Here is a 144,179-nt window from a genome sequence, read left to right on the forward strand (position 1 = left end):
GAATCAAAATGATCATCAAAGGTAATCTCATGTTATTCCAAGAAATCAATATCATGATTTTGATAAAACTCATTTCAAATTTAAATCATCAAAATCATCAAAATATCAACATTACTTTCAAGAGATTCAAAATGGTATACATAGATTTATCATAATAAACATCAAGATCAATAGGATAGAGAAAAATAATTTTTCAAGGAAAAAATATTTTCCTCTTTTTAGTTGTTTCAATTCATATGATTTTATTTCACTTATACCAAATAAAAACATGTATAATGTTTAAAACCGAAAGTGTAAGATTTATTACAACAAAGATTAATAAGGCACTTTCATTATGGTAAAAATCAATAATCCATAAATCACAAGATTCATATGCATAATTTTAAAATTTATTAAGCATGATCATTATGCATGACACTAAAACATGGTTTCAAAATGTTTAATATTTTCATTACATTATTATGCAATGGTTTCATTGAACATAATTTTGAATGATTCTTATAGATAACTAAAACTTCTTTAGTTTTAATTTATGTGATTGACTTTATATTAGCATGCTCAAGTTTTGTTCTTATGTCAAAAACATACATCATGTTTGAAAACCAAAGACAAGGTTTAAAAAAAATATCATCAAGCCTTCCATATAAAAACCATGCATCATCATTGAAAGTTAATATAGAAATCATCAAAATACACATTCTTGCTTCTCAAGCACATATATATGATTATTTAAATCTAACATTTTATTCTATTAACATAAAACATTCAATTTTCAAGAAAAATAATTATTCAAAAGAAAAGAGAAAATGCATCATGGAAAACATCAAGTAATTTCAAAATAATTCAAGAGAGTTGAGTTACTTACCTTGTAGTCGAAGCCCGTCAAAGCCCAATTCGCCGTTTCATTTTTGGAAGTTCTTGATTCGTCCTTGGGTGCCTTCCTTTTCTTTGGCCTCTTCCTCCGTTCAAGTTCATTGTTTATTTTAGATTTTTGTTTAATGAACTTATTAAGAGTTAGTGTTCGAAGTTCAAGTTCATCATTGTCCTCATCACTTGAGTCATCGCTCAAGTGGTATTCATTTGTCCGGAGTTCCAAATCCTTCCTATTCTTTGGAAGGTGGTTCAAGTGTTCATTATGTTCATCATGTGCATTGCGCACCATTTCATATGTCATCAATGAGCCGATAAGTTCTTCAAGTGGAAAAATATTTAAATCTTTTGTTTCTTGTATTGCCGTTACTTTTGATTCCTAAGCTTTAGAAAGTGATCGTAAAACTTTACTAACAAGTTCAAAATTCGAGAAACATTTGCCAAGAGCTTGTAAACCATTGACGACATCCGTAAAACGGGTGTACATGTCAACAATGGTTTCGCTCGGCTTCATTTGAAAAAGCTCGAAATCATGCATTAAAATGTTCACTTTCGAGTCTTTGACTCTACTAGTTCCCTCGTGCGTGATTTCAAGTGTTCGCCAAATATCAAAAGCCGTTTCGCATGTAGAAATCCGATTGAACTCATTTTTGTCCAAAGTGCAAAATAAGGCATTCATAGCCTTTGCGTTTAAAGAAAAATACATCTTCTCCAAATCTGACCATTCGTTCATCGGTTTAGAGGGAAGTTGAAAGTCGTTTTCAACGATATTCCATAAATCTAAATTCATAGAAATCAAGAAAACTCTCATTCGAGTTTTCCAATAAGTGTAGTCCAATCCGTTAAACAACGGTGGACGAACAACCGAAAAGCCCTCTTGAAAGCCATGAAGAGCCATTTCTCTCGGGTGTAAATCCGAAATGAGAAATACCGGGCTCTGATACCAATTGTTAGGATCGGAGCGGCACTAAGAGGGGGGGGTGAATTAGTGCAGCGGTAAAGTGTGATAAACTTTTGACGATTTAAATACTTTCGGAAACTTCGTACGATAAAAGTAACGTTTTCGTTTGAAACTGTTTCGATTACGTTTTAACTTGAAGAGATAAGTAAGACGGAGACAAAGAAGCAGAGCATTAAAGTGCAAATGGTTTGCAGTAACGTAAATGACAATAAGTAAATGCAAACCAGAGATCACGCCGATTTTACAGTGGTTCGGTCAAATGACCTACATCCACTTACGAGGCCCCTCTTCGATGAGCTTCCGGCGAACTTCCGACGGTCTTCCGATAAACTCTCGGAAACCATTCTGCGGACTCCCGGCAAGCTCCTAGACTTCATGATTTGATCTTGACGAGTTCCAACGAGCTTCTTCGGTAAGCTCCGATCTTTCTCGGTGAGCTCCGCGAACTTCCAACGAACCTTCCGGCGAGCTTCCGAAAAACCCTTCGGCAAGCTCCCTACTCATTCTCGGCTAGTTTCGGCAGCATTCCCGACGAACCTTCGGACTTCCGTCGAACGCTCGAACTCCCAACGAATCCTTCGCGCTTGACTCCAGCACTTTGTTTCACTTTATGTCTTTATCGTTATCGTAGTTAATCCTGCACACACAAACCAAAACTCAACTCCGATCTAGACAATTATTACAACGCGAATTGACATTCTGTTGCCCGGCACGTCATTGGTTGGCGCTTCGTCCGATTCTTCGGTGCATCGTCCTCTCTTGCGGCTTATTGCCCAATCGGCGGTTGACCTCCGCAACCCCGATATCCTTGGCGCAATTTTGCTCTCCTTGGCCCGATGCCCGACATCCGAAGCATTCAGCCATCCAATATCCTGACGTGATCTCTTCCGGCGCAACGTCAATTCCTCCTGCGTCAACTATCTAAACCTGATCGAGTAGACCTGCATCACTCAAAATGCAGTTTAAATCATAAACACATATCAAGTGGTTTCATCATCAAAATACGAGATTCAACAAATATTATTTTATTTAATATCATTTAGGATGAATTCCATAATGTATTTTATAGATTATTAGTCCAGGTCACTTTGGTGGTTACAGGACCAATACAAAAAGATAAAATACAATCTAAAATATCCCATGAATGACGTGAACTTTATTGTAATTCATATCCCATAAGCCTATCATCCCAGGCTACTTTGGTAGCTACCGGTCAGATAAAACTTAGGAAGATAAATTACAAATAATATTCACTAAATTCTTTTATCCTGATTCATGCTGCCATTATGAATATTATTTTATTTAATATCATTTAGGACTAAATTCATAATGTATTTTATAAATTATCAGTCCAGGTCACTTTGGTGGCTACAGGACCAATACAAAAATATAAAATACAATCCAAAATGTCCTATAAATGATAAGACCTTTATTGTAATTCATATCACAAAAGTTTATCATCCAAGGCCACTTTGGCAGCTACAAGTCAGATAAAACATAAGGAGATGAATTACAAATAATATTCATCAAATTTCTTTAATTTATGCTAAGCAGTTCAATAATAAAATAACCATAATAATTATTGAACATTAATGCTAAGCAGTTCAATAATAGAATAACCATAATCATTATTGAACTTTAATTAGCAAAAGAAAACTCATATGATAATCATGATAACATATAAATCATGTCTTCATTGCCTTCATGTGAAAGGTAAACATTATTTCACAATTTCAAATATATACATATGAATAACTAAATAAATATCTAAGAACAATAATTGGATTTTATTTATCACATGTATAATCAATAATTGATATGAAAAAACTATAAAGTAAATCATAATTTATAGTTTTTTTTAATCAAAAATTAAATCCAATCAAATAACCAAAATATAATCATGATTAAATTCAATCATAATTATAACAAATCATATTTATCAATTTTATAATTGAGAATATAACTTAAAATTCTCGATTTCATAAGAATAAAATTGTAAATATATGATAGGATATAAACTGAAATTAAAAAAAAATTCACGAAGGGCAGAACTGTAATTTGGCAAAATAAGACTCGAGGGTAAAACTATAAATATGTTGACAGAACATAAACTGGAATTACGAAATTTGTAAAGGGCAGAATTATAATTTTATAAAACCCTAACCTCGAGGTCAAAACCGTAATTATGCCAAAACCCTAATCTGCCTTGCCTGCCGCCGCCTGCACGTGCGGCGCGGCCATTGCAACGTGCGGCGTTGCCGTTGCGACGTGCCGCTGCCGTTGCGACGTGCGGTGTTGCCGTTGCGACGTGCCGCTGTCGCTGCTTGCGCGCGGCCGTTGCGACGCTGCCGCTGCGGCCTTTCCTGCTTGTGGATGGCGCACACGGCTGGCCGCGGCTGTTGCCAGCACGCGGTCGCTACCACCGCCTGTGCACAGCCTACCCACGCGCGGCCGCCGCCGGTGCGCGGTTGCCATGCCGTCGCGCTGCATATGCCCACGCGCGACCGTTGCCACTACTTGCGCGCGACTATCGCGGTTACTGCTCGCGACTATCGCGGTTACTGCTCGCGCTTGGCCGCAGCCTTGGCGCGGCCGCTGCCGCTGCCCTCTTTTCACGGGGGCTGCGGCTACCGCCATCGTGTTAGAACCCTTACAGATTCTAAACTTGAGGTTGATCTCTTTAGGGGATCGGCCTCCTTGGAACTCTATAGGGGTTCCTCCCTCCAAGTTGCTGCTCAAAGGCTGCAGAAAAGATTCATCTATTGCTTGAGAAAAGAGGAGGAATACATGGCTATTTATAGGGCTTCTAAACCCTAACTCCTAATAGGACTCCTACTTAAGACTCTTACTTCTAACCAACTCCTAATAGGACTCCTACTCAAGACTCCTATTCCCTTACAACTCCTAATTCTTCTCTAAGAAAAAACCTCCTACATGAATGTCCCTCTCAATTAGGACTCTCCTAACTAGAGTCCTAACAGAATGTCCCTCTCAATTAGGACTCTCCTAGCTAGAGTCTTAACAGAATGTCCCTCTCAATTAGGACTCTCCTAGCTAAAGTCCTAACAGTGTTACATGAATGTCCCTCTCAATTAGGACTCTCCTAGCTAGAGTCCTAACAAACCCGCCCTCTTCAAATCAGCCTTGTCCTCGAGGCTGACGATTCATGAATTTTGGGAATTTGATCTTCAAGTCATCATAGTTCTCCAAAGTGGCATCTTCTGTTAGTAGGTTTGCCCACTGTATTAGCAATTCAGTAATGGATCGTCGTCGTCGAGTCATAATCCGTCGATCAATAATGGCACTTGGCTGAGTCTGAAGTCCTCCTTGGGTAGTCATATTTGGTGGGTGGCTTTGGGCTATCTCCAAGCACCTATTTACAACTTCTGTCTGGCCGTCGGTTTGTGAGTGATATGCCATACTCCTTTTCAATTTAGAACTCTTATAGTGTAATTCTTTTGAGTCCCAATTGTAATGAGCTACGGAGCTTGGTGCTTCCTCCAATTTTTTTATAATATTACTAGTCTCTGAATCTTCCTGCCATTCCATCTTAATATCCTCAAAGAAGTCGCTGGTCGGAAGTGAAATGGCCAAAACTTCAGCTTGCTTGGGTAGCTGCGAAAGCGCATCTGCAAGAACATTCTCTTTCCCCTTTTTGTAAGTTATTTCATAATCAAATCCAAGAAGTTTTGTTACCCAGTTTTGCTGCTCAGGGGATGATATCTTTTGCTCCAAAAAGTACTTGAGGCTTTTATGGTCGGTTTTAATTTGAAATCGTCGACCAATCAAGTAGGGTCTCCACCTCGTTGTTGCGCGCACAATGGCAAGCATCTCCTTATCATATGTTGACTTATTTTGATGGGAGGGAGATAATTCCTTGCTAGTGTATGCGAGTGGTCGACCATCTTGCATGAGAATTACTCCAATTCTGACTCCAGATGCGTCGACCTCAATAATGAAGGGTCGGTTGAAATCTGGTAGTGTTAGCACCAGCGTCGTCGTCATGGCTGCCTTAAGTTTGTCGAAGGCAACGGAGGCTCTGTCCGACCATTGGAAGACATCTTTTTTCAGAAAGGAAGTAAGTGGTGCACTGATCTCTCCATAGTTTTTCACGAACTTGCAGTAGTAGCCTGTTAAACCCAGAAAGCCATGTAGCAATTTTATGTTCCTCGGGGTCAGCCAATTTTGCATTGCTCCAATTTTGAAGGGGTCTACTACCACACCTTCCTCTGATATGATATGCCCAAGATATTCCACCTTCTGTTGAAGAAAGTAAAAATTCGTAGTGGCCATTGTGTGTTCGAAAGACGGTTTTCGGTATGTCTTCTTCATACACTCGTATTTGATAATACCCGGATCGAAGGTCCGGCTTTGCGAAGATTTGTGCTCCCTTTCATCTAGCAATTCATCTGCTATTGGAATAAGGTATTTGTTCTTGATGGTTATGCCATTGAGAGCTCGATAACTAATGCATATTCGCCATGTTTCGTCCTTCTTGCGTACAAGTAGCACCGGTGAAGAGTATAGGTTGCAACTTGGCCGAATAACTCCTGTTTCGAGCATCTCTTTTACAATCCTTTCTATTTTATCATTCTGGAGATATAGATACTGATATGTCCGAGAATTTGCTGGAGGTTTGCCTGAAAGAATCGTTATATAATGATCATGCCGACTAGTAAGAGATAGGTTGTGTGGTTCGTCAAATATATCTGAAAATTCAGCAAGCAAAGGAAGTAGGTTTGGATCTTCAAATTCTATTGGCTCTCCCTTAGTTTGCTGCTCAAGTTGTACCAAAAGGCCACTGCATGCTTTATGCAAAACCTTCTTCATTTGTTGTGTGCAAATCGTCGTTATGTCGCCCTCACGTTTCCCGTTCAGTATCACCTGTTTCTCCTTACTGTAAAATTTCATAATTAGTTGCATAAAATTCCAAGAAATATCACCTAATGTCGTCAACCATTTAATTATGAGCATGGCCTCATGATCATCAAGAGGGAGAAGGAAGAAATATGCAATTATCTCTTGGTAAGGCCTCATGATCAGCAACAGTTTCACTTGCGGGCGCCTACGATCATACTTCAAAATCCGTCCGTTGGCGACCTTAACGACAAACCTGCTGCAATTCTCAATAGGTAAGTTCATATGGACAGCAACCTTACTGTTTATGAAGTTATTAGTGCTGCCCGTGTTGATGAGAACAGTGATCGGTTGTTGTTTGAGAAGGCCTCCAACTTTCATTGTTTGCGGGTTTGAGTAGCCAGCTAGTGTATGTACCGTAACTTCGGTCGGTTGTGGCTCTTCTTCTGCATCTTCTTCTTCATGTTCAAGGCTCTCTTTTGGATGTTCAATGACCTCTTCTTCTATCGGTTCAATCATAAGAAGTCCCCCTTTACTACAGCGATGCTCACGGCTCCACGACTCGTCACAATGCCAACATAACCCCTTCGCATATCGCTCCCGAAGCTCTTCTCTTGTTAACCTCTTTGGTGTAGGGACTTGGTCAAAAGTAGGGGGGGCTAAGGGCTTCAATATTACTGGTTGAGGAGCGACCCTAGTCCTCCGAGCTTCATGGTTCAATTGCTCCTCTTGATGTCGTGCGAAAGAGATGGCTGCCATAAGCGTATATGGTTGTCGCGCTTTAACTTCTCCTCGGATTTCCGGCTTCAAGCCCTCAATAAAGGTCCTCAATAGCTGTTTTTGAGACCAATCAATAGTTTGATTAGATAACCTTTCAAACCTGGTTTGGTACTTCTGAATGGTGGAGGTTTGTCGGATCTTTGCTAGTTGTCCGTCAATATTCTCGTAATCGGTTGGTCTGAAGCGGATCAGCAGTCCTTCTTTGAATTGTTGCCATGAAAGGACTCCATAAGTATGTTCAAACCAGTCAAACCACTGTATAGCATCCCCTTCAAGATGTATAGCTGCAATTTTCACCATAGATGCATCCACGGTTTTGTGGTACCGAAAATATCGCTCCGCGTGCAAGATCCAACCAATCGGGTCTCCTTCTTCCCATCTAGGGAAGTTCACCCTTATGTGTGGATAGTTGGGATCGATCATAGAGCCTCCCCTCCCTTGGAACTCATCTCTTCGGGCCTGGTGCGATTGGGCAAAGCTCTCTCCGTGATATGATTTTTTCGGGCTTAGTAGTCGGCCCAATCTGAGTTCGGTAAAGAGCGTCCGAATCTTATCCTCCATTCGCGCCTCCAAGGCTTCGAATTTAGCATCGATTGCCTCCTTAGATGCCATAGTATATACCTCCAAATCTATGATGTTAAGATCTCTCTTTTGTTGTCAGGTTAAAGGCATGTATAGGTTGAGAGAAGTGATGGTCGAAAGGGTTGGTGGATCGGTGGATATAGGCTGCGATTTAGGCTTGTTTTGTGGCTGTTTTGGGTGCAGTTTGAGGGTGTGGTTTGGTGGAGTTTTAGGGCTGTGGATGAAAGTTTTGGATCTGTGGTAGATGGCAGCAAAGGTTTGAGAGAAATCAGTGGAAGTTGCAGCAAGTATGTGCTGTCTTGTAAGAGCAGAATTGTCGTCGAAGAAACAGCGGTTTCTCGACATAATTTCCACCAAAAACTTGAGAGAATTGAGGAGGGAATTGATAGAAAAATCACAGTTTATATGACAGCAAGGATGACTAATTTAATCAAAAAAATTTCGGCAGTATAACAGCAAGGAAATTGGTGCAAGTTGCGATAGCAGAATTCTCGTCGAAAAATTTCAGCAGTTTACGATGAAAATTTATAGCAACACAAAAATCGGTTTTAGAGATGAATTCCTCAATAGATCAATCTTAGATGGAAGCCAAGATGATCTATAAAGTGTATAAGAAATTTCATTCAAAAAAGATTGCAAATAGATGGGTTAAGGCAACAATATGTAGCTGAAATTTTCTGCAGCATAGATTTTTAAGTATAGCAGATTGGACGTAAAAGATCAGAAGTTTATATTGAGAATTTTTTTATGAAACCAAAGGGAAATCCACTATTAGGAAGTGTCAAAGCTATCATAAAAATTTCGTAGAGATTTGGATAGAAACAACGTAGTATCAAGATCAAACAATCAGTGCTATACGGCTGAAATTTTACGGTGCAGATTTTCAAGTATAGCAGATTAGATGTAAAATATCAATGGTTTATATTGAGAATTTTTTGACAAAACCAAAGGGAAATCTGCTATTAGGAAGTGTCAAAGATGTTATAAAATTTCGTGGAGATTTGGATAGAAAAAACATAGTAGCAAGATCAAACAGACAGTGCTATACGGTTGGAATTCTGCAATGTATCTTTCGTCGTAGAGATGAAAACTTTATGACGAAAAGTTTATGCAGCAATATAGGAATAATTTTTTTGGGATTTTCAAATAAAGATAACTAAATTGCAGCAGCAGTAAGGTAGAAAACCAGAACCTGTTGCAATTCACGGGGAGATCAAAGGATGATCCGCGGTGGTGGAGATGATGGCGGAATTCGGCGACGATCTTTTAAGCAATTGTGGGAATTGCTTTGGGTGGTTGTGGAGGGTTGATGGATGGCTGTGGAAGGGCAGCGAGACGCCAAGAACGCTGCTCAGATATCAGGTGTTAGAACCCTTGCAGATTCTAAACTTGAGGTTGATCTCTTTAGGGGATCGGCCTCCTTGGAACTCTATAGGGGTTCCTCCCTCCAAGTTGCTGCTCAAAGGCTGCAGAAAAGATTCATCTATTGCTTGAGAAAAGAGGAGGAATACATGGCTATTTATAGGGCTTCTAAACCCTAACTCCTAATAGGACTCCTACTTAAGACTCTTACTTCTAACCAACTCCTAATAGGACTCCTACTCAAGACTCCTATTCCCTTACAACTCCTAATTCTTCTCTAAGAAAAAACCTCCTGCATGAATGTCCCTCTCAATTAGGACTCTCTTAACTAGAGTCCTAACAGAATGTCCCTCTCAATTAGGACTCTCCTAGCTAGAGTCTTAACAGAATGTCCCTCTCAATTAGGACTCTCCTAGCTAAAGTCCTAACAGTTTTACATGAATGTCCCTCTCAATTAGGACTCTCCTAGCTAGAGTCCTAACACATCGCCCTTCCGCAGTCACCACGTTCACAGGACATAATATGCATGTTTACAATTGAGATAGCATAATTACATATCTTTATGCATTTAAATTGGTATTAGATATCATAATTACAGATCTTTATTAGTTATCTTATCCAATTTTGTTACATGGCCATGTTTATTTTATACCTGGCCATGTTTTAAAATAAGCCAATAAGTCCAATAAACATAATAATACTATATTAAGTCCAACTATCAATGCGAGTCATAGCGGTTGTATTTCATCAATGTCATACTCCCTTCTATGTACCACAACATTGTTAGTCTTTCCTAACATAGTCCATAATGACCCCTGTAATTTATCTTGTCAAGACAATCCTATTATTACATTACAACCATAATATGCATAAACATAAATGTAAACAGGATAGCAGAAACAAATAACTTTAATTAAGTAAAATATCAATAATAGCATCCACATAAACATGCATTACCATATCCTTTATGACTTGCTCACAAGCCCCATTCTAAGAATATGTTCTTTGAATATTTTACACTGTAAGGCTTTTGTCAATGGATCAGCAATCATCATAGTGGTGCTCAAGTTCTCAATTGACACTTGCTGTTTCTGGACTCTTTCTCTAACCACCAAGTACTTTATCTCAATGTGTTTGGAACCACTAGAGTACTCCATTCTTAGAGAAGAAAACTGCTGCGGTGTTATCATAAAATATCTTCAGCGGCTTGGCAATTGAGTCGACTACACTAAGTCCTGAGATGAAATTTTGTAGCCATAAAGCTTGATTTGTGGCCTCAAAGCATGCCACAAATTCAGCTTCCATTATTGATGATGCAATAAGCGATTGCTTTGCACTTTTTCAAGAAATTGCCCCACCAGCTAACATAAATACAAATCCTGAAGTGGACTTCCTACTGTCGAGGCAATTTGCAAAATCAGCATCTACATATCCTATCACATCAAGCTAATCTAATCTCCTGTATGTGAGCATATAATCTTTCGTCCCTTGCAGATATCTCATTACTTTCTTTGCAACTTTCCAATGTTCCATTCCTGGGTTGCTTTGGTATCTTCCCAGCATTGCAACTGCAAAACTGATATCTGGTCTTGTACAGGTTTGAGCATATAATAGACTTCCAACTACGCATCCATAAGGAATATTCTTCATTTGATTCTTTTCTAAGTCATTTCTTGGGCACTGGTTTTGACTGAATTTTTCACCTTTAGTAATAGGTACATCATTGGTTGAACAAAGCTGCATATTAAATCTCTCCAAGATACGATCAATATATCCTTTCTGAGATAATCCTAATAATCCTTGAGATCTATCTCTGAATATCTCAATGCCAATAACATAGGATGCCTCATTCATATCAACCATCTTAAAGTTCTTGTTGAGAAATATCTTGGTTTCGTGCAATAAACCAAGATCACTAGCAAGTAAAATATCATCCACATATAATACCAATATAATAAACTTGCTCCCACTTACCTTCAGGTATATACACTGATCAACAATGTTTTCCTTAAATCCGAAGGAAGTAATGGTATTATGAAACTTTATATACCATTGTCTGGAAGCTTGTTTAAGGCCATAAATGGATTTCTTAAGTTTACAAGCTCAACTTTCTTTTCCCTTTTCTATGAATCCTTCGGGTTGTTCCATATAGATTTCCTCATCTAGATCCCCGTTCAGAAATGCTGTTTTCACATCCATCTGATGCAACTCAAGATCATAATGAGCTACTAATGTCATAACGATTCTCAATGAGTCCTTTTTAGAAACAGGAGAAAAAGTCTCATTATAGTCGATGCCTTCCTTTTGAGAAAAACCTTTGGCCACAAGTCTGGCTTTATATCGTTCGATATTGCCCGTTGAGTCGCGTTTTGTCTTAAAGACCCATTTATAACCGACTCTTTTACAATCATTGGGCAATTCAACGAGATCCCAGACATCATTCTGTACCATTGATTTTAACTCTTCTTTCATTGCATCATACCATTTTTCAGAATCGTTACTTTCTATGGCTTGTGAAAACGATAAGGGGTCTCTTTTTATTCCTATATTATAATCTGATTCTTGTAGATATACAACATAATTATCAGAAATGGCATGTTTCCTTTTCCTTTGAGATCTTCTCAAATCTGCCAATTGTGATTGTTCTACAAGATCATCAACGGCGACATCAACATCATGTGAGAGTTCTTGGATGTTATTTTGTTGTTCACCCTCATCAATACTCTCATTGATTTGAGGAACAACAATCTCTCGGACAGGAGATGATATGGGAGAATTAACCTGAATCTCCTCAATATCAAAATTAATCCTTCGAGATTTTTCACTCCCACTGATTTCGCCATTTTCTAGGAATTTTGCATTACCAGATTCTACTATTCTCATACTATGATTAGGGCAATAAAATCTGTATCCCTTGGATTTTTCTGGATAACCAATAAAATATCCTGAAATAGTTCTTAGATCCAATTTCTTTTCATGTGGATTGAATACTCTTATCTCTGTAGGACATCCCCAAATATGTAAATGTCTCAGACTGGGCTTCCTACCAGTCCATAACTCAAATGGAGTCGATGAAACTAACTTACTCGGAACCCTGTTCAAGATATACATAGCTGTCTTAAGAGCTTCACCCCACATCGACTCATGTACAGAGGAGTAACTCATCATACTCCTAACTATATCCATCAGAGTACGATTTCGCCTTTCAGCAACACCGTTCTGCTGTGGCACACCTGGTAATGCATATTGAGCATAAGTACCCCGTTGTTCTAGGAATCTAGCAAAAGGGCCAATATTCTGACCAGATCCATCATATCTGCCATAGAATTCACCACCTCTGTCAGATCTGACAATTTTGACTTTTCTATCTAATTGTCTCTCAACCTCATTTATGTATACTTCAAGAGTATCAATGGCTTGAGACTTTTCATGTATTAGATAAACATAGTCATATCTAGATAGATCATATATAAATGTGATGAAATATGTTTCTCTATTAAAACAAGGAATATGGAGTGGTCTGCAGATATCAGTATGAATAATCTCAAGAAGTTCTTTACTTCTTGTGGTGTTTTTCTTTATATGTTTAGTTTGCTTTCCCTTTATGCAATCTATACAAACATCAAAATCAGTGAAGTCTAAATGTTCCAAAATATTATCCTTCACTAATCTTTCAATTCTTTCCTTGGAGATATGCCCTAATCGTCTATGCCACAATATAGAAGATCTTTCATTATTGAAACTACGTTTCAATCTAACATTTGATTGTAGGGTCATTAATGTCTTTGCAAACTCAAGATCCAAATTAAATGTTCCTGGGACGATTCTGGACCGAGCTATTCAAATTGTTGGGGTCAAAGTTATACTTCTCTATTCAAATTGTTAGGCAAATGAGCACGCAAACGGTGCAAGAACGGGTAAACAAGTGCGTTAGGGAGTGAACCACTGCTTGCTTGCATAAGCGAATTTCTTGTGCTAATGTGAGTTCTGAGCCATGAGTTTAGCCAGGAGTAGGTAGTTAGGTTACATTATTCCATATTAGTTTAGTTAGACGAGTTAGATTCTTTGACAACTTATATGAGAGTTGTGCTTTAAATGCTATTCTTCAATTCCACAAAGCAAACAAGGGAAGAGCGCAAAGACTCCGTATTAGGAACAGCGCAAACTAGGGCAATAAGTGGTAGAATTGAGTTCGTTCAGTAATAAGTGGTAGAGTTCGCCAAAGTCAAAGTGCCTTAGTGATAGAGTTTTGACGGAAACTAAGCTGTTTGTTGACGTTCTTCCTCCATATTAGTAAGGCTAGCAACAAGCGCTAGGGAAGAAGCCTAAGCTAGTCCATTTCTTGTTTGTTGCGAGTTACGAAAGGAAAGGGGAAGCCAAGTAGCCCGCTCGCGAGTAGGCCAGTTCAAGTTAACTCCTAATTGCGAAACACTAAATATCCCTATTATTTACCAGAGCTACATTGCTTTCTCAAAAGCTCTCTCATCTCACTAACGTAGCATTCAGGCGAACTTCACTCGTATTCAGAGCTACGCTTATTGAGTTCTACTAGTTCTTGCGCTAACTTATATAACGCTTTCCACTCCTTCTGTTAGCGCTTCAAAGTCAGTAAGATATTCTGTTCTTAACCTTGCTTTAATGCCTAAACAAGCAACGGAATTACGGCAATAACAATAAGAGGAGAGAGAGGGGAATTACGACAATAAAGGGTAGTACACAAGTTTCTAGGGTTGTTCGTTTGCTAATTCCAAAACTCACGCATTACAGCGAAAGAGAAGAAGATAGCCATTCTACCTACTAATATAGAATAGAGAAAGAGAAGAAGATAGCCATCATCCTACCTAATATAGAATAGAGAAAGAGAAGAAGATAGCCATCTTACCTAATATAGAATAGAGTAAGGGTTGTTACCATCTTACATAAGTTGTGCACCAAGTAAATAAGCAAGGGAACAAGCTTTGTATAATGGAGAGCTTACGTAAGCGGAACTGGAACAAGAACAATTCTCAACTTGGAGAGGCACGGGCAATCCTAATCCTGCTTTTGCTCTTGCACGTAAGTTTTAGGATCAGCTACTTTGTAACCTCTCGTAGGTCCCGAAGGACCTGTAAAAGAGAAAGAGAGTTAGATCGAAAGAACGAGCAACGGACAAGTCCCGAAGTCTCGCGAAAAGGGAAGCTTTACAAGCAATTAGACGAACACCCTGTGTGCACAAGAGAAAAGAGGGAGAGGGAGAAAAACAAGGCTTTCAAGGATGAACGAACAGCTGCAAGCCCACAAACAGCTGCTCACCTGGTCCCGGGCGCAAAACCAAGTTCCCGTAAAGGTCACGTGCGAACTTGCGAAAGAGAGGCTTGTAGAGAAGTATAACTTTGACCCCAACAATTTGAATAGCTCGGTCCAGAATCGTCCCAGGAACCGAGCGTCTCGATCACTAATGATTCTGGCTCACCTTGCTTCCTGAGTTCTGCCAACTCTGGTGGAGGCATGCGGTAGGGTGGTCTTGCTGAAGGCTTTACTCCTGGCTCCAGCTCGATACTGTGATCCACGCCTCTGCGTGGGGGAAGAGTCTTCGGCAACTCGGGTGGCATGACGTCTTTGAACTCTTTCAGGATGTTCTGTCACGGACAAACTTCGAAACAGGGTGTTTGATGTAATGCTTATGTATGTCAGTGTCTTTTGGCATGTTCATGCCTTGTACAACATGTAGAGGGGCGGCCGAAGGCATAATAGTCCCATTTTAGTTGGGTTGGTGGCCTCTTTAGGCTTGTAAATAAAGGTTGTGTCATGTAGACACGTGCGAGAGCTTTTCGGTCTGTAATAGACTATTTTACCCTTTGTTGTGCAACTGTTCAGAGCTTGTAAAAGTCTGTTTGTAATTTGCATTGTCTATGAAGTGTTTTTCGGAGATGTTTGCTTGTGGATCCCGATTGAGACGTTCTCTCTAGCCCGTTCTCTCTTTTGTTGGTCCTATGGGACAATGGGAGGCTTCGGGGAGGCTGACCTTTGCGGACGAACACGCAAGGGTGCCGCACGACTTAGGCAAAACCAGCTAAGTCCGTGACAGTTCGCCACCACAGCAGGTTCTTGAATGGCCTCCTCGTTGAGTGGCTCTAGCTTCATAGCAGCCACGAATGTCAGTTCGCCTTTTCGCACCCCTTTCTTCAATTGTAATGCCGAAATGTGTTGGGGCTCCTTAGTTCCTCTCCGAGAGACGGGAACCACGCAGGATTGGGGTGCCGCAATTCTGTACAAACCATCACAGAGAATTCCAAAACCAATTTTTATTGAATCATAAAATATATTGAGTTTGCCACTACCAAAAGAAAGACAATATCCTAACTCATCAATTCTAGAAAGAGAAACCAAATTTCTAGAAATTGTAGGGACATAACAGGTATCAACAAGATCCATCAAGTGACCCGTCTCTAAGCGTAGACGATAAGTTCCCATTGATATCACTTTCGCTTTAAGACGATTTCCCATAATGATTAATCTTTCATGTTCTTTTAGTTTCCGAATTGAAAGAAATCCCTGCATGTTATTTGTAACATGAGTTGAAGCACCAGAATCAATCCACCAAGTGTTAGAAGGAACTTCTGTAATGTTTGATTCGAAATATACAAAGGTCGAGTTAATACCTTTCTTTTCGAACCAAGTCTTGCGTTTAATGCAATCCTTCTTCACATGTCCTTTCTTGCCACAAAAGAAGCATTTTACAATAAATGCTTTTTTTTCATTAGTCCGTTTAACATTTCCAGACCCGGTAAATTTCTTTGATTGATAATGCTTCAACTTTCTTTTCTTATTACCAGCTCTTTGAGTAGTGGTCATGACATTATGTGAACTTTCTTGCCTTAATCTCAATTCTTCCTGAACACACATGCTAGTCAACTCATTCAAGTCCCACTTATCCTTATTTGTATTGTAGTGAATCTTGAATGGGCCAAACTGAGAAGGAAGAGAATTGAGAATAAATTGCACGAGAAAAGATTCATCAACATTCATGCCTAATGTTTTAAGTTTTGCAGCTTGGTCAGCCATATTGAGGATATGATCCTAAATTTCTCGAGTACCATCATACTGAGCCGTAGTAAGTTCTTTCATCAATGTGTCAGCCAATGACTTATCAACATATTTAAATCTATCTTCAATAACCTTTAAATATTCCTTTGCGCTAGTTGCAATCGGTAATGAAGTCTTTATGTTATTTGCAATTGTCATTCTTATGAACATTAAACTAAGTCTATCAGATCTTTCCCAAGCCTTCATTTCATTTACTTGTTCTACAGAACTTTCATCAGTCAAGTCTGCAGGCTTTTCAACAAGTAATGCTAAATCAAGATCTAATACCCCTAGTGTGAATTGCACATGCTCTAACCATTCTGAATAATTTGATCCAGAAAGTACAAGGACACTAGAAGCATATGAATGTATATGTGGAAATACCACTGCAAAAACAAATATAACAACATTAATGTTTTGAGTTTGTCAAAAAATTGATGAACTATTGATATCATCTATATTACACCTTTGGGTGAAATATTAACATATCTAGTTTTCACTCAAGAATATTTATGGAGGACTAATACCATCCTTGAGGAATAGGTATTGTTACCTTTGGGTATACAACCCTAAACTACAAGGATATCTAAAACAGTATCATCCTACCCCATCACATAATTATTTGAATTAGATTCTCCTTTGGGATTATCTAAATCTCCTAATTATATGTGTCATTATGAATATTATTTCCTTAATATCATTTAGGACTAATTCCTTAATATTATTTTATAAGTCATTAGTCTAGGTCACTTTGGTGGCTACAAGACTAATGCAATAATATAAAATAAAAATGTCCTATAAAATGATAAAACTTTTATTTTAATTTATATCACAAAAGTTTATCATCCCATGCCACTTTGGCAGCTACTAGTCAGATAAAATTTAGAAAAATAAATTACAAATAATATTCATCAATATTTCTTTAATTTTGCTAAGCATTTCAATAATAAAACAACATAGAAAAATAATAAAATTTCAGATTTTGCTTCTTTCAAGCACTCTTTCATGTGAATCGTTTGCTTGTAACATTTGTATAAGTTATCCTCTTTTTTTTGTCCGTGAAACCAATTAATGGTGAGTTTCATTTTCCATGATTATACTTGAAAGTCAATATACAAAGGCATTATTCATTTACCATCTTCGCTTGTGTTATAGGGGACATAAACAAAGCTCCAAAACTGGACCTCCATAATCCAGAAAATCTACCTAAGTTTCAATCCATATTTACAGTGGATTGGCATAAGTATTGGATCGAATATGCACTTCTCTGATTCAAGATAGAGAAAAGTATTTCAAATCCCCAATAACAGATGACTACCAATCCAAGAGTCAATCACTTTGTACCATGAGGTTATAAGAAGATTGACTCGCCATATACCACCTATGCTCTTCAAATTGGCCAAGCCTACATGAAATAAGGCCCAAATACAAACGAAGCTGAGGTATTGCTTACAGCAACTACATACAGAGTTTACATACAGAAGACAGATTCAAAGCAGAATGACATATCCTTAGTGGTGAGAAAATGCGAATCTTGGATACAGAAATTAGTCATATATAAGCAGAAAACATGTAATGCATATATAGAGCCGATACAAATTACCCCCACCAGTCAAAGATGGTATACAAACATGTATTCGATCTGCAATTGCAGTACAACAAACAAATATCAAAGAACTGACAACAATTAGAACAGAATGGAACATATTATGACCAACCGGAACAAATTATCAGACGGATCCTGGGAAAGCAGATAGAAATCCAAAGAAAAAATGACGCGAAATCAAAAGGATCCGACGAAGAAGAATACTTACCGTGTGTCGTCACCTTCCGCCATCGCCGATTCCGTCGCCGCCCGCGGAGGACTCGACCAGGTTGGGGCTCGAAACCGGGCTTGATATGGTCCGTGGAGGTATCATTCGCGTACCCACGGGCTAAGAACATTCTGGAAACCATCTCGAGAATTTGGGATGTGTACACGAATGATCTTAGTTTAACCTAATAGTTGTTACCTATCACCTATTAAGTGAAACACGTACAAAGAATGCAAATAATTTCTTATTTAATGATTTGAGGCATTGATGTAAGGACATTAACAGAAAATTCAATACGGCATCAGAGTAGAATGTCGTATATTCAGATCCTATCCAAAAATTCAGTTACAAATCTACCCTTTTGTTGCACCGATTTTACTTTATTTTATTTTTCCGAATGGAAAACTAAGCTTCAAATTAGGTTATTGGAACGGAATATATCCCAAAAAAAATACAGAATTCCTTTCAAGACCGGAGGAGAACAAAATATCTTATCTGAACGGTAAGATTTTGACTCTCATATTGCCCTCCCTGTATTCGTGTTCAAGACATAAAAATTTAGTATGTGTCTTAAAATATATTTGAAATGTATATTTAGGGTCTCATACATCTTTTAAATATGAATTAGTGATTGATAATATTTTTTTCAAATTATATTTGACCTTAATGCTATATTGAAAATGCCATACTATTTAAGGGTAGTGTCAATATTTTAAATATTTACAATAGAATATTAATATAATTTTTTTAAATTTCTAAAGTATTCTATGACTTTATCTAAAATTATAAAATTATCAAAATGATTTAATTAGAAAACTTAAGATGAAATTTTATTTATATGTTTTTAAATATTTTTTTAATAATTTTATTTATTCATTTATTTATTACATATTTGAGTCCTACGAAATTTTTTATAAGATTACATGTATTCGGTTTTTTATTTTATTTATTTTTTACTTATTAATTTAAATAAAAAAATGTATAGAATGAACTTTTCTAATATAATTTTATCAAACAATATTTACCTCAATATATATTTAAAATATAATTTTTATCTATTATTTATCAAACATAAAATATTTCTTAACTATATATTCACTCAAATCCTTATTTTGTTAATTGCATATTTACTCAAATCTTTTTCTCCAGCTGTATATTAAAAAATATAAATATGATTTCAAAAGTATTATTAATCTCACAACCATATAAAGTATTTCTCAAATATCATGAAGAAGGCATAGATTTACTATAAATCAACACAGTTTCAGAGCAATCAAAGCTACAAAGTCTTCTTTGAGTACATCCCATTGAGTGTAGGATTCTGCAAGCAAACGACCTGAAGCATGATGCATGTTGTTACCCTCTAAAATGATAGAGCCTTGTGAATCGGCAATACAGAATTAGATTGGATTCATTTCAATTCAATTGGATATGTTTCATTTCAAATCCATGATCAGCATTAATGTGAGAATGAGACTTTTAATAGCATATTGGGAACCAGATAAGTATTTTTGGATATTTTATTTAGGACAGTAAAAAAATGACATCATTAAGTTTTATGTGAATCATGGGTGATATAATAATAATTTGGATAAGATATTGATGGAAATAAAGACTAGTGATTGGGTGACAAGACCGGACATCCGAACCGCAATCTGTTGCCCATTCAAAACCTTCAGTTTGCGTGAAAGCAATCGTTGTGACGCTTGAGCTTGGTTCGCTTCCCGGTTCACACGACGTGGCAGGGCGCTTAACAGCGATCGCATCGCCATTTTGCTTGCACGTCACCGAGTTCTCCGACTCCGTAACAAACGTCCCCCAAAATGGTACCCGATCAACGACCACGTCTCTCACTCTTTTCCTTAATTTGCTGGTTGGATCCACATCGAGCAACCGCATGTCATGTACACGCTGGCCTTAGTGCCGTGTTTGGTATATTTGACGAGTCCGTCAGTTTGAAGTCTTGCGTTGTGATTGGTTCCGCGACTTGTGCGTTCCCGCGCGGAAAACGCAACACCGCGTTGGGTCGACGCCAATAACGTCTGGGCTTTAGGTCCGACGAACAAGGAATCTGAACCATCAAATCTGAAATGATAAGTACGTGGCACCATCGAGCGGACTTGTGATTCGCTTGCGGTCGCAGATTATGCGGGAAAATCGAACCACCCCGGAACGCGATCCTTGTGACCCTACACTGAGGTCGCCTGGATCCCCTCCAATCATACTTCTAAATAGTATCTGTCAATTCACACATCTGCAGGTTTCAACCACCAACTTTAAATTTGAGACGGTCCGATCAGAACTCCACGCGTATCGACAATAGAGAGGATCCCGTACCCGAGGAAGAAAGCCGTCTCATCGAACGGCTTTGTCGCTTCCAGGGAAGGATCGGACGGTGTACAACGAGAAATCCGTCGCCTTTCGACTCTATATATTCGTGAGACCAGTGGGTTGTTACGTGCTTCGTTGCATTGCAAGGTTGTCGAGCTCCTGTCTCTGAGAGCCGCTCCCTTCTCCCCACATTGCCTTCGCTCCGCTCACCCTTCTTCGATCTCAATCCCGCCGCATTGGTGAGTATATCCTTGTTCGATCTGAGCTTCTTTTTTAATGTTTCGTGGAACATTTTCGATTTAGTTTCCGCGGTTTAATCTCATTCGTCCTGTTTCCTGTTTATTGTCCGATCATGTCCTAGATTGAGGAACCTTGGGTGATCATGGAGACTGGGCGTGGATGTCTCGCAATTCCTCTCCTTCTTTCGATCCTCTTGCTTCCTTTGGGATTCCCGACCACTGGTGCCGCCGATGCTTTGATTCGGATAGGTCTGAGGAAGAAACCGTTGGGTGAGAATGGCCGGATCGCAGCCCGGCTTTTGGATAAGGAGGGGAAGGATTTGATGGCCCGGAGGCACGGATTGAGAGGTGGTGTTGGGAGTAATGAGGAAGATGAAGATATTGTTTCCCTCAAGAACTATTTGAACGCTCAGTACTTTGGGGAGATTGGCATCGGTTCCCCTGCGCAGAAGTTCACCGTGATTTTTGATACGGGTAGCTCGAATCTGTGGATTCCTTCTTCTAAGTGCATCCTCTCGGTGAGCTTTGTCTCTCTTTGGTTGGAAAATCGAATATCTTGCAGTTCTTCAAATCACCAGTACGTAGTGCGTCAATGCAGGTCGCTTGCTATTTCCATTCGAAGTACAAGTCAACCGCATCCAGCACATACCAGAAGAATGGTCTGTCTTTGGCATAAAATGAACGACTTTATTTTGTCATTGTTCTCTTGTAGTTGCCTCCCCCTTTTCCTTATTTACACGCATGTTGCCAGGAATTTATTTCAATAGCATTTATATTCTATAACATTGTTAAAACTTTAATTTATATGGTTCAGAGATGGAAAAGATGTGGAAGTAGGCTTCTACAAATGTTGAATTATGAACAGGGTTTTGATCGGTCATTATAGAAGCAATCCATTTATGTTATACTTCTCATACGAATGATTGTAAAGGACACATATATCTAAAAGAATAACAGTATCAACTTGGCTCAGGGGCCAACCAAGTGGAAGTCATCTTTACCATTTGACCGGGCTTTCTTCTTTTAAGTTCTTTTCCCTTTTGAATAAGTGTCCAATGGCTCTGGCGCCTGTGATACTTTCCTCGTTGTACCTAAGTTCATCTGAGATCAATAATAAGACTTGAGTTAGCTTCATAATTTCTTCCCATCAGTTACCTTTGTGTCGGGGTTCACCTCCTCAAATATATCATGGACAAGTGCATCTTTTTTATTTATTCATTTATTTATTGGGCCCTTTCTTTTGTGTGTTCTCAGATGAGATAATATTCTTTCATAGTATTGTATTATAGGGTTCCGATATAGTTGAATTAGTATAGATGATTTTCCATCATATTGGTATCTATTGGTATTACCTCTAACTTATTCTGAGTGTAGTTGCCTGACTCCATCTTCTCTTATAACATCATCGATTCATCTATTCATACTCATATTCACTGCACTATCTACGTAGGTACTTCACTTATTCCAAGTTTTTTATCCTCTAAAGCCTGTCATCATCTTAACATGTTCTTTTCTATTAGAGATGTGTAGAAAAACAGACACCAAATGTACCTCTGCAATTTACACGTCCTTCTTTTAGTCTATGAATGTTATTTTCGTTACTGTTTTAGAGTAACCTTATCATGTTCTAGGAACTGGCTTGGCTTTCCCCTAGCGTCTTACATAGGCAATGCTCTCGATCATATTTATGTATTGGAAAAAATTCATTTTGTTTTCAAAGCATGCTCCACTGTATCTCTTAGCTTCGAGTTAATAATTAAATGCATGTCTCTTCTTCTTTTCAAATATTTGTTACTTAATTCGCCAAGTAAATATCTTTCCTTTTCTTTATAGAGATTTTCAAAACTCATATTATACTTTAATTTTTATGACCAATCTGTAACCTTGGTGCCTTGAGGGCTTCTTCTGACAAACTTGCTCTTAGCTATAAAATCTTTGACTAGCTATGCTATTTAACATTTTCTTACAGGTGACTAAATGTTACTCTTCTTATTTCTTAGAACTATTAATGTTGATAAGATCATTAGAGATGAAAATTTCAAACTCTTCATCTATTTTCTTTTCTTGCCAATATTTCCTTCTATACCGCTTCTCTTCCTTTTTAACATGGTCTTTTGTGTCTTCCTCAAGTTCTTCAAATCTGGCATTAGGTATTATTTGAATTAATATATGTTCTTTTCAGTATCAACATTTGCTTATTAAATCAGGTTATTTTTTTACCTCGTCAAAGTTTATTGTTCTTGTAAAAGAGTTACTTATTAAAGGCATCTATGTTCGTACCTGATTGTCCTTTGCTGTATTTGAATATCTTTGTAGGCAAGTGTACCTTGATATGTTCTAGTTACTGTTTTGCTATAGCTAAGTAGAGATTCTAATTGCATGTGGCTTTGTCTTGAGCAGGAAAGTCTGCAGAAATCCACTATGGATCTGGATCAATTTCTGGTTTCTTTAGTGAAGATCATGTCACCATCGGTAACCTAATTGTTAAAAATCAGGTTTCAAACTTTTTTATTATTTTACATGTTATTCTTTCACTGGTCCTTAAGATGTCAATTTTCTAATTCTATGGTCTCCTAAACTATAATTCATTCAGGATTTTATTGAAGCCACTAGTGAACCAAGTGTCACATTCCTGGTTGCCAAGTTTGATGGGATTCTAGGACTTGGATTTCAGGAAATATCAGTTGGGGATGCTGTACCTGTGTGGTATTTTAATATGACTTCCTTTCTCCTCGGATGCAAAACTATTACATGATAGTTGATCGTTAAAATTTACTAGACCTGTTTTGAACATGTAACCATTTACATTGCTGTTGTTTGTTTGACAAAGTTCAAAGAATGTTATTCTAATATTTAGTTATCTACAAACAGAAAATTTATTAATATGCTTGTTAGTGTCTTGAAGAATCTTCAAATCCAATTAAAATTAGAAATGCAGAAACATAAGAATGACAAATGTAGCCATGACAAAGAATAGAGATGCAAATTATTTTTTTTATTTACACTATTTGTATTGGACAACTATCATTCTACATATCCTGCACTTTATTTTTTATGCTTCTTCACTGAAACTTGGTTTGTCATAAACAAGTATAATTATGAGAAAGCAGACCTATATCCTTTACTTGAGAAATTACCTTGTTAGGGTGATTTATACTTGTAGGGCTTAGAGATCATTCCTTGTCCACAATGGTTCTATAATTTCCTTGTTAAAAACTTGTGACAAGCATATATTTGCTTGTTTAAATGCTAGTTGTGTATATTACTTTTATTTAAGGTCCTTATGTATGGTTTTTAACACAAATAATGTTTAAGTAACATGAAGGGAAATTTTGGAAGGGCCCAAAATTACCTTGTTAGGGTGATTCATACTTGGATAGAGCTTAGAGATCATTCCTTGTCCAAATGGTTCTATAATTTCCTTGTTAAAAACTTGTAACAAGCATAGATTTGCTTGTTTAAATGCTAGTTGTGTATATTACTTTTATTTAAGGTCATTATGTATACCTTCTTGGTTTTTAACACAAATAATGTTTAAGTAATGTGAAGGAAAATTTTGGAAGGACCCATTGAACTTTTATAATAGGTGCTCATCAGATATGCAACTCAAATTTTTGTTAGGAATTATCTCTTTTTATTCTGAGTTCTTTCCATCGGGGAGAGAAGTGTAGCTTTAGGTCCAGGTCAGAACAACCCTAGATTTATCAGGCCATTTTCACCTAATTTACTGGAATAATAAAATAATAATAATGATCAACCTAAGGATTGAAATATCATATCCTACCGGAGTTTCGACGTTCGTTCGGTATGGTACGATACTATATACCGAGCAGTATACCGTTCGGTATACCGCTCAGTATATATTTATATATATAAATATTCTTATAAAAGGTGATATTGCCTTATATATATACATGTATATACGTATATATACATGTATATACGTATATATACATGTATATACGTATATATACATGTATATACGTATATATACATGTATATACGTATATATACATGTATATACGTATATATACATGTATATACGTATATATACATGTATATACGTATATATACATGTATATACGTATATATACATGTATACATGTATATATATATATATATATACATGTATATATATATATATACATGTATATATATATATATATACATGTATATATATACATGTATATATATATATATATACATGTATATATATATATATATACATGTATATATATATATATATACATGTATATATATATATATATACATGTATATATATATATATATACATGTATATATATATATATATATATATATTCTGTTCGATCTGGTAATGGGCGATTCGTGTACCGATCAACTGACGGACCAGTACATATCGTCCGTACCGAACGATATCATACAAAATTGCATGCCTTGGATCAACCATGCCTCTGGGTCCACAAGCTCACTTATTTGTAGTTATTAGAAAAGGAAACTAATCCCATCACCTCCCAAAATCCTACTAAATGAGATCTTTGGAACTATCAAAATTAAAAGATTTAATAGAAAATAATTTCCCTGATTTATGATTTTATTATTTCGAGATTTATAAACACCAACTATACCAAAAATTGTAATCTAGATATAAAAAAAGTGATGGAAATGCAGAGTAATACTAGTAAATTTCCTATCACTGCAGTGAATAAAATTTCATTGTGGATACAGCACTTGAACATGTGGCAAATTGCATAGTTGATTTACAAAGCGACTTCGTAATTGGTTAATTTATTGTTAAGATTTTGAAATGCAGAACCCATTCATCATTCTCAACAACTGTAAAATGAAAATTTTCAGCTAATATTTTCCAAGGAATATGTGCAGTTATTAGTCTAGCTTTCTTTATAGTGATCTTGAAAGACTCCATAAGCTTATTTTTTATAAATGTTCTAGTGAAATTTCCTGGTGCTTAGATGTTTTTGTAGATGAAGCATTATCGTTTTAAAGTGTCCTTTATGGCATCAATTATAAAGTTGATGTTTTGTGTTGTGTTCATTGCATCTTGCATCATTCTATCAGGTGATTAGGTGGTTCTCGTATGCTTTAGATATTTTGGAAATTATCTTATTTGAAAATTTTCATTTACACGTGACTAGAAGTGTTTAGTTTGATTAACTCAGCTAACCTTTGTAATGGTAGGTATAATATGGTCAACCAAGGACTTATCAAAGATCCTGTTTTTTCATTCTGGTTTAACCGAAATGCTGAGGAAGGGGAGGGAGGTGAAATTGTTTTTGGAGGAGCTGATCCAAACCACTATAAGGGTGAACATGTATATGTCCCTGTTTCTCAGAAAGGTTACTGGCAGGTGGGTGTTCTTAGCATGTGTACTCAATTAATTGAATACTGAGTTGTGCAGATTGGCTACTGAATTTACTTGTTTTCACAACTGCTGTTACATGTTTCCCTAAATTTGTCTTGGCAGTTCAACATGGGAGATTTGTTTATTGGTGATGAAGCTACTGGTATTGCTTAGTGGTTTATATTATCATAACTGGATGTTCTTACATCTACTAATACTATATTTTGTGTTTATCAGGCTTATGTTCTGGTGGGTGTGCGGTAATTGCAGATTCTGGAACTTCTTTGATTGCCGGGCCAACGGTTTGTATATACTTGATCATCCTTTGATGCCATCAATGTTTCTGTTATTTGTCTCAGAAAAAAATAATTTATCTATGTCTTAGAAAGCTGGACATGGATGTGAATATCATATGAATGTACAATAAAATGAAATAAATGTTAATAATTCCTTATTAGGAAAGAAAATTTTGTAGTAAATGTGAAAACGAAAGCATCAAAATAATATTGTAGATAGAAAAATCAATCAAAGAAAATTTTTTAATTAGATTAATGCAGCTTAATTTAACACTATATGGTTGGAAGTTTGGGACTCAAACCATGTGTGTACCATTATCCAGAAGATTTTGGATAGCGGGATTTAAATACATATAAAGATATGTGATAGATACATATTTATGTAAACATATCCAGCTTGACTTAGATATGAAAACATATTTAGATGGATATTACTCAATCCACTTTCAATGTCACTGTAGCTTCATACTTTGTGGAGAACAATTTACCTGCATCTTCAGTTCCATGTCAAGGTTACTGATTGGACATCATTAGTCTAGTGTAGTAGCATCTAGGAGATCACGTGCATGGTCTAATTGTTGAGTCATATACTCATAGATTCCCTTTGGAGACTATTTTCTCACAAGGCTACTTATCAACTTATCAAATACCTTATATCTACATGTCTGCCAATGATTTTTAGTCTTGATAGGTTGAGTAGATGGATGAGGTTATCGATTGTGCTCATGGTACTCTTTCATGCTGACTTTGTCAGAAAAAGAAAGAAATTTGCTTGAAATGGTGTTGCAGTTAAACACCTTCCTCATAATTTTATTTTCTGTCTACATACCTCATCTTAAAATAAAGAGTATTCTTCAGTTACCGAGCTCCTTCGCCTATAGTTTTGTAAAATGCCAATCTTCTCACTCTTTCTTGATGTTAAGTTGTCTATCCTAAGTATTACAATTTTGTGCGATATCAAGCTCCTTGTTCTTGCTTGATGTGAAGTTCTCTCCTAATCACTATTCACTATGCTCTTTCCAAAATTCAAACTGTCTGGTAATCTGATAATTGATAGCTTTGAGTATTTCATCTGAAAAATGTGTAGATCTATATATTGGTTTGTCGGTGTCAATGTATTCGATGAAGATCTAAGTGCCAAATAGTTTAGAACACGTTTTTACTGCATCTGAATTTATTTATGTGGACTTCTGAAATCATTACAGTAGTTAATTATTGTGTGCAATAGCTTTAAGTCAATTTTTTTAAAAAAATACAAGTGTATAGTTTGTTTTTTTTAAATAAAATAGTATACAAGTGTGTATTTTTTTAATCAATTGGATGTCTCAAGACAACTTTTTAAGTCAGTTATTGCAGCAATGACTATTAAAATCGAAGTTACAACCATTGATTTTTTATCAACATAACACCAGACTTTGTCAATGAAAGATCACCTTCATATCTTTGCAGGCTGCTATTGCAGAAATTAATAACAGAATCGGAGTTTCTGGTGTTGTTTCTCAAGAATGCAAAGCAGTAGTTGCTCAATATGGGCAACGAATTTTTGAAATGTTGATATCACAGGTCCGAAACAACGTATTAATGCATAGATAATTTAGACATTCATTTTGGCTACCTTAATCAAGTTAATTTATGCATCAGAAAAGGCATGCTAATCCTGGTTTATTTGTCAGACACAACCTACCAAAATGTGCTCTCAGATTGGTCTATGTGCTTCTGATGGAACTGGCGCCGTTAGGTGAGCAATCGAATTGTTCCAAGTTATTTTTGTATTCTCTTAGAAATTCAATAATATATCTGCCTGTTGACTATTGTTATTCACATACATCATGCACTTGAATCTATATTATATATCCAGCATTGCCATTGAGAGCGTAGTCAGTGAAAACAAGAATGATTCATCTGGTCTGCACAATGATGCTATGTGCAATGCTTGTGAAATGGCACTTGTGTGGATGCAGAATCAGCTAAGCCAGAACCAGACACAGGAGGAAATGTTGAATCACATCAACGAGGTTAGATTATTTTCAAGTTTCAAGTATAACGCCATTTTCGCTTCTGCAGTAGTTTGTTTATTTAACTTTTTCATCTCATGCATCCAGCTATGCGAACGCTTGCCCAGCCCCATGGGAGAATCATCTGTAGACTGTGCTGCCATACCTTCCATGCCTAGTGTTTCTTTCACCATTGGTGATAGGATATTCGAGCTTCAACCAGAGCAGGTATGATCCTGTTCTACATTTCGCACAAGGCTCCTGACAGTTCTTTGTTTCTTGAATATATGATTAAATTCCAAACAAGTGGACCAAATGTTTTGCACAACCCATGTGCAGAAAGAATGAGGTCACTATTTTATTCTTGACTAACGAAGATAAATGTGTAGCCGTGGATCTATTTCTCCACCTACGTTCCTTTTGTTGATGATGTTCATCGTTAATACTCATGATCATCTTGCTTCTCTGATTGGTGCCCGCAGTACATTCTCAAGGTTGGTGAGGGAGCTGAAGAACAGTGCATCAGTGGGTTCACAGCTTTGGATGTTCCGCCACCACGAGGCCCTCTCTGGTGTGTATTTTCCAGTCTTCCTGCCTGCATTCTTAAGTCATCGTTTTGTGTCTCTCTGCATATGTGATGTGTAGCAATGTAATGTGCAACATATTGTGTGACATCTGAAATTGCTGCAGGATATTGGGAGATGTATTCATGGGAGTCTATCATACTGTGTTTGACTATGGCAACTCGAGAGTTGGCTTCGCACAAGCAGCTTAGACAAGTATGCGATGACTTGATCATATCCTGAAATACTTGTTTTAAGTGTTTTATTATTAACGCAAAGACAGTATATGTGTACACAAAATTGTGTTTGCTATGTTCACTCTCCTTGAATTACTAAAATGCGTTTGGTAATCGACTTGTGGTTTTCATATTGTGTTGTTTTCTAATTACTTGACCATCCACTTGTTGGTTACATGATTCAGGCCAATGTAGGCTTTAATTGGGTTTTATTTGCAGACTTTTTTTTTTTTTTGTCTATTTGGTTCGTGAATGTGTTAAGAGCCTCGTTTTAGAGACGAAGATCCAAAGGAAATGTGGATTTGCTTTCGGTTCATAAATCAGTTCAATTTTGATATATTCAGATCAATTTGGAGTTTTGCACGAAGTTAAATCAGAAATATAAGGAGACTGTAATTGGCAGTTTGATTTTTGCTGAATAGCTTTTCATTGTGTTAGGTAGACTCTTTTAGGTATACTATATCTGGATGTAGTATTCCAGTTTAAATCTTCTAGACAAAGAAAGATATGGATTTGTTTATAAGGGAGTGTACTCACTACTTTTGACTTAAGTTTACTAGTCCTGTGTATGGTCAGATATGATGAAAGATTCGATAAGTGTTTTGGAAGTATGCACAAGAAAAGAAAATTAATGGATCAGTTGTCATTAAACCATGTTATAATTATCAAAAGAATTCAGAATGGTAGAAGGAGAGCCAACCTATGCAACCGATACAGTAGTAAATCATTTTATATTATGATGTCCCAAAGATTTGCAGAACCTGTCATAAAGCTTAGCACACATCAACATATCCTCATCCTCCAAGGAGGAGCTTCTGAGAGGACTATGAGAAATGTCATAGGGTTGTATGGTACCTTTATTTACACAGTTCTCAACAAGAAAGTGGATGCTGATACTATGGCTACTTTTTGTGGGGGCCTGGCAGCTTAAATATACTGAATGCATTTATCACAACTAATAATTACTTTGAGTTAGGTGCTTCATTACATCTGAAAAAGCAGAGCATCTTATCTTGACCAAATTCTTTGCCTGTGAATCTGTCATTTCTTCATCTAAAAATATTCGAGTTAAAAAGACTTTTAAAAGAGGAGGACACAAATGAAGATGCTACCAGCTGATGAGAATAGTATCTAGTGATTTGTCTATGGTGGAGGAAATGAGATAGGTGATAAGGATTCTTACTGTTACCTGGAATCTGTATTGCAGTACAGATTCTTAAGAACTTGGGTCAGTCCTGTTCTCTCAGCATCTCAGCAGAGAAGCGATTCTTAGCTGGTGCCAAATTCTTGAGGATCTGAACATTCAACATCTCTTAGACGAATATTTCTTTTGGCCACAGTTCTGCTAAGATTCTGATTTCTGATGGAGCAAAGTTCTGTTTGTCACCAAATGGCAGTAGTGATAACAGTGCATCCACAAGCTTGGCCACTGCATTCCAAGGTCAGAGGAAAAGAAGCACCAGTTTCAACTTTAGAATGTTGATAGAGAGCCCCATTTCTTTAGTTCAAATCCAGAAAAAGTATTCTTCCCATATGAACAATAGACTGTTTAATATGCTACATAATGCAAATGTGATTGTGTGTGTGTGCGTGGAGAGGAATGGAACAAACAATTCTTTCTGATGTGATTGTGTGTTGTTTGCTGATGATACATGAATAAGAAAATGTTTCAAATTGTTATGTAAGCTGATATCACAGTGATTAGAAGCTGGTTTTGTCAATGAAAAATATGCTTACCTAGGGAATATTTGATAATACCATGATCACAAAAAGCAGAATTAGTTTCATTTTGATCACTGCAAAATATCATTCCAGATATATCTGGGAATCTGAAGCAGTTCCTACGCTCCTGTGCTTTTAACCTTTCAAACTGAGGAATAGATACTCTTTTGGATCTTAAGCCATGCCAAGCAAAGCGAAGGAACATCATCAACTTGCCCAACTCCGACTCCAGATCATCCACATCAACTTGATGGAAAGAGGAGCCTGAGGTTGTGCCAATATATCCAATGATTTAATTTTTTTTATTCCAGAAAAGCTTTCCATGGATTATCTCAGACTCGTATGCTTGCTGCATGATCAATTTAATATCATTCTGTCACCGGTGCATCTCCTTGTCTATGTAAACCATTTTTGGAGAGACAACAAACTAACTTGGACATTTTGTGATCTCAACAGTAATGTGTTATCCCTTCACAAGCAAACAACAATCTAAAGCTTGTGGCAGCTAGCTACATCTTAGCTAATGCATCAATTTTTCTGATATTATTATATGATTCTTTTTATGTAGTCGATATAATTCCTTGAAATTTTCTCTCTAAAGCTTTGATGTCTTTCTCTGCTTGGACTTCTCTCCAAAGCCGGATTTTGGCAGAATTAAGATGATTCCATGCAAAGCAGTGAAAGGAAATCTTATTCTGAACATCCTTTTTAGGAGGGACATTTTGATCTGTCACTCAACCACACAATCCTCATCTGATTCTTTCCTACTCACTACAACGGTTCCAGTGATCACATCTCTCTCTCTCTCTTTCTCTCTCTAAGAGTATTATTCGCCAACTGGAACCGCCACCACAGAACCCCTCCACTCTTGCTCCCTTCTCCCTTATATAAGTAGCACCTGGTGTAGCTGGTCTCTCCATATCAGCTTACACTTAGTTGTAGCAGTGAGCTGAGCTCTGAGAGAGAGAGAGTGTGTGTGTGTGTGTACAATTCCCTCCTTCCTGTCACCCTTTGAAGCATTTTATCAAACACCTAGCCCCTCTCTCCCTCATCTCTGTTCGGTGACCTTCACAGAGCATGGCATCCGGTTCGGTGACCACCTGCTGGACCGCGAAGCAGAACAAGATGTTCGAGAAGGCGCTGGCGGTGTACGACCAAGACACGCCGGACCGCTGGCACCACGTCGCCCGCGCCGTCGGAGGGAAGACCGTGGACGAAGTGAAGCGCCACTACGAGCTGCTCGTCGCAGACGTCCGCCGGATCGAGAAGGGCCATATGCCTTACGCCACCTACCTCTCATCTGGGATCAGGGGTACTCCCTCTCTCTCTCTCTCTCTCTCTCTCTGTCTGCAGGAGTTGGTGGCGCATCATGTTCTTAGGCTACTTGTCTTCCTCTGTCACGAAACTTGGGATGTCGCTTTTGGTCGTTCAAATGACCAACAGACCCAAGCAAGGTCTAAATCATACGACCGGACACCAATCCGGCTGTGTTGGATCAGTGATTTATCGATTGGATCAATGGGTCACGTGATCAGATTTTAGATTTTATATAACAAAAAAATTAAGAAAGAAAGAATTATTATTATTTACACATTATATATAAAGAGATAGAATTTTATTTTAAGTTAAAAAATATATTGAAGATAAATTATTTGGCTAAAGAAATTGGATGGCAAAAGAAAAATAGAAAAGAACAAATAAAATTATTTGGATAGTGAAAGAAAGAAGTAGATAGATAGTAGAAAATATGCGCCTTATAAAATTATTTTTTTTTTCTTTTTTCAAAAATATATTTTCGATCTGATTTTAATAATAACTGTAGCATAAAAAAGCAAACATATATTCCAACTAAGACTCAAGTCTTCTATGATGAGATAGATAGATGCCTTTGCCTTTGAGGTCACTTCACCACTCCTAAGCCAAAAGATGTGCACGAATGACTAAAGCTAATATGGATTGACATAACTTTATATGGATTGTTCAGTCTTCTGATTTCTCTCTCTCTCACGCACACACACTCTATCTCTCTCTCTTTCTGCAGGTTGAAATGGTTGAAACATGAAGGAAAGAATTGACTCTCTTCTCTGCACATCCACTTGGAAGAAACAGATACTGCAAATACTGTAAAAGGATCAGGAAGTCTTTGATCTTTAGTAGCCTACTCTTCTTTCTTATATCCTAAACTGTATATATATATTTAGTAATGTTCGTAACAAATTTCTATATAATTTCCGAAAAACAAAAAATCATAATCAGTGTGTTTCTATATAGTTTGAAGAGAAATTTTAATTCAATCACTCAGCTTCCAGCTGGCCATAGATTTGTGTCTTCTTCTTCTTCTCCTCCTCCTCCTCTCTCTGAATGTGTGAAGAGCACTCGAGAGACGATCATGTCTCGGTCGGTCATTTTACTGCAGCCCTTCATTTGTAGCCGAAGTAGTACTCACATGAGAGGCAGGAAAATGGCAGCAGTGTTTGTTGATCCCTCCCTCCCCTTTAAAGCAACCATCTTACAAAACTTGCTTTTTTGCTTCTGTAATCCCCATTCCCGATGCCATCATCATCAGTATCCGAAAACCAGAACAAGAAAAGAAGATTGTCCCCAAAAACCGTGAAACTTCCGTTTGGGTTCCATCTCGATGCAACACACTAACAAGGAGTACAGATGAACAATGAGATAGTTAGTGTAAGATGTTCTTCTTTTCTAATTAAAAAATACACATATGATTAGATGGAAGAATAAATATATTAGTATTAATTTTTAAAATATAGTATTGAAGTAAAAACTGCTGATAAAGATACAAAGAATCAGAGAAAGAACTACTGTTAAATAAAATTGCTATAATACGAATAATAGCCAGCTTCTTCTTCTTCTTTTTCTTCAAATAATAATAATAATAATAATAATAATAATAATAATAATAATATGATATGATTCATAAATACATGAACATATGACTTTGGAAGAACGAATATATCTTTACCATTAGACTCAGAAAATGTGTTTTATTCTAACTTCTACTGCTAATCAAAACGGCCATACGTGATAGATACATCTTCACTATAGATCTCAAGAAGAATTAGCGCAAGTCAGACAAGTGAGAAAAGGAAAGCAGCTCAGTTTGAACTATGATAGAAAATTAGTTGGATTTTTGTAAAATAACTAACGAATTGATTTTTCAAAAATAAAAGAAAATTTTTGGAAAATATAATCCAAAAGAACCAAAAGTATATCTCAAGATATAATCGAAATTTCTCCCTCTCATGCAAATGAAATTCAGGAGAACACAAAGACTTCTTAATAATATTAAGAGAAGAAAGCTCCGAGATAGTATTCCTCTTCTCTGCCTGCAAGCGTGATGATTTTCACTTTAAACAAGCAAACAAATCTTTTAAAAAAAATTTTGATTGATTTTTAATTTGAGCATAAGAAAAGTTCGTACAAGAGAGAATAATCAAATAAACCCAGCATCATAATTTATATAAACTTAGAGTTTACTCGAACTCTCTCCAGTTTATTAACTCTATCAGGTACTCTTTGGAAGCTTCGTATAATTATGTTGGACATTCAGCTCCATCCATTTTACACATATCGATAGATTTCTTAATCAGCCCATGAGCTCGTCAATCTTTGTAGGACCCTCGGTCTTCCTCGTTTTTTTCACATATAGGATCTCTTAATGTTTCTTAATCAGCCCATATATATAGATTTCTGCATGAGCTCGTATATGTCAATCTCTACATATAGATTTCTTAATCAGCCCATGAGCTCGTCAATCATTTTACACATATAGGATCTCTGCATATATGTTTTTTTGTAACTTGATAATTAATTATTAAAATTAAAGATTTTTTTGAATTGATATTATAATCGAATGTAACTTGGGTTAGGTAAGGATAGGGTTTTTAAGTTAGAAATAAATATATTAATAACATAAGTTTAGCAAAATCAATATAAATTATGTAAGAATAGTGTCACGTATCTTTTTCGGACTTTGAGGAATAGACTTGCGTAAGATTCATATTTCAATCCGTTATGAATTGTCCTTCTATAAATATTAAAATATCTACAGAAAAAATTATTTAAACTGTTAGATTATTTTGTTATAATATAAACTTTAAAATTTAAATAAATTAAATAATCACATATGTAGATATACATGATTGTTGATTCTACCATCAAAACGAACAACGGGCCTCCATAGGTGATGGATCGAGGTCCTCGATCCTATACATCTGCATATCAATATGATATGTTTGTTAAACCCAATTTTAAAATTGATCCCATGATAGTATATTGATATACCGCATGCCATTGGTGCATTAATGTGATGACGATCATAGGTTGATCGTCATGAATCACATTTATCCGAGGTAGCTCCTGAGGCATGTATTAGTAAATGTTAGAGCTTCTACTTTCACTACTGATATGTTGCTCCGTATTGTACTATTGCTTGGGGAAGTATGACCAACTATCACTGTGCTGCTATTGGTCGTATGATTCTCCATAATACGATGACTATAAATATGATGAGCTTCACGTGTCTACATCATGTAAACGCTATCGCATCTGCTCAAATTCATCCACTGCCTTCCCCTTTCCTCTTCCCCTTCCACGCAAAAACTTGACTAGTACCTTGTCGAGTTCTATAATTTGAATCTTGGGTGGTATGCGTTAAATATTTCTCCTCGGTCTATACACCACCCTCAAGTTATGTAGACGAGACTAACAACTGCCTAGCATCGTCGCCATCATCCGTCGATACACTATTGTTTGTGTTGTTGTCATGTCTCTAAACCGAGCGAGTTGCTGAATGTGATTGTGAAGATGTCTCATTGCCCGACTCGATTCTTTCCAACGATGCGACTGATGCTACTGCTTTCCCCTTTCCCTTTGCACGTTGGGCGAACGACTGTGACCGTTGGGTGTTTGTAGTTCCTCGAGCAGTTTGACTCGATGTTGTTTGACTCTTGCCACATTGTGATCGAGGGAGATTTTTCACCTATTGGGGTTGTGCTTTCTCTTCTTCTATTGCTTTAGTGATAAAACACGAAGGACGTTGAGAATCTTCTACCTCATCAAGTAGAGGATCCTCTCAATTCTCTACTGCTTCAACCCACTCTAGCATCGGCTCTAAATCTTCGTTATAGAATTGGAGGTTGATGGGATCAATATCTGGTTCCTTTGGCTCCTTATCCAACTCAGCACATCGCAACCTTAGCTGCATGTTATAATTGACATATACTAGTTTCTCTAACCATCTACACAAGAGTTTGTTGTGAACATTCATATGAATCAATGCAAACGTTGACCAATTACGTTCACAACCATTCGATGTCGTCGTTTGTGAAAGTACACGAACGATAATCTTCCTTAAACGTGGTGCATCTCCTCCAAATTGTAGCTACCACTCGACTGCAAGAAGATATAAATAGATTTTATTAGCATAACAAATAAATAATTACTCAATATCAAATATAATTAATAATCAATATGTGTAACTTTTCCATACTAGGATTCATAGTGTAATGACACAAGACAACTACAACATCAGAGAATGAACCAACTATTTTTCGAAATAATCGATCATCCATAAGAGCATCGGCTGCATTAGTAGTGTTTGGCAAAAGTCAACATATAACATTTTGTAGTGCCATTAGTAAATCATTTTGCGTTCCAAGAGCATACCGATATTGAATTGCCGAGTTTAGATAATACGTTGCAAAACATAATTTTATTAGTATAATTTTTTTATTATATAAAAAATAATATATTAAATTATTCTGAATATAAATTTACTTGTATTATGGATATCTTGATCCATATGAACATTAGTTCGATGATCAATGATCCGTACGTATTGGTTGGCCTTGAAATCATCTTTGAATGTTTTCCTGACATCTACTCTTGTTGAAATCAACATATATTTAAGATATAGCATTTGTAGACGCTTGTCCATATCGACCTTACAGAGAACAATATAAAATCGTTCCACACCTTTTATTATTTCAACCACGGTCTCTCAAACTTTAGAGGAAAGAATGAATTTTTCTATATTCTTTCCATCGCTCAATCTTGAATATCTGGAATCTGACGACTCTTGTGAGGTGTCCATTGCCTTCAAGTCATGCCTTTTTGTCGTAATGACTTTAATGAAATAAAATTAGTAGCAAACCAAGTGACTCTAGGTCAGAGTATCTCACCGTTTACATATTTTTGCATTAAAGAGTAGGCCCAATAATGATTATATATAAACTTTGTAATTGATTATGCTCGAGCTACACAATTCTTGACTATGCCCAGCTCACTAATATCCTTTAGCATTAGATCTATTGATGAAAAAATAATATTTTTTTTTCATCAATTACAAACTGGCCTTTTTAAAATTCACTCCATTGTCGGTTATTTTTTTTGGACAATATACTATGGCATAATCTCTTCTACTACAATGTCTATTATGCTCTCAATGTAGTCTGCATCTTGGATCTTTTCATAAGCATTAACTGACTTATGAAACACCACCCTTCTATTGCAATAAACAAGAAAGTTAATGATACACATTCTTGTTTATCATGTCTAACTGTTATACATCAGTGTCACCCCCATATTCATCTTAGTGCCTTTTGAAGGATTTGATCCAATCCTTCAGTTTTGCTGCCACCTCATCTAAGTACACGTCATAAATCTCTCTCGGTGTTGGAGGTTGGATCCTCGTGCCAGACTTTTGAATAGATGAGACCATGCTTTGATAATATGGACCTTGGGTTGTATTTACTGGAATCTTGTGGAAGTTGAACCATTTTGAAATTATCTTGCTAGCTTCTTTTCTTTTGTATATGCATCGTCAATCCATGTTTGTTTCATTGTTTGTGGGGGATAGGCATGCAGATCAATATCAACAATATCTGGTATGGACCTCCTGCCAATACCTCTCATAAAACCACGGAGTCCACCATGCCTCATGCTACTAGTTCGACCTAACTAAGGAGGAGCAATTAGCTACCTCATGCTAGCCGACCTCTAGATTCCACCAGCATTGCTATGCTCTAATTGTGAGTCAGGTCATCGATGCCTCATTGCTTCATCGACCATATAATAATGCTCCAATGATGCACGAATCTCAATTGTGAGATCCTTATCGACTTTATCGCTGCGATCCTCATACTGATCATTAATTGGTTCCTACATAGCCTTATAGTATTCTTCTTCAACTCTTGCCTTCTTTTTTAATATATCTTGCTTTGTTCGTTATAGCTTACTTTGAAATAATTTATAGATCTCCGTCAGAACCTTCTTGCATTTTGCAATATCGGGATACCCGCCTAGTCAAATACATCTTCACCTAAGTTATTCCTCCACCCTTGTCAATGTAGTCATAATAAATACATTGTCAATTATGACGATTCTCATCTATATTTCGGGCATGAATATATGCTCATCATGTGGTTGTTCCTTTGATATCATGATTCTACCAAATTTAAATCAAATAAGCTATAAAGTATAAACATGTTGAATTAACCTAATATCGATCAAAAATTATTAATCATAATATTAAATAATTTTATAAAAATATAACTAATTCTATTTTTCCATCATAAATATGTGAAACATATAAAAGAAAATTAAGTACATTATTTTGATCCAATATACATCAAATTATGATAAAATCATCGTTAAATATACTAATCACATATTAACATAGTTAATTATCCATTAATCACTTCTCTTTCAATACTATAAACATGTCAAACACCCTAATAGGTATTAAAGATATAAAATTAACCTAAAATCAATCAAATTTTGATTAAATCATCATTAAAATGACTAATCACAACATTAAATAACTTTAATAAAACCTAATTAAACATATTTTATCATCATAAATATGTGAAACATATAAAAGAAACACTAAATACATCATTTTAATCCAATATACATCAAATTATGATGAAATCATCATTAAATATACTAATTACACGATTAACATAGTTAATTACCCATTAATTACTTCTTTTACAATACTATAAACATGTCAAACACGTATTAAAAACATTAAATTGATCCAAAATCGATCATAATTTAATTAAATCATCATTAAAATCACTAATTATAGTATTAAATAATTTTAATAAAACCTAATTAAACTTATTTTACCATCATAAATATCTTTCAATATTTAATATGCATGAAATATAAACATTTGACTTGTTTAATTTCAAATTAATCAATAGTTAAACACACTAAATATAATATTAAAATATAATATTAAATATCTTAATTACTCTCTAATTAAAGATAAAGAATACATACCTCTTTGATTAAAAAGTTCTTCCTCTTAATCCTCTCAAATTAGTCTCGATTCAATTCATAAATCATTGGTTTATAAAATTTAAGAGAGTATAAAAAAAAAATTTAAAATAATTTAAAAAAGTGTAAGAGTGAAATAAGGGAGATGAGTTTAAAAACTCATGAGAAAGAGCTCCGACGATCATTTTGACCGTTAGAACATTATTGCAAGTCGATAATGATCGAAACTCATGAGAAAAGACTCCAACGACCATTTTGATCGTTGGAATACTATTACGGGTTAGTAACGATCGATTTTGATTATTACCAACCTGTGTCGAGTGATAACGATTAAAATTTCGATCGTTATCCCCCAATATAACATGTATCGTCCAATACGAGACGATATTCAGCGTTTCGCTCGATAACGAATGATCCACGTATCGATCTGCTAGCAGATCAATACGTACTGCCCATGCCAGATCGTATTATTCAAAATTAAAAACATAGACTCCAACTCTATATAATATAGCCAACCAGGCTTAATAAACCTTTCACCTCCTCCCACTGCATCACTCTTCGGGAGAAGGGAAACGAAGGCAATCATCAAAGCCTTAGAGAGAAGCGCCCCTCCTCAATGCTCTCTTTGTTGCAGCGAAAAGATGAGGCTGAGATGGACCCAACAAGAGAATGCAACACTAACAGCAGCAGCAGCTATGTATGATGACAGAAAGGGAGAGAGACATACAAAAGCTTCCTGTTAATCGAACAGAAATTGGGAAAATAATGCTCCACCATCCCATCAACTCTCTCTCTCTCTCTCTCTCTCTCTCTCTCTCTCCCTCTCTCTCTCTCTCTCTCACTCACTCACTCACTCACTCACTCATACACACATTGTCACCCAAGCCTTCATAACTCTTTTTCACTCTGCTTTTTCTTTTGTGTGTGTCCTTCTAAATTACCACATTGAATTAAGAACGATGTAACAGACCATTTAAATCAATTCTTGGTTGAGCATCACATGATGAGATCATAAGATCTTAAGAGATTGAAATGGATACTCAATTAACATAAACAACTGTGTCAGTGACTTTGCAACAAATAAATCTTACAACCTTATTTACACTAAATGACTGTTTAAGATATCAGAGGCAGTAAAAGTTTTTAATTTTAACTGAAATTATCTCAGATTTAGTTTAAAAAAACAAAAGCCAAGATATATGAATTTAAACACTCAACAAACAAGAATAAGATTAAGCTGATTAATGTTTGAAAACTATACATGCAGGCAGGGATGAAGAGAGGGAACGAATCATGACACCAAGAATTATGATGCTAAAAAAAAAAAGGACAGAAACTTCAGAAACATGTAAAACAATAGAAGATAAGAGAAATAAAATCTTATCTTGATGCATTAATCATCTCATGATACAGCTAATAGTCAAAAGTTCACAAGCAGCTCAATTAAACTCTGTATACATGTTAGATCCTTAGTGGAGCTTCACAGAGATCACTAATACTAACAAGTTGAGATTCTGCACAAGCACACAGTCACATATGCAACTTGTAACAAAAAAATGGTTTCATAATCTATTAAAGAACAGCAATTATAAAACTTATGATGACCTCAAAATTCAGCAGTCCTAACTTTCCACCACAGAGAATAAAAATCTACTTGGATCTTAATTATGCAAAAACCTACAGATCAAGCTATTACCTCTCTGGCAACAGCTTCGTCAGGTTGTAAGTTCAACTTCAAATAAATGTTGCCACGCTAGTCAAATTCCAGAAAAAGAAAACTTGTTCTATTTTCTTATCATAGAGAGGAGAAAGCAACAGTCACTTGGCGACAACATTTACCGGGCAAGAATTGTTTATAACCCTCCAACAATCTGCAGGTACTTGATTCTGGAACAAATCAATACATGCATGAGTGATATACAATTGTTGCTTTAGCATATCATGATTTCGGAAGTGATAATACAAATAATCTGTATAATTGATCAGCCCATCCAAATGAAGATTTTACTAGTCACATAATATAACAAGATCAAGGGACAGTTAGAATAGTACATTAAGATGAACCAAACAAAATACAAACTTATCATACAAAAGGAACAAGACCATGTTGGCATAATCATCTGCCATTCTATATCAGAGGCAAACAAAACCATCAACAGGTATAAGGCGTAGGTGGTTTATACTTGGGCCACAGTTGAGCAAACCACAATTGGCATTGTTCTGCACCTCAGCTATTTTTTTCAACTGTATTTCAGATAATCTTTAATAGAACAAAAACATTAAAAGACCCAATAACACAAGACCACTAAATCATTAAATTGCAGATCACTCAAAAAAATAAACAATCATATTGATGTAGAGACGATAAATTTGCTGGAAGTAAAACATCACCCATAGTAACAACAACCAGGTCCATGTTTTGGAAGTAAATACTCAAAACCTCAAGTAAATGGATGGAAGACAAGGAATAAAGAAAAGGGAGGGGGAAAAAAATTAAACATGGAACAGAACTCAAATAAATTTTGGATTGCCTCACTTCAGGTCTCTCACAGAAGATCCATCTCATAATGCAATACATAGCCTAATATAGACTCAATAACTAGTGTCGACTCTTAAGTAGCCTAAACATGGATTTAATAAGAATTACATTCTAAACTTTGACCATTATTTGTATGGTCAAAATGACTTTTTTGATGTATTAATATCCAGGGACCACAAGATCATACATAAACAAGGTGAGAAGGATCCACGATATAAAATTAAACACAAATTTTATGCCCATCAATCTAAAAAATTTATAAAAAAACACACAAACCTGAACTATTATACTCATAATCCAAAAACAAGTAGAACTCCTAACTAATTTTTATTCATTTATGATTCATATCATCACCATCCAAGTTTTGACTCAATGCGAACAGTTCCCAAGACTTTCAATACGAGATATGTCACTTAGGTTAACTCAACTGAAATATAAGTTCAAATTTTGGTTGTTGGGCAAACTGTGGATGGTTAACCAATCTAACAAAATCTACATGTATATACAAACAGCATTTAACAATTCTGCAGGTTAAATAGCCATGTCAGGATTCATCCATTTAATCTAGAGACTAACAAATGTGGAAGCCAAGCGATTCATGATCATGAAAGTTCATGTCCATGTGCATGATTTGGCCACCGAACAAAACAGAGGACTTATTGGACATCCTAGCTTTTTGTCCAGTTATTGGTAGAGTAGAATCTAATAGACAAGGGGACCACTCAAGAGCTTTTGAGCCAATCAAGATCATGCTGGACCTAAGCCAGCCATGAATCCTACATTTTCTTTTTTAGGTTGACAGATCTTACCCGATTCAGTTGATATCAATGGATTCAATGAACCTCCCTATCCAAACAAATTCAAGCCATTTCTGACCAATCTCAGACAACTCCAATTAATTATAATGGATTCCAACTGATTTACTTGACACAACAAATTCAGGTAGATCCCAACTAATCCTAATGAATCCCAAGCTGATCAAGTAGGACTTAGCAAAGTCCAAATTAACTGATTTCAATTTTCAACTAATACAACCCAGTCATGAACCTAAATTCAGTGACAAACCTGAACTCGATCTTGATTTTTGGAGGCTGTCTTGGATGAATGTAATAGAGAAGACAAAGAAAAAAATCAATGGAACGAATTTAATGGATTTTTGAAACTAAGATCTTAATGATAAAAAGGTCTTTTCAGATTTTGCAACTATGCCTATCGTTGGATACTATCATAAGATGGATAAGAGAAGAAGAAGAAGGTCTTTTCAGATTTTGCAAATATTCCTATCAATGGATACTATCAGAAGAAGATGGAACTAGAAGAAAGACTGTAAAAGCTCTGACAACAATTGTAAAACAGTGGAGGAGATGTCGACACTGGTACACTCATCTTTAGACACAACCAATGCTTTTGCCATCTGCCAACTTTTTCCATCCACCATAGCTCAAAACAATGGAGACAGGAGATATATATATATATATATATATATATATATATATATATATATATATAGAGAGAGAGAGAGAGAGAGAGAGAGAGAGAGAGAGAGAAGAGGAGGATGACAGAGACCAGCATTTAACTTAAAGGAAGAGGAATGATATCACAAGGTATTACAAATGCTTTCTTCAGTTGCTAGTACTCTTGTTTGCCTCTTGTACAGGTTCCATGAAGCATGCCTTGTCTCCACCTCTACTGTGTCTTCACGATGTACTCAACCAAGGTTTTGATCATGGTTCACTTTACTGATCCATACCGATATACCAACCAACTATCAGTACGGTACGTATCAAGTTATTCCGAGCCGTACCGAGCATATTGACACATGGTACATGAGAGTGTACCAATATACCGCCCATATTGATCCCTTGTCGAACTAGTATGTACTACCCAAACCGAGCGGTACAATGCGGTATGATGAATTTTTGATAAAACATGCAAAAAAGCACCAAGGGATTTAGTTGTTCTTAGTTTGACAAGTGATTGCACATTGAGTTATGGAGATACTGAATAGCAATTATCAGAAAATAATTTCTTAAACAACTACAATGCCAAAAGATAATTGTGTTCATTTTGCATTAACATTCAATTATGTTAAGAAGTGGCATTTTGATTTGGCTGCACAAATTAGCAGAAATTGAAACTTGCAAATCGGTTTCTCTCTGATTTACCAATAAATTATTACCATCAGGGTAAATGGATAATAAAATTCAGTTAGATATATAGTAAGAAATGATTTTGCAATAGACGAGCAAATATCCTAGCTTTTAGTGACTGATAATTGATGTAGAATACGATTTGCAGTCTACTAGATGACCAATAACATTATGACAATATGTTGCTTCCACCAATTGCCACGGAGAAATTATGAAGTCTAGGGTGAAGTATCATACAGATGAAAGGCCAACCTGTCATTCATAAGAAGTCCAATAGCATGGCATTGGAAATGCTCCAGCTAATGAGCACATACAACAATGGGCATGAAACAAAGCAGAGAACTTCAGCAAAGACAGCAGCTCAGCTCGCCGAATAGGAGAAAAGGAAGAAGGACAAATAGCCATTTCAAGTAGCAGTACCAGGAGGAATCTTGCAGTTTCATCCAAGACTGGGAAGCATCTGAATTGGATCGATAAGCTGTGCCTGCTGCACTGATCCTCCTCCCATGGCAAAAATATCGATTTCTTCAGTGCTGGATGTAGCCATAGTTGGTGCGCCCCTCGCTTCACCGAGGCGCCACATGTACCAGGACCCGACGGAGCGATAGGGTCTCCACCGCTCGCAGAGCTGCTCCATCTGCGAAGGCCGTGGGACATCCTCGAGGCTATATAGCATATGCACCCCCTTACGAACACCCAGGTCGCCGACGGGGAGCACATCCGGGCGGTGGAGCGAAAAGATCATGAACATGTGTACGGACCAGGCGCCGATGCCCTTGACCATAGTGAGCATGGTAAACAGCGACTTGTCATCCATGGCCACGATGGCGGCGTCGGAGAGGATGCCATTGTGGTACTTGCGGGCGAGGTCATGAAGGTAGGAAGCCTTGCGGCCAGAGACACCGATCTGGCGGAGCTGGTGCGGGTTGAGGGCGAGGACAGCCTCGGGAACGACGCCGGCCTCGCCGCCGCAGAGGGACAGGAAGCGGGTGTAGACGGAGGTCGCGGCCTTGAAGGCGAGCTGCTGGTAAAGGATGCTGCGGGCAAGGGCATGGAATGGGGGGTGGAGGCACTGGAAGAGGGGCGGCTCGTGGGCGTCGATGACGCGGGCAAGGTGGGGGTCGGCGGTGCGGAGGTGACGTAGGGCGGCAGCGATCTCCCCGTCGGCGGACAGCGGCCGGGGAACCACGCGGACGGCGAGGCGGCCGGTGGAGGAGGGGGTTTTCTTGGAGGCGTCTTCGGCCGCGGAAGAAGAGGACGAGGTGGAAACCTTTCGGGTCTTCCGGGGGCGGAGAGAGATGGTGGCGGTGGTAACGGGAGAGGGATTGGGGGTGGGGAGTTCCTTGGGGGAGGAGGAGGAAGAGGCGGCGGCGGCGGAGGGGGGGGTTTGCTCTCCCATGGAAGCGGAGATGGGGAGGAAACGTTGGCGGCGGTGGCGGCGGTTGCGGGAGGAGGCAATGGGGGCATCGATCTTGGAAGGGTCAATAAAAGGAGCAATAACAAGAAAGTAAGCTACAGAATTGTAGGCGACGACGTAATCGCCCGAGTGATGTCGAGCACAGATTTAGTCTTTAAAGTCTTCCCCTCCGTATCAACTCCCGACCTACTGTTCTCAACAACGCTTTAAGATGCGTGCACATGCTTGATCATCGCCACTTTAAACACTAAAATTAATATGTAATAAGGAACAAACAGAGAGATTTCATTGGTATGTGCATGGCATGTATATCGATTATCTTTGACTCGATTTATTTTGAGGTGAATTAGTTCGAGCAAATTTTAGCTACCCGATTCGATTCGATCGATTCATGGCAACGCCTTTGAAGCGTCTGCTGCATCAGCAAATCATCGTTACAACAACAAAAGTTGATATCTCAATGTGACGTTCGTCAAAGTAAGCAAAAAATATATAATATTCGATAAATACATCTTTGTTTCATTCCTAATAACTTAGAATTATCAATTTCTAATGTCATTTAAATACTAAAATATTTAACACTTTAGATAAGATGGACAGTTTCAAAGAAATATAACCATTGTCGATACTTGGAAATTAGAAATACTTTTGAAAAGTAGTCATCTAATACTAGACAATACTAGGTAGGTCAAGTTGAAAAATCTACTTCTACACCACTTTAAACATCAAACTTTTTGGAAACAATCATGAGTTACAAGAGCAAATTGCACAATCTCAAACTTATAATTTTGATTGGAATGAGACATTTATAATCGATGACAATGAAGATAGTTATAAGATATTTGAACAAGAATGGATTGATTAAAGAACAACAAAAAAGTCGAGGAAGATATATGTCATAATATACATGATGTCTATGATATTGTCGATGAGCTTATCGATTTTAATCTAGATATGTATAAAAATCTCTATGAGGAAAGAGTTATAGAAGCCTTAATCTTTTAACTCCATATCCAAATGAAGATGAACTTATCATCGATGAGCTATATATTGTTGGATAAGTAAAAATTTATCAAATCTATAATTTGTTGATATGATACTGTTTAATATAATAATTTATTTATGATATTTGACACATAATTTATTCATGTTTTATAGGTATTTAAAGATATTTTAGAGTTTAAAAAAGTTTTGCAAGAATATTATAAAGAAGAATTTTGAGATAAAAATTATCTATGTATGGCCAAGTCTATTATTTCGAAGGATGTAATCTTTTGATTTCAAGCTTTTGACACTTGGCGTATTTTTGTTGTACCTATATATGTATCCATAAATAAAATAATATAATAAATAAAGTATCATATTTTAAAGATATAAAATATTAAAATATTATACCTCAATGATATTATCAATTGGCATTAGAAGCCTTTTCAGTAGGAATCGAAGTATGCATTTGATATACTTACATAATAAGCATAGACAAAATTATAAAACATATGTACATATCTTTAAATGAACTCTAAACTAAAATATAAATAAAAATACACAAACTATACAATTGATAAAAGTCGACGATGATGATACTATCATCACCTAAAACCAACTTACACGTGAGATCTTCTATATTTTATCTATTTGACAACTCTTTTATAAAGTATTTTTTTATTTATATAATAAAAAAAACTATTGCTTTAACATCGACCACTTCTTCATGATTTGGAACATGAATAGGGCTAAACTTAGTTGAGCCATTGACGAACCAAAAAATGCAACCCTCACTTGAGGTTTTCAAAATACTAAAATGGATATATCGTTATGTCATAATATTAGAAATATATGTTATATAATTAATTAGAGTCTTCGTAAATACATCCATATGATACTACTTAGGAGAAATAGGTATCATGTAGCCTCCACTTGGTTTAAAAGTAAATACATCCATATGGTTTAAAATAATCCATGTAACTATGATTATTAACTATACACTATCCTATATGACATGGTGAGGGAGGTATCACTAATTTCATATCTACCAAAAAATATAATTAATTAGTTATGTATAACATAATAATATTTATTATAAATTATTAAGTATATATATATATATATATATATATATATATATACCTATTATAACTCCTTCGTCTATGTTTTCAGAGTCGAAGGGATCTACACAATGAGATATTAATTTATATATAAAAGTAAATATTATAAATAAGACAAAGGTAATCAGAATCATCTAAAAACAATTTGTCACTATAATGATAGGAAAAAAGATTTCATGTTAGGTCATAATGTTGACATTTGTATATTCATTTATGAAGTATAATATTGAATGTTGACATTTGTATATTATCAAGTAGCACAACGATGATAAAAGTCATTTTTAGATCAACACAATTAGAAAATTCAACTTGACATGCTAATTTTTTGAAGTCAACCAAATTGCAAAAGATTTTGACTTAATATAAGGCCAAACTATCTCTAAACTGCATAGTCCAACTCTATCAACAAATTGAAGTATATATCTCATTTTTAATTTAGGAGGATCAACGATATATTGTGAACCACCTTGACCACACCATGATGATCAACTACATTTAAATCCAAAGCAAGTTTGGAGCAGAAAACTAGTTTCTCCAACCAATCATAGTAGGCTGATTCCTGATTCTATACTATTTTAGAGATATTATATCATCATCGACCAATCAAAGCACATCAAAGTTTATATTAAAACATGATGGAAACTCTAGAAGAACATGTTACTATCGAGGGTTCTCGTAGACTACAAACCGTAGAGGGAGGGAAGCAGTATCCGATCCGATCCGATCCGAAGTGACCCAATCAGAAGTGACTTGACCCAAATCTAGACTCCCTGATCGAACCAAACCAGCCCGTGAATTGTGCCTCGAAACAATCCAATTCAAGGGCATTATCGAAAGTTTTAATAAAAAGGTATCCCATGGTAAAATTTAATTGTAAAAACATCATCCGATAAAAATCTAATAAGTTTTTCAATAAAATATCATATTCTATTTATGGATTATGGTATCACTATGATATAAATGCTTAATCTAGTTTGTGGCATGTATTATTCATTCGGTATCATTTTGGTCTAGTTATTTTCGCCAAATAAACATTTGACTGACGCTTGTAAAATAATTAAAAATATTTTTTTTTATCTAATTATATCATTATTATTATTATTATTATTATTATTATTATTATTATTATTATTATTATTATTATTATTATTTATTTTAATTTTTAGAATAATTTAAGTTGGAAACTCTCGAGTAATATACACATGAGTTCCATATTACAACATTTGAAAACAATTATCCTACCACATCAAAAATGTTTTCCAACCCTATAAACTCGATCAATTCAACCTTAGGTGGTGGTAATAAATCATCTGTGTTTGGTACAGTAAATTTGGTAACATATTTTTTTTCCTTATAGAAACAAATAAGTAGCATATCATACAAGCTTAAACCTATTACCATGTACTGATTTCCAAATTGTTAGTGTGTCAGATATGCAAAGATAGGGCTTTTAATTATGTCACCATTGAAAGGGAAACCATAATAATATAATAAAGGAGAGAGAGAGAGAGAGAGAGAGAGAGAGAGAGAGAGAATCGCTATCTGACAAACAAATAGTTTCGGTCGTGGGCTTTCAAAACCAGTTGTAAACGGGCCAAATCTAATCGATGCCAAATCGACTCGAACCGGCTTGAGGATTGCAAGATCAATGCAACGCTCAACCCGGTCCAGCTTTGATTACTTTCCACATCAAGTGGTGTTTCTAATCACATAGTTAAAAAGACTAGGAGTTAACTTGATCTTCTTGGTGAGGATTCAAGCCAAACACATCATTTATTGAAGTCAATTTGCAGTCCATGCCTATCTTATGCTAAGCTCATGCATCAGATAAATAGAATAAGAAGCTAAATGCGTTAGCAAGAGGTTCACAGTCTATTTAATACTCGATTGCATGCTCACACTCACAGCTTTTCACTTGTATGTGTATTCCGTTGCCACATTCTGGCACAAGACTTGCTGATGACACTTCGTCTCTCTTTCCAACTCGGTTCTTAGGTTGAGAACCATGGATGCACTGCACATTCTGAAACCAACTCAAATGTTCTACTGCCTGATTCTGGTTTCAGCAAGCAAATACAGATTTGACATCAACCAATGTAAACCCATCAGGAACATGCACAACCCTTTTCACTACACATCTTGAGTCGAACCAGATAGTAAGGTAAGAATGGTATTTGGCCTCAGAAAACAATCTGTGTCAACATAATCCAGTTTCACGACACATCATGCTCAACAGAGGTGAATGAGATACATATAGACTCCCGATATGGAAGAGTTATCATGGTTTTCTAAAAAATAACCTATCGTTGCTCAATCAATTTGTGAAGCAAGACATATAACAATATCTTCTTGTGTTTCTCATGTAGTTTAGGTAAGAAGACTAATACAAGAATCTCATGTGTCATAGAAGAAATCAACCAAAATTTATGTTAATAATATGTCAACTATTTTTTTGGCTAAAAATCTAATCTATCATGAGAGATCCAAGCATATTGACATAATGTTTTATTTTATAAGAAAGCAGCATAAAGATGTGAAGCTACTTCATGCAAAAACAAATGAACAAGTACCGAATATCTTTACAAAACCCCTAAAAGTTGAAATTTTCAAATATCTCACATAAAAGACAAGTTAAATTAAAATTCAGTACCCAGGAAGAGTCCAATTTAAATTTTACCTCATAAGAGATTAAATATGATATATTGTCTTCAGAGTCTATCCTTAGACTGTATATGGTTATGTTTTGTATTCTTTTTTCTCAGTAATATGATAAAAGATTCATATAGTCGACTTTAAATAATTAAAACTTATGATATTATTATTATTATTATTAAAAATAAGTAAATTGTGTCAAGTTTTTAGTGAATATATTTGAGATATCTTTTCTTTTGTCTAAATTATTTTATTTTACTCTCGCTCTGATGGGTCAAGGCCATTGTTTCTTTCAATCTGTTCTGATCATCTTTTGAACAGGGTGAGATGAAGAACTGCAATGCATGTATGTACTGTGGGTCACAAGAGTGCAGACCACACTAAAAGCATGGCTTAGGTATTCACTTGCCTTGGACAGCAGACTTGGATTGTTTTCAGCCACGAAGCTTCAATCAGAAAAGGTGCTCTCAGCTTATCGCCCACAGAAATAGCAGAATGGAGCCCATGGCTTAGTTGTTCACTTACTTGCCCAGGGCAGCAGACTTTGATTGTTTTCTATCGTGAAGCTTCAATCAGAAAAGAAGGTGATCTCAGTGTATCGCCCACATAAATATCAGAATGGAACCATTTTGCTGCAGGTGATGAAGTACAACTGACAGTCCTTGGCACAGTCCTCACTTGAGCTGCAGATTAACCTAACAAGAGCATGTAACATCAAGTCAGTACCATGGCACTCGTCTCAAGGATGGATTGTTGTGGCACACAGGATTGAATCTTTGCGTCGGAGTGGATCCATACCCAGGATGGATAAATCAGTATCCATCCATGTTTAGGCTCATCTCGTCTGAATACAAACATGATTTATGCTTTTGTTACCGATGATAATGTCATCAGTGGGACCCATCAAGGATAAGAAAGAAACGTGGCTTCCCCCCCACTTGCATTCACTGATCTCACTGCTATTGATGTGGTAGATCCAATCCACACAAGAATCCATGAAGCTGGGGCAGGGAAGATTTAGGTTGGTAGCATGAAATGAAGCCCCAAGTTCACGTGCATGCAGTACACCGAATAAAAACCCTAACATGCATTGTATGTGTGGCAGCAGGGTCACCACGAAGCAACATATTTTTCTTTGTTTTAGCTTTGTTATGACGGCAGCCTGTGATTGCGAGCAAACGAAGGCCATCAGTTCCATGACACTGCTGAGAAGAGAACAATGCAAATGATGCAGTGGGAGCCCCAGATCAAGGGTCACATGCCCCAGAGAAGACAAGGACTCACCATTTCTTATTCTTTTCCTGGTTAGAACTGTTGTGGTTGCTATTTCTTGAAGCTGTTCCAGAATGATCTGTGTGACTCCTGGCTCTTCTTCAATGTTTAGGGTTTCTTTTGGGGAAAGTGAACTATTGTTGGATGCCTTCTGATCCAAGTAGCATGTGCATTAGAACTCTGGGAGCCATGAATCTTTCTACAGGGCACACTGGGAAATGGTGTATGACATTAAGAAATTAAGGTTGACTCTCTAATGGAGATTTAAACTCAACTAAAGTAGTTCAAGGCAATAAATTAAGTTCACATAAGATAACAAGCCGCACCTGTTCTGATGTTTGAGTATGTATTCTGTCATCCTCCATGATTGCACAGATTGCTAGCGTAGGTACAGATTGCTACTAATGGATCAACCTGACTATAGTTTCACATCAGCACAACTTTCATTAGCATATAAATCTTTCCAACAGCAACTTCTGAGTATTATTTTCCAAGGTTTAATCTATCTGGTATTCGAGTTCGGATTATAACTAATATAATATACAAATAATTGCTTAAATAAAATGACAAGATAGTTACCTCCCAGAGTGGACAAAGCAGTATCCTCCCGCCCGTGATCAGCTGCATGTGATCAGGAGCAGCTGCTGTTGTCATTGCCCCACTCATGTGCCCTACTTCGGCCTTTGCATGCATCAGGAAGAAACACACTTACAGAAACCCTCTCCTCTGTGATGGAGTTTTGGTGGAATTGTAATCTTTCATGTCACTGTTACGAGTTGATGTGCATGTAGCAGAGGCTGCAGAACTCCTGGACTAGCTTGCAGCAAGCTGGTAGGGTAGTGTTGTCCCTGCTGATTGTCACAAGATATATGAGCGCGTGATTCCCCCAGAAACAAAATATTATGTTTGCAAAAGGTTTGAGTGACAAGAATGTGACTGTTTGCGTAGGACATTTTGAATTCCTTGCCTTTCAGACTTCTCTATTGTTATGTAGCAGTAGGTGGAGAGGAAAGAGTCACGAGAGAGGGAAAGGGCTTGTGGCTATTTAAACCCAGCCTTCCCTCCTCTCTCACACAAAACGTAAAGATGAGGGACTTTAGACTGAAATGCTTTGGGCTGATTCTCCTTGTCATTCTTGTGATGTGCTCAAATTTTGATGCTTGTGAGGGGAGGAAAGGAAGGCGTTGGAGGAAACAAAACCCTCCCTCTTCCTCCTTGGCTAGAAAGAAGATAAAAAATGGTGGTGGCGACAACCATGGCAGCGGAGGAAGAGGAGATTACCTGAGTGCAACTCTGAGCCCAAACCCGATAACAGAGTATCCGATGAAGACAGCCATGTTCAATGTGCTCGATTTCGGAGCAAAGGGAGATGGCATCGCAGATGACACCGAGGTAGCCATTGTTACCTTCTCCTCGTATCCTTGTTGGTATTAGCTGAAACCAATCCACATTGCTGACCATTACAAACCAGCATGGCTCTCCTTGATTGGCATTTTATCACATTTAACACCTACAAACACAATACAACACATCTACATGTTAAGTTAATAAGGATATGTTTCTCTTTGCAAGGTATTGACAATATGCCAACTAGTTTTCCCTCGGTGGGGAAAAGCAATAAAGCCATAACTAAACCAGCAAAAGTTCCAAAGCAAGAGTTAGAAACATCCTCTTTTTTTGTCTCATTCACCTAAAAGAAAATTTCAAGTGCATATATCGTACTTCTAAATTGCAGAAGCTGATGAATATATACAGCATGTAAACAGACGAAATGGTGGAAAAAGTTGATGCTCATATACCTGACTTCATGAACAAATGCAGGCCTTCCAGGCTGCATGGGCTGCTGCTTGCAAGGTGGAAGGGTCAACTGTGGTTGTTCCAGCAGAATTTGAATTCCTTGTAGGCCCTATCTCCTTCTCTGGACCTTATTGTCAGCCCAACATTGCTCTCCAGGTATATCTCGCAGCTCAATCCTGAAAACAAAATCCTCAAAACAAATAAGTAACTGACAAGAAAAAACAACTAAATAGGATACTTGTGTACTACAGTTTGCTAGAAACAATTGGTCACTATATTGGCAAGTAGGTTTCGTCGTGATCCACTGTGTAGGTCCAGGTTGTGCCTGACCACAACTTAAAAGATTTAATACATGGGTTCAACGAACCAAGACAGGTATCCAGAATCAGATAGTTATCACATTAGATCCTAGTGTTAACCAGTTTAGATACATTTGTATAATTTGACAAGAATTTGTTATTGATAGATTGGATGGGTATGAGCCATGAAACCCCCACAGCAACAGCAGCTACCTCTTACATAAGCAAACCTGTGATAAGAACCATCGGAACTATTGGTAATGAATAAATAGGTTTAATTTAAGTTATTCCTTCCTCCAAAGAAAAGGTTTAACCAAGTTTACCAGCAGGGTCCAAACAAAAGGAGAAAACTGATATGCTCTGTAGAAAATGAAACACACATGAAGAACTGAACTCTCTTGCAGCTGGATGGAATGATCATTGCTCCAACTGATGCCAAAAGGTGGGGTTCTGGGCTACTGTGGTGGATTGAGTTCTCAAAGCTGCAAGGAATATCAATTCAAGGCAGTGGAACAATAGAAGGGCAAGGCAGTGTATGGTGGACAACTATGGAGTCTGATGTTGATCCAGTAAGCCACATAAACATCTATCTCCATCATAAATATATGAATAGATCTGCCCACCGTTCCCAATTTCTAGAATTCTTATCTGCTTACCAGGGAAGAAAAACCAATCCAGGTTCATTTTCTGTTAAAGTAATTCCTGTCACCTTGAGGAATAAGTACCATCTCACAATATATATTCAACAAAAACTCCTGACTTTCATCCTTCAGACTCATTTCCCATTCTAATAATAATCATAATATTCATCAGATATTCCTAATGGTGAAACCTTTGACAGATAAATGCTGAGCTCAGTATGAAACTGCCGCAGATCAAGCCAACTGTAAGATTTCTTGCCTTGCAGCTACTCTAACAATAAAGCAATATCAAGACATGATTAACAATACTTTGCATATTTTTTCTTCTCTAATTCTGTTCTGCAGGCTCTGAGATTCTATGGGAGTTACAATGTCACAGTAACTGGCATCACAATCCAGAACAGTCCACAGTGCCACCTCAAGTTTGACAATTGTGAAGCTGTCCAGGTCTTCAACATGACAATCAATTCACCAGGAAGCAGCCTTAACACAGATGGCATACATCTTCAAAATTCTAGAGATGTTATGATTCATCATACCAACATGAGCTGCGGTATAGCCTATACACCGTTCAGGAATTTCCTGTTTGATGGCATACAAAATGATTATTCTGGTGATTGTTGACCCTCATACGAAGAGTCAAAATGATCATGGGGACCAACTTGACTTCATTTTTTTAATACATTTTTAGGCCTTCCCTGTTCTTAAAACAGCTTAGAATGCAAGTTCCTGTGTTCTTAGTCTTAGGCATCATCTCACTAGATGTTTATCCAATATACAATAGTGACCAAAAAAATTAAGTTTTATCCGCTGGTGGGAGACCAGATTCTTCCCAATAATTTTTATCTTCACCTGAAAGAATAGAAATCAAATAATGAGAAAGAAAGTGCTTAGAATTCGAGTAAAGAAAAATTAACTTGCGCTTATATCATACTTCACTTATAAGTTAATTCCAATCATGTCATCGATGTAACAGCTATTGACTTTCTTAATATACAGGTGATGACTGCATCTCCATCCAAACCGGATGCTCAAACATCAATATACACAGTGTAGAATGTGGCCCAGGCCACGGGATCAGCATTGGAGGCCTCGGAAGAGACAACACCAAAGCATGTGTTTCTAACATAACAATAAGGGATGTCAATATGCACAACACCATGACCGGTGTCAGAATCAAGACCTGGCAGGTACATGCTTGAGCAGCGTCATAAAAATTATGATAAATTCGACCCTTCTGATTTTTCTCAGTTAGGCATTCATAAAAATCAAGGTTGATGTCTTCTGCAAAGAATTAACAGTTGACTAGCAACATCAAATCACAATTTTCTTATCCTACCAATACAATTCCTTGTTAGCTACATTCTTCGAGTCCTTGTGCTACCTGGATGTGCTAATGGTTATCTGCATACCTATTAAATTATCACAGGGTGGATCGGGCTCCGTCCAGAGTATAAAATTCTCAAACATAAGAGTATCAGAGGTCCAAACTCCAGTTGTCATAGACCAATTTTACTGTGACAGAAGCTCCTGCAAGAACCAGACATCAGCAGTGGCACTGTCCAGCATCGCATATGAGAACATAAAAGGGACCTATACAGTAAAACCAGTGCACTTTGCTTGCAGCGACAGCTCTCCATGTTCAGACATTAGCCTAACCGAGGTTGAGCTTGAACCACTACAGGAACATTATCATATTTATGAACCCTTCTGCTGGCAGGCTTTCGGGGAACTGTACACCCCAACCGTTCCTCCAATTGTCTGCCTGCAGAATGGAAAACCAACAAGCAAACCTATCTTGTCCGATGATGACTTGTGCTGATACTACCATAGTCAATAATCATTGATGCAAATACATGTGTGGTCATTTAATTATCACGACCCCTTTGCACCATTAGGAGTAAAAATCTAGATTCTCCAGTTAACATCATTACAATTACTACAAGAGTTTATATAATTTTCATATATAAGCAAATATATGTACATTGTTGTTCCCCGTAGTGGCACTCCACATATATTGATATATGGAAATAGGTTATGCTAAGTTCAGTTCATTGTTAATGGTATATATACAGATCATTAGTTATATATGTTGATTCAAATTTTGAGAAACATGCAGCAGCTGTGCTAGCTATTCAATTTTATCGAAATAAGCTGAATGACAATCATTAGAAATATTTACTTAATGCACTAAGCCTTTGTTTCTAAGCATTTCTGGAGATGCTTAAATTAAAGTTTCTGATGCCAAAGACTGATGAAAACCTCCCAAGGCAAGCAGAATCTTATCCAAGCAACTAACGGAACAAAAATCTATGCACAGGTGAATTAGTTCATCAGAAGAAACATAACAGTTTTTGATGCATCAGTTCTGCCAGAAGTAGTATAGATATTTCTCAAACAAGAATTCACTAGAAGCACTCATGACAAGCAATGCAATGAGAACACTTGAAAGTCCATACTTGTTTATAAGTTCCAAAATAAGATAGCCTTGTCTGGGAAATATGATAGTACCAAAGGGCAGAGGCTGCTTGATCAAATTATCTGACATTTTGTATAAACTCCACAGATCGTTCTATAAAACAGATGTACAGTTACATGCATATGTTCATACAGCTACCCTAGCAAGTAAATGGAAATTAAAAGTTAAAAAAGAAAGGAAATAATATTTTAGTCTTCCACTACATACAAGTGATAGGACAATCAACACTAATTGGACAAGTAACAATACACCTATGAAATGCCAGCTAGGTTCAATAATTCATTACAAAAACAAAAATGTGTATGTTTTTGGCTGTTTGTAGTTTCAACCTACTCAGAAGTAACTTCAATTTACCACCATAGAAATAAGTTTTCATTGTTCTTTACCCACTATCCATCTGCTCAACTTGACTTGAAAATAAATATGCATCTTTAAGGGAATTTCATTTATCAAGTATACATTGGTTAAGACCCGAAGTTTGATGACCAGAATGTATATATCTTTTAAGTGCAAACTCTGAAAGATTGGTCACATGTTAACACATCTCCCTCCCCCTTTCATACCAGTAAATGTTAAGTTATCATGCAATGTCCAGATATCCTTAAGAATTTGGCATCTAATAGTACCATAGATAAATATTTGAAGATTTTGAGCATGTTAGTAGTATTGTTCATTTTTTACAACACTTATAAGTGGAAAAAAAATTATGTCAGAACCACTAGGCATTGCAACTGGCAAGAAGAGTATACACGGTCACGATGCACCTAAGTTATTTGTACTCATAAATAAGTGGTATCAGGTGTTACTATTCTCCACATGGTCAGCATTGAATTTGATCATATGGAGACTAATCAAAATTTGGTACAACACATTGCCCATCAGCTGTGCAACTTCTCCAATTTGTAGTCATGTTTATTAACAAACGCCATGTCCATTCTTTGTTACACACCCCTCAGAGCTTTACACATCCCATCCATCATCAGGGCAACAACATGAATCTCATGTCATAATAATTCTTATTTCAATCAGTTCTAAACCACCTTATCCAACATTAAACGAGCAGGCAACAGTGATTTAGAAAAGCTCAAAAATTATCATTCTTCCACATGTTCTCCAAAAATTACAACCAAATATACAAAATAGTCCACCATCAAGATAACCTAAAACCACAAAGAAATCAACTTTACTGGATTATGTTGATCATAGGTGATGCAAATTAACTAGGTTTTTTCAAACATGACAAAATCATGAGAAGAATGACGTACTGGTGGATATTTCAAACATCTTCTCAACCATGTCTTCAAATTATCATCTAAGATACGCTTGTTCTTCGCCCTCAATTCAAGCCTGGGTCAGGAAACTCCACGATCTTTAACGGCGGAGCAGAAATCACCAGCTAAGAAACCGACCCTATTTCTCGTCAATTAATAGGTAGGTTGGAATGACCTACGGCGAGCGAAGTCGTCCAATGGACAGGGGGAAATCACGCTGGGCTTGGGTGGAGAACCCCGTGGCAGAGGGCCGCGAGCTAAGATTGGGGTTTCGATGGAGAAGCAAAGAAGGGATCTCCCAGGGTAGGGTAAGAGGAAGCGAGGGGGCGGCGTGGTGCGGGCAGGGTTGAGGATGGCGTCGGGGAGGGCGGGTGGGGCGGTGAGCCTGACGGCCGTCGCCTTCCTTCGCGGTTGGTTTGTATTGTAATCTTCGTGCTGCCGAACCCGAGTCCAACCGTTCCCGTCTCTGACACGACGGTTCGTCGAATCGATTTTTATTTTTTGTTTTTTCCTAATTCTTCTTTTGTGTTTTGTCCTATATATATATATATATATATACACACACATATATATATATATATACACATATATACACACACACACACACATATATATATATATATATATATATATATATATATATATATATATATATATATATATATATATATATATATATATATATATATTATATAATATATATATATATATATATATATATATATATATATATATATATATATATATATATATATATATATATATATATATATATATATATATATATATATATATATATATATATATATATATATATAACAAGGAGAGCCATAAATAGTGTTCATTTGAAGGCATCCTGTGAATCCTACTTACTGTAAAAGCTTCGGTTGTAGTTGATCACAGGCATCCACGCAACACACTGCCTTTTGCAGAGCAAGACATCGGATTAATTGGTGTTAGGCGTTCTTCACTGTCATGCAAAGAACCATATGTCCCTGTGGCTCAACTAAATTGGCTACAAAAGAAGACATCAAGTACGATCCAAAGAAAGAGGTCCATATTCCCTCAATGGAGTAATAGCTTCACATGTGCGCATGTGCAAACATTTTTTTGATGGTTACCTCTTAATCTGTGAAGCTTTTTGTGTAGTCTATGATTTATGTCCACAGATTGTCTATCACAAACATAGGTTATCGACTAACAAATTTCTCATTTCCGAGTTATTGTTCTATATTTCTACAAGCTTTACTAACCCTTCTTAAGTACATATATATGTGGATTTCTAATTATTGACAGAGCTTCAATCAATGTTAGGGTTAATTATAGATTATCCCTTGTATTTGGATCCTATTAGTGTTATAGATCCTATACATAAAAAATTTATATTGAGATTCCTATAATTTTAAAAATAAAATAAGTAATATCATTTGTCGTTAACTATATTGACGAAAAATATAATACATGGGATCGATGTATAAATGATAGACAAAAAAATAATTTTGATATTTTTTCTATATTTCAATGACTATATCGATAAAAAAAGTTAATTTTAACATCTCACATATTAAAAATAAAAGGGATATTAAAATTATATGTTTGTCATGTGTTGTATTTTTCATCAATACAACTGATGACTTTACGGAAAATTGGATTATTTATTTAACTTTTAAAATTATAGAGATCTCAATACAAATTTTTAAGCATAAAGACTGTAATATTAATAGGATCTAAATATAGAGGGTAATATGTAATTAGCCCTCAATATTAGGATGATAAGTAGGTTAGGCTATGGGTAGTTTTCTACCCAACCTAATTGCTGTGCCAAATGAGGAATTTCTTGAAGGGTTTTGTAACTCATTGAATCAGAAAAGATAAGGAGTTGAATCAAAACTAAAGTATTGTTTGCAATTTCTCAAAAAACTTCAGTTTACTTAGTCGATATGGAGTTAATCTCTTGTCTATTTATTAGGTACTGCATCAATTCTTCCAAACCTACAAATGAAACTGATGAGTCTAGTCATGATGATTTTATAGTTGAGATTTGAGTTTGATCAAGCCAAATAAGTAAGGTAGAAGGTGTAGGTGACAGCCTCCCTCCTATATATATGCTGATCCAGATTGGAATTCACCTACTCACCTTCCAATCCTTGCAAGTTGCTGAAGAAATGTCCTGTTGATGATGAACATTAATGCATTTTTATCACCAAATTAAACCTTCATGACTCACTAAAAATTCTTTACGAATCCAAGTCCTGTTATCACTTCGGAAAATTCTAATTGATAGAATTTTCTTCGACATTTTCTTGTGCTGTTTAATTAGTTTGTGAGTGAATATGCATAAAATATAAGACATGAATTGATGTTTTAGTACAAATGTACAGTCCTTCAGATAGGAAAATCCACTCGACAGTGCTCCAGATCTTAAGTCTGCATGCTGTTCTAGAGTGTAGCATGCATCATGTATGCAAATATTTCTGTCCTTGTTTGATGACATGGAGCAGTAAGAAGAAAAGAAAGCCATTGCATCAATCCAATCATGCATGCAGCGGCTGTTCTTTTGTCATCCACCTGATGAGGCTTATGAGCACCAAAAGGTGTTTGCAGGCTCACTCAGCGACCCTCACACGTGAACAGCAATACTTCGTCTACGTAGAGAACTGATCCTACGTCTTCTGCGACGTCTCACAGTCGACACAAAGTAATCGACTCCAAGGAATCTGCTCAGCAATTGCGACAGCCTCCAAACTGAGAGATATTTCTCAGAAACTGGACGACCGAATTCAATGTACTATTAATTCCACTTTTATTACGTGAGAAATCTTCTTCCTATATGGAGATAGAGAGAGAGGTGTTTGCGTTGTTGACTTCTAGTGGATTACAGGGAACGATAAGCAGCTTTGGAGCTTAATTCTTTGTTATGAGTTAGGCATCACAGACGATAATAAACCTCTCAGGGAGTAGAAGCTGTTCATAGCCTCTATAAAACCCACAACAACTTCCTCCCTCCTCATTGCCGTGTCTCGTCCCCTCTCTGTCTCTCTTTCTCTTTGTTCCCACCTTCCTGGTGGAGGAAGGGAACATGGACAAGAGGATAAGCAACAGCCAGGAGGCTGAAGTGAGGAAAGGCCCATGGACGATGGAGGAAGACCTCATCCTCATCAACTACATCACCAACCATGGCGAGGGTGTGTGGAACAACGTCGCTCGTTCTGCAGGTATATCTATAATATATATACATATCATGCGTCCATCTTCTCCTCCCTGCATGGCTTTTTGCTCCGCTAATGGCTTCCTGTCAAGGTCTGAACCGCACCGGGAAGAGCTGCCGGCTGCGCTGGCTGAACTACCTCCGCCCCGACGTACGGCGGGGCAACATCACCCCCGAGGAGCAGCACCTGATCATGGAGCTCCATGCGAGGTGGGGAAACAGGTGAGGTCAACCTTTTGACATGGAGAACGAAGGTTAACCCATGAATGGCTCTGACCTAAATAAACACATAAGCTAGAGAAGACCGTGGAAACATACGAGTGGTCAGCGTGCTCTCTCCTTCCCACTGGATCTCCAGTCCCTTGCAGGAGAGCCACAAGTAGGGTTTCCATGAGCACGAGGCCATTGATGTGTGGTCCTAATCCCAAGTCATCATCGACTCCGATCTCTGAAATGAAACACGTGCATGGAATACCTCTCTCTCTCTCTCTCTCTCTCTCTCTCTCTCTCTCTCTCTCTCTCTCTCTCTCTCTCTCTCTACGTTTCACTTGATCTGATAGATGATGTGGAAGCTGATAGGTCTCCTTTTTTATAGTAATTCATTCATGCGATGAAGTAATATGCAACCTTAAGGTTTTGAACAGAAGTAAAAGAGAGATCCAATTATCCGAGATCTGCAACTTGTTATATTTTGATGGTTTTGGACATGAGGTGGTCGAAAATTGCGAGGCAGCTACCGGGGAGGACGGACAACGAGATAAAGAACTTTTGGAGGACCAGAATACAGAAGAAGCTGAAGCACGGCGAGCCATTCGGCGTCCAGAACGTGATGCTCACTGATGAAGCCAGCACCAGCACAACACAGGTCAACACCACCACCGATGAAGGTGCTCAACCCGGTGCTTACACCCACATGCATGACGAGCAGCAGACTGCAAACCCTGACGGCATGATCTCTGAGTTCTCCACCGAGTCCAGTGATAACTTCTGGACCGTGGACGACTTCTGGTCCATGCCATCTCTCAATGGCGATTAGTCCATCCAAATCCTCCATCTGTACCGATAAGAAACGGATGAGCTTAAACTCATTCTCTCTCGCATATCGTACTAGTTGATGAACAAAGTATATATGATGATTGCAGCACAATAAACATGTTGAAGCTTAGTTAATCCTCTTGTTGAGCTACTGTGGTTTGAACTTAACAGTCACCATGGATCCTTGCACGTGAACAAGTCGACGACTGCTCTCTATGCACAACCTTTTACCACCACTGACCCTAGACAACTCGAGCATATCTGAAGACACCTTCAAGGGCCTGCCATTTCTGGGCATGTCCAAGTGAATGAACAAGATGGACATGAGCCTAACAGTTAGGTAATCCATGGAAGATGCGCCGACCGACCGGCCTAATGGATCACGTGCGAGGAGGAGATGGATGGATGGATGAAGCTGTATAACGGGAGCCAGAAATGAGGGATTTGATTCGTTGGGTGAGGTCGAGATGGAGGTGTCATGGCCACAAGAAGTGGTGGGGGGATGGGGGTGGCACATGCCCTATTTGTGCAATTAGGGTAGGGTTTGGCATCCCTTTCCTTTGAGATGGAGAGGAAGGTGGCCATGAAGTGTCATTGTCCTGTGTTATTGAGAAGTGTCGCGTGAGCATGCAGTGGTAGTACCACATCGGCCTCATGTTGTATTCTCACGTTTTCTTAACCTAAAGGGATAAAGTATCTCCGCCATTTCGGTGGATGAAAGGGATGGTTTTGGGAAGAGAGAGATAGAGAGAGAGAGAGAGAGAGAGAGAGAGAGAGAGAGAGAGGATAAGAACAAGACACGAGAAGAAAAGGGACTGGTTTGGTATTGGAGCGAGTTTGCCTTTGAGTTCATGCATCTTTTTAACAGCTGAACACTGTTGAACCGGATATAGGTTCCAGCCCAATAAACATCTTATTCAAATATCAGATATATCATACACCAATGTAATTAAAATTGCTTAATTCATAAGACACCCAAAAAATATCAGCTCGTAAGAGTCAACTTAATTGTACCCATGAAACTGAGACTAATAAAATTGATTTAATCACTTTGTCGTTACTACACACTTAAAGTTGATTAGGACATACTTAAATCAATGAGTACTAAAAACTTTTTGCCCTCAACTCAATATGATAAAGTCGACCTCACATCCATTTCTAAATTTTGTGGTATTTGAAATTAGAAAAAAAGACTTGGTTTTGATGTAAAGTTAGATACGGAAGCCTAAGCATGCAGCCCAACTATGGACGATGCTTGAGTAAGGTAGACGTCTGCCACCGAGATCACTTAGTTGAAGGTAATCTCTCGAGCGAGAAGAATTCAATCATTTAATCTTTATCCAAGTATGTTCTGAAATATTTATATCGTAGGTGTACTCGATAATACCTTTTTGAAACTCAAATAAATATATTTGCTTTTATGTCAGACGAAAAAGATTTGAGGAAGTCTTATGAGTTCCAAGTACTAAGAGTTAAAGAGAACATAGTTGATAAGTTTTCTTTTATAACATTTATCTTATAATGGTATTGCAGAAGATTAAGTGCCTTAATGAAGGAATAGTGACTACAGATGTCATCATAATGTGCATCTTAGGATAATGTTTGTCTATGTTGAAATATAATATTCACCTTACAAACTTAACGATTTTTGCTCATATAAAAAAAGATTAGAGAATGCTGTGGATGCGTAGTATAAGATATGTTCTTTTCCCTTTGTAATCATTGGGAACTTTAATGCGATGAGCAAATGATGTTTCATCAGTTATAGCACATCGAAAACTTCGATGCTTATGTCTCGAGAGGAAGTATTTTGTGTAGGAAGATGTTTTGGTTGGTTATGGTGTATAATATGCTTTTTGATGTTTTATCTTTTGGGTAGATGCATTGTATATGAAGAGTCATTTTGATTTGGTTAGGACATATTAAATGCTCAAGTGTTTGTTTTTTTTTCCAAGATGAACATGTCAAGTGTAAGAAAATGAATGCCTTACTCTGTTATAATACATAAGATGTTTTAAATACATATATGCCTTTGACAAATGAATCATACAAGGGAAGGGAAGGGAAGAACATCATGCCCTATATTTATTTATGTGCTCTTTAATGAGCATTTGCATATTTTCATTTTTGAAGTATGAACATAAACAAGGATGAACATCTATCTAGGTGCTAAGTATTGATTGATGATAGTATATCAAATTTATTTATTAAAAGGTCAACGGTCTAACATATAAAATGTTGTTATGATGATGATATACTAGATTGATTCACTTACCAAAGATTATTAATTCGAAGCCTTATTCGATAAATTTATAAGCACTAGACGGTCTTATCAAGAATAAAAAATTAAAATTCTATTTGAGGACGTCATGGGATTTGATTATTACTAGTATTATTGAGATTCAACCTTGTCTTTACCACCTATAATTTGAAATTGAAATTTAATGTTATCCACCGCAGTAAGCGGTAGTTTCGGAAATATCCAAAAATTGAAATTTCCGTTTGCCTCCCAAACTAACCGCCATCGTAGCCACAAAAACCCCCTCTCCCGCTCGCTTTAAATCTAATGCCCCCCAACTCACTCTTTCTCTTCTCTGTCCGAGCCCGATCTCGAGCCACAGATCAGACCGAAGAGGAGGTGCCCTGCTTTATTCCTAGTTTCCTCGCCTCCCACCTCTTAGGGTTTCCTAATCTCGGTTCCGTCGTGCCCATTTCGCTCTTTCTCGTGTTCTTCTGCTTCCGATTCAGGGTTTATTTCGAGAATTCTCGCCTCGTTTAGTTGGTCTCTTTTGAAGGATTTAGGGTTCTTCAGCTCCTTTTTGCTCTGATCTACGGCTGACTCTTGTTTCTTTTTGTTGATGAGCAGGGATATGGCAGGGAAAGGAGGGAAGGGGCTTTTGGCGGCGAAGACAACGGCGGCGAACAAGGACAAGGACAAGAAGAAGCCTGTTTCTCGGTCTTCGAGAGCTGGTTTGCAGGTACGCCCTCTTCATTCTGGCGTTATATCAGGAAGAAGCCGGCTTGTGCCTTCGATTGTAATACTGGAAGATAACACTATCTCAATGATTTTGGCGTTCTTTTTGAGTTCTTAGGCACCGTCGTATGGCTATTCTAATACCAGTGCTCTAGGGTAGTGTGAATTCAACAGCGGGAACCCAGATCTTGTCCGTCGACGTTGGCAGCAGCATTTTGATAAGTAACACACCATAGTATCTTATCCAGAGTGTCTTTTACCGTATGAACTACTGCTGCTGGTTCATTTTTGTGGGAATCTGTCGTATACTGAGGGTACTAATTAGGGGTTGTACAACATTGGCATATGTTCTTTTACTCGACGATTAGGGCCTGTGGATGGAGACAAGTAGGAGTGAAAATATGAGTATTCGTGATAAGCGAACGTAATTCTTTCATTTTGGAAACAATTACTTGAGAATGGAAATGGAGATGGTAATATTTCTCATTTTATCACAATTTTCTGAGGAATCCTCATTTTGTTTATCTGGTAAAGGGTTTCTAACAGAGAAATTTAAGTGATTCATTCTCTTCTATTGATCCAAACAAGGAAAGGGAAAGCGGTCTTCTCTCTTGTTTATTCTTCCATTCTCTCACTAAGTAACTGGGAAAGTAGATTCTTAGCTGATTTGCTACTGATGCTGTTAGAACACGACCAGTGTTGGTTTTATATGTGATGTGTTGTTTGAACAATCAATTAGCTGGTGGACTTTTAATTGGTTTATCTTTGATTGTTCTGTCACATTATTTATAGTTCTTTGTTGTTACAATGTTTTTTAATTTAATTATCCAAACCAGGAAAATAGTAATTCTTATAATTTATTTTTATTGCATAATGTTGTGTATGGCCTATGTAGATTTTGGTTGGTTGGATACATTGTCATCAAGATCGCGACACTTGGATACTTGAGCAGTCCTCCATTAGTGTGAGTTTTGGCTTTTACTTGTGGACGAGGCTCCCCTTGAAGTGGACACTACGAGTCCTAATTCATTGTGATATCAAGATTGTTGGGGCACACATGATCTATCTTTCTTATTGACTCTCGAGTATGCTAGAAATAGACATCATGGATGATGGCAGTGATGTAGTGATCGTTATGCCTTCATACCTTGTAGTATTTGCAGGAATCCTAAAGATCATACTAAAATGGAGGTTATAATATCCATGCCGTGAGTGAGAGATTGTGTTATCTTGATTGGCCTCATGGGGTTATGATGCATCAATCAGTCTATTATTGTTAATAGGGCTCTAATTTTATTATTATTATTATTATTATGAGTATCTTTCTTGGTAACCAGGATCTGTCCTATATTATATTTGAGCTTGAATCATAACAAAAGATCATGTAGAATCATAACCAGGAACTTGTTCCATGTGGCACTTAGGCTTGAATCGTGACGTCGTTCATGCATGTCTTCATTTCTCATGTCAATTCGTTTGTGGATATTGTAGTTTCCTGTTGGGCGAATCCATCGGCACCTGAAATCCAGAATCTCTGCGAATGGACGAGTTGGGGCCACAGCAGCAGTGTATTCTGCTGCCATACTAGAGTACTTAACAGCGGAGGTGTTGGAGCTTGCTGGAAACGCAAGCAAGGATTTAAAGGTGAAGCGTATCACCCCGCGTCACCTTCAGCTGGCTATCCGTGGAGATGAGGAGCTTGACACCCTTATCAAGGGTACCATTGCTGGTGGTGGTGTCATCCCCCACATCCACAAATCCCTCATTAACAAATCCACCAAGGAATGAAAGTAGGGTTTTGTTGTGGTTCGTGATACTAGCTTATGTGTGGCTTTATTAATCAGTGAACCTGTTGATTATTAGCATCGAACGATCGAATGTTTGCGCTAGCTTTTCTGGTCCTAGTATAATAGGACTGGGATTTGACTGTTGTTATATAGCCTAACATCAATTCTTATGCCTCTTTAAATCAGAAACTAAACCATGTTATTGTTGTTATAACCTAACATCTCAGTATCTTTTTTAGTACAAATGTTATGAGCTGTTTGTTTGTGTGGTTTCTTACTTATTTGGGTGAAATAAATATCAGGTTGTCTCTAGCGGTATAATTTGGTTAGTGATATGACAAAAAATGGCAGACCCTGCTCCTGACGACGTCGCCCGCACGTGGACAGGCGCGGCACCCCAGGGGGGCAATAAAGGTAACGATCTGTGCCCAGACGTCAGCCTCACTGAGCGCATAGCCCCCTCGGTTGACCCGGCATAGTCGGACGAGACAGAAGCAGGTAACGGTTGGAGCTCGCCCATACCCTGCGATTCCCCGTCCTTCACGCAACATCCTCGACGATGTCGGACGCCATCAGAGGTACGGCCCTGCCTCGACGGGATGGCGTGCCCGGTAATGCCAAGTTCCACTATAAACGTCCCCTAGCCGGAGGGACCAGGGAGGAACTCACTCAGACACAAAACACTCAGAGGCTCTTCTTCTGCCTCATCCACAACCCTCTCCACGTCTTCCTCTAACTTGATCGTCGGAGGGGTCGGGCCGAGCTCCCGGCCCGACCTGTGTGCAGGTACTAGACGGTGTCGCCTCTTCCCGACCCGAACCTCCTCGGCGCGGCCGTCGGGAGACCCCGAGGGACGCTGCCCGAGATCCCCGAGATCCGGACCCCCGAACCGAGCCGCGACGGCCTCGAGGGCACAGCTAAAAAAGTTACTTACCGTAACATATTGGTGCTAGGGAGGGCCCGTCCGAATGTCGAGCGATCAGCAGGCCCACTCCGACGAACCCCCAGTCGTCAGGTCGCACCCGACCGACGCAACGGGAGAACATCCCCTGCAGGGGGGGGTTCGAGACGAGCGCCCCGCTGCGATTTCGGAGCGCTACTGGCGATTGTTCAACGACCCGGGTCTATCGCCGCCCATCGGCAATCCCGGTGGCCCGTCACCCGTGCCACCCGAAGCCTTCTATGACCTCACACACCAGGTCCGGGCTCTTACGGGAGTGATGCAGACCATCATCCCGCTGGTCTCTCATCCGACGTCTTCACACTCAACCCTACCTCCACAACGGCAACGATCCGCCGCCCAGACCCACGCACCGCTTCCCGAGTCTCCCGCTTCACCTCCGGGCCAGTCGACCCAACCCGGGAGTCGAGGAGCGGAGGATCCAGCGACGCACCCGACGCCCGTGGCCCCGCTTTCAGACTCGACGGAGGGCTTGTGGACCCAGTTGCGCCTCGTAGGCCACCGACTGGATGAGGTGCAGCGAGAGGTTCGCAGGACCAGGGGAGACCCGGGGGCCGAACAACACCAGGGGTCCCCTTTCACCCCCGAGGTTCAAGAGCAAGCGATCCCGCCGCATTTTCGGCTCCCTTCATTGGACGCCTACGACGGCGCCACCGACCCGACGGACCACGTAGCTGCTTTCCGCGCCCAGATGGCGCTGTACGGGACGTCCGATGCCCTAATGTGCAGGGCATTCCCGACAACCCTGCGAGGCTCGACTCGAGCGTGGTACAGCAATCTGAAGACCGCGACCATCGCCTCTTTCAACCAGTTGGCCAAAGACTTCGAGCTTAACTTCCTGGCTCACGCCAAACCAAAGCCGTCGGTGGCAATGCTCCTCGGGCTCAACCAGAGGGAGGACGAGCCCCTTTCCCACTTTGTGAACCGCTTCACCACACAAATTCGCGGGCTGTCTGATGCTCACCCTTCTTTGATGATGCAGGCATTCATGATGGGCCTGCGGCCTACCAGATTCTTCTGGTCTCTGGTGGAGCGACCCCCCACTTCGGTACCAAAAATGTTGCAGCGTGCGAATCAGTTCATCGCTGCTGAAGCATGGATGGTCGGGAGGCGCGACGAGCGCAAGAGGGTTAAGCCAGAGCAGCCCCACCAACAACAGCCCGCTGCCTCCCGGCGTAGGGCTGACGGACTCAACGATGCGGTACCTAGGTCCCCTCCCTCGGGCCTAAACTCCTCCCGGACCGAAATATTTCTCCACATCAAGGAGAAAGGCCTTCTCAAAGACCCTTACCCGATGAGGAGCCCGCGCGAACTCGCGGACCGCTCTAAATACTGCCGTTTTCACCGACAGCCCGGTCACGACACCGAGCAGTGTCGAGAGTTAAAAAGGCAAATTGAGGAGCTCATCCGCCGAGGGCACCTCGGCCCATACCTCCGGCCAGATAAGGAGCTCTCACCACGCCCGGAGGGTCCCATCGAGTGACACATAGACGTCATAACCGGCGGATCCGCGTCCGGAGGGAGCTCCGTGACGGGCGGAAAGGCATACGCCAGGGCCTCCCTGGCCGAAGCTCCCAAATATGAAAAAGGGCCCGAAGTCACTTTCCCGACCGGGGGACCTGAGCTAGCCGAACATGATGACGCGCTGGTGATATCAGCCAGAATCGCCAGCGCGCAAGTGAGAAGGATCATGGTCGACACTGGGAGCTCGGCCGACATACTTTATTGGGATGCCTTCCAGAAGCTCGGCCTGGTCAAAGAGAACATGAAGCCGGTATGCTCGACGCTCACGGGGTTTACCGGTGCCTCAATCTCCTCACTAGGGGCTGTCACCCTGCCCCTAACTTTGGGAGTTTTCCCAAAGACCAAAACAGTAATGACTTCCTTTCTGGTGGTCGACCTCCCCACGGCGTACAATGCCATCCTCGGACGACCAACCCTCAACAAGATCCGAGCTGTCATCTCAACTTACTACCAAACCATCAAATTCCCGACCCACGATGGGGTCGGGGAAGTGGTGGGAAACTCCTGGGAGTCCAGGCGCTGCTACTTGATTGCCATGACGTTAAACAAAAGAGCAAGGGCCCAATCCCCGCTGGAGGACCCCCGGGAGGGAAAAAAGCCGACTCCCCGCCCCGAGCCGAGGGAATCCACCATCGACCTGCCGCTAATCAAAGGCAGGCCCGATCAAACAATCAAAGTCGGGTCGGGACTGCCCGAACTGGAGCAACAGCAGCTCGTCGGCCTTCTGCAAGCCAACGCCGACATCTTCGCTTGGACGCCATCAGACCTAGTAGGAGTCCACCCAGAAGTCGCGCTACACCACCTAAACATCTCGTCCGACGCCCGTCCGGTGAAACAAAGGCCCAGGCGGTAGGCCCCGGATCGGCAACTTGCCATCCGAGAAGAGGTAAACCGACTTCTGGCGGCCGGTTTCATAGAAGAAGCCAGGTACCCACAATGGCTCTCCAATGTAGTCCTCGTCAAAAAGCCTAATGGAAGCTGGCGTATGTGCATTGACTACACTAGTCTCAACAATGCATGTCCGAAAGACTGCTACCCCCTACCGAGGATCGACCAGCTAGTCGACGCCACAGCCGGCCACGCCCGTCTCTCGTTTATGGATGCCTTCTCGGGGTACAACCAAATCAGGATGGCACCCGAAGACCAAGAACACACAGCCTTCCTCACCGAGCATGGGGTATACTTTTACAAAGTCATGCCGTTCGGGTTGAAAAATGCCGGGGCCACGTACCAGAGGACGGTGAACAGGATGTTCGCCCATCAAATTGGACGAAACATGGAGATATACGTCGACGGCATGATCGTGAAGAGCCGAACCGCGGAGGCTCATTCTTCCGACCTCGCTGAAACATTTGACACCCTGCGAAGGTTCGGCCTGCGCCTCAACCCTGCCAAGTGCGCCTTCGGCGTAACCTCGGGAAAATTCCTCGGATTCATCATACACAAGAGAGGGATTGACGCCAACCTGGAAAAGGTCCAGGCTATCATTGACATGCAGCCTCCTCGGACGATTAGAGACTTGCAACGCCTCAACGGGAGGCTAGTCGCCCTGTCACGATTCCTTTCCCGATCGGGAGATCACTGCCTCCCCTTCTTCAAGGCCCTGAAGGGTCCAAAAAACTTCCAATGGACGGCGGAATGTGAAAGGGCCTTCGAACAGATGAAGCAACACCTGGCCAACCTCCCCCGACTCGCTTCGGTCTCCCCAGGGGAGAAATTGGGCCTCTACCTCGCCGCCTCTCGGCACGCGGTCAGCTCGGTTCTGGTCAAGGAAAACTCCAGCGACCGACTGCCGGTCTACTATGTCAGCCACATGTTGAGCGGGCCAGAGGGACGCTACCCGCCAATCGAAAAGCTGGCGCTGGCGCTCGTGCTATCGACGCGAAAGCTCCGCCCCTATTTCCAGGCCCACCCGATTGAGGTAATAACTGACCAGCCACTTCGGCTTGTCTTGTCTAAATTTGACGTTGCAGGGCGTCTCCTCAAATGGGCAGTGGAGCTTGGCGAGCACGACATACGGTACATACCTCGGACTGCCATGAAAGCCCAGTCCGTGGCCGACTTTATCGCAGAGCTGACCCCGATCACAGGCGAAGAACCCGAACCACCTCGTGAGACATGGACTCTCCACATAGACGGATCGGCCAACGCAAAGGGCGCCAGCGCGGGGCTGGTGCTGGTTACACCTGACGGTCGCTCGATCGAGCGTTCCTTCCGCTTCGGGTTCAGAGCCACCAATAACGAAGCAGAATACGAAGCTCTCCTGGCGGGGCTCCAATTGGCACTAGAAATGCGGGTGTCCGACATACACGTCCTCACCGACTCGCAGCTGGTGGCTGAGCAGCTCGGCGGCGGGTACGAAGCCCGGGACCCGACCATGGCGAAATATTTGGCACAGGTAAAAAACCTTGCCACCAAGTTCACCCGTTTTGAATTGTCAAGAGTTCCCAGGAGCGAGAACCAGCGAGCCGACGCTCTGGCAAAGCTGGCATCCGGTTCGGATCCCTGGGCTCAACCCGGGACCAAAGAGCCCCTTCGCCGAGCCACAGAGATCATCACCACGGTCACAGACGGCGCGCCGACCACGTGGGTACAAGAGATGCTGCGCTTCAAGCGGGACGGGACCCTACCCCACGACGAGACCACGACTCGACGTTTGCGTCGGACGCAGGCGTGGTACTCTGAAGAAGGAGGACGGCGATACAAGCGGTCCTTCTCGCGCCCCTTGTTACGCTGCCTAGAGCCCAACGAACACCCTGCCATAAATGCAGACCCAAAGACACTGCAGGGAAAAGCATGGAGAACGGCCACTGCGATTCTTCGACGACGAAAAAGAACGACAACCTTTCCGCAAGCCACTCCCCGAGGGCTCTCAAAGCGCCAGAGGTCCGCGGCCAGCCCGCCCGAGACGTGCTCCTCGGCCGCATGTCCCCGAGACCACCTCCTCAGTGTGGCCAGCCCGCCCGAGATGTGCTCCTCGGCCGCATGTCCCCGAGACCACCTCCTCGGCGTGGCCAGCCCGCCCGAGACGTGCTCCTCGGCCGCATGTCCCCGAGACCACCTCCTCGGCGCGGCCAGCCCGCCCGAGACGTGCTCCTTGGCCGCATGTCCCCGAGACCACCTCCTCGGCGCGGCCAGCCCGCCCGAGACGTGCTCCTCAGCCGCATGTCCCCGAGACCACCTCCTCAGCGCGGCCAGCCCGCCCGAGACGTGTTCCTCGGCCGCATGTCCCCGAGACCACCTCCTCGGCGCGGCCAGCCCGCCCGAGACGTGCTCCTCGGCCGCATGTCCCCGAGACCACCTCCTCGGCGCGGCCAGCCCGCCCGAGACGTGCTCCTCGGCCGCATGTCCCCGAGACCACCTCCTCGGCGCGGCCAGCCCGCCCGAGACGTGTTCCTCGGCCTCATGCCACTCGAAGCGCCTCTGCGGCGCAGCCTATTCGCCCCGGACGTGTGTCTCGATCATGAACCGCGAAGAGACCACTTACAGATCAAAGCCACGCCTCGAATCCCTTCCACCCTAAACCGAGCCATGGCTTCCTTTGGGGGGGGAATATGATATGACAAAAAATGGCAGACCCCGCTCCTGACGACGTCGCCCGCATGTGGACAGGCGCGGCACCCCAGGGGGGCAATAAAGGTAACGATCTGTGCCCAGACGTCAGCCTCACTGAGCGCACAGCCCCCTCGGTTGACCCAGCACAGTCGGACGAGACAGAAGCAGGTAACGGTTGGAGCTCGCTCATACCCTGCGATTCCCCGGTCCTCCACGCAACATCCTCGACGATGTCGGACGCCATCAGAGGTACGGCCCTGCCCCGACGGGATGGCACGCCCGGTAATGCCAAGTTCCACTATAAACGTCCCCTAGCCGGAGGGACCAGGGAGGAACTCACTCAGACACAAAACACTCAGAGGCTCTTCTTCTGCCTCATCCACAACCCCCTCCACGTCTTCCTCTAACTTGATCGTCGGAGGGGTCGGGCCGAGCTCCCGGCCCGACCTGTGTGCAGGTACAAGACGGTGTCGCCTCTTCCCGACCCGAACCTCCTCGGCGCGGCCGTCGGGAGACCCCGAGGGACGCTGCCCGAGATCCCCGACATCCGGACCCCCGAACCGAGCCGCGACGACCCCGAGGCCACGGCTAAAAAAGTTACTTACCGTAACGGTTAGCATTTATAGAGCCTATTTTATTCATGTTACGCACTACCGAAGATTGGATGTGTCTGTAGCTACTGCAGCAAAAGGATAGCTTTCGAGTTTAGTTGTGTATGTGGGGGGGGGGACTGCATGTGGGGAGGGGACATGATGCAACTTATTTTAAGTCCTTGGGGTCTTTTGGTCCACAAATATTTTGTTTTATATATCTTGCCTTGAGGTAGATCAAATATATAACAAGGAAAGTTTGTGTTATTGGTAATAAAAATCCTAGCTATGGCATTGTCACATCACACTAATTGAGAAGGTGAGGCCAATGGATCTTGTTGATGCCGTCTTGTTTTCAAGTAGAAACTAATTAATTTTTGCGGTGAGCCTGATGAAAATTATGGGCCCCATTTTGTAGACTAGTTGGACTCAAGTTTATGCAATGGATCAATTAAGAACTAACCGGTTGTTTCTTCCTGCTGTCGGACAGCTCTAAATTAGAGAAGCTCTTGTTAGACAATTGCCCTCTCTCTCTCTCTCTTTCACGTGCATTCAAACACACACCCACATTGGCCTTTGCCAAGCCATCAGTGAAGAGCGCTTTATCATTGGAACACGTTGTCGGGGCCCGCTTGTCCACCAACGGGGAAGTCGTGTCTCAGCCGCCGACACTTTGACCGACGGGGTCGAAAGTTGACCTGCCACGTGCATGGCGCAGTCGCCCACACCACCTCCCCGGTCGGTGATGCTCTGACTCACCGCACGATCGGGTCGTTAAGAGAGAGAGAGAGAGAGAGAGAGAGAGAGAGAGAGAGAAGAAGGCTTCCCTACTGACCTTCGATCGGCGAAGCATCGTTGAACGAAGAGGAGGTGATGGCGCCGAGCGGCGGCGGGGGACTCATTGACCAGAAGCAATTCGAGCGGCAGATGGGTTGCATGGCCGGCTTCCTCCACCTCTTGGACCGCCACCAGATCCTCCCGCGGAAGCGCTTCCCTCCATCCCGGGTTCGAACCTCCCCAAAAGACGTGATTTTTTTGTGCCTTTTGGCGTTCTTCGTGGATGTTGTAATGGTGAGTTTGTGAATTCAGGCCGCCGGATCCACCTTGCCGTTGGAGAGATCGGATGCTTCCAAGGAGAAGGAGAGGCAGCGCCGGTCCCCGAGCGTCGTCGCACGGCTAATGGGGCTCGACGCACTTCCGGACGTCGCTGCCGCCGGCCGCGCGGAGCTACTCCGGTCCGTCTCTGAGTCTCGTGTTGTTAGTGATCCAGCGGACTGCCCGCTCCTCGACGGGGGCTCGTTCCCGAAATCCAAATCGCAGGCGAGGAGGCCCCTCCTTCCTGCGGTCCAGAGGAAGAGCTTCTTCGACACGGCGGGCGTCTTCACGGAGCCGAAGAGGTGGGAATTGCTCCCTGTTGAATCCGGGAAGCGGCGCCTGATGCGAGGGATGGACGAGGCGGCGAGGAATTTGAAGACGCTGAAGCAGATCTTGGAGGCGCTCCAGCTGCAGGGGCTCCTGCACTCCAAATCGTTGGATCACCAGATCAACGACCGCAGCGACCACCTACACGACGACCGCTACAGGTGCTCCCACAACTCGAGGAACGTCGTCATCGAACCCGCTTCCACTCCGCCCCAGAGGCCGCCGAGCGGACCCCGCCCGCCGCTGCCACCCGGGCCCGGTGTCACTCGCCGGAACCCCAAAGTGGAGTCAGCAACTCGTCCCGTCCGGTGCTATCGGAGGGCCGATCGGACTCCTACAGGAAGCCATGAACCGGAGAACTGGGCTACGAGCTCGACGGCGAAGCAGAGGTCCTCAATTGCGGTGGCGTCCGGTAAGAGTTCGTCACCTCGAAGGCGGATCTCGGCCGTGAATCCACCGAAAATCCCTCCGAATCAAATTGGGCAAAGTCCAGTTACCGGGCGACTGCTGCCAAATCAGCGGCCAAAGCAAGAGGTCATCTTCAAGCGGAAAACACGCTCACTGGCGGAGGACGATACCTCCAGCACCACCCACTCTCCGTTGCCCGTCGATGTATTACTTCACTGACATTTCTATCTTTATCATGCTTCGATGTCGTCAAATTTCGTGCTTCTCACATGGAATGGACGATTATGATGATGCAGAGATCTCCGGAGGACTGCAGGGCGGGGCGGCAGCTGTTGGAGCGGTTCGACCGGTTGCTGCAAAGCATCACAGCTTTCACTGTGACGGAGCAGGTTGCGGCCACGGCAGAGCAGCAGCCGTGTCCTGTCTCGGTCATCAATTCTCCCCTCCTTGGCGAGGAGAGCTCCCCGTGCTCTCCGGTCTCCAAGCGCTCCGACAACTCCAAAGGAGATCAATTGACCGAGCGCGAAGACGACGCCATTGCATCGTACAGCGGACGCGGTCGGGAGGCGCCGGAGGAGGAGGTCGACGATGCCGACTACGTGTACGTGGCGGAGATTCTCCGCGCCACGGGAAGCCACGCCGACACGACCGATGCGTACGACTTGCTCGAGAAGCGCAGCAGCGGATCGCCCGAATGCTCGAAGGACACGCGGCTCCGCCGCCTCCTCGTGTTCGACGCCGTGGCAGAGATCCTCGACCGGAAACGCTGCCTGTCGCCCCCTCCCTGGGAGTCATTCGTGCTTCCAGGATCCCTCTCCATGGTCGCTCCCGGCGGCGCCGCCTATCTACTGCCGGAGGTGTGGGCTGAGCTACGACGGGCGGGGCGGCAGGCAATGGCCGGCGACCTCAGCAGCGTCACGTGCTGGGCCGTGCGCAGGGACCTATTCGTGGAAACCCTAGACGTCTGGGCCCGGCCCGCCGCCGAGGTGGCCGACGCCGTCATCCAAATCGAACGCCAGATATTTAAGGACCTCGTCTCCGCCACAATTAGCGACCTCGCCGACGCTATGCCCCGCGCCATTCGTTCCCGCAGCAAGCGGCTCTTCTAAATCAGCGTGCTTGCATCGCAATCGAACGGATCATACCCCGATCATGATCCTCGTCCCATTTTGGCGGCCGTGATTTCTCCGTAAACGGTTCAGGAACTGCAGCTGTCCGAGCTTTGACTTTTGTTTCCCTGACAAAGTATTAACATACATACACCAAACCGTTTTGACCCAAAACAAAGCCCATGGGCCTCAGACATTGAGGACTTGGCGGCGCCCACACGATCGTGCCGCGCCGGCGCCGACATGAAGGCGCTTAGCTTTCTACGTCGAGGCCATGCATACTAACGTAACAAGAACACCTCCATCTACTAACGCTGATCGGTTCGGACCCAAAATGATACCCCCTTGATGAAGTTTCTGGGCCCATGCCGTTGTGCCGCTCTGGCACCGACGTGGATTTGCTTCTGTCTACGTCTCCTCTGTATTAACGAATCTGGATGATGAAGGAAAGCTTTGGAAAAGCCAAGATTTCCCAGGTTGTTTCGCGTCTCTCGCGCCCTCTCGATTCTTGATCGCGGAAGGATCAGAGTACCCTCGGGTCATGTCTCTCGATTCCTCCTCCGATTCGCCATCGCCAGGTTGGATCCTGTTGCCCTCTTCGTTCGGACAAGCCTGGTATTTTCTTTCCTTTGTTTGATCTGTTAGTTCATCCCCTGATCTCGATCCCATGGATTAGGGTTACAAATTTGTTTTTATTGGACTTAACTATTTAATTTGGGTGTGTAAATTTAGGTAGGGTTTGCTCCTGGATAGGCAGGGGGTAGGATGGGGGCGGTGCCATCGAGGTTCTGGTTTTTGCTGTTCCCCGCCAACGAGTACAAGAACGTGGTGGCCGGGTTGGAGAATGCCAGCCAAGCGACGACGCTCTACAAGCTGCACCTGGGAGAGGTCGTCAACACGAGCCCTTCCATCGGGAGTAACGTGGAGGAGGTCGTCTACAAGAACATTCGGTTTGAGGTCAGTGACAAGTTTGTGATTGCTAGCCTACTATTATTGCTATTTAAAGGTTAATTAACTTGTAATTGCTCTAAACTTGAGTGCAATGCGTTTATGAGTACATCTCAGTGGTAGAAATTTGATATTTTATTATTAATATTGTTAAAAATAACGATAAAACGAAGAAAGATATATGTGTTTTTGATATGGTACTCTCTATTTATACAAGAGGATTTTCCTTAACAGAGCAACAAGATTTCCTCATGTAGTTAGGAAAATCTCGACAACTATCATGGGAAACTTAGCTGCTATCATGCCCCCACAAGATGGTGTTGTTGTCGAGGATGTCGATCTTGGATTGATGTGATGAAGTTTGCGGGGAAGAGGCTTCGTGAGTGAGTCTGCGAGTTGATCAGCATATGTACGTGAGAAATACGTAGTTGATGTTTGATAACTTGTTCTCGCATGAAGTGAAAGTCGATGGTTATGTGTTTCATGCGTGAGTGGAATATTGGATTGACACATAGATAAGTGGCTCCAACATTATCACAATATATTATAGTAGTAGAGGTGGAGGTGATGTCAAGTTCTTTGAGTAGATTCGTGACCCAATTGAGTTCTGCAGTAGTGGTTGCAATAGCATGGTATTCAGCTTCAGTTATAGATCGTGCAACTGTCTTTTGTTTCTTAGAACTCCAACTGATTGGATTAGCTCCAAGAAAGATAATATACCTTGATGTGGATGTTCTGTCATCAAAGTTTCATGCCCAATCAACATCAACAAAGGCATAGAGATGAAGGGGAGAGTGTTTGCAGAAAAAGAGGCCATGATTGAAGGTCCGGTGAAGATATTGCAAGATTCTTTTAACTGCAGATCAATGCATAGTAGATGATCGATGCATGAATTGTGATAATTTATTGACCGCAAATGAGATATCAAGGCGGGTGAGAGATAAATATTGTAAGGATCCAAGTACTTGTCGATATTGAGTTGGATCCATAGTAGAGCTTTCATTACATAATTTGAGTGACTCGCCAGTAGATAGAGGAGTTGTAACTGCTTTTATATCTTCATGTTCGTCTTTGATAATAGATCTTGAATATACTTTCTTTGTGATAGGAAGAGTCCTGAAGACGTGTATATTGCTTCCACTTCAAAAAATAACTCAAGGGTCCTAAATCTTTAAGGGAGAATCAATATGCTAAATGCTTGAGGAATGCCTTGATTTCCATAGGATTATTACCTGTGACAATAATATCATCAATATACACTAGAAGTTATATTATATTACCACTTTAGAGACAGAAAAATAATGAGGTATCAGACTTGCAGTTGATGTAAAAAATGAGCCAAGTTCGGTGTACCAAGCTCTTGGAGCTTGACAAAGTCCATAAATAGCTTTTTGTAGTTTACTAGCATGCCTTAGATACTGAGGGTGGATGAAGCTAGTAGGTTGCTACATAAAGACATCATTAGTTAGGGTTTCTTGTAAAAATGTATTGTTAACATCGAGTTGTCTTAAATACCAGCTTTTTGAGATGGCCAAACTCAGTATAAGTCAGATTATTGTGGGTTTAACAACGAGACTAAATGACTCTATAAAGTCAATATTAGGCCGTTGGTAAAACCCTTTGGTCACTATACATGTTTTATATCTGACAATGGATCTATTTGGGTTCCACTTAATTCGAAAGACCCACTTACACCCGATGATATTTTGTATGGGATGAGAGGGTATAAGGGTTCATGTAGAATTATAGATGAGGGCATCATATTCTTCACACATGGCTTTACGTTAGTATGAAGATTTTTGGGCTTGAGAAATTGTGGTAGGTTCAATGGTCTCTGACGAGAATTTTGTGATAGCATGTAGGTCAAGGACTTGTCGTGGTTTAAAAATATCACTTTTGGAACGTGTTGTCATTGGATGTCCAGAGGCTATAGGGTGTGTTGTAGGTATGGGCGGTGGAGAGGCACTGACATTGGTTGGGGCATGCTGAGGGACATCAGTGTCATTGGTCCCAAAGAGAGGATAAAGGTAATGGTTGGGTTTTCGAGAGCAGTATGTCAATAGAAGGGGAACCTTGTGAAGAAGGGAGAGGAGTAATGGAGGGGGTGAGGAGCTGTTGAACCGAGAGAAGAAGAGTGTGTGGATCCGGAGGAGAAGAACTGGATGGCGTTGTGAGAGACTCGATTGACAAGATCGACAGCGTACTCCAGTGATGTATATTCGTTGGAGTAGGTCGCACTACATGAGTCTTAGGACTTTGAAACGGAAAGATAGTCTCTATAAAAATAACATGTCGGGAGGTAAAGACTTTTTGAGATTGAGGTTCATAGCATCGAAAGACATTATGTTCAATTGAGTATCAAATGAAAATGCAAGACTTAGATTTTGGTATTATCTTATGTGAGGTATAGGGATGGAGCCATGAATAATATAAACAACCGAATACTTTGAGTTTATGAAAGGTTTGGGGATTTGTGATATAGTTTTTCAGTTTATGAAAGGATTGGTGACTCATACTAGAGGACTGGAGTGTGCATACGATTAATAATGTAAACAACATCTTGAAATGTTGTAGTCCAAAAAGTTGATAGCATGGAAGCTTGATGTAGGAGTATGAGACCGGTTTCAACTATATGATGATGTTTGCGTTCAACAGAGGCAACAAGTTGAGGAGTATATAGGCGTGACTTAAGGTATTGTATACTATAAGCAGAGAGGCAGGATGTGAGGGCTTGATATTCACCGTCACCATCGGAGTAAACTGTTTTAATTGTAGACTGAAAGAAGTTCTCGACCAATCTTCTAAAGTTGGTAAAGATTATTGAAATGTCTGATTTATGGTGGAGAGGGTATAACCATATGTACTTGGTGAAATAGTCTATGAAAATAACATAAAATCTGAACTTGTCAAAAGAAGTGATTGGCGCAAGGCCTCAAACATAAGTATAAATTACTTCAAAAGGTTTAGAGCAGGATACGAAGGATATTCCAAAGGGGAGTTTATGACTTTTATTACTTAAAACAAATATCACAATGAGTTATACTACTATTGGTTTTAAGCGTAGGAAGAGAATAACAAGAAAGTAGTTTTTGCTGAATAGAGGATGAGAGATGACCAAGACGATGATGCCACAAATTAGTTGGAGCTGTGACAGACGAGAAAGCAGTGGGCTAGGTGATATGTGGAACTGATGGTAACTCATAAATATTGTTCTTATTCTAGTCGTGGACCAAGGATGTTCCCGTGCTCAAATCTTTGACAAGAAAGGAGTTAGAAAAGAATTCAATTGAGGTATTATTTTGTTTGCAGAATTGAGAAATAGAAATGAGATTCCGTTTGATGTGGGGTGCACATAAAACATCATCGAGCGTAAAAGTTACGTCATGTGAATTAAGCATTGTGGAACTAGTATGAATAATAAGAAGTTCATTACCGTCACCGATGATGATGTCTTTATTTCCGCCATAGTTGTTGTGCATGGACAAGTTCTGGAGATCAGAGATGATATAATGAGATACACCAATGCGATGGAGAACGAGGGGGGGAGGTTTGTTTAGAGCTCACAAATTCAGGAGGCATGCTGGCCAAACCTTTGTTGATGGGTTTGTTGTACCGATTGCTCTTCTTCTTTAATTTTTGACTGACTTGAGCTATGATGAATGGTCATGACAATTTATCCTCACGCTTGAGATATATCTTATAGTCAATCAACTTGTCATAGAGTTCTTCAAAGGATATCGGTGAGTCACGTGCCCGTATTGCTGCTGCCAGTTCTTTATACTCATCCCTGAGGCCATTAAGTGTCTGGATAATGACTTCTTTATCACTAAGATTATGATATATCAGGGCTAAGTTATTGATGATAAATTTTATATGTTATAGATAGTCAGCAATAGTACTTCTCTCTTATTTTGCTTGCATGAGACTTGATCGGAGACTAAGCAGGCGAGTACGCGATTGATTTGCCAATGTGGTTTGCAGCTTGTACCAGATTTTGACAGTAGTGTCACATGAAGATATGAGTGGGGCAAGGGATCCAGTGACTGAAACTTGAATTGCTTGAAGGATGAGATGATCTTAGCGTAACCATAGTTTGTGGTCTAGATTTGCTACTGAATTGGGTGCTCTTGGGATGTTGAGCATCGCTGATGGATAATGGAAAGAGCATCGACGTAGCCTAATAGATCATAGCCAAATAGGAGATTAAAAAATTGAGCATAACAAGATGCATAGTTACCATTAATGAATAACTTGAAGGGAATGAGAGTTGCAGCATTGATTGAAATAAGATATGTAGAGAAAAAAATATTGTCATTTTTTACGAAAACAGTAATTAGAGTGTTAGATATAGATGAAGAGGATATATTGGGGATATGTATCAAATTGAGGTAGTAAGATGAGAGTCTAAAATGATTAGATGGCTGCGACTAGGTGCGGAAAGCTATACTTCCTTGAAACTATCGGTGTAACGACGACAGTGATCAAGAAGAAATGTCCATGTAAGGGAGCTCAGTACCGTATGCTGGTCACATTCACATCAATTCACTTCTCTCTCAGTGGAGGCCCCTCCTCATCTTTGCTGCTGTTGCTCCACTGTTTGGTGTTGGGAAGAGTTCGCTACCCCAAGCAGTAGATGAGCAGGATGCGGTAGTGAAGACTACAAGCAGATCTATGGGAGATCTACAGTTCTGCGAGAAGTTGTGGATTGCAGTTCTGTTAAGGTTGGGCTTCAAGCGACGGTGACAAGGTAGGCGGCGATCACCTCCTGCAGCGCTCCACCGTCGATCTTTGGAGCAGCGATTGGTGGGACACGGAAATCTGCAGTGTGGTAGAGGCCAGAGATCTGCAGCAATTCGCTACCGAATGGGAGATGGCTGGGCTGTGTCCGCTTGATGGCCGCCTCCTCTTACAGGGGTGATGAATTGAGAAGAGGCACTACGGAACTAAAGGAGAAGGAGCTAATGTTTCTACAACGATAGCAGTGGATCAGTGATGTCCCAGTGGTCGCTTATGAAAGGGACAGCTGCCGACGGAGAGAGGCAGCCGGATGATGCTATGCAATCAGGCGAGTTGGCCAACACTACGCTTGGTGCAGAGTTCTGGATGCAGAGCAGAGCGCCGAAGTTATAGAGGGGTTCTACGTAGGTGATGGGAAGTCGACTCCGGTAAGGGAAGTGGACTGTGATGGTGATCCTTGATGAGTGTAGGGACGGGATGGTCGAGCGGCTGTGGCTGCGACCCAAGGAGAGGCGGTGGAAAGTGCCGAACGGCAACGGAAGAAGTCGCCGAGGAAGTGCCGCAGTTGTCGAAGGGAAGAAAGCGACCGCAGCAACGAGATTGATGTTGCCGGAGTTCGTTGCTTCAGATTGATGTTGCCGGAGGGGCGTCGAAGGGATCGTTTGGCTTGCCCAATTGCGAGCGGAGGCTTTTTGATGAGATCGTGCTTCGTCAATGATGCTGAGGTTGCAACAGTCGACGAGGAAGAGGAAGGGCACGTTGGGAAAAATCTATTAAAGCGGAATAATTTTTTTCCATCGCATCAAAATATGTTTTTCATCAAAATATCAACTTGATATCAAAATGTAAATATCAACCAGAGCAGCATAAACAGTAGAGCAATAAATCAATCATATAGTGAGACCAAATTTTTAACGTGAAAAACCCAATATGGAAAAAACCACGGGATCGTAGTCCACCTCAAACTTCCACTATCAATAGTAATGATAACAGGTTTATAATAAATCTTCTTTAGAATAACCAGAGGATGACAATAACATCAAGAACATAGATCTTGGCTCAAGAATAGCATATTATCATCACAGATGGATCTCATCAAAAGAAGAATTCTAGGTCTCACAAAGTGGGTATAATAGAAAAGTACTTTAGAGATGATAAATTATAGATCAACATCATTAGGATTATAGAGCTTACTGCAAGGATTCTCTGTATAAAATTTGGGCTAAAACTAACAACGTTTAGCCATTGATCATCAAGTAGAAAACTCAAAGTCCTATTCTTTCTCTCTCCTTGCGCCTCCACCACTCGCTGTGCGCACACGCTGCACCCTTTCGTTCGCTGCCCTTTTCTTTTGCCTTTTAATTAATGATTTGGGCTCAAAAGGCCCAATTGTCCAAGCCCACATATGGGCTGGACCCAATTCCAATTCCCCCTCCAGCTCATATGGTGGGCTGTACTAAGCCCGTTCTTCGCCTACATATTTCAAGCTTTTCCTTAGGCAAAGACTTTATCAATATATCTGATCCATTCTCATTGGAATGCACATTTTTCAAGTGCAATTTTTTCATCTCAAGCACATCACGAATCTAGTATCTCACATCAATATGCTTGGATCTGGAATGGTATGTTGAATTCTTAGAGAGGTGAATGACACTCTGACTATCACAGTAAATAATATATCATTCCTGTTTCAAGTCCAATTCCTGTAGAAACCTTTTTATTCATAAAGTTTCCTTGGAGGCTTTAGTAATTGCTATGTATTCTACTTCTGTGGTTGATAGAGCAACACAATTTTGTAACTTAGGCTGCCAAAAGACTGCTTTCCCTACAAATGTCATCAAGAATCCCAAAGTGGATTTCCTGGAATCAGTATCACTTACCATGTTTGCATATGTATACCCTTCTAACATAGGTTCATCACTGTTAAAACATAAACACAACTTGGAAGTACCTTTTAGATATCTTAATATCCATTTCACTGCTGCCCAATGTTCCTTTCCAGGATTAGAGAGAAATCGGTTGACAACTCTAATTGCATGAGCTATATCTGACCTAATTCAAACCATAGCATACATCAAACTACCTATTGCAGATAAGTAAGACACTTTGAATATTTCTTCTTTTTCTTTCTCACTTGTAGGATATTATTTCGAACTAAGCTTGAATTGATCTACAAGTGGAGAACGAACTGCTTTAGCTTTACCCATGTTGAATATTTCAAGAACATTTTCAATATAAGTCTCCTGAGATAGCCAAATCTTCCTTTTCTTCCTATCACGAAGAATCTTTATGCCAAGTATTTGTTTCACCGATCCCAAGTCTTTCATGGCAAAAGACTTACTTAGCTCTCTTTTAAGCATTTCAATTTTACCAGTATCATGGTCAATAATCAGCATATCATCAACATATAACAGGAGAATAATGAAATCATCATCTGAAAATTTCTTCATAAACACACAATGATCAGATATGGTTCTATTATACCATTGGCTCATCATAAAGGAATCAAACTTTTTGTACCACTGTCTAGGTGCCTATTTGAGTCCATATAAACTTTTCCTAAGCTTACACACCAGATTTTATTTTCCCTTAACTTTGAAACATTTTGGTTGCTCCATGTAAATTTCTTCTTCTAAGTCACCATGAAGAAATGCTGTTTTCACATCAAGTTGCTCAACTTATAAATTCAAACGGGTAGCCAAACTAAGAATAACTCGAATAGAGGATATTTTCATCACAGGAGAAAATATTTCTTCAAAGTCAATACCTTTCTTCTGACTAAATCCTTTTACAACTAGTCGTGCATTGTATCTTTGTTATGAGCTATTATTTTTAGTCTTCAATTTGTAAATCCATTTATTTTTGAGAGTTTTTTTCTTTTTAGGGAACTTTACTAAGTCATATGTGTGGTTCTCAAGCAAGGATCTCATCTCTTCTTGCATGACTTTAACCCACTCATTCTTATGCTCATGTAGAATAGCTCCTTGGTGAGTTTTTGGCTCTCCCCCATCAGTAAGCATAACATACTCATGTGGAGGATATCTGGTAGATAGTTATCGCTCTCTAGTGGATCTTCTCAATGGAATCTCAACTGGTGGTGGATGTGCTTATTCAGTTGGTTCAACATCATCAACTATAGGAGTCTCATCACTGACATTCTCACCATAATTTTCTTGTTCATCTCCTCCATAATCATTATGAACTACAGCTGAAGGAACTGGACCCAAACTCTAAGGAATATAAACAAAGGTTTTTGGCTTATCAACATTATCACCATCATCAAATAATTGGTCTTCAAGAAATACAACATCTCTGCTTCTAATAATCTTCTTGTTCACTGGATCCCATAATCTATACCTAAACTCTTCATGACCATATCCCAAGAAGATATATGCTTTTGCTTTATTATCAAGCTTGGACCTTTCGTCTTTGGGAATATGAACAAATGCTTTACACCCAAAGACTCTCAAGTGATTATAAGATATATCTTTTCCTTTCGACACTCTCTTTGGAACATCACCTTTCAGAGCAATTGATGGAGAAAGATTTATCAGGTCAATTGTAGTTCTCATAGCCTCCCCTCAAAATGACTTTGATAACTTGACATGGGAAAGTATACACCTAATCCTTTCTTCAATGGTTCTGTTCATCCTTTCTGCCACACCGTTCTGTTGAGGAGTTTTAGGAACTGTTTTCTCAAGCCTAATACTATGGAACCTGCAATAATTCTTAAAAGGACCTATGTACTCGCTACCATTATCTGATTGAACACACTTTAGCTTTCTGCCAGTTTCTCTTTCAACATTGACATGAAACTCTTTGAAAACATCAAGTACCTGGTCTTTGGATTTCAAAGCACAAGCTCAAGCTTTTTTAGAATGATCATCAATAAAAGTAACAAAATAAAGAGCACCTCCAAGAGTTCTAATTTACATAGTATAAATATCAGTATGAATTAAATCAATAACATCTGATCTTCTAGATGATGGATATGTATGAAATGCAACTCTATGTGTTTTTCCAACTAAGTAATGATCACAAGATTTAAGAGATGTACCTTATAATTCTGGTAAGAACTGCTTTCTAGCAAAAGTTTGAAATCCCTTCTTGTTGGTATGACCAAGTCTCTTGTGCCAAAGATCTATACTTTTATCCTTCTGAATTGCATTAATTTCTCCTTTGTGTAGCTTGGCTTCCATGACATAGAAAGAGTTAAGTTTCTTTCCTCTTGCTACAATTCGAGAACCTTTAGTGAGTTTCCATTTGCTTTCATCAAAATAATGTGCAAAGCCCTCACCATCAAGTCTGCCTATAGATATCAAGTTAAGACGAATATCTGGAACATGTTTGACATCTTTGAGTATCAATTTACTCCCAATACTGGTCTCTAAGCAAATATCTCCAATACTCACAATCTTAGATGTACCACTTTTTCCCATTCTGACATTACCAAAATCACCAGCAGTGTAAGATCTGAAAAAATCACCATGAGAAGTAACATGAAATGAAGCACCAGAGTCAATTACCCAGTTACTGTCCTGAGCTGCAAGACTGACACAACCGTCATTACAAACAATAATGATATTACCTTCAGCAGCAATTGTATTGGTCTCTTTCTTATTTTTCTTCCTTTCATTCTATTCTCGCTTCCAAAACCTACACTCTTTCTTCATGTGACCTGGTTTATTATAGTGGAAACATTTGATACCTTTTCTAGACTTGGATATTCCTTTATAACTATGCGGATTTCTACTATGACTTCTTCCACGTCTTTCTTGTTTTTCAGTAATAAATGCACCAGAAGAAGATTCATACTATTCTTTCCTTCTAGCATCTTCATTTAGCAAACTGTCTTTAACCATATATATAGTTAGAGTCCCCTTTAGTGTGGAGTTATAAATTGTCACCATATACGTTTCCCAACTTTTGGTAAAGAGCTGAGAAGTAATAATCCTTGCATCTCATCATCTATATTTATTTTCATAGCAATCAGCTTGTTTGCAAGACTCTGAAATAGGCTTATGTGCTCAACAATATTACAACAATCTTTATACTTCAAATTTATAAGTATTCTAAGGAGAGAAATTCTATTTCCCACTGTCTTTTTCGCAAAGAGATTTTCTAACCTTTGCCAAACAATTTCAGCTCTGGTTTCATCAAAAATATGCTCATGCAAGTTTATATACATCCATCTTCTAATATAGGCAATAGATTTTCTATGTTGAACTTCTCATTCTTCATCTGTAGAAGGTTTATCTTTAACCTTGATAGACTCATACAAATCTTTGCAATAGATCAAATCTTCCATCATACGTCTCCAATAGAATAATTTGATGAGTTCAATTTAATCATACCATCTGACTGTTCCATTTCAATCACACAAGAAAAAACTAGCACCAAATAACCTTGCTCTGATACCACTTGTTGGGAAAAACCTGTTAAAGCAGAATAATTCTTTTCCCTCTTTGTGTATCAAAATGGGTTCCTTATCAAAATACAAACTTTATATCAAAATGCTAATATCAACCAGAACAACATAAATAATATAGCAATAAATTAATCACATAGTGAGACCAAATTTTAACGTGGAAAACCCAATATGGGAAAAACCACGGGACCTAGTCCATCTTAAACTTCCATTATCAATAGTAATAATAACAGATTTATAATAAGTCTTCTCTAAAATAGCAAGAGGATCACAATAACATCAAGATCATATATCCTGGCTCAAGCACGTGTAGCAGCGGCGGTGCACAACGAGAGGAAAGAACAAAGAAAGAAAAAGGAGAGAGAAAAAATAGGACTTTGAGTTTTCTACTTGATGATCAGTGGCCAAACATTATTAGTTTTGACCCAAATTTTATGCAGAGAATTTTTGCAGCAAGCTCTACAATCCTAATGGTGTTGATCTATAGTTTACCCTCTCTGAGGTACTTTCCTGCTATACCTACTTTGTAAGACCTAAAATTCTCTTATGATGAGATCCATCAATATGATGAAGATATGCTATTCTTGAGCCAAGATATATGATCTTGATGTTATTGTGATCCTCCTGCTATTTTAGAGAAGACTTATTGTAAACCTGTTATCATTACTATTGATAGTGAAAATTTAAGGTGGATTACAGTCTCGTGATTTTTCTCGCATTAGGTTTTTCACGTTAAAAATTTGGTCTCACTATGTGATTGGTTTATTGCTCTATTATTTATGCTGTTCTAGTTGATATTAGCATTTTGATATCAAGTTGGTATTTTGATGAGGAACCCATTTTGATACACAAAGAGGGAAAAAAATTATTCGCTTTAACAAGTTTTTTCCCAACAGGCCCTAGTACCGCCGGCTAGGAGGATGCCCTTCAAGAAGTGGAGGAAGACATCGCTGATCTCGACATAGCCCTCAACGATGACAACACACCACAGGGAGAACCACCAATGACCGAGCCCCAAGGCATCGTTGAAGAGGTCGAGAACGGGTGGAGAAGGAGAAGGGTTTTCGGCATGAGGTCGGGAATGGGTGGAGAAGGAGAAGGGTTCTCGGTGTTAGCTCAGGACAAAATTGCTTTGATACCATGTTAAGAATAACAGAGTAGCGAGATTTTCTCATGTAGTTGGAAAAATCTCGATAGCTATCATGGGAAATCTTAGCTGCTATCAAATATATGGATGGATTTATATTTGTGTGCATCTTATATTCTTTGCCATTTAACTAAAATTGTTAATTGGCAAAGTTGAAGTCCTATTTTCTTTAGTTTTTAGGTGAGTGTTTTATGGTTGGTTTTACTACCTTTGTTTTAGATTGGTCGAGGGACCTACAAATTGAGGGTCGAAAAACTCGTGAACCAAATTATGTAAAAATGATCAACATAAAGGGAGCAAGTAATTAGGACTTTCGGGAATGTGGATGAGGCATTGAACTTAAGATTGATAGCTACGGAAATGGCCAGTTTATCTGCAAGGATAAAGTAACAATGATGATTTGGGAGTGAGGTAAAAAGAAGATGGAACAGTTAACTTTGATACCCAAGAGACGACCCATGGAAGTGGACACACATGGGAGAGTTAATTTATGGAAGTGATCTCTTTTCCTTGCAAGTTCCTTTTTCCTTTTACTCGTGAGTTGTTTTTATTTTTGTCTTTTTATTTTTATTTTTGTTTTTTTTGTAAGGACAATGAAATTTCAATTTGTGAATTTATGATCCTAATGATCGTCTAAAGTTGGAAAAGGAACTCTTTTTGGAGACTCATAAAATAACGTAGTTTAAAGTACTTGGTTATGGACACGTTTAATGGAAAGCTAAAGATGTCCTAAACGAGGTGAGTCGAAGAACTAAATAGTACTTTATGAAGAAGATGGATTAGCATATCTTGCGGATGTTGATAAGCTATGTTTTCAGGGGATTTCACTGAACTCCTTGGATGATTTATTGACCATTGTGCTAAGCTCTTATGCTCTGCTACTCCTCTTTCTGTTTATTTTTTCTTAAATTCTCGTTACCAAAGGTGTAATGTGGGCTGGGTAGCATGTGGATCAAATGAGTTCCTCAAATGAATGCCACACAGCCTGTAAAGTTGACGTGATGCCCATGCAGATGGATGGAGATCTTCAAAGAGAAAAAGACCACAGTTAATTGTAGGAAGCAATCCACTCCTGACAGTTATATTACTTTGGCATAGTATGGTTATAAGAAATTTATGTTGCAAAATGTAGTTGTGCGAATACAAATTTGCTCTGCACTTTTTGGAATTGAAAAACATATTTTAGGTTTCAGATTTCTTTAACATTATTCCACAAGTGTCATCAAGTTACGAGTTCTTGTGCGGTTTAAAAATGACATAGCACTTGTGCCAGTTGAGGGAAGTAATAAACTGCAAAGAAGATTATGATTAAGACTGTTCATTTACACGAAGCATTATATGCACATAACTTCAACTTCGACAGTCAGATGTTCTTTAGGGTGGTTCTTCAGACTATAGCTCTAGATGTCTATCCTCTCCATGTTATCTTGAATTCAATGGGAGATAGCATCAGTGACATCACATTGTGTACCCAAAATATGCTTTTATGTATAGTCAACATTCAACCATACATTATGTGTCTCAACAAAACTGAACTGTTTTTAGTTTCTTGAACTTGTGGTGGGTAACAAAGAAGTTTTTATTTGACTTTGCTTCTCGATGGTCTGTATATGATTGGATTTTCTTTACTTAATGCTGCAATCGGTGATCTCAGATCCTTGGCTTATAGGTGGAGCCATTAAATCATAGTGTCTAATTATACCGTTCTGTGATGGCACAGGTCTGGGATTCTGGGGGGGACAAGAAAGGCTGAGAACGTCATGGGCAATGAATGTATAATTGAGGGACTGATGCCATTATTGCTGTGATAGACAGTACTGACCGAGCCAGGTTGAGCTTTTCCGGCCGCTGCAGCACTGGGACCTCGAGCATACTGTGGTCCTTGTGTTTGCCAACAAGCAGGATCTCAAGGATGCCATGTCGCCTGCCTGCCGAGGTAACTGATGCTCTTTCCCTCCATAGTATTAAGAATCATGATTGGCACATTCAGGCCTACTGCTGTGCCCTCACAGGTGAGGATTCGAGGTTGGGATGGATCGGTAAGCCAACAAGGTGATATTAGGTCTCGGACTTTCAAACTCACATCGTCTTTACATTCCCTTCAACATTGAACTTGGTTTCGAGGTTGCAGATATCCTTCCTGTATACTCCAGTAAAATCAATTGGCGAACAAAAGAGTGATGTCCCATTTATATGCTGAGCAATTCAGAAGACAGAATTCTTTCCTCAACTCTGGGCCGGAAACTTCCAATGCAGCTGAATAATGATTCATTAGGGAAGAAGAGTAAGAATTGTGTTTAATTAATAGGTTTTACATGGATGCAAGGAGCATTATCATAGCTTTGGTATTGCTAACTCGATGGAGTTAGATCATGGCAAAAAATCTTTGTTAATGGGGCATGCAATCTTGCGAATTGATGTGGTCGACGATTAATAGTGCATTGCATGAGTTTTAGAACTTGGATAGCTTTGTTGTAGTTAACAATCGGTGCAGTAATTGTGGAAAAATAAGAGTCTTGCAGTGACAAAATACACAAGTTCGGGAACATCAGAAGAGAAATCCACCAGTTCATACTTGGGTTTTTCTTCCCTCACGAGGAGGACAAAACAAGTACCGGAGAAGAAGAATCGTGTGTCATGAACTCTCAGGTCGGATGATCTCCTTCTCTAGTTTCAATGCATCACGTCTCTCTCTCTCTCTCTCTCTCTCTCTCTCTCTGTTTTCTCTTCTTGAGTTTGATCCCGGCGAGATGTACGTGTAGAGAGGAAAAGTTTGGGGATGACAGAGTTGTTCCGTATAGGAAACGTGTTATTTCTCTTACACGAGATGCACACATTCTCATGGGCAAAGCGACGGTGCATTTGTGCAACAAAAAAAAGTCTCAAAGCAACAACAAAGTCGGAAAGTAAGATAAGAAGAGGATACAGAGGAACAATATTGACTGATCCTAACGTTTTCTCTATCAAAGCATAGAGGGATGGATTATAAAGAAAAGTTATTATTATTATTATTATTTATCAATGTTTGTGTGATAATGTTGAACTGAAGAGAACATTTCCTTACAGTTTATTATTCTGACACAATAAATAATTTGAGATTTACGGTGTTAGCTTTTGGGTTTGTATTTTCTTGATGGTTCGTTTGGTACCAATATTTTGACGCGATTATAGACATGAATCGACCCCCAAATGATGGGAAAAACTTGTAAATTACCCCAAAACTAAACTATAGGTGGCCACTTAATTTTTGGTAGATCATAGTTTTCGCCACTTGAATCCTAATCATTGGGACCGCCAAGAAATAAATACAATCATTTTCTCCGAGGGAAACCCAAAAAGAAAAGAATCTAAACTTGGATTTGGATTTTAGAGTCAGATTCTTTTCCACCTAAACAGAAAAAAGCATCAGCATCTCAAGCATTAAAAACGCGAGAGGATTGACGAACTCATGGGGCGGCAATTCCTCTTCCTCCTTAAGTAAAAGAGAATAGAACACTTTCCCTTAAAAAAAATTGATTTTTCGTTCTGATATCATATTAAATTTTTTTTTTAAAATCAATACTATTATATCTTAAAAAGAAAAAAAATTAAAGTCAGCAGATGAGGGCGCATGATTTGGTCAATTTGCACAGCTCAGACTAATGATGCACTTGTTTTGGTCCAATGTAAGGAGAGTGTAGCTGTCAACCCCCAGAAAAGCAAAAGTGCAAAGGAGAAAGAGGACGACTAGGAGGATGAACCAAAGAGAAATAAGAGGATGAACAACAGAGACAGTGAGAGAGAGGATGGCACCAAGCAAGGAATAACTCTGACCAATTATAATTGAAGCCATCAATCTATTTGCCTTTGGTTTTCTGCTACAATAGTGCATCGTAAAAGGTTCACATTTGACCACGCTTTCGAACGACGTCGAAGGCTCAATAAATCTCCTCCCTGCCTCGCCCCCCCTCTCCTCCAAACCTAAGCCTACAAGAGGCTTTGGCCATTGCGTCCACCTTCGTTACACCACACAACATCTTTCTTCCTCGCTTCTTCTTCTCCTCTCCTGTTTGCTTTTGAGGCAGTAGAATGAATTTCCTGTCGGTTGATCAGATATCTGAGTTCCAAGAGGCCTTCTGCCTCTTTGACAAGGATGGAGACGGTCTGTTCTTCTTCTGCCATCCTTTTTCTTGCTTTCTTTTTTCTTAGTTCTCTTGTGTGTATGTTTCTTTATATTTTTGTCTGGTTTCGTTTTGGCATTTGAACTTCTCTTCCTTCTTTTTGCTCTGCTGAGGAGGAAAGAAAAAGGGATGTTATCTTTGTTTTTTTTGGTTGATTAGATATATGATCTATAGTTAAGTTTGGAGTCCCTTTGGGCTAATGAACTGTTTGAATCTTTCGTTAATGGTTTATTGTTTTGTTCATGATGTATGTATGATCTATTGTTTCGTTAATGGTTTATAGTTAATCGATCTTCTCTTTGATCAAAAGATAAACGCTGCTTCATATTCATGCAAATGGCTTTTGTCCGTGTTTGGAAACTTCAGAACTATCATGTCACAAGCATCTGTGAATCTTCTCTTTCACTCGAGTTGGTCATGTTAATGTGGAGAATTCTCTCTCTTACAGAAGATAGATAGAACAACGGAGACTTTTGATTTGAGGCTAGAGTTCAACTTCACATCATCGATCACAGTCATTCTGCACCTTCTCATGCTCTCACATTAGTGCTCACCGACAGGATAAATCTTTGAAGCTGCTTCTTTTCGTACTTAATTGGGATCTTTGTTTCCTCTCTAAACGTTGCTTCGATAGGCTGCATTACCATCGACGAATTAGCCACTGTAATCGGATCATTGGGTCAGAACCCGACTGAAGAAGAGCTGAAAGATATGATCATGGAGGTTGACATCAACGGCAATGGCACCATAGAATTCACAGAGTTTCTGAACTTGATGGCTCGAAAGATGAAGGTAGGAAGGAACACAAGCATCAGCGAGTTGAGCTCCAAAAATGCTAATCATTTGGGGCGTAGAAACATGCGAGACTCGCTACGGTCTAAATCACTTCAGGAATGACATCTTGTCCTCCCCTGGCATTGTAGGAGACTGATGCTGAAGAGGAATTAAGAGAAGCTTTTAAGGTGTTTGACAAAGACCAGAATGGATACATCTCAGCCAGTGAGGTAAATGTGATCTCGTACTACTGTATCATGATGGTTTTTTTCTTTTTGTGTTTGGAATATAAGATAAACTTCAGAATAGTATTAACCAATGGTTTATTGGCCATGTTCTTCCTGCACATATAGTTGAGGAATGTGATGCTCAACCTTGGGGAGAAGATAACAGATGAGGAGGTCCTCCAAATGATCAAGGAAGCTGACACCGATGGTGATGGACAAGTGAACTTCGAGGAGTTCTCCAGGATGATGATGGCTGTCTGAGCTTGTGATGTGCAGAGCATCTAATCCATAAACTCAAAATGAGAAGTTTGGCTTTGTTTTTTTGTTCTTTCTGGTGTCAGCGTAAAATACTTGGTTGTTTTTTCTTCTATTTCAACACATTCTTGATGATCTTCTTGTTGGTTAACATGGAATTGCAGAAGATACAAAACTCAGTGTGTTACCTCAGAGACAAGAAGATTAAATGTAAAAGAAACAAGAAAGAAGAGACCATAAATTGCAAAAGGAGCCCATAATTTTCCAAACCAAAGAATTATAAACTCATGCATGGACTTGATCACTCCAGACAAAAGAAAAATGGAAGTCCTACAGACAAAATGCATCTTTCAAGTCAAATGATGCTAAGAGAGAGAAAGAGAGAGAGAGAGAGAGAGAGAGAGAGCCATTGATATCAATGACTGTGTGTATCTGCAGGATAACAGAATGAAAGTGTACAGTGCATGGGCAGAAACAACAAAGACAGCAGTAAACAACCCAACCAGATTGCCATGCAGAAAGAACACTGCAAAGGAGAAAGAAAGGTAAGAGCTGAAAACAAAGGTTATGCAGCAACTTACCATATACAGAAGCTTCATGGGAGCATTGCATGAAGCCCACTTAGGCTTTGTGGTATATAGAGACAGGAGAAGATGGAAAAACAACAATTCGGAAGATGGGTTTGAATCCAAAGTTGGATAAAATTGGTACGCCATGCTGCTATATATGAATCTGTAGCAGCATTTTGGATGATGGTACGACTAAAAAAGATAACAAGTAATACAGATACACATATGGCGACCAGAATTATCACTTCTGATCGAAATCAACGCAGATTCACAATGCTAAATCTCAACAAATAGGTTTTCCCGGCAATGATGGCATCAATTTGTCTTTGGCTAGAGAATGAATCACAGAAATTTTTAGGACATTTACTGTCACATTGTTGGAAAATTATTTCACTTATAAACGAATATCAGACATATGTATTAAAAGATTTAGGGCTAATTACAGATTATCTCCTCTAATTAGTTATATTTAGTATTTTAATTTTTATATTTTTAAAATTACATTGGGATCTTTATATTTATGAAAATAAAATATTTAATCTCGTTTCTCCTCACTTCATCGATTCTGTTAACAAAAATATTATACACGCTCAGCGGCAAATCGAAGTAAGGCAAAATTAATATGTGCTTAATGATAAAGCCTACGATATTTTCGTAAAGGAGAAACGCAACTAAATGCTTCTTTTTTATAAAGATCAGAACGCTAAAGATAACTAAAAATAGATCTCAATGTAATTTTTTAAAATATAAAGATCGAAATATTAAAGATAAATAATTATAATTAGTTCAAAGATTTATGACTCTTTTTGAACAAATGTCCTGCCTCCTATCGCAAACAAAATGTGTGTAACAAATAAGCTACTGGACAACACTAATAAGATCAAACAGGAACAAATCAGTTAAATACCTGTTCCATAATTACCTACTTAGAAGTAAAAGATGAGCAAGTTAAATGTGGATAACAAATATAAAGTCACCTTGTATGACTACCTCTCCGGATGTCTAATCAAATGTCTGATTGACTGAAGAATCTCTGTAGGGTTCACTTCTCTGCATATGATAATTTTACTTCTTTCATGAAAAGTTTGTATATTTTTTGGAAGTGCCAATCAAATTTATTACAGAACTCGGCTACAGAATAAAAGCCCACTTATTAATCATTACACCTAAGTACATGTTGTGCCAATGATTGCACTTAGGTCACTGACTACTACTGGTTGATATCTATGCAAGAACACGACCTGGTGGAACATTACTATCCTATTTATTCTTTCAGAGTTGCAAATATCAAGCTTGGCCATTCAAATACTATGAAATTGTTCTATATTTTCAAGGTTTTATTCCATTATTGATCTAATAAAATATGACAACTACAAACAACTTAAAGACCTTTTTTTTTAATATCAACACTTAATAAGATGCAAACAATTTAAAACATTATTATTACGACGCCACAAGATAATTCACTATCACTAATGTGAAATTAGTCTGAGATCAACATAACATTTGAATTGCAAACATCCAAGGGCCATGTGGATGCTACACCAATTACTATTAGATTATGTATCATCGTTACATATGATAAAATATCATGATATAAGTAAATATGAAATGATAATTCTATATCTCTTATATGTTTTGATCCTCAATCAATCTATCATTTGAAGATCAATCATATATTAAGTACATGAATGCATGATTTGAGCATATGATCGAAGAAAATCTCTCCCTTATAACGTGTATAAATACGCATTGTTTCAATTAATGAGATTATCCATTTCACAAGAAAATTTTCATGATATTAGAGCCTTCTTACTTTAAGCAAAGCTATCTCTTCCTTTACCCCATTAGTGACTGCTATTCCTCTTCTTTGCCTATCCTATTACTGCTTTACAATTATTCATGTTTTCATATTCTAGCATTACACCAAAGACGAAAACACACGACTCCTTATTAATCTCTTAGTGTGATATGCTTATTTCTGATTGGTGGGTGTTCTCTGTACTCCTACCTTCTACTCAACATCTTCATCGGCATCCTGGTCCCCTTCTTATCAATCGTCGAACTCACTAGCACCTTGGATCCATGATCGACATCTTGGCGATAGTCGATTGCTTACCACCATCCTTTTAATTGTGTCATCAACACTCGTGATCGAGAGAAGGACTCCAGAGAAAATGGAAGAGATCACCCTCTTCTTTACATCTCAGATTAGATCTTCCATTATGCAATTCTCAGATCTGATCTCCTTTGTTATATCATATTCTCCCCTATGTACTTCTTAGATTTGATCTCCTCTAATAGATTAAATGTTCATTATCTGTACATCCAAACTAGTCCATTAGTTGGTTCTGGATTTCTCTTATTGGATCACAATATTTTCTCAACATATCTTCATTCTCTACATCTAATGTTTTAATTATTATTTTCTTAAGAAATAATAGCTCGTCTCAACCTACAAGGCTTATACAATGCAACAACTCTAATCCTTTTCAAGCTCTTTAAAGGAGGCAACTATACATCTTAATGAGCATAATTTACCAATCTTCTCTTTGGATATGATCTATTATGATACATCGATGGTTCTCTTAGTTATTCATTCGAAAAAATTCAAATATTAGGAGAACCCATCATAGTGGCAAATCCTAACCACATGTTATGGCTATGACATGATCATTTTATTCTACAAGTTATTTAAGTCTAAATTGCTAGCTCCATAGTACCACTAATCTTTTCATGTGTAGAAAAAGCATAGTCCAAGTTATAAGCCACCCTCGCTAACCCCTCTCGCACTCGCGCATTAAGTATTTTATCTATTCTAATAAAAAGAATACAAGAGGGAAGTACTACTGCTAATTATATATAAAATTTAAAAGTTATTATAAATGATATAACTTTAATAAGTCATTCCTAAGTAATGAAGAAGTCATCATTCATACTCTCAATAGCTTAGGAGATGAATATAAAGAATTGGCGACAACAATTAAGGCATGTGACTCATCAATGTCATTTGAAGAACCATATGACAAGTTGATTGATCATAAAACATATCTGAAATGAGAAGAGAGGAAAATGAGATCAACTATCATAATTCAATTCAATTAAAAATCCAAAGAAAAAGTTAATCAAAGTAATAAGAACTTCAATAAAGAATTGAACGATGCCTCTTATTCACATGGGAAATAATTTCAACTATAACTATTAGCAGTTTTGGTGTTTCAACAATAATAATCAATAAATGATAAAATCAGACTTATAGTAAAGGCCTGTCGATCTCGACCTAAGCCTACTAGTACACCTAGTTAGCCTCAAGTAAACATCATGATTGCTCTGATTGCTTATCTAAGCAATTAGATTGTTGACTCCGGTGCTTCTTATCATATCATTTCTGATTGATAGAATTTATCTATCTACACCAATTATGGATGCAATGAAAACATCATTATTGATGATGGTAATAGAATCTCTATCACTCGCACTAGTTCCAGAACACTAAATTCATACACAAACACTTTTATATTTGATATTTTGTGTGTATCTTACATCAAAAGAAACTTTATTTATGTCTCTAAGTCTACAAACAAAATAACACATCTATTGAGTTTTTTCATAACTCATTTATTTTAAAGGAAATGTGTATGAATACATATTTAATTCGAGGCCAAAATAAAGATAGTAATTATGAGTGGCCATCAGCTTCATAATGTTGAATCTCGTATTTTGATGATGAAACCACTTGATATATGTTTATGATTTAATCTGCGTTTTGAGTGACGTAGGATGCTTCGATCAGGATGAGACAATTAAAGCAGAAAAATCATGTTGTGCCGAAGGAACATGTCAGAAGATTGGACGTCGGGCCGGTGGATCGATCGACGTATCGACAGAAGGCTTCGGGTCGTGGACTCGGTTATCGGGCCAAAAAGAGCGGGTATTGTGCCAAGGATATCGGAGTTGCGGAGTCAACTGGCCGATTAGGCAATAGGCTGCAGGAGAGGACGATGCGCCGAAGAATCGGACGAAGCGTCAAGGGACCAATGACATGCCGGACAACTTGGTTAATTGCTTAGGATTAATTGTCTCGATCGAAGTTTTGTTTTAAGTGTGCAGGATTAACTACGATGGAAGAAAGACATGTAGCAGGAGTTACACCGGAGTCAAGACAATGATCACGTTGGGAGTTCGAGAGTTCGACGGAAGTTCGGACAGTCGTCGGAGGTTCTGCGGGAACAAATCCGAGAAGTCCATGAGCTTGCCAAAGAAGCTCGTCGGAACTCGCCAAGTGGATCATCGTAAGTCCAGGAGTTTTCCGGAAGTCCGCAGGAGCGTCACCGAGGGTTCATCGGATGATCGACGGAAGTTCGCCGGAAGCTCGTCGGAAGAAGCGATTGACGCACCGGAGCAAGTTGCAGTAAATGTCTTAGGAAAAATCGTAGTTAGCACAATGATTAAGTTGGAAATGAGAGGTGATCCCATTAACTTAATCTTGGGGCAATTGGGCCCTTGAAAAACCCAAATTGGGCCGAATGGATCAACCCATTCGGACCCTAATTTCTGGCGGGAGGTGCAACCGCCCAAGCCAGGAGGTAGCACCGCTTTGGCTAAGTCTCTGAGCGAGATTAGGTGGTGCAACCGCCCCAGCCAGGAGGTGGCACCGCCTGGGCTCAGTCTCCGAGCGAGATTGGGCGGTGCAACCTCCCCTGACAGGAGGTGGCACCGCCTGGGCTCGGTCTCCGAGCACTGGCTGAGCGATGCAACCGCCTCAGTCAAGAGGTTGCACCACCTGAGCTTAGTCTTCAAGCTCTGGCAGGAGGTGCAATCGCCCCTGACAGGAGGTGGCACCGCCCAGAGGCTTAGTCTTCGATCTCTGCCAGGCGGTGCAACCGCTCCAGTCAGGAGGTGCAACTGCTTGATCCCGAAATTCCGGGAATTGACAGTTTTGAGCTCCAAATTTGAACTGAGTTGGGGCTTATAAATACCCTACCCATTCAGCACTGAAAGAGCACAAACTTACACCGAAATCTTGATCTTTTTCTGTGATTCTTAGAGCTCAAAATTGTTGTAAAGGCCAAAAGTTCTTCTCCCTCTTTTCTTCCAAGTTCTGAGTTGTAAAGAGAGGAGAGAAAATTCTATAAGGGTTGTCTCCTAAGCCCGTCAAAAGGAGTGAAACTGTAAAAGGGTGGTTGGCCTTCGCCTATTGAAGGAAGGCCTCTAGTTGACGTCGGTGACCTCGTCGGTGGAGGAAGCCAAAAGTGGAGTAGGTCAAGATTGACCGAACCACTCTAAATCTCGGTTTGCATTTACTTTGAGCATATTATCTTTACTGCAAACCTCCTCTAAAGCTTACTGCTTTCTGCGCATATACGATCGGGTTTCAAGCTTTGCACTTTCCGAATCAGCGTTTAAATGTAAATCTATTTTTTCGTACGATCATCATATTTCAGTTTGCGTTTACATTTTGATTTCTATCATAACTACAAACTGCCTTTATATCCTTGCTTAAACTGCATCTCGCCTAATCAAGTGATTTACGAATCAACATTTAGACGTAAATCAGCTTCTTCGTACGAACGTGGTATTTCAGTTTACGCTTATATTCTGGTTTTCATCATAACTGCAAACTGCCTTCATAGATTGATTTTAACGTCATCTCGCTTGATCTTAAGTTAAAGTAATCTTAGAATCGGCTTTCACACCGAAATCGTTTTTATCGTTCGAATGTAGTTTTTATCGTTGAAAGATTTCCGCTGCACTAATTCACCCCCCCCCCCCCCCTCTTAGTGCTCTTGATCCTAACACACAAAACACCCAGCTAATTACTCATGCTTTAGCTACTATAGTAATCGATTTGTGGCATTATCGCCTTGGTCATCCATCATCCTCAATTCAATAATAGTTAATTTTTCATTACTTCTTTTTAATTTTTAAATTAAGTATTATAACTCATTATGATGTTTGTCTTAGTAATAAAAGTTATAGACTATTTTTTGGAATATCTTCCATATCTTATTCTAAACCACTTAAAATAATTTATACCGATGTCTAAGGCCCTGCCCCAACCACTTCCTTTGATAATTTCAGATTTTATGTTATTTTCATAGTTTACTTCACTAAATATACATAGTTATAATCTCTCAAACATAAATATAAAGTCACTATAGTCTTTACTCATTTAGAAAGTTGGTTAAGAACTTCTTCTAATCTACTATTAAAATAATTTACTTTGATGGATGAGGTGAATACCAAACTTTAATAACCCATCTTTCATCATGTGGTATACAATATCTCAGGTCACTACCACACACACCTTAACTAGTTGGCTTTATCGAACGAAAGCACTAACATATAATTAAGACCGGTCTCACTCTTCTACACTAAGCCTCTATGCTACTAACCTTTTGGTCAATAATATTTGAAACTATAGTCTACCTTATTAATCACATGCTCACCCCAATCCCATAACATCAATTACCATTTGAAAAACTATTTCATAAATCCTAAAACATTCAAAAACTCAAAATATTGAGTTATATATGTTATCTTTGGCTACACTGCTACACTTTATACAAATTAACATTAAAATCCAAGCCTTGTATCTTCATTGGGTACTCCCTTCAGCATAATATTTTTTGGTGCTATGATCCTCAAACTCGAAGGGTCTTTATATCATGTCATGTTATTTTTGTTAAGTCTATCTTTTCCTTCTAAAATCTTGCTCCTTCGGTAAGGCTAGCCACTACAATAACCATCCATCATTGGGTTCATATAAGTATACCTCAAACCCCCTCAAGCGCACCTATCACCGTATCAACCTGTAATTCTCCTCTAGACCTATACTCCATTATTACTCCAGTTTGTCAATACCTCACCACCTCTGCAACTTCTCTATCTACCTCTATTAACACATAGAGATTGTCGACTAATGAGTCAGTCCGATTGGTCCTCTACCAAAAGTGTAGGTTCCTTTTATTGGGTCATCCCGACTAACATGGAGAGTGGGGATTGTAGACAAGATGAAGGAAGCTGTGGGAGAGGTGGTTCACTAAGAGTGACTTAGACTTCAAGAGGTGAAGCTTGGTTTAGGAGTTGGGTGACCTCTTTTGTTGGATAGCCTTTTGGCCACACCTTTGGGCTACCTTGACAACTCTGCACAATAGGCCTACACTAGGGGTGTCCTAGCTCGACCTCTCCAATGCTTAAGTCTGGAAAGTAGAGGTGGAGGAAGACAACAGTATCAATCGTGTGTTAATAATAGGTGCTCTACAAGCTAATCACGTAAGTGATGACACTTGTGATACACTACAACGGTCTTTTTGCTTATTATTACTAGCATTTTATCACATATTACCTGGACGTATATTGTGATATCCTTGGATCTATGCAATGAGAATCGGATTGTGATGAGACCATGATAATAAGATCGATTTACCTTTAAACATATATCCTAAATCATCCTGGTCATAGGTTACTCAAGAAGGACATTGAGATAATCGGATAGATCGGTGCTTTGTATATTTGTCCATATGATAGAAGTAGTTGGTCTCATAGTTGCTTGTATGGAGACACTAGAGGTATAGTGTAAGTGCTCATTGGAGAATGAGTTCATTGATTAATCCGCTTACGGAACGCTAGATGGTTAATGATACATGACGTTAGACAGTAATTCCATGGCCCCAGTTGTGTGTTTGGTCCTTAGACTTGAGACGATAAAGATGTCTTATATGAGTCATGAGTACTCCATTCTTTAACATTGGACTTACATGTTTAGAAGTTCCAAATCTGGTACAACTGATTATCGGGAGTGACAGCCAACCTTACAAAGGCAATTGAATATCAATAGAGGATCATCTACTCACGATATCACGAGAGGAATATCCTGTGTATGCTCACTTAGACAAAATCCATAGTTAGGGTCATTCAGATTGAGAGAAAAATAGTTCTCCAAGAGAATCAGATTAGAGCGAGACTCGGATAGGATTCTATATGGGCCTGATGTTACCATACCCAATATACGATCTTTAGGATATTAGATAGACGATAAATTATAGATACATGATAACTGAGGACAAACAAGTCCGATGGATTAGATCCCATATACTGTTTGGGGACTATGACGTGTGGCATAGTACATTTATAGTCGATAAGTCGAATGAATTATTATGGAGAAAATAATACACTATATCCGAAGGAGTCCTGAGTAAGGAGTTCTGATAGGATTGACTCATGGCCAGCTTAGTATCAGGCCTAGAGAGTTACACACATATTGTCACACCCCCAAATTATCACATTCAGGAGGTGTGACCCTATCTTTAATCAATAATATTAAAATTTTATCAACAATCTAATCCAGGATCCAAATTAATATTTAAGGATACTAAGAAACATTTGAGACAAAATTCACATCCATAAAACCTGTGCAATTTATAATCATACATTACATCACTCAAACATTTATGAAAACCGAAGCCAACTTAACAAAACGTTAACCACAACTATAAACCTACAAGTGTAAGAATTTATATAATCAAAACTCCAACCATTTACCATAAACTTATATCATCGTAAACTAAACATAACATTTCAAAATTTCAAAAGTGAGAGGTCTTTTAAAGCTTTTACATGATACATCAATTCAGATTCATCAATAATATTTCATTACATGCAAAATGTACCTACACAATAACCATTATATATATATATATATATATATATATATATATATATATATATATATATATATATATATATATATATATATATATATATATATATATATATATATATATATATATATATATATATATAAACCAATAAGACTTGCCTATAATCTGAATAGTTTTCTACTACCTTAGCCTAATTTTAACGTTTCAGTAAGTGATAAGCTAACTTGAAAAATTTATATAATAACAGAATGAGCTACAAAGCTAAGTAACAAGCATATCCAGGACAAGAGAAGTTTCAAGCAAGATTGTTATCAAAATATAAGGCAAGATATAAGACTTCATGGACATCAACTCATTATATATAGAATCATAAATGTCATTTCATTCAAAACATATTTGGTTCATAACAAATGGAGTAAAGAGTAATTGAAGTATACCAATGGCATAAGGAGCATTTCGGAGCCAATCAACGACATATAGAATATTTTAAAATATATCAATGGTGTATGAACATTTCAAAGATATAAAAAATATTTCAGAATATATAAATGACATATGAAACATTTCAGAGTATATCAAAAGAACCAATACAAAATAGAAGCTCAAATATCACATTTGACGTTGCATTCATTTTATTCTTATCCAAAGCGCATATAGAAACACATAACCAAAGCTCTGGATATCATATTAAACACATAAAAGGTAAAGTGGGATCCCAAACATAATCTCTCACGTCTGCGAGCGTTATCTATCCACGTCTGGATGAAGCCAAAATGGGCCAATAGAGCAACGCAGACTCTAAGCATACACCATTTATCATTTCTGGCAAAGGTCCAAATAATCCCTTTACCATTTCTAGCAAAGGTCCAAATTATCTCACAAATATCAAAGTACAAAGGATATTGTGAATAATAAAATTGGCACATATCGGAAGTACATATGGAACAACGAAAGTATAAATCTATTAATCTTTGAATCAAAAGAATAAACTATGAGTCTATTTTTGGATGAATTTGGTTTTGCCCAAATCAAAGGTCAGTGCATAAAATTATGGCTAGAACAATGTAGAAAGGTTAGAATCTCAAAAAATTTTCAAATTCAAATCATTATATCTAAATAAGAGATATATTAGATGCAAGGCTAGAACTATTTAAATTTTCTCATAATCAAGTCAAAAGCAGAGATAGAATTGTAGTAGAAAAGGATCAAAAATACTTGTCTTGTAAAGATTTTGATCCAAAGAAGTTTTAAGCTCAAATCCTTCTCTTACTCTTCCTCCTATTCTCCTTGTGTTTTTTTTTTATTCTCCTATCTTATTTCTTCCTCCACAGTTGTAGCTCATGCAGAACGTAAAGGGGCGCAGTCACCTGCACTCCCCTCTCCCCCTCTTCTTCTGCTCCTTCTCTCTCTCCCATAATTATTGTCGCAGCCCCCTTCCCCTTCTTTCTTCCTTCCTTCCTCTTCTTCTTCTCCCAACCGCAACCTTTTCTTCCTCCTATGCTTTTCTTCCTCTCCTTCTCTCCTAGCCATAGTCTTAGTCGCAAGCCCCTTCAACTTCTTCTTTCCTTTCTCTCCTTCTCTTATTCTTTCCCAACCATAACCTCTTCTTCTTTCCCAACCGTAACTGCCATAGCCACAACCGCAGCCCCTTCTCTTCTTCCTTCCTCTTTTTCTTTCCCAGCCGCAGTTGCCATAGCCTTGCCCCTTCTCTTCTTTCTCTCCTTCTCTTCTTCCTTCCTCGGCCATAGTCGTAGCCACAACTGTAGCCACAACCATAGCCCCTTCTTTCCCTTCTCTTCTTTCTCTCATTCTTCTCTCCTAACCGTAGCCTCCTTTCGCTCTTCTCTTCTCCCTCTTCTTCGCTTCTTCTTCTCTTACCTGATGCACCACACCTCCTTTGTTTCCTCGTGTGGGAAACATAGGTGCATGGGAGGCACCGCACCTCCTATATTTCCTCGTATGAGAAATAGAGGTACATGGGAGGCAATGGGATAAAAATCATCATTTTTTAAATAATTTTAATAGTTTAATCACTAAATTTTTTATATTTACAAATAGGTACTCTAATTTACAAATTGGTCTTTACATAAATTTCAGAAACGAGGGATATTACACTCTCCCCCTCTTAAAAGAAAATTTAGTTATCTAAATTAGTCACACCTCAATCGATGAAATGATGAGGATAAGTTTTTTTCATTTCCTCCTCTAGCTCCCAAATAGTTTTATCAATAGAATACAATTGCATAATCATCAAAGAGTGATTGAAATATCTTATTCATTGAATCTATAAAAGTTACAGGGTTGTTACTCAAATCAAAAGGGCATTACTAAGAATTCATAGTGACCATGTCGAGCTCTAAAAATATTTTTTTTTAGAATATCCTCTTTCTTGATCTTCAATTGATAGTAATATGATCTCAGATCAATCTTGAAAAATACTTATGCACTCTGCAACTGATCAAACAAGTCATCAATTCTAGGTAGAGTATTCTTGTTTTTGATGGTCACCTGATTCAACTATCTATAATTAATATAAAGCCTCAATGTTCCATCATTCTTTTTAACTAACACTGGAACACCCCATGATAAAACATTGGGCCAAATGAAACCCTTATCTAACAATTCTTATAATTTCTTCTTCGATTCCACTAGCTTAAGTGATGTCATTCTATAGAGAGACATAGATATTGGGGGTTGTCCTAAGGACCAAATCAAAAGTAAATTCATCCTCTCTATCTAGAGATAATCCGGGCAAGTCATCCTGGAATACATCAGGAAACTCTCTGACTACAAGAATTTCATTTAGATGAGTTTCTTAATCTAAATGCTCATGTACATATATAAGATAGAAAAAAAATCCTTATGCATAAAACGATGAGTTTGTGTCGATATCAGGCAAGGAGGTAAATCATGCATAACACCCTTAAAATAAAAGATTGTTTGATCTAGTATGCCAAAAATGATCATTTTTGTATAATAATCTATATTTGCATGATAAGAAGATAGCCAATCTATATCAAGTATAATATCAAAACTCCAAATCTCTAGGAGAACTAAATCAACAAGAAGTTTGTGTTCTCCAATAGAAATTGAACAAGATGACCAGATCAAGTTTGTTGTCAAAGAATCCCCAATAGCCACAGTTATATATAGCATATAATCTAGTGGTCTAGGTTGAATGCCTAAGTGATAAGCAAAAAATTACGAAACAAAACATAGATTGAAACCATGGTCAAACAAAATTTTTTGCATTTTCATTAGGAACGTGAATAATACCTTCGACCACTAATTTAGAAGCTTTGAAATCGTGTTTAGTGATAGCATACACTCTGGCATGGGCTAATGATTTAGGAAGCAATGACTCTTTCTTCTTGTTTAGAGGGCAATCTTTTATTTTATAATCCAACTTCCCACAAATAAAACAGACTTCAGTCACCCAAAAACACTAACTTGTTTCATGATTTAACCTGCATCTTGCACATGATCGAGTCCTCTATGGTGGCTTTCCTTTTTCAAATCTAGATGCTTTTACCCTCTTGTTGATAGTTTCTGGTTCATTTCCTCTCTTACTTTTGCTAGCAAACTTATCAGAGCTCTTTCTACTATATCAGCATATGCTTGGAGTTTTAAGACTGATATCCGACTTTTTATTGTTGGCCTTAGTCCCCTTTCAAACATCTTTGCTTTTCTAGATTCATCAACAGTTATATACATGACAAATCTGAAGAGCTAAGTGAATTTTGATTCATATTTTGCTACTGTCAAGTTTCCCTGGATGAAATTTAAGAACTCCAATTCTTTCTACTCTTTATTAGAATCTGGAAAATATTTATCGTTGAACTTTTCTACGAATACATTCAAAATGATTGGCTCATATCTAACTTTAGAAATCCTCTTCATTGTTCTCCACCAATGTTCAACCTCTCCTTCCACCATAAAAGTGGCAAGAGAAATCTTCTAATCATTTGGGTAATTTAAGACGTTAAATGTTTTCTCTATTCTCACCATCCATTGTTCTGCTATCATTGGATCAGGCTCACCACTAAAGCTAAGAGGACTAAGCTTCTCAAACTGTTCAATTCCCAATCCAATCTAATTTGATGTCTTCACTCCATCATTTCTTCCTTATCAGACTTGTTGTTGCATCACTTGTGTCATAGTCTCTAGAGTTCTCATAATCTCACTTAACTAATTGGAAGTAGATATAATAGGAGAACTAGATAACCTCATCATCCTTGCTTCCCAAAATAGCAAAAGAGAAATTTTGATCAATTTCTGCATAAAAGTCACTAAACCTTAAAATATACTATGCATCTAGCATATCTAAAAAAAAATCTTAGTGATCCTTAATTCATGCTCTAATACCACCTTTGTCATGCCCCTCGAATTATCATATTTAGGAGGTATGACTCTATCTTAAATCAATAATATTAAAATTTCATCAACAATTCAATCCAGGATTCAAATTAATATTTGAGGACACTATGAAACATTCGAGACAGAATTCACATCCATAAAACCTATGTAGTTTATAATCATACATCACGTCACTTAAATATTTATGAAAACCCAAGCCAACTTAATAAAATATTAACCACACTTATAAACTCACAAGCGTAAGAATTTATACAATCAAAACTCCAACCATTTACCATAAATTCATATCATCGTAAACTAAACATAACGTTCCAAAATTCTAAATGTGAGAGGTCTTTTAAAGCTTTTACATGATACATTAATTCATAATCATTGATAACATTTCATTATATACAAATTGTACTTATACACCAACCATAATATATCAATTAATAAGACTTGCTCACAATCAGAATAGCTTTCCATGGCCTTAGCCCAATTCTAACATTTTAGTAAGTGACAAGCTAATCTGAACAATTTATATAACAATAGAGTGAGCTATAAAGCTCAACAAGTAACAAGCATATCCAGGATAAGAGAAGTTTCAAGCAAGATTGGTATCAAAATGCAAGGCAAGATATAAGAATTCATGGATAGCATATCACTAGATATAAAATCATAAATGTCATTTCATTCAAAACATATTTGATTCATAACAAATAGAGTAAAGAGTAATTGGAGCATATCAATGACATATAGAATATTTCAAGGTGTATCATTGGTGTATGAATATTTCAGAGGGATAAGAAGTATTTCAAAATATATCAATGATATATGAAACATTTCGAAGCATATCAAAAGAAAAAATACGAAACAGAAGCCCAAATGTCACATTTGATGTTGCATTCATTTCATTCTTATCTAAAGCATACATAAAAACACATAACCAAAGCTTTAGATATCATATCAAACACATAGAATGCAAAGTAGGATCCCGAACATAATCTCCCATGTTTGGGAGCATCATCCATCTGCATCTAGATAAAGCCAAAGGGGGCCGATAGAGCATCGCGGGCTCTAAGTATACACACTTTATCATTTCTAGCAAAGGTCCAAATAATCCTTTTACAATTTCTAGAAAAGGTTCAAATTATCCCACAAACACCATTGTACAAAAGAACATTGTGAACAATAAAATTAACACATATCAGAAGCACATGTGGAACAACAAACATACATTTGTCTTTATGAGTCAATATGATGCAAACATAATCTATCACAAATGCATTCAAATTTGAAAGGAATTAAGAGCAAGAGCATACAAGCATTCCAAGCAATCATATATAGCTCAATTGAAGAAAGAATGCTAGATGAATTCATTGTCCAAAGAGATAAAACTAAAATAGGCACATTTGACGAAAGTTCTATTCTGAAAAATTCTGTGAGGGACATTGTACAAATAATTCAAACTATTAATTATGCTCTAATTTATTCAAGAAATATATCATTGGAAAGATATTTCAATATACTTTCAGATAAAATAAGTTTCGTATGAATCGAACTTTCCAACTAAGAGTTACAAATAATTTGGTAATCAAAGGTTAGAGAATAAAATCTCCGGTTTACAAAATCCGTAATGTTAATTGAAATAGAAGTCTGGGTAGGAATTTAAACTCTAAATCTTTCAATCCAATTATCAAAAGAAAGATATATGTGTCTAATTTTCAACAAAGTGAGTTTTGCATAAATCAGAGTTTTCAACAATGAGTTATACGCACTTTAGTATCGAAAGGTCAGAAATTTTAGTCATCTATTTTGTAGAGTCCGTAGGGTCAATTGAAACAAAAGTCTAGGTAAACAATTAGACTCTAAATTTGTCAATCTCATATCGAAAGAAAGATCTATGGGTTTATTTTTGGATGAATATAGTTTTGCCCAAATTAGAGGTCGATGCAGAAAATTATGGCTAGAACAAGGTAGAAAGGTTAGAATCTAAAAAATTTTTTAGATTCAAATTATTACATCTAAACAAGAGATATATCAGATGCAAGGCTAGAACTATTCAAATTTTCTCATAATCAAGGCAAAAGCAGAGATAAAATTATAGTAGAAAAGCATCAGAATACTTACCATTCAAAGATTTTGATGTAAAGAAGTTTGAAGCCTAAATCCTTCTACAACTCTTCCTCCTCTTCTTCTTGTTTTTTTTCCTTTCCTGTCTTCTTTCTTCCTCCAAATTGTAGCTCGTGCAAACTGTAGAGGGGCGCTATCACTTGCTTTCCCCTCTTCCCCTCCTCTTCTTCTACTCCTCTCTCTTCCTTAGCTGTAGTCGCAGCCTCCTTCACCTTCTTCCTTCCTTCCTCCCCTTCCCTTCTTCCTTACTTTTCTTCTTCTCCCAACCACAACCTCTTCTTCTGTTGGGTCCAGCCCATATGTGGGCTTGGACAATTGGGCCTTTGGAGCCCAAATCAAATTATTAATTAAAAGGTAAAATAGTTGAGGGCAGAAAACGAGAGAGGAAAGTTTTTTTCGTGTGTGCGCAGTGAACGTGTGCAGTGGCGTGCAGAGAAAAGAGGAGAGAGGAACATAGAGAGAAAGTAAGGTTTTTGAGTTTTTTGCTTGACGATCGGTGGCTAAACGTCGTCAGTTTTGGCCCAAATTTTATGTGGAGAATCCTTGTAGTAAACTCTACAATCCTAACAGTGTTGATCTACAGTTTACCCTCTCTAAGATATCAAGTTGGTATTTTGATGAGGAACCCATTTTGATACACAAAGAGGGAAAAGAATATTCCGCTTTAACATATTTTTTCCCAACAAGTGGTATCAGAGCAACAGGTTATTTGGTGCTAGTTTTTCTTGTGTGATTAAAATGGAGCAGTCAGATGGTATGATTAAATTGAACTCATCAAATTATTCCACTTGGAGGCGTCTGATGGAAGATTTGCTCTATTGCAAAGATTTGTATAAACCTATCAAGGTTAAAGATAAACCTTCTACTATGGACGATGAAGAATGAGAAGTTCAACATAGAAAAGCCATTGCCTATATTAGAAGATTGATGAATATAAACTTGCATGAGCATATTTATGATGAAACCAGAGCTGATGTTGTTTGGCAAAGGTTAGAAAACCTCTTTGCAAAAAAGACAGTGAGAAATAGAATTTCTCTCCTCAGAAGGCTTGTAAATTTGAAGTATAAAGATGGTGGCAACATTGTTGAGCACATAAGCCTATTTCAAAGTCTTGCAAACAAGTTGGTTGCTATGAAAATGAATATAGATAATGAGATGCAAGGATTACTACTTCTCAGCTCTTTACCAGAAAGTTGGGAAACATATGTGGTGACAATTTGTAATTCCATGCTAGAGGGGACTCTAACTATAAATATGGTTAAAGACAGTTTGCTAAATGAAGATGCCAGAAGGAAAGAACAGGGTGAATCTTCTTCTGGGGCATTTGTTACTGAAAAATAAGAAAGACATGGAAGAAGTCATAACAGAAATCCACATGGTTATAGAGGAAGATCCAAGTCTAGAAGAGATATTAAATACTTTCACTGTAACATGCTAGGTCACATGAAGAAAGAGTGTAGGTTTTGGAAGCGAGAACAGAATGAAATGAAGAAAAATGAGAAAGATACCAATACGGTTGTTGTTGAAGGTAATATCACTATTGTCTGTGATGAAGGTTGTGTTAGTCTTGTAGCTCAGGACAACAACTGGGTAATTGACTCTGGTGCTTCATTTCATGTTACTTCTTATAGTGATTTCTTTAGATCTTACACTGCTAGTGATTTTGGTAATGTCAGAATGAGAAACAATAGTACATCTAAGATTGTGGGTATTAGAGATATTTACTTAGAGACAAATATTAGGAGCAAATTGATACTCAAAGATGTAAGGAATGTTTCAGATATTCATCTTAACTTGATATCTACAAGTAGACTTGATGATGAGGGTTTTGCACACTATTTTGGTGAAAGCAAATGGAAACTCACTAAAGGTTCTCTGATTGTGGTAAGAGGAAAGAAACTTAACTCTTTTTATGTCATGAAAGCTAAGCTACACAAAGGAGAGATTAATGTAATTCAAAAAGGTGAAAGTATAGATCTTTGGCATAAGAGGCTTGGACATATTAGTGAGAAGGGACTTCAAACTCTTGCTAGAAAGCAGTTCTTACCAGAGTTGCAAGGTACATCTCTTAAATCTTGTGATCATTGCTTAGCTGGAAAAACACATAGAGTTGCATTTCATACATATCCATCATCTAGAAGATCAGATGTTATTGATTTAGTTCATACTAATGTTTGTACTATGCAAACTAGAACTCTTGGAGGTGCTCTTTATTTTGTTACTTTTATTGATGACCATTCTAGAAAAGTATGGGCTTTTACTTTAAAATCTAAAGACTAGGTACTCGATGTTTTTAAAGAGTTTCATGTCAGTGTTGAAAGAGAGACTGACAGAAAACTAAAGTGTATTCGATCAGATAATGGTGGCAAGTACAGGGGTTCTTTTGAGAATTATTGCAGGTTCCATGGTATCAGGCTTGAGAAAACAGTTCCTAAAACTCTTCAACAGAACGGTGTGGCAGAAAGGATGAATAGAACCATTGAAGAAAGGATTAGGTGTATGCTTTCCTATGCCAAGTTATCAAAGTCATTTTGGGGGGAGGCTATAAGAACTACAGTTGATCTGATAAATCTTTCTCCATCAGTTCCTCTGAAAGGTGATGTTCCAAAGAGAGCATGGAGAGGAAAAGATATATCTAATAATCACTTAAGAGTCTTTGGGTGTAAAGTATTTGTTCATATTCCCAAAGATGAGAGGTCCAAGCTTGATGGTAAAGCAAAAGCATGTATCTTCTTGGGATATGGTCATGAAGAATTTGGGTACAGATTATGGGATCCAGTGAACAAGAAGATTATTAGAAGCAGAGATGTTGTGTTTCTTGAAGACCAATTGTTTGATGATGGTGATAATATTGAGAAGCCAGAAACCTCTGTTTATATTCCTTGGAGTTTGGGTCCAGTTCCTTCATCTATAGTTCATGATGATCATGGGGAAGATGAACAAGAAGATTGTGGTGAGAATACCAGTGATGATACACCTATAGTTGATGATGCTGAACCAACTGAATAGGCACCTCCACCACCAATTGAGATTCCATTAAGAAGATCCACTAGAGAGCGACAACCATCTACCAGATATCCTCCACATGAGTATGTTATGCTTACTGATGGGGGAGAGCCAGAAACATACCAAGAAGCTATTCTACATAAGAATAAGAGTGAGTGGGTTAAAGCCATGCAAAAAGAGATTAGATCCTTACTTGAGAACCACACCTATGACTTGGAAAAGTTGCCTAAAGAGAAAAAAACTCTCAAGAATAAGTGGGTTTATAAATTGAAGACTGAAAACAATAGCTCACAACAAAGATACAAGGCGCGACTAGTTGTGAAATGATTCAGTCAGAAGAAAGGTATTGACTTTGAAGAAATATTTTCTCCAGTTGTGAAAATGTCCTCTATCCAAGTTGTTCTTGGTTTGGCTGCCGCTTGAATTTAGAAGTTGAGTAACTTGATGTAAAAATAATATTTCTTCATGGTGACTTAGAAGAAGAAATTTACATGGAGCAACCAGAAGGTTTCAAAGTCAAGGGAAAAGAAAATCTGGTGTGTAAGCTTAGGAAAAGCTTATATGGACTCAAACAGGCACCTAGATAGTGGTATAAGAAGTTTGATTCCTTTATGATGAGCCAAGGGTATGATAGAACCACATCTGATCATTATGTGTTTATGAAGAAATTTTCAGATGATGATTTTATTATTTTACTGCTATATGTTGATGATATGCTGATTATTGGTTATGATGTTGGAAAAATTGGAAAGCTTAAAAGAGAGCTAAGTAAGTCTTTTGTCATGAAAGACTTGGGATCGATGAAACAAATACTTGACATAAAGATTCTTCGTGATAGGAAGAAAAGGAAAAATTGGCTATCTCAGAAGACTTACATTAAAAAGGTTCTTGAAAGATTCAACATGAGTAAAGCCAAAGCAGTTTGTTCTCCACTTGCAGGTCATTTCAAGCTTAGTTCAAAACAATGTCCTACAAGTGAGAAAAAAAAAGAAGAAATGTCCAGAGTGCCTTATGCTAGTCATAGGTGCCCAGCAAGCCAATCACGTGAGTAATGGCACGTGTGACTTGATACAAAATCTTTTTGCTTATTACATTTTTGGCGTATATCACTTTATAACTATTGCATATGTGCATATATATATTGTGATGTCCTTGGATTTGTACAATGGGAATCGGATCGTGATGAGATCACGATAATGAGATCGATTCACCGTTAAACACAGATCCTAAATAATCCCGGTCACATGTTACTCGAGAGGGACATCGTGATAACCGGACAGACTTGTGTGCTGTATACCCGTCCATATGATGGATGCAGCTGATCTCATAGCTGCTCGTGTAGGGACACTAGGGATACAGTACAGGTGCTCATTGGAGAATGAGTTCACTGATTGATCCGCTTACGGAATGCTGGATGGTTGATGATGCCTTATTATCAGACAGCGATTCCGTAGTCCTAGTGGTGTATCTGGTCCTTAGACTTGAGACACCAAGGATGTCCTGTATGAGTGCTCCACTCTTTGATACCAGACTTATAGGTTTGGCTGTCCTAGATCTAGTACAGCTAGTCATTGGGAGTGGTAGTCGACCTTACGAGGGCTATTGAGTGTCGATAGAGGATCATCCACTCTCGGCGTCATGAGAGGAATATCCCATGTGTTCTTGCTCAGACAAAACCCTGGCCAGGGTCATTCGGGTTGAGAGAAAAGGAGTTCTCCGGGAGAATCCGATTAGAGTGAGACTCGAGTAGAAACCGTATGGGTCTGACAACACCATGCTCGATATACGGTCTCTGGGATATTAGATGGATGAGGGAATATAGGTATATGGTAACTGAGGACAAACAAGTCCAATGGATTGGATTCCCTATATCGTCTGGGGACTACGGCGTAGTGGCATAGTACGTTCGTAGTCGATGAGTCAAGTAAATTATTACAGAGATAATAATTCACTGAGTTAGAAGGAGTTCTGACAGGTATGACTCACGGCCAGCTCGATATTGAGCCTAGAGGGTCACACACATATGGTAGGCCTTGCGATGAGTAGAGGTTCGAATATGAGATATCCGACAGAGCCCTTGTCTTATTGGATGCAGATCCAATACCCACTAGGGGAGGACCCATTAGGGTTTGACAGAGGAACTTTATAAATATGAGGGATTCAGAGCCTCATAGGCTAGAGCCTTTGATTGCCTCTCCTATTCTCCTCCTCCTCTCCACCTCAAAGCAGGCCTGAAGTTTTGAGGAGCGTCGTCGCAGCCCTGCTGTGTGGATCACCGTTAGAGAGGAGGACGCTTGACCTCCTTCACCCTCTCATAAAGATCTGTAAGGAAACAGGGATATACGATCTCCCTAGGTAACACAATCTACTCTATACGCAGTTTTAAGTTTCGTGGATTTTGCGCACCAATCTTCGCACAACGACGAACATCTCTTTGGGAATCGGGGATTTTGTTTTCTTGTTCTTCTGTTACGCATATGATGTCGCCTCCATGATTTCCCAATAGTGGTATCAGAGCTAGGTTGTTCGTGCGAATGATTGGTTTTGACGTCAAAATCGTTGACGCAAAAACAAGGAAGGGCAGCGACAATTGCTGCCCTCGATCTGCGTGTGTGCAGCGCAGCCGAAGGCAGGCAGCACGGGGGCTGCGTCTGCAGCAGCTGGCCGGCGGCCTGCTTGCAGCAGGCTTGCGTCCAGCGGGGCTGGCAGCCCGCGGTCAGAGGCGCCTGCGGCCGCTTCTCCCGCAGGGTGAGGCGCCGTAGGGCAGTGGTGCCTGCCGCCGCTGCTCCCGCAGGCGAAACCCCCCCACAGGGGCGGCCGCCCGGCGGGATAGCACCGCCTGCGGGCGTTGCCCTACCGGCAGACCCGCCCGCGGGGGCGCCCACCCGCAGCGGTAGCGTCGCCAGCAGGGTGGCGGCGGCGGCAGCAACAAAGGGGAGTAGGGCAATAGGGTTTTCTGGGCAAAAGACAATTTTGCCCCTCGAAATTTGAGAAATTCTAGTTTCTGTCTTTTGTCTAAATTACAAAAATACCCTTAAGAATTCAAAAAATTCCCTATATATCCCTGATTTCATAAAATACTAATTAATTAAAATGTTTAGTTGATTATTATTATTTTAATCATTATCTAGTAGTCCTACATGATGATGATTATTTATACATATGATGTATGATGTGTGGACGGATGATCATGGACCGTGTGATGTGTGTACTTGTGATTATTATTATTGAGGTCTGTGAGCCTCCATTATATTTCTCGTTTATTGTCGGGCCTGCGTGCCTATGATTAAGTTGTAATCACATGAGGAGGCGTAGCGGGAGCGTGGATGTGATAGCGGGACCCACGAGACGGATGATCGCGATGCATCAAGATGTCGACGGAACCAACAAGGACGAGATGGACGATCATAGGGCTTGGAGATGCACCGTTGCACACATAGATCTTGATGTGAGTGATTAGGCCTACTAGCTTGGGCCTAATCACATTAGGTTGTGGTCCATGATCATCTGGTGTGATTGGTGGTTATACACATACTAGATATGTATATATATTTGCATGCGATGTAGATATATATTAAATATGTATATGTATGACATGTCATATTAGGAGACCAAATAATAGAAACATCTCTCTCGATAATATTAAGTCGGTAAACGTGAGGCAATTAGATTGACCCACGTGGCCTTCCATCGTTATAAGTAGGAACCGATTCTCGGTGTAGGTTAAGTTGGTCGAGTCCCTCGAGACTCACCTATATCGCGATTCGCTATCTTGCTTACGACATAGAGATGTCACCGGTGACCTGAGGGCATGGTATGCTTGGTCGAGTCCCTCGAGGGTATATCATCAAATCAGACTCATCTTGTAACGAATGTGTTGACTTAACCGAGCATCATGGTTGGTCGAGTCCCTCGAGACCATGGTAATTCAGAGGCCGAACAAGACGGGAATCACAAGGAGTTGTGATCGGCAATAGTTGCCTACCTTTTAGGCTTAGTGTGATTGGCCGAGTCCCTCGAGGTTACACTAAGACGCTGGTTGGATCCTGATCCCCACTAGAAGTCTGCCGAAGACTTCCGTTTCATGTGCTGAGGGTGTCGCGTAACTCGTTAGTAAAATAGTGGGAGTATATTAAGATAGAAGTCCATATCTTGATAGTTTATTTCTTGCAAAATCTGCATGTTATTCATTTCTACTGCATCTTTATTTTTTTTAAAATGTCGCTTTCAAATCCCTTACGTGGCATACTTGATGTCAACCGCCTCACTGGTCCAAATTATACGGATTGGTTCCGTAACTTGAGAATTGTTCTCACAGCGGAGAAAATCGTGTACGTCCTTGATACAGTGATGCCTACGCCCGAAGAAGGGGCAAGCGAGGATGAGATCGCTCGCTACGTGAAGTATATTGATGACTCCACTCTTGCTCAATGCTATATGTTGGGCTCTATGACTCCTGAGTTACAGAGACAATATGAAAAGATGGATGCCAGATCCATTCTCATATATGTCCGCAAATTGTTTGAGGAACAGGGAAGGACTCAGCGATATGAGATATCCAAGAGCCTCTTCCGCGCTAGGATGACTGAGGGGACACCGGTTCAGAACTATGTCCTAAAGATGATTGAGTGGATAGAGAAACTCATAGGTCTAGGAATGGTCCTAGAGGATAACTTGTGTGTGGACATTGTGCTTCAGTCCCTACCAGATTCCTTTTCACAGTTCATAATGAATTTTAATATGAACAAACTTGAGGTGACTCTCCTAGAGCTCCTCAATATGTTGAGGGAGGCATAGAGTACTATTAAGAAAGAGAAGCCAGTTCTCTACACTGGTGAGACAAAAAAGAAAAGGAAAGTAGAAAGGTCCCTTAAGAAGGGAAAGGGCAAGGGCAGACCAGGTAAAGCAAAGGTTGCTAAGAAAGACCCAGCAAAGGACAAAAGCCAGTGCTTCCACTGTGGTAAAGATGGGCATTGGAAGAGGAACTGCAAAGAGTACCTTGCAGAAAGGGTGAAATAGAAGCTTGAAGAAGCTTCAAGTATATTCATAATCAATCTCCAATTGTCAAATTTTTGTGATAGTGCATTGGTATTGGATACCAGTATTGCTTATCACATCTACAATTTATTGTAAATTCTAGCAAAATCGAGGGGAGATTGGCGAGAGGAATATTGCATAAAGGTTTGTTTATGCTAGACACTACTCCACATATCATGAATGTAAATGTGTCCAAAAGGAAACGAGATGAGATGAACAGTGCATACCTGTGGCATTGTAGGTTAGGTCACATTCATGAGGGAATGATACAAAAGTTGCTAAATGATGGATATCTAGATCCATTCGACTATGTGTCATATGCAACTTGCGAGCCTTGCCTTCGTGGAAAACTGACCAACTCTCCATTTAGTGGAACTAGAGAGAGAACCACTGAGCTATTGGAACTCATACATAGTGATGTATGTAGACCCATGTTAACTCATGCCATTGGTGGTTACTCCTACTTCATTACTTTTACTAATGATTTCTCAAGGTATGGATATGTGTACTTAATGAAGTACAAGTCTGAGGCTTTTGAGAAATTCAGAGAGTATAAGAATGATGTGGAGAACTAGACTGGAAAGAGTATCAAAACTCTTCGATCAGATCGAGGAGGTGAGTACTTAAGTACATAATTTACTTAGTTCCTCAAGGACCATGGGATATTATCCCAATGGACACCTCCTTATACACCTCAGCTCAATGGTGTCTTTGGAAGGAGGAATCGTACGCTATTAGATATGGTACGGTCCATGATGAGTTTTCACTGACCTACCCATCTTATTCTAGGGGTATGCCCTAGAGACTGTAGCTTACCTTCTGAACAGAGTTTCAACTAAGTCGGTAGTGTCTACACCATATGAGATATGGAAAGGGAAGAAGCCTGATCTTAAGGTTGTTAAGATTTTGGGCTGCCCTGCCCACGTTAAAAGACACAACCCCGATAAGTTAGAATCAAGGACAGAGCGATGCAAATTTGTGGGATACTCCAAGGAAATTTGTGGGTATTATTTCTATCATCTCGAGGACCAAAAGGTCTTTATAGCTAGAGAGCAGTGTTCCTTGAGAAGGAACACATTCTTGGCGGAGACAGTGGGAGAATGATAGAGTTGAGCGAGGTTGGAGAACTAAGCTTAAGCATCACTCTACAGCTCGATTCTGTTCAGGTACCTAATACACAAGTTTCAACTTTACGTATGTCTGATAGAGTATCTCATCCTCCTAAGAGATATGTGGGACATATTAGAGGAGAGGAGGAGGCTATTATGAGTATAGACTCCGGGAAGTGGCAAGAAGCCATGAATTCTGAGATGGATTCTATATACTCCAACAAGGTTTGGAACCTAGTAGATGCGCCCGAATGTGTTGTACCCATCGGTTGCAAGTGGATCTTTAAGGAATAGATCAGAGTAGATGAAAAGGTAGAGATATATAAAGCAAGACTAGTGGTTAAGGGGTATCGTCAAAGGCAAGGTGTTGACTACGACGAAACCTTCTCACCCGTAGCAATGTTAAAATCCATCAGAATTCTATTGGCTATTGTAGCACACTATGATTATGAGATCTGACAGATGAATGTGAAAATCGTATTCCTCAATGGGAACCTCGAGGAGGAGGTGTATATGATGCAACCTGAGGGATTCGTGTCCAAGAACTGTCCAGATAAGGTGTATAGGTTGCTTAGATCCATTTATGGACTAAAGCAAGCTTCCCGAAGTTGGAACATAAGATTTGATGAGGCAATTAGATCTTATGACTTCGTTAAGAACAAAGATGAGCCTTGTGTGTACAGGAAGGTAAGTGGGAGCGCTATCACCTTTTTGGTGTTATATTTGGATGACATCCTGATCATTGGGAATGACGTAGGAATGCTATCCACAGTAAAGGCTTGGTTATCTAGACACTTCTCCATGAAGGACTTAGGGGAAGCATCCTATATCTTGGGGATTAGAATCTATAGAGATAGATCCAAGAGGATGCTTGGCTTGTCCCAGTTCAGGTACATAGAAACCATTGTCAAAAGGTTTGGCATGAAAAATTCCAAGAGAGGTCTCATACCGATGAGACATGGGATATCATTTTCTACGAGTATGTCCCCAAAGACTCCAGAAGAAAGGGCGAACATGGATATGATACCTTATGCCTCAGCAATATGGTCTATCATGTATGCCATCGTATGTACTAGGCCTGATATAGCACATGCTCTGAGTGTCACGAGTAGGTATCAGGCGGATCCAGGCTTGGAGCACTAGAAAGCAGTAAAGTATATCCTTAAGTACTTGAGAAGGACTAAGGATCTTTTACTAGTATATAGAGGTAATAGCCTTAAGGTTGAAGGCTACACAGACTCAAGTTTTCAGTTTGATGTCGATAATAGCAAGTCGAATTCAGGGTATGTGTACACCTTGAATGGAGGAGCAGTGTGCTGGAAGAGTTCCAAGCAAGATACTACTACTAACTCGACCATAGAGGCGGAGTACATTGCTGCATCAGATGCAGCAAAGGAGCGAGTCTGGGTGAAGGAGTTCATCACAGATTTGGGAGTCGTGCCGGGTAGCGAGGAGCCGATCTCCTTATATTGCGACAACAACGGGGCGATTACTCAAATAAGGGAACCCGGGTCTCATCAGAAGTGTTCTGAGGAGGTTCCAACTTATCAGAGAGATCGTAACCTGAGGAGATGTAGTAATGGAAAGAGTTCCATCCGAAGATAACATTGCAGATCCATTAATAAAGCCGTTGTCTCATATTGTCTTTGAGCGTCACAGGGGTCTGATGGGGATCAGACACATAGGTGATTAGCTTTAGGTCAAGTGGGAGATTGCTAGTCATAGGTGCCCAGTAAGCCAATCACGTGAGTGATGGCACATGTGACTTGATATAGAATCTTTTTGCTTATTACATTTTTGGCGTATATCACATTATAACTATTGCATATGTGTATATATATATATATATTGTGATATCCTTGGATTTGTGCAATGGGAATCGGATCGTGATGAGATCACGATAATGAGATCGATTCACCTTTAAACACAGATCCTAAATAATCCCGATCACAGGTTACTCGAGAGGGACATCGTGATAACCGGACAGACTGGTGTGCTGTATACCCATCCATATGATGGATGCAGTTGGTCTCATAGCTGCTCGTGTAGGGACACTAGGTATACAGTACAGGTGCTCATTGGAGAATGAGTTCACTGATTGATCCGCTTACGGAATGCTGGATGGTTGATGATGCCTTATTGTCAGACAACGATTCCGTAGTCCTAGTGGTGTATCTGGTCCTTAGACTTGAGACACCAAGGATGTCCTGTATGAGTGCTCCACTCTTTGATACCAAACTTATAGGTTTGGTTGTCCCAGATCTAATACAGCTGGTCATTGGGAGTGGTAGTCGACCTTACGAGGGCTATTGAGTGTCAATAGAGGATCATCCACTCTCAGCGTCATGAGAGGAATATCCCATGTGTTCTTGCTCAGACAAATCCCTAGCTAGGGTCATTCGGGTTGAGAGAGAAAGAGTTCTCCAGGAGAATCCGATTAGAGCGAGACTCGAGTCGAAACCGTATGGGTCTGACAACACCATGCTCGATATACGGTCTTTGGGATATTAGATAGATGAGGGACTATAGGTACATGGTAACTGAGGACAGACAAGTCTAATAGATTGGATTCCCCTGTATCGTCTGGGGACTATGGCGTAGTGGCCTAGTACGTCTGTAGTCGATGAGTCAAGTGAATTATTACAGAGATAATAATTCACTGAGTTAGAAGGAGTTCTGACAGGTATGACTCACGGCCAGCTCGATATTGGGCCTAGAGGGTCACACACATATGGTAGGCATTGCGATGAGTAGAGGTTCGGATATGAGATATCCGACGGAGCCCTTGTCTTATTGGATGTAAATCCAATACCCACTAGGGGAGGACCCATTAGGGTTTGACAGGGGACCTCTATAAATATGAGGGATTCAGAGCTTATAGGCTAGAGCCTTTGCTTGCCTCTCCTATTCTCCTCCCCCTCTCCACCTCAGAGCAGGCCTGGAGTTTTGAGGAGCGTCATCGCAGCCCTACTGTGTGGATCACCGCTAGAGAGGAGGACGCTTGACCTCCTTCACCCTCTACTAAAGATCTGCAAGGAAACAGGGATATACGATCTCCCTAGGTAACACAATCTACTCTATACGCAGTTTTAAGTTTCGTGGATTTTGCGCACCAATCTTCGCACGATGATGAACATCTCTTTGGGAATCGAGGATTTTATTTTCTTATTCTTCCGCGATGCATGTGATGTCGCCCCCATGATTTCCCAACACCTTACTCATCTGCAGTAGGTAGTTTGATGTATGCTATGGTTTGTACTAGGCCAGATATAGCCCATGTAGTTGGAGTTGTTAGCCGATTTCTCTCTAATCCTAGAAAGGAACATTGGGCAGCAGTGAAATGGATATTAAGATATCTAGGAGGTACTTCCAGGTTATGTTTATGTTTTGGTAATGATGAACCTGTGTTAGAAGGGTACACAGATGCAGACATTTTGTGAAATTGATTCCAGAAAGTCCACTTCGAGATTCTTGATGACATTTGCAGGAGGAGCAGTCTCTTGACAGTTTAAGTTACAGAAGTGTGTTCCTCTATCAACCACAGAAGCAGAATACATAGCAATTAGAGAAGCATGCAAGGAAGCTTTATGGATGAAAAAGTTTCTACAGGAATTGGGCTTGAAACAGAAAGGATATACTGTTTACTGTGACAGTCAGAGTGCTATTCACCTCTCCAAGAATTCAACATACCATTCTAGATCCAAGCATATTGATATGAGATATCACTAGATTCGTGATGTGCTTGAGTTGAAAGAATTACAGTTGAAAAAAGTACATACCAATGAGAATGGTTCAGATATGTTAACAAAGTCTTTGCCTAAAGAGAAGCTTGAAGCATGTAGGCAAAGAGCGGGCTTAGTACAGCCCACCATATGAGCTAGAGGGAGAGAACTGTTGAGTCTAGCCCATAGGTGGGCTTGGACAATTTGGGTCATAAGCCCAAATCAATAATTAAGAGAGAAAGGGTAAAATTAGCAGCGTGCAGCGAGCGGCGACGCACAGAGAGAAAAGAAGAGAGAGAGAGAAGGAGAGAGAAAGTAAGGTTTCTGAGTTTTCTGCTTGACGATCGGTGGCCAAACGTCGTCAGTTTTGGCCCAAATTTTATATGGAGAATCCTTGCAATAAACTCTACAATCCTAACGGTGTTGATCTACAGTTTACCCTCTCTAAGATATCAAGTTGGTATTTTGATGAGGAACCCATTTTGATACACAAAGAGGGAAAAGAATATTCCGCTTTAATAGGTTTTTCCCAACATTTTCCTCCTCTGCTCTTCTTCCTCTCCTTCTTCTCTCCCAGCCATAGTCTTAGCCACAAGCCCCTTCCACTTCTTATTTCCTTTTTCTCCTTCTGTTCATCTTTTCCAACCACATCCTCTTCTTCTTTCCCTTCTCTTCTTCCTTCCTCTTCTTCTTTCCCAGCTGCAGTTGCCACAGTTGCAGCCATAGCAACAGCCCCTTCTTTCCCTTCTCTTCTTCCTCTCCTTCTTCTCTCCTAGCCATAGCCCTAGTCGTAGCGTCATTTCTCTCTTCTCTTCGTCCCTCTCCTCCCTCTTCTTCTTCTTCACTTCTTTTCTTCCCGGATGCACCGCACCTCCTATGTTTCCTCGTGTGGGAAATAGAGATACGTGTAAGGCGATGGGATAAAAATCACATTTTCCTCCTTTTTCTTTTTTATAACTTTAATAATTTATCACTAAAATTTTTATATTTATAAATAGATCCTCCAATTTACAAATCGGTCCATACATAAATTTTAGAAATATGGGATATTACACATATAGTGGAGGTTATGATGAGTAAAGGTGCAGATATGAGATATCCGCAGAGCCCCTAGTTTGGATCCTGCGAATAAGATAAAATTGGATAATAGGATAGAGATCCAATATCTAATATGGATATGATCCATTAAGGCTTAAGCTGCTTGCACCTCTATAAATAGGAGGAACCTCAAGGTTCATAGGTTAGAACTTCTGGTGGTCGCCCCTCCTATTCTCCTCTGCCTCCTCTCCTCCTCCTTGGCTCCGGTAGCTTTGTGGTGCGCATGGAGAGAGAGATCCCGCAACAATTTGAGGATCGTTATCACAACGTTCATTGTGTGGATCACCGCTAGAGAGGAGTATGCGAGTTCTCCTTCATCTACTCCATTAGATCTGAAAATTTCAAGGATATATGATCTCCTCAGGTAACACTTCTAACATAATATGTGCAATTTTCTCGCACACCAATCGTCGCATAACGAATAAGTACTTGACTTTGGAAAATATGATTTTGTTTATGTTTTCTACTACGGATGAGATGTCAATCTGCAATTTTTGAGTAGTGGTATCAAAGCCAATTTCGTCATGCGATGATTAGCTAATATACTATACGTGTTATGTTTAATCACGTAGAATTGTTTTACGCATTTTGTTTATGTTTGACACAATTTTTAGAGTTGAAAGATGTCTTATCTTGTTATCTTTAGAGTGATATTTCAACATTAAATTTGTTGACATAAATGAAGGAAACAGGGGTAACAACTATTGCTGCTTAGTGGATCGACCGAAGGTGTGCCCATCGAGGTAGCGCCCACAGGCAAGGTGCTCGTGGGCAGGGGCAGTGCTCGCCCACATGCATGCAAGATGCTTGCGAGCAGGGTGGCACTGGCTAGCAGCCCTACACGTGGCAACCACTTGCACGCGAGGCGACTGCCTATGTGCGAGGCGGTGGCCGCCCGCACGCGAGGTGGCACCGCAATGGCGACCACCTACGCGCAAGGTGACTACGCGAGGCGACAGCTGCCTGCGCATGCTGCACTAGCGACCGCCAACGACGAGGCGACAACCGCAATAAGTTGTAGCTGCCGCATTGGCACCGACAACAAGAGGATTAAGGCTTTTTTTTGGGGCAAAAGGATAATTTTGCCCATCTGAATTAAAAAAAATTTAAGGTTTCGTCCTTTTTGTATAAATTATAAAAATACCCTTTATAATTCAAAAAATTCCATGTTTATCTCGAATTTCATAAAATATTAGGTAATAAAAAAAGTTTAATTAATTATTATTATTTATCTAGGAATCCTACATAATGATATATACATATGATGTATGATGTGGGAGGATAATCATGAATCGTGTGATATGTATATATGATTATTATTAGGGCCTGCGAGCCTCCATTTTTTCATTCATTGTCGGGTATGCATGCTTGTAATTATATTATAATTACATGAAAAGGCGCGGTGGAAGCCTAAAGGTGGCAGCAGGACCCTCGAGGTCGATTTAGATAATCGTGATGCATGGAGATGCATCGAGGTGCTGGCAGATCTGACGATGACGAGATGGATGATCACTGGGCATGGAGATGCGTCGACGCACACATAGATCCTGATGTAAGTGATTAGGGCCTACTAGCTTAGGCCTGATCATATTAGGTTATGGTCCATTATCATCTGGTGTGCATGTGATTGCTATACACTTACTAGATAAGTATATATTTGCATACGATGTAAATATATATTAAATATGTATGTGTATGACACGTCATAGTAGGAGATCAAATCAAAATTTTCTCCTATGATAATATTAAGACGGTAAGCGTGAGACAATTAGATTGACCCACATGGTCTTCCATCATTATAGGAAGAAATTGAATCTCGATGTAGGTTGAGTTGATTGAGTCCCTCGAGGCTCGCCTATGTTGCGATTCGAGATCTTGCCTACGATATAGAGATGTCACCAGTGACTTGAGGATATGGTATGCTTGGTTGAGTCCCTCAAGGACATATCATTGAATCAGACTTATTTTGTAACGATAGTGATGACTTAACTAGACATTATAGTTGGTCGAGTCCCTCGAGATCATGATGGTTTGAAGGCCAAACAGGATAGAAATCATAAGGAGTTGTGATTAGCAAGAGTTGCCTACCTTTTGGGCTTAGTATGATTGGTCAAGTCCCTCGAGGTTATACTAAGACGTTGACTAGATCCTGATCCCCACTAGAAGTCTGCCGGAGACTTTCGTTTCATGTGCTGAGGGTATCGTATCACTCGCTAGAAAAATAATGGGAGCATGCCAAGATAGAAGTCCATATCCTGATTGTTTATTTTTTTACAAAATCTGCATGTTATTTATTTATGCTATATCTCCTATTTGTTAGAAACATATCACCATCAGATCCTCTATGTGGCATACTTGATGCCAACCGCCTCATTGTTTACACTATGCGGAGTGGCTCCGTAACTTAAGAATAGTTCTCATAGCGGAAAAAAATGCATATGTCCTGGATAAGGTCATACCACAACCTCAGGAAGAGTTTGCCTGATATGAGAAGTATATAGATGATTCCACTCGCTCAATGTTACATGTTGGCCTCTATGACTCTTGAGTTATAGAGACAACATAAAAACATAGATGCCAGATCCATACTACTATATCTCTGTAAACTATTTGAGGAGTAGGGAAGAACTCAACGATATGAGATATCCAAGAGTCTTTTTAGTGCTAGGATAACTGAGGGGGTATCAGTTCAGAACCATGTTCTAAAGATAATAGAGTGGATTGAGAAACTCATAGATCTATGAATGATCCTAGATGAAAACCTGTGCGTTGATCATATACTTCAATCCCTACCAGATTCCTTTTCCCAGTTCATTATGAAATTTAGCATGAATAAACTTAAGATGACTCTCCTTGTGCTCCTCAATATATTAAAGAAGGTAGAGAGTACCATCAAGAAAGAGAAACTAGTTCTCTACATTAGTAAGACCAAAAGAAAAAGGAAGGCTGAGAAGTCCCTTAAGAAGGGCAAGGGTAAGGGAAAATGGGGTAAGACAAAGGTTGCCAAGATTGACCCAACGAAGGACAAAAGTCAGTGCTTTCACTACGATAAAGACGAGCATTAAAAGTGGAACTGCAATGAGTACCATGCAAAGAAGGTAAAATAGAAGCTTGGAGAAGCTTCAGGTACATTCATGATCAGTCTCTAGTTGTTATATTTTTATGATAATACATGTGTATTAGATATCGGTAGTGCTTATCACATTTGTAATTCATTGTAGATTCTAGCAAGGCCTAGGAGATTGATGAGAGGCGAGATGGACCTCAAAATGGGTAATAGAGCAAGAGTTGTTGTTGTTGCTATCAGCGAGGTCACGTTGCATCTACTTGGTGGAGCTATTATTGTATTAGATATATGTTATTTTGTTCTCTCCATTATCAAAAATATTATTTTCATTTCATGTTTAATATTGAATGGTTATAAAGTAGTTTTTGAGAACTATAGTTGTTCAATTATTAAGGATGATAAGATCATTACTAAAGGAATATTACATAATGATTTGTTTATGCTAAACACTACTTCACATATTATGAATGTAAGCATGTCCAAGAGGAAGCGAGATGAGGTGAACAGTGCATACCTATGGCATTATAGGCTAGGTCATATCTATAAGGGAAAGATTCGAAAGTTGCTGAAGGATGAATACCTAGATACATTCGACTATGAGTCATATGCAACTTGCGAGCCTTGCCTTCATGGAAAATTGACAAACTCTCTATTAAGTAGAATTGGAGAGAGAGCTACTGAGTTACTAGAACTCATACATAGTGATGTATGTGGTCTCATGTCAACTCAGGCCATATGTGTACTTGATGAAGTACAAGTCCGAAGCATTCGAGAAATTTAGGGAGTAAAAGAATGAAGTAGAGAACCAGACTAGAAAGAGTATTAAGACTCTTCGATCATATCGAGGATGAGAATACTTGAGTACGAAGTTCACCTAATTCCTTAAGGACTATGAGATTCTGTCCTAATGGATACCTCCTTATACACCACAGTTTAATGGTATATCAGAAAAGAGAAATCGCACGCTATTAGATATGATGTGATCTATGATGAGTATTGCCGACCTACCCATCTTATTTTGGGGATATGCCTTAGAGATCATAACTTACCTTTTGAATAGAGTTCTATCTAAATCAGTAGTGTCTACATTATATGAGATATGAAAAGAGAAGAAGCCCGATCTTAAGGTTGTTAAGGTTTGGGGTTGCCCTACCCATGTTAAAAGACACGACCCCGATAAGTTAGAATCTAGGACAGAACGGTGCAAGTTTGTAGTATCCCAAGAAACTTATGAGTATTATTTCTATCATCCCGAGGACCAAAAGGTCTTTGTTGCTAAGATTCAGGTACCTAACACACAAGTTCTAACTTTGTGTAGGTCTGATAGAGTGTCACACCCTCCTGAGAGATATGTAGGACATATTAATGAAGAGAACACTTAGGATGTTGATCCTTAGACTTACGAAGAGGCTATTATAAGCATAGATTCTAAGAAGTGACAAGAAGCCATAAATTCTAAGATGAAATCAAAATAATCCAACAAGGTTTGGAACCTTGTTGATGCACCTGAGGGTATGTACTCATCGGTTGTAAATGAATCTTCAAGAAGAAGATCAAAGTAATAGAAAGATAGAGACCTATAAGGTAAGGCTAGTAGCTAAGGGATATCGTCAAAGGCAAAGTATTGACTATGACAAAACCTTTACACCCATAGTTATATTGAAATCCATCCGAATTCTATTGGCTATTGCAGCATACTATGACTATGAGATCTGACAGATGGACGTGAAAACTGCGTTCCTCAACAACAACCTCGAGGAGGTGTATATGATATAGCTTGAGAGATTCATGTCCAAGTACAGTCCAAATAACGTGTGCATGTTGCTTAAGTCCATTTATGGACTAAAGCAGACTTCCAGAAGTTATAACATAAGATTTGATGAGCCGATTATATCTTATGACTTCGTTAAGAATGAAGATAAGCCTTATGTGTATAAGAAGGTAAGTAGGAGCGCTATCACTTTCTTAGTGTTATATGTGGATGACATCCTAATAATTGAGAATGATGTAGGAATGCTCTCCACAGTAAAGACTTAGCTATCTAGACACTTCTCCATGAATAATTTAGAAGAAGCATCTTATATTTTGAGGATTTAGATCTATAGAGATAAATTCAAGAGAATGATTAGCTTGTCCCAATCCAGGTACATAGATACCATTGTCAAAAGGTTTGGTATAGAAAATTCCAAGAGATGTCTCATATTGATGAGACATAAAATTACACTTTCTAAGAGTATGTCCCAAAAAACTCCTAAAGAAAGGGTAAATATAAATAGGATACCCTATGCCTCTACAATAAGATCTATCATGTATGCTATGCTATGCACAAGGCTTGATATAGCACATGCTCTAAGTGTCACGAGTAAGTATCAAGCGAATTCAAGCACTAGAAAGTAATAAAGTATATCTTTAAGCACTTGAGAAGGACTAAGGATCTTTTACTAGTATATGGAGGAGGTAGTCTCTAGGTTGAAGGCTATATAGACTTGAGTTTCCAGTCCAATATCAACAATTGCAAGTCAAATTCAAGGTATATGTTCACCCTGAATGGGATAGTAGTGAGTTGGAAGAGTTTCAAGTAAGACACTACTGCTGACTCAACCACAAAGGCGGAATACATTGTTGCGGTAGAAGTAGCTAAAGAGGGAGTCTGGATTAAGAAGTTCATCAAAAATTTGAGAGTCATATCGAGCAGCACAGAACTGATTCCCATATATTGCGACAACAACGGGACGATCGCTCAAGTAAGGGAACCCAAGTCTTATCAAAAGTCTAAGCACGTTCTTAGAAGGTTCCACCTGATCAGAGAGATCATGACCTATAGAGATGTAGCAGTGAAAAAAGTTCTATCCGAAGATGACATTGCAGATCCATTGACAAAGCCATTGACTCGTATTGTATTTAAGTGTTACGTAGGTCTGATAGGGATTAGACACATTGGTGATTGGCTTTAGATCAAATGGAAGATTGATAGTTATAGGTGCCCTACAAGCCAATCACATGAGTGATGACACCTGTGACACGTTGCGATGGTCTCTTTACTTATTATTACTGATATTTTATCACATATTATCTGAATGTATATTGTGATGTCCTTGGATATATGCAATGAGAATCGAATCATGATGAGATCAATTCGCTTTTAAATACAAGCCATAAATCATCACGGTCATAGGTTACTCGAGAAGAACATCGAGATAACTGGATAGACTGGTACGTTGTATACTCATCCATATAATGGAGGCGACTGGTCTCATTGTCACTCGTGTGGGGATATTATAGGTACAGTTCAGGTGCTCATTGGAGAATGAGTTCACTAATTGATCCACTTACGGAATGCTCGATAGTTAATGATACTTGACATCAAACGGCAATTTCGTAGTCCTAGTTGTGTGTTTGGTCCTTAGACTTGAGACACCAAAGATGCCTTATATGAGTACTTCATTCTTTGACGCTAGACTTACAAGTTTGAAAGTTCAAGATCTAGTACAACCAGTTCTCGGGAATGACAGCCAACCTTACGAAGGCAATTGAGTATCAATAGAGGATCATCCACTCTCGGTATCATAAGAGGAATGTCACATGTATGCTCGCTCAAACAAAATCCATGGCCAGGGTCATTCGGATTGAGAGAGGAGTTCTCCAAGAGAATCCGATTAGAGCGAGATTCAGACAGGATTCCGTATAGGCTTGACGTTGCTATGCCCAATATATGATCTCTAGGATATTAGATGGATGAGGGACTATAGATATATGGTAACTAAGGAGAGACAAGTCTGATGGATTAGATCCTCTATACTGTTTGGGAACTATGGTGTAGTCGCCTAGTATGTCTATAGTCGATGAGTCAAGTAAATTATTATGGAGATAATAATTCACTCTATCAGAAGAAGTTTTGAGTCACAAGGAGTTCTGACAGGATCAACTCACGACCAACTTGGTATCGAGCCTAGAGGGTCACACGCATATGGTGGATATTGCGATGAGTAGAGGTGCGTATATGAGATATCCACAGAGCCTCTAGTTTGGATCTTATGGATAAGATCAAATTGAATAATTAGATAGAGATCTAATATCTAATGTGGATAGGATCCATTAAAGGTTAAGCTGCTTGCACCTCTATAAATAAGAGGAACCTCACGGTTCATAGGCTAGAACTTCTGGCGGTCACCCGTCCTATTCTCTTCAGCCTCCTCTTCTCCTCCTTGGCTTCCGTAGCCTTGTGGCTCACGTGGAGAGGGAGATCCCATATCGATTTGAGGAGCGTCGTCGCAACGTTTGCTCTATAGATTACCGCTAGAGAGGATTACACGAGTTATCCTTCATCCACTACATTGGATATGAAAATTTCAGGGATATACGATCTCTCTAGGTAGAACTTCTAATATAATACATATGGTTTTTGGTTTTACAATTTTCTCGCCCACCAATTATCATACAACGATCAAATACTTGACTTTGGGAAATTTAGTTTTGTTTTTATTTTTCGTTATGCATGAGATGTCGATATGTGATTTCCTAGTATAGTATAATCAAGAGAGTAAAGAGTCTCTTTTTTCTGCTTGTCCTAGCTTGACTTGGGGCATGACTTTTATATCTAGGCATTGGGTGGAGCAAATGGGCCTTCGTCTCTTTTTTAATGCGGGCAGTTTGCCGGCGTGTGTACTCAGAGGTAGCATATAGAGATTGTATGCTTCCGATTGGTCTTCCTAACGTCTTTGGGTTAGGCAGGGTATGGTCCCCTCGTCGTTCGTTTAGAAGGAAAGGCTGGTGAAGCCGGGCCATGCTGTCGACCATTAATGTGGAGTCAAGTTTATTTTCTTGATTATGGGATTGTTGAGGAGTGGGTCATATAGGCCCACTTCGGGAAGTCGAGGCAGGTAACATGACCTTTGTTAGGATCGAATCGATACTAAGAGGGGGGGAGGGGTTGGGGTGAATTAGTACTTTCGTAAAAGTTATATCAATTCGAAAATCTCGTTTGATAAAATCGTATCGAAAATATGTTTACCTTAAAAACATTTGTAAGAATGTAATGAGCAAGTAAAGTAGTTTGCAATAAAGGAAAACAATAAAATAGAAATGCAAACCGAGTTTTATAGTGGTTCGGTCATCGTGATCTACGTCTACTCCTGATTCCTCTTTCGTCGAGACCACCGGCATTCACTAATGATCTTCTTTCTAATAAGCGAAGATCAACTACCCTTACAACTCTTTCTCCTTTTCACAAGCTCAAGAGAGAATCTTTACACACCTCTTTTACAAGTATTCCCTCACACACCTTCCTTAGAACCATCTCTAAGCTTTAGGAGAGAGACTCTAAACTTTCAAAGAGTTTACAACCTTAAAAGCATAGAGTTTTTGTTCTACTTTCTCACTGCCTTAAGCAAGAAATATTGGGATATTTATAGACCCCAAATAACTTAAAAATTAGAGCCAAAATTTAAATCCTCGAGATTTCAAGGTATTGGCGGTACCACCGCCTATGCTGGGCGGCACCACCGCTTGAAAAACTGACAATGGGCAGTACCATCACCTGACACTAACATTGGGAGATACCACCGCCTGATTGTTTGGAAGATTATGTCTGGGCAGTACCACCGCCCAGATTGGTAGTACCACTGCTTGACACAATTTGGGAGACTGTGTTTGGGTGGTACCATCGCTTAGTCTGGCGATGCCATCGCCTAGTCTTCCCAAAAGTCAAGCAGTGGTACCGCCCAATGTCAGTGTTAGGAGATGGTACCACCCAGTGTCAGTGCTGCAAGCGGTGGTACTGCTAGTATGGGTGACCGAATGGGCCTTTTATAAGTGACCGAATGAGCCTTCCACTTGACCCAAAATAACCCCAACTCAGGCCCAATTGGCCCCCTGATTGAGTTGGCATTGCTTCACCCCAATACCGACTCAATTGAACCTAACCTAACTTGATCTAGACATACGATTACAAGCATGAATCCTATGTTGTCCGGCATATCATTGGTTCATCTGGCGCTTCATCTAATCCTTCGGCACATTGTCCTCTTCTTCGACGTATTGTCCAATCGGCATGTTGACTTCTGCAACTTCCGATCACCTTCGCATAATTTCTGATCCTTCAGTCTGATGCCTGAACTCACGGCACGAAGTCCTTCTGTCGGCACGTCAAGTGATCCTCCAGCCCGACGTCCAATCTCTTGACATATTCCACTTTGGCCCAACGTCCAATTCTTCTTGCTTTAATCGACTTGCCTTTTCTGATCGAAGTTAGTCCTGCATCACTCAAAATGCAAATTAGATCATAAACTCATCAATTGATTTTATCATCAAAATTCAAGATTCAACTATCTCTCCCTTTTTGATGATAATAACCAATTGATGACGAAGTTTAAACTAAATTCCCTCTATCAATATGTCATATTGAAATAAGATTGAATTTCATAAAATGATAACCGTTGACTTCCACATCATTGCATGCATCATAAAATCATGAGTATTGCATGCATCATTCCAAATCATAAATATTTCAAATCATCATGGTATCAAAATATCAAAGTACATTACATCCTACCATGCATGATCATAGCTTCTCATTGTATGCATCATCATAATATCATGAGTGTTTCATGCATAATTTCATATCATTATCATAACTTATTCATGCATAATCATGATTTTAAAACATCAAAGTACATCACACCTTGCATGATCATTATAACTTCTCCCCCTTTGTCATCAACAAAAAGTAGAAAGGTATAAATAGCAAGTTTTTTTTTAAAAAAAAAAAGAATGCAAGCTAGAAAATTAGTAAGTTTTACATCACTTTAGAATATGCAAACTAGTAAGTTTTAGAGATGTGCAAGTTCAGCAATATTTGCTTTTCTTGAAATGTGTATGTGTAAGTTAACGATTCTTTACTTCTTGAGATGGGCAAGATATCACATTGGTTTGAGATGGGCAAGATATCACATTTGCTTGAGATTGCAAGCTAGCATTTTTTTTTTCTTTTGATAAGTGCAAGCTAGCAATTTTGTCTTTCTTGAGATATATGCAAGTTAATAAGTTTTTGTTTTTTCTTTGCGATATACAAGCTAGTAAGACTTTCTCCCCCTTTGTCATTGTCGAAAAGAAGGGAAGAGTACAATAGTGCAAAATCCTTTTTTTTTTACATCAATGATTCAATTGAGATGTACAAATCATAAATACAAAGGATTTATACATAATGAAAATTATGTTATGAAAGATATAATGTCAAAGATCATATGAATATCAAAAGATATGATTCATTTTGATAAATCTCCTCTTAAATAACAAAAAAAAATCTTAGGAGATCAAATAGTAAAAGATCTTCAAAAGAAATTTTAAGTCATGAATTCCGAGAAGTCAAGAGAAAAAATTATGATTCATTTGGATAAATATTCTATTTAATAAAATAAAAGAATCATACGAGAATAAAGAGTGAGAGCTCTTTATTCATATAAAGAGAATCTAAAGTTATAATTTCGAGAATTTAATATCATGATTTCGATAAAAAAAATTCTTAATTCATAAATATCAGGATCATAATTTGTTTGCATAAGTCTCTTCTTTAATAAATGGTAAGAAGAAACCATCAAGGATAGAAAATATTTTGATTCTCATAAAAGATACCTCAAGTAAAGAAATCAAAAGAAAGTTCATGATTCAGTTTAAAAAAATCATTCAAATTCAATTTGTCAACTCCAAATTCATCAAAATCATTTTCAAGAGATTCAAAATGGTATAAATAGATTTATCAATCTTTTATTAAAAAATCGATAAGATAGACATAGAGAAATTTTCAAGAAAAATACACCCCATTTTTATGTGATTCAATTTATGTGATTTATTTCATACAAGCATGCTTTTGTCTTGAATTTCAAATAAAAACATACATCATCGTTTAAAATTGAAAAATAGAAAATCATCTAGATCAATAAGTCATAAATCATAAAAAAAATCACTATACATAATTTTAAAATATAAACTCATTAAGCATGATTTCCTTAAACATAAATCATATTCAATCAAAATCATTTTGTTTCGGCTAGTGAGCTTTATGAAGTGTGTTGGATCTCCGGTCATATGCCTTGATCATTCACTATCAAGATATCATTTTTGCTCTTAGCTCTCGATTGTAGATATTTCTACAAGAAAGGTAGGTTTACTATAGGTACCCATTTAACTTTGGGTTCCTCATGTTTAGATCTACTATCTTGATTTTTGGCATAAGGTCATTTATAGTTTATTTTGGAATCCAAACCAATTTATGTGAGACTAGCTTTTTGAATGGACATTTATATGCATAATGACCATGTTTACCATAAAAATTATATTTGTTTTTAAGGAAAATATGTAATGTGGGTTCTTTAACAAATGTGGTTGGCTTTTGTTGAGTGTTACTACTCACAAAGCCAATTCCTTCTTTTCTACAAATATGACTCTTATTGGCAAGAATCATGTTTAAGGATTTGCTACCAATTTTAAATTTATCTAATGTTTCTTGTAGTAAAATATTTTTCTTCCTAAGTAAGTCTAACTCTTCACACTTAGTGCAACGAGTTAACATGCAATTATCATGCTCATTTTTTAAATTTTCAAATTTACTAGCAAGAGAAGCATGATCCTTTTTTACCAACTAGCTTACATTCATCAATAAATCATGAAAAGCATTTAGTAACTCATCGTAAGGTAAAGACATTTTAGTTGAGTTGTTTACGTCATCGTCGAGAGCCATCAAAGCGAAGTTCGCCACTTCGTCTTCATCGGTTTGCTCCTCGTCTTTAGATGTACTCGATTCGTCCCAAGCCACCTTGAGTGCTTTCTTCTTCTTTAGCAGCTTCTTCTTTTAAGTTCGTTTTTATTTTTTGATTCTTGTTTTAAGAACTTTTTTAAGCTTTATTTTTAAGAGTTCAAAGTGATCATCACTTAGCTTTCGCTCGAGTGGTCTTCATTTGTTCTAAGTGTCAAATCCTTTTTGTTCTTTGAAAAGTTGTTCTCAAGTTCATCATATGCTATACATGTCATTTCATAGGTCATCAAAGAGCCGATAAGTTTTTAAAGCGGAAAGTTATTTAGGTCATTTGCCCTTTGTATTATAGTTACTTTTGAATCCCAATTTTTAGAAAGAGATCATAAATCTTTATTGACAAGTTCAAGATTCGAAAAACATTTGCCAAAAATTTTTAAACTATTGATGATATTCTTAAAATAGGTGTACATGCCAACAATAGTTTCACTTGGCTTCATTCGAAATACTTCAAAATCATGCATCAAAAAATTTATTTTAGACTCTTTTATCTTCGTGCCGATATCGGTCCTAACAATTGGTATCAGAGCCAGGTTTCTCTCTGTTGGTTTAACACCCAAGAGAGATGACTTTTTTCAACAATCTAGAGGGTCACTCTATCATTCGTCCTCCTATGTTCAATGAGACAGACTACACTTATTGGAAAACTTGAATGAGAGTTTTCTTACTTTTTATGGATTTGAATTTATGGAATATTATCGAAAGTGGTTTTCAAAAGTCTTCTAATCTAATGAACGAATAGAATGATTTGGAGAAGAAAACTTTTTCTTTGAATGCTAAAGCGATGAAGGCTTTGTTTTATACTTTAGATAAAAATGAATTTAATCATGTTTCTATATGCGAAACTGCACATCAGATTTGGCAGACACTAGAAGTAAGTCATGGGTGAGGTTGAATTAGCGCTTTCGTAAAAGTTTCGTCGATTTGAAAATCTCGTTCGATAAAATCGTATAGGAAATATGTTTAACTTAAAAACATTCGTAAGAATGTAATGAGCAAGTAAAGCAGTTTGTAATAAAGGTAAATAGTAAAATAGAAATACAAATCAAATTTTATAGTGATTCGATCGTCGCGACCTATGTCCACTCCCGATTCCTCTTCCGTCGAGACCATTGTCGTTCACTAACGATTTTCTTTCCAATGGGTGAAGATCAACTACCCTTACAACTCTCTCCTTTTCACAGGCCCAAGAGAGAACTTTTACACCCCTTTTTTACAAGTATTCCCTCACACACCTCCCTTAAAACTATGTCTAAGCTTTAGGAGGAGGGACTCTAAAGCCTTAGAAGCACAAAGTTTTTATTCTACTTTCTAGCTACCTTAAGTAGGAAAGATTGGGGTATTTATAGGCCCCAAATAATTTCAAAAATTAGAGCCAAAATTCAAATCCCCGAGGATTTAGGGTATTGGCGGTACCATTGCTTGTGCTGGGTGGTACCACGACTTGCAACATTGACACTGGATGGTACCATCGCCTGACATTGACATTGGGCAGTACCACCATCTGACACTGACACTGAGTGGTACCACTACCTAAACTGGCGGTACCATCGCCTGACACAGTTTAAGAGACTTGTGTTTGGGCGATATCACCACCCAGTTTGGCGGTGCCACCGCTTGACCCTTCTATGGATGATCGAATGAGCCTTCCACTTAGCCCAAAACAGTCCCAAATCAGGCCCATTTGACCCTAATTGAGTTGGTATTGTTTCACCCCAATACCGACTCAATTAGATATAAACTAACTTGATCTAGATATACGATTACAAGTATGAATCCTATGTTGTTTGGTATGTCATTAGTTCATTCGGTGCTTCGTCCAATCCTTCGATGCATTGTCCTCTCCTTTGGTGTATTGCTCAATTAGCTTGTTGACTCCTACAACTTTTGATCTCCTTAGCGCAATGTCCGATCCTTTGGCCCGATGCCCAAACTCATAGTGCGAAGTCCTTCTGCTAGCACGTCGACCGATCCTTCGGCCCGACATCCAATCTCTTGATATGTTCCACTCTGGCCTAACGTCTGATTCTTCCTACTTTAATTGACTTATATTTTCTGATCGAATTTAGTCCTACATCACTCAAAACGCAGATTAGATCGTAAACTCATCAATTAATTTCATCATCAAAATCCAAGATTCAATAACCTCTTATTGGTGGTCTTAGGGAGTAGGTGGTTCCGGGTTTTTGTTTAGGTGTAACTTACATGGTGAGGGAAGTTGAGTGGTGTCAGGATTTATCACTATCAACCTCTCCACCAATTGACTCTGCAATACCTAACGAAGCAATGTCTTCGGTTCCAGGTTTTTGTTTAGGTGTAACTTACATGGTGAGGGAAGTTGAGTGGTGTCAGGATTTATCACTATCAACCTCTCCACCAATTGACTCTGCAATACCTAACGAAGCAATGTCTTCGATACCACAAATGATGTTGTTGTCCTTTCCTCAACCAAGTGACATCGAAGTGCATCAGCCTGATCAGGTATGTGTCACTAACTTTTTATCAATTCTCATACCTTTAGCACAACCAAATAATACAACTGAGCTTAGAGATCATATGACAATATGCTCTAAAAATAACGTCTTCAAACAACATCAAATTCTTTATTTTCATGCTACCATAAGCTCTCCACTTGAGTTTACTAAACTCACAACCATCACCCAAGCTCAAAAATCTCTATTCTAGCATAAAGCCATGTGTAAGGAATATGATGTCTTACTCTATAATGTCATATAGATTCTTGTATCATCTCACCCCACACAAAATATCATCAGGGGTAACTAGATCTTTTGAATTAAGCAGAACCTAGATGGATCCATTGCCAGATTCAAAGCATGTTTGGTAGCCAAAGGATTTCACCAACGACCAGGTGTTGATTACACAATGACCTTCAGTCTAGTTGTTAAACCGATGATAATTCGACTCATTTTGAACTTGGCTATCACTCAAGGTTGGCATATAGGATAACTAGATGTTAATAATGCTTTCTTACAAGAGACCTTAATTGAAGATATATTTATGCATCAACCCCTTAGCTTCATCTAGCCTTAGTATCCAGATCATGTTTGTAAACTATGAAAAACTATAAATGGATTTTGCCCAGCTCTAAAGGCCTAGTATACCGAACTTAACTCATTTTTTATATCAGTCGAACTCGTCAAATCCAACTCTAACACCTCCTTATTCCTAAGATAACAAAAGAGATATATTATATATCTACTTATTTATATAGATGATATTATTATCACATGCAATAATTCTATGGAGATCAAGTAATTCCTTAAGCAATTTGTAGGTCAATTCTCCATAGAAAACTTAGGAATATTAAGTCACTTTTTGGGAGTGAAAGTAATGTTTACATAATGTCTTACTCCATGATCTCAAATATACTCTATAAATTTTTCTATCTCAAAATATATATATTTGAGATTTATTATCAAAGACGAACATGTAAAATGCTAAAGAAATTATTGCCTCACTCTTCACAACTGAGTTACTCAAATTATATAATGACAACCATACTACATATCCTACACAGTACCTAAAAGTACTTAGTTCCTTGCAATATTTATGTATCACATATCGAGACATTCCATTTGTAGTAAATAAATTATCATAATTCATGCATCGACCCTCCAATATGCATTGGTTTACACTAAAATACGTTCCGTAATATCTTAATAGGACATTCAATTATAGACTTTTCCTTTATAAACACTCATCACTTTATTTTCATGCTTTCGTCGATATTGATTGGGTAGGCAACACTGATGATAGAATATCTACATCATCTTATGTTGTCTTCCTTGGAGCAAATCTGATCAGTTAGAGTTCCAAGAAACAAAACACAATAGCAAGAACTACCATTGAAGCTAAAACTGAGTCATCACTACTATTGCTATAGAACTCAATTGGGTCACCAATTTGCTATATGAACTTAATATCACTTCCCAATTCACTCCTACAATATATTGTGATAATATCAGTGCAACCTACTTATGCGTCAACTTGATGTTTCACTTATGCATGAAATACATTATCATCGACTTTTAGAGTTCAAGTTCTTAGACATCAACTACATATTTCTCACGTTCATACTTCTAACTAAGCCTCTCGCTCATAAGATATTTCAATTGCATCATCTCAAGATTGACACGATTGATGGAACCTCAATCTTAGGAGGCCACAACAGAAGATTATGATATAGACAAATATGAAATAATAATTCTGCATTTCTTATATTCTAATATTAAATTAATATATAATTTGAAGATCAAACACAGATTTAATAATATGATTTGAGCCTGAGAATTCCTTATATAACTTATATAAACATGCACTACCTCAATAAACGAGATCATTAAATTCTTCCACATACTAATTGTTGAATCTCAGCAATCGCATGTTCTAATTCTACTCAAGAACAACATATTCCATATTCCATATGGCGGTTCTCAACCATCGTTTTCTAGTACAATGAATCTATTATTTCGGTTGATCAGTGAATTCTCACGTGCCATGGCATTATTTATAAATAAATATTACTTATATTAAGAAAACAGAAAATACAAGCAGTAAAAATTCACTTGTAGAGACTCAAGATGCGAGTTCCATTATTCAGAAAACAATTACAAACCAGCTAACAAGTACATTACTATCATACGAACTGAAATAACAAGCAGCTAAGGCAAATAAATCACAAACTGGACTTGACACTGGTTGAATACTGTAACCAACAACAACAGTGTGTTACAGAGCAAAAATAGCTTCCATGTGGTGTCAAGTGCAAGCAGAAGCATGTTGACTAGTTGACACAAAAAAATGGTTGACCCACAATGCAGACTTCAATTAGATAGCGTACATGGCTGCAGAAATGTTGAGGTGATTATGTTTATGCTGAACCACAACCTCTCTCTCTCCAGAATGATATGCTTTAAGAACCTGTCAAGATAAAGAAAGCACTCGAGTTACAGAAGGTTATTTGGTAGCCTAATGTAGCAAATGCTGCCTACAACATCAAACAACCTTGAGATGAGTAACCATGTCTTTCTGATACATGGTACATGTCCTTTTGACTCTGCTGATCCGCTCAAAATAACTGCAAAATCTAAATCAGTATAGTTAAATGAAAATCCATATGAATATCAGCAGTATAAGAGAGACGGATGAATAAGAAACGATTCCCTTGGTGGTAAAGCGCCACTCTTTTCTGGACCTTCCTGACAACAGATATAACTGATGTAATTAAAGGTGAGATTTAGATGCCAAAATTGATAAGAGAAGCAACAAGAGAAAGGAAGTGTAGCATAGATGTCTCATCTACTTAGGACTATTGGAAGTAAGATAGCCTAGTTTCTCAGCCAAGACAACAATATCATCATCCTCGCCTCTTTCAACCCACTCTGGTCCACCCTTCTCCTCTTCAATCCGTTCCTTAAACAACGCCTCCCAAAACTCATCATTCAGTTCTGTATATCCACCTTCATGCTTCTCTCCTGGTTTATTCTCAGCATCTTCATTCCTTCCAAGTCCGTGTATTTCCATTGACAAGCCATCCAATTGGAAGAATTCAGGTTCATAAACCCCTTCCAGCTTTCCCGTTTCAATGTCAAATGGTGGCTCAAACTCCTGTGCCTCGTTTGTCTCCTCTTCACCATGACAAGGCCCTGCTTCTATTGGTCGTCTCCTTTTCTTTGAAATGGCTTCCTCAAGCTGTTTCCTTTTTTCTTGCTGCTGAACCAACTGCTGGAAGAAGTCAGGGTTTTGCAAAGCACATGCTAAGAAGGTCATCGTTTGTTGCTGTTTTTGTTCTGTGCTTTGTACCCTTTCTTCCATGGCTTGAAGCTGTGTTCTAGTGTTCTGCTGCTCCTGCCTTAGCTTCACCACCTCTGCCATCAGAATGTTCTTATCTCGCTTTAACCTATCAATTTCTCCATCTAGACCAAAGTGCCCGACCTCCAGGAATGACCCCGTTGATTGCTGCCTTGGTAGAGGATTCGAAGGTGGTTTTCTTCTTTTAATTGTCTTTAGAAGATGCTTCTGTCCTCTAAGAAATCCTTCATTTGCAAATTCCCATCTATCTGGGTCCACCTTCCTAAAGCCCTGAGAAAACCAAGAGATTTAGTAGCTTCGACTTTGATGCACCAACCAATCAATCAAAAGGGTAGAAACAAAGATAATCTATCAAATGCAGAAACAAGTAGTCTAGCAAAGTCTATGATATCACAGAAGTTTCACAAGTTCAATGGTGGTTGATGAGAAGCCTCAAGCATGATAGTCTTCTGGTCCGTCCTCTATAAAAAAAGAAAAACTTAGTGCAGATTAATAAATATTAAAAGATGATAAGGGTACTTCAATTAAGCTGGAAGGAGACATTGGTGAGAGAATGAAAAAATGTGTCCATCGATAATTTTACCTCAAAAAAGAAAATTTATACAGCAAGCAGATTCTCAGCACAAATAATCTTCTCGTTCTCTTCATTCTTCTTTCTTCTTCTTGTCTTTCTATTATTGATATAAAAATAATAATTGTTGAAAATGACTGTTTTGTCTTATATAATATTAGAAGTTGCAGTATGAGGAATTCTAACCATTTCGCTGATCAATAATAACAAAGACGGATATAAACGGTACTTAGCTCTTCTGCATCATTAAGTTGAGTTGCTAGAACAATCAATCTGCCACTTTAGTACCTGTTCCATTTCTATATGGTTCCAATAATTCTTCGCATGTCAGACTGAAAGATGAAGCAAAAAACACTAGTTGTGTTCACCATATTTCTGTTTTAGCTGACTTCATACAGGCTCATTCCACTTCCAAAGAATAAAAAGTAAGCCACCCAATAGAACCATAGAGGTTCCAAGGTGAATGAACAACAACCGTAGTATTTACTCGTTACAGAAGAAAACAATTAAAAGAGCAAAATTTAAGAGTTGATGTGCTGTGACTAAGAGAATAGGAGAAAATTATATTTTTGAGAATGCTAGAATGTTACTGCTAGAACTCTTCAAAACCTAGAAGTTACTTCCTCTTAAGCATGTGAACGGAAGTTAAGATAGAAAGCTAACAATGAAATGGAACAATCATAGTCCCTCATTTAAGTAGCCGAGATATGAGAGAGATAAGGGGAAATTTTGAAGTAATTGGACCTGACAAGAACCAAATAAGATGCCAACAGAGTAACTAGAGATTAATAATCATGAATAATTATCAGTCGTTTCTATATGGTTTCCAATTACTGCCAACAAAGGGCATCTTATTATCAAAAATTTTGATGGCTGTCATCTGATTATCCAGATCATCAAATTATAGCAAAGTGTTGGGTATGTTAACCTCTCAATGCTTTCATCCAAAATCAAACTTCTTAATGTTCCTAATCTAAAATGATTTTAAATGCACTGCAACCTCACAGCAAAACAGTGTCAATGCATTCAATTCGACAATGATGAATATGAGGAACTAAACATATGTTAACATCTGAAAAGAAAGTTGATGGAAGAGCTCTAGGTATATATAGGGTGAAAATTGTAAAAAAGAAGGTAGGATTGATCCATTGTCCAATTTAATGAGGAACAAATAAAGAGAGATGAAATCCACATTACATATTCAATTTGTTGCAATCTTCTGAACCTTTTATTGCCTTAACATAAAGTTTTATGACAAACTAGAAATATACTTTACGAACACAAGAAAAATTGAGATGCAAAAGGAAGTCATTTGCGTTGAAAATGAATTCCAACTGCGTCCCCTTTCCAAAAACCAAAAAGCTAAATAGAATCACATGAAAATTCATACAGGCATTACTTCAAACACTTACATATGTGTTGAGCTGCCTAACGAAGCTGGAGAAATTGTTGTGCTTGAAATACCTCGGCAGAAGGGTCACAGCAAAAGCGTGGGGATCCCGGACCACGAAGCTATTACTCGTGAGGCTCCAGGAGACCACCTGATCGGTTACTGGGTCATCGACCATGTCGAAGGTCTTCGTAAGGAAAGGCGGCGGCCCAACTTCGTGCAGCCCCTCCATCGGCCGTGGAGGCTCCATAAAAGAATCTTCTATGTTATAGGAACTCGTCTCCGGGTACTCCTCTTTCACTATATCGGGAAGAGGATCCATGACTGCAGCCAAAACAGATCAAACAATAGCAAGATGAGATTCTGATTCAAATACCGGAAATGTAACTACAGAGAATGTCGGCAACAACAAGGCCCTTACAAGAAACCCATCAAAAGAGAGTAACAAACGGATCCGTCTACTGGCAAAGGTAATCAATCAGAGAAAGACGAGACTTTGATGCAAGAAATGCAACCTAATCAACAAAAAATAGAGAAGAAACCATGGAAACTAAGATTAAAGAGAAAAAAAGCTGATCTCTTTTCAGGCGTTAAAGCAGGGGTCCGAGGAAAAGAGGGAAAGGATAGCA

The 144,179-nt window shown here is 39.0% G+C and overlaps 9 protein-coding genes and 1 long non-coding RNA gene across 26 annotated transcripts in view; 7 read left to right on the top strand and 3 right to left on the bottom strand.

Moving 5' to 3' along the window:
- Positions 1–20,720: 20,720 nt before the first annotated feature.
- LOC135599037 (aspartic proteinase oryzasin-1-like) lies at positions 20,721–29,422 on the top strand. The gene is made up of 14 exons (XM_065093688.1): positions 20,721–20,861; positions 20,984–21,379; positions 21,460–21,520; positions 23,262–23,356; positions 23,455–23,567; positions 26,040–26,208; positions 26,326–26,365; positions 26,440–26,504; positions 27,948–28,061; positions 28,172–28,236; positions 28,357–28,513; positions 28,601–28,720; positions 28,975–29,063; positions 29,183–29,422. The coding sequence occupies exons 2-14, from the start codon at positions 21,005–21,007 to the stop codon at positions 29,265–29,267; spliced, it is 1,548 nt and encodes a 515-aa protein (XP_064949760.1). The 5' UTR covers positions 20,721–20,861; positions 20,984–21,004; the 3' UTR covers positions 29,268–29,422.
- Positions 29,423–44,243: 14,821 nt separating this feature from the next.
- LOC103999911 (DNA-3-methyladenine glycosylase 1) lies at positions 44,244–45,558 on the bottom strand. The gene has a single exon (XM_018822653.2). The coding sequence runs from the start codon at positions 45,406–45,408 to the stop codon at positions 44,449–44,451; it is 960 nt and encodes a 319-aa protein (XP_018678198.2). The 5' UTR covers positions 45,409–45,558; the 3' UTR covers positions 44,244–44,448.
- Positions 45,559–50,450: 4,892 nt separating this feature from the next.
- LOC135599039 (uncharacterized) lies at positions 50,451–58,343 on the bottom strand. 10 transcript variants are annotated; one of them, XR_010481797.1, is made up of 8 exons: positions 57,937–58,343; positions 55,605–55,957; positions 53,255–55,044; positions 52,737–52,965; positions 52,035–52,303; positions 51,782–51,873; positions 51,468–51,666; positions 50,451–51,345 (listed from the first exon to the last, which is right to left on the bottom strand). It is a non-coding gene; the product is annotated as an uncharacterized LOC135599039 (long non-coding RNA). The 10 variants fall into 10 exon arrangements; XR_010481798.1 differs by having other exon boundaries at positions 55,605–55,722; positions 57,937–58,342; XR_010481796.1 differs by lacking the exon at positions 55,605–55,957 and having other exon boundaries at positions 53,255–53,781; positions 53,875–55,044; positions 57,937–58,340.
- LOC135599038 (polygalacturonase At1g48100-like) lies at positions 52,380–56,221 on the top strand. 2 transcript variants are annotated; one of them, XM_065093689.1, is made up of 7 exons: positions 52,380–52,847; positions 53,277–53,408; positions 53,956–54,120; positions 54,393–54,437; positions 54,538–54,745; positions 55,192–55,382; positions 55,622–56,221. In XM_065093689.1, exons 1-7 carry the CDS (start codon positions 52,542–52,544, stop codon positions 56,012–56,014), a joined length of 1,440 nt encoding a protein of 479 aa, XP_064949761.1. In that variant the 5' UTR covers positions 52,380–52,541; the 3' UTR covers positions 56,015–56,221. The 2 variants fall into 2 exon arrangements, with proteins under 2 accessions (XP_064949761.1, XP_064949762.1); XM_065093690.1 differs by having other exon boundaries at positions 52,716–52,847; positions 53,956–54,168.
- Positions 58,344–60,967: 2,624 nt separating the features above from the next.
- LOC135598135 (MYB-like transcription factor EOBII) lies at positions 60,968–62,289 on the top strand. Its single transcript, XM_065091676.1, has 3 exons — positions 60,968–61,157; positions 61,243–61,372; positions 61,862–62,289. The coding sequence occupies exons 1-3, from the start codon at positions 61,022–61,024 to the stop codon at positions 62,184–62,186; spliced, it is 591 nt and encodes a 196-aa protein (XP_064947748.1). The 5' UTR covers positions 60,968–61,021; the 3' UTR covers positions 62,187–62,289.
- Positions 62,290–64,770: 2,481 nt separating this feature from the next.
- On the top strand, positions 64,771–67,153 carry LOC135598136 (histone H2A variant 1-like). 2 transcript variants are annotated; one of them, XM_065091677.1, is made up of 3 exons: positions 64,771–64,823; positions 65,052–65,163; positions 66,651–67,153. In XM_065091677.1, the coding sequence occupies exons 2-3, from the start codon at positions 65,056–65,058 to the stop codon at positions 66,945–66,947; spliced, it is 405 nt and encodes a 134-aa protein (XP_064947749.1). In that variant the 5' UTR covers positions 64,771–64,823; positions 65,052–65,055; the 3' UTR covers positions 66,948–67,153. The 2 variants fall into 2 exon arrangements, with proteins under 2 accessions (XP_064947749.1, XP_064947750.1); XM_065091678.1 differs by having other exon boundaries at positions 64,779–64,934.
- Positions 67,154–74,321: 7,168 nt separating this feature from the next.
- LOC103999705 (uncharacterized) lies at positions 74,322–91,643 on the top strand. 5 transcript variants are annotated; one of them, XM_065093693.1, is made up of 7 exons: positions 74,322–74,581; positions 74,666–75,610; positions 75,703–77,130; positions 77,248–77,472; positions 90,496–90,711; positions 90,788–90,827; positions 90,907–91,643. In XM_065093693.1, the coding sequence occupies exons 1-3, from the start codon at positions 74,450–74,452 to the stop codon at positions 76,513–76,515; spliced, it is 1,890 nt and encodes a 629-aa protein (XP_064949765.1). In that variant the 5' UTR covers positions 74,322–74,449; the 3' UTR covers positions 76,516–77,130; positions 77,248–77,472; positions 90,496–90,711; positions 90,788–90,827; positions 90,907–91,643. The 5 variants fall into 5 exon arrangements, with proteins under 5 accessions (XP_064949765.1, XP_064949766.1, XP_064949764.1 ...); XM_065093694.1 differs by having other exon boundaries at positions 90,788–90,814; XM_065093692.1 differs by having other exon boundaries at positions 90,788–91,643.
- Positions 77,281–82,833, top strand: LOC135598226 (uncharacterized). The gene is made up of 4 exons (XM_065091764.1): positions 77,281–77,472; positions 80,686–80,754; positions 82,021–82,184; positions 82,671–82,833. Exons 1-4 carry the CDS (start codon positions 77,281–77,283, stop codon positions 82,831–82,833), a joined length of 588 nt encoding a protein of 195 aa, XP_064947836.1.
- Positions 91,644–92,434: 791 nt separating the features above from the next.
- On the top strand, positions 92,435–94,359 carry LOC135598137 (calmodulin-like protein 11). Its single transcript, XM_065091679.1, has 4 exons — positions 92,435–92,916; positions 93,570–93,727; positions 93,859–93,939; positions 94,063–94,359. The coding sequence occupies exons 1-4, from the start codon at positions 92,844–92,846 to the stop codon at positions 94,195–94,197; spliced, it is 447 nt and encodes a 148-aa protein (XP_064947751.1). The 5' UTR covers positions 92,435–92,843; the 3' UTR covers positions 94,198–94,359.
- A 45,984-nt stretch (positions 94,360–140,343) lies between these two features.
- The window catches only part of LOC135580981 (heat stress transcription factor A-2c-like), a 4,317-nt gene continuing 481 nt past the window's right edge, over positions 140,344–144,179 (bottom strand). Inside the window, exons 2-5 of one of the 2 annotated variants that reach the window (XM_065093698.1) lie at positions 143,972–144,065; positions 143,573–143,874; positions 140,783–141,859; positions 140,344–140,698 (exon numbers count right to left, since the gene is read on the bottom strand). In XM_065093698.1, the coding sequence (XP_064949770.1) occupies positions 141,077–141,859; positions 143,573–143,872 (1,083 nt within the window). In that variant the 5' untranslated portion in view covers positions 143,873–143,874; positions 143,972–144,065 and the 3' untranslated portion in view covers positions 140,344–140,698; positions 140,783–141,076. The remainder of the gene's footprint in view (positions 140,699–140,782; positions 141,860–143,572; positions 143,875–143,971; positions 144,066–144,179) is intronic. The other variant, XM_065093697.1, reaches the window with a different exon arrangement.

This window comes from Musa acuminata, chromosome BXJ2-1 (genome assembly GCF_036884655.1).
Source record: "Musa acuminata AAA Group cultivar baxijiao chromosome BXJ2-1, Cavendish_Baxijiao_AAA, whole genome shotgun sequence".
Taxonomy (NCBI): domain Eukaryota; kingdom Viridiplantae; phylum Streptophyta; class Magnoliopsida; order Zingiberales; family Musaceae; genus Musa; species Musa acuminata.

Coding starts and splice junctions, on each gene's coding strand:
- LOC135599037 (XM_065093688.1), top strand. CDS start 21,005: ATGGAGACTGGGCGTGGATGTCTCGCAATTCCTCTCCTTCTTTCGATC. Junction 21,521..23,261: donor CAGCACATACCAGAAGAATG/GTCTGTCTTTGG, acceptor TGTCTTGAGCAG/GAAAGTCTGCAGAAATCCAC. Junction 23,357..23,454: donor ACCTAATTGTTAAAAATCAG/GTTTCAAACTTT, acceptor TAATTCATTCAG/GATTTTATTGAAGCCACTAG.
- LOC135598226 (XM_065091764.1), top strand. CDS start 77,281: ATGGGGGCGGTGCCATCGAGGTTCTGGTTTTTGCTGTTCCCCGCCAAC. Junction 77,473..80,685: donor ACAAGAACATTCGGTTTGAG/GTCAGTGACAAG, acceptor TTCTTATTCTAG/TCGTGGACCAAGGATGTTCC. Junction 82,185..82,670: donor TGGATTGCAGTTCTGTTAAG/GTTGGGCTTCAA, acceptor TGATGAGTGTAG/GGACGGGATGGTCGAGCGGC.
- LOC103999911 (XM_018822653.2), bottom strand. CDS start 45,408: ATGGGAGAGCAAACCCCCCCCTCCGCCGCCGCCGCCTCTTCCTCCTCC.
- LOC135599038 (XM_065093689.1), top strand. CDS start 52,542: ATGAGGGACTTTAGACTGAAATGCTTTGGGCTGATTCTCCTTGTCATT. Junction 52,848..53,276: donor GCATCGCAGATGACACCGAG/GTAGCCATTGTT, acceptor GAACAAATGCAG/GCCTTCCAGGCTGCATGGGC. Junction 53,409..53,955: donor AGCCCAACATTGCTCTCCAG/GTATATCTCGCA, acceptor ACTCTCTTGCAG/CTGGATGGAATGATCATTGC.
- LOC135598136 (XM_065091677.1), top strand. CDS start 65,056: ATGGCAGGGAAAGGAGGGAAGGGGCTTTTGGCGGCGAAGACAACGGCG. Junction 65,164..66,650: donor CTTCGAGAGCTGGTTTGCAG/GTACGCCCTCTT, acceptor TGGATATTGTAG/TTTCCTGTTGGGCGAATCCA.
- LOC135598137 (XM_065091679.1), top strand. CDS start 92,844: ATGAATTTCCTGTCGGTTGATCAGATATCTGAGTTCCAAGAGGCCTTC. Junction 92,917..93,569: donor CTTTGACAAGGATGGAGACG/GTCTGTTCTTCT, acceptor TTGCTTCGATAG/GCTGCATTACCATCGACGAA. Junction 93,940..94,062: donor GATACATCTCAGCCAGTGAG/GTAAATGTGATC, acceptor CTGCACATATAG/TTGAGGAATGTGATGCTCAA.
- LOC103999705 (XM_065093692.1), top strand. CDS start 74,450: ATGGCGCCGAGCGGCGGCGGGGGACTCATTGACCAGAAGCAATTCGAG. Junction 74,582..74,665: donor AGCGCTTCCCTCCATCCCGG/GTTCGAACCTCC, acceptor TTGTGAATTCAG/GCCGCCGGATCCACCTTGCC. Junction 75,611..75,702: donor ACTCTCCGTTGCCCGTCGAT/GTATTACTTCAC, acceptor ATGATGATGCAG/AGATCTCCGGAGGACTGCAG.
- LOC135598135 (XM_065091676.1), top strand. CDS start 61,022: ATGGACAAGAGGATAAGCAACAGCCAGGAGGCTGAAGTGAGGAAAGGC. Junction 61,158..61,242: donor CAACGTCGCTCGTTCTGCAG/GTATATCTATAA, acceptor CTTCCTGTCAAG/GTCTGAACCGCACCGGGAAG. Junction 61,373..61,861: donor CATGCGAGGTGGGGAAACAG/GTGAGGTCAACC, acceptor TTTGGACATGAG/GTGGTCGAAAATTGCGAGGC.